Source organism: Cynocephalus volans, chromosome X (assembly GCF_027409185.1).
Source record: "Cynocephalus volans isolate mCynVol1 chromosome X, mCynVol1.pri, whole genome shotgun sequence".
NCBI lineage: Eukaryota > Metazoa > Chordata > Mammalia > Dermoptera > Cynocephalidae > Cynocephalus > Cynocephalus volans.
In genome coordinates, this window is record NC_084478.1 from 120,643,819 (window position 1) to 120,787,997 (window position 144,179).

At 39.6% G+C, this 144,179-nt stretch overlaps 1 protein-coding gene across 3 annotated transcripts; it reads right to left on the reverse strand.

Annotated features, from left to right (window-relative positions):
- Positions 1–5,177: 5,177 nt before the first annotated feature.
- On the reverse strand, positions 5,178–118,669 carry CHRDL1 (chordin like 1). Of its 3 annotated transcripts, none has more exons than XM_063083467.1 (12): positions 118,601–118,669; positions 114,903–115,051; positions 87,771–87,883; positions 85,111–85,204; positions 48,109–48,251; positions 46,154–46,247; positions 29,671–29,738; positions 22,014–22,182; positions 18,334–18,543; positions 12,734–12,901; positions 10,571–10,660; positions 5,178–7,518 (listed from the first exon to the last, which is right to left on the reverse strand). In XM_063083467.1, exons 2-12 carry the CDS (start codon positions 114,997–114,999, stop codon positions 7,388–7,390), a joined length of 1,377 nt encoding a protein of 458 aa, XP_062939537.1. In that variant the 5' UTR covers positions 115,000–115,051; positions 118,601–118,669; the 3' UTR covers positions 5,178–7,387. The 3 variants fall into 3 exon arrangements, with proteins under 3 accessions (XP_062939537.1, XP_062939536.1, XP_062939538.1); XM_063083466.1 differs by having other exon boundaries at positions 48,109–48,254; XM_063083468.1 differs by lacking the exons at positions 46,154–46,247; positions 48,109–48,251.
- Between the last annotated feature and the right edge of the window lie 25,510 nt (positions 118,670–144,179).

Sequence of the window (144,179 nt, forward strand, 5' to 3'; positions counted from 1 at the left end):
TGTCGTATCAACTTCAAGTAATTGTGGTTGTTATATCTTCTTCCACCTCCCCCGGTTTTTTTTTTTTTGTGTGTGTGTGTGTGTGTGTGTGTGTGTGAGAATTTATATATTAATTTTTAGCTCCCACCAATAAGTGAGAACATGTGGTATTTCTCTTTCTGTGCCTGACTTGTTTCACTTAATATAATTCTCTCAAGGTCCATCCATGTTGTTGCAAATGGCAGTATTTCATTCGTTTTTATAGCTGAGTAGTATTCCATTGTGTAGATGTACCACATTTTCCGTATCCACTCATCTGATGATGGACATTTGTAGCCCCTGGATATTTAAATATTCCCTGAACTGCTTTCTTTCCCAACTGGAGAAAGAATCTCATCAGATGGACTCTTCACTTGGCAAGTATTCACTTAAGGTCTGGAAGTGCTGGGCAATGGGTCCCTGCATTCTCAGAGCTCTCCGGTCTAATCAGAGAGACTGTGGCTGAGCAAATACTTCACATTTTTACATAAAACAGCATATAAAAGGTGAATGCCCTCAATGTCCCCATCTCTAAAGTAGGGTCAATAATGGCACCTACCACATAGGGCTGTGGTGAAGATTAACTGAGAAAACATGCATGTCCATTGACTACTACAGTGGCTGGAGAGGCCCCTAAGATTACTAAGTGCCTTGATTGTTACTTCCTGGGAACACAGGGGAGGGAACAACTAACTGTGCCTGAAGGAGGTGGACAAGGTCTCAGAGATGAGCAATGTAAGTTTTAAAAGATGAGTAGGTGTTCGTTAATTAGAGACATCATCCAGGGGATTAACGTTCTAGGTAAAGGGAGCTTTGTGCGAAGGCTAAGTACTAAGAACATGATAAATTCCAGGAACGTGGAGTTGCATGCCATGGTTTGGAGGATATGGTACATAGGAAGAAAGGGAAAATGCAAACTAGGAGGACGGCAGGCAAGGCTTCATAGAGGTGGTAATGTTTGGACTGGATCTTGAAAGATGAGTAGGAGTTTGCCAGTCAAAGAAGAGGGAAGAACACTATGGTGGTGGGAAGAGCATATCCAAAGGCACAAAGTTGTAAATGTGTATGAAATATTTGGTGGACTGTATGTTATGGCTGGAGCTCTACATTCAAGGAGCCACTCTCCCACTTGGAGGTGACAAATGTGTCTGGGCATGTTTGGTAGACTGGTGGGTTGGGCCACTTGAAGTCAATTTGTGTTAGGGTTTCAGTGGGGAACGGAAGCAGAACATATGCCCCAAAGGGGAGAGGGATTTAAAGTACAATCTTGTGTCTGCCTTGGTGGCTTGTACTTACTACAGACTCTGCACACTGGCAACTGAGCCCTGAGAAAAGGGCTGAAAGTATGATCCCACTACTGGGTATATACCCAAAGGAATGGAAATTGACTGTTGAAGGGACACCTGCACTCCCATGTTTATCTTGGCTCTATCCGCAATAGCCAAGAGTTGGGACCAATCTAAATGTCCTTCAGCGGATGATTGGATAAAGAAAATGTGGTATATATACATAATGGAATACTAATCAGCCATAAAAAAGAATGAAATACTGCCATTCATAGCAATATGGATGAATTTAGAGAAAATTATGTTAAGTGAAATAAGCCAGGCACAGAAAGAGAAATACCACATGTCCTCACTCGTGTGTAAATTTAAAAAGTTGACCTCATAGAAGTAGAGAGTAGAATAGTGGTTACTAGAGATTAGTGGAGAGAAGGAGGGGAGGATAGGACAAGGGTGGTCAGAGGATACAAAATAGTACAGAAATAGGAAGAATGGGATCTAGGGTTCTCTAGTAATATAGGGAGACTACAGTTAACAACAAAATACTTTGAATATCTAGTCAAGAGAATGTTGAACGTTCCTAACAAAGTGACAAATGTTTGAGGTGATGTATATACTGAGCTCCCTGGATATGATCATTGCACACAGTATAAATGTACCCAAATATCGTATTTTACTACATTTATATAATTATCATGGGTCAATTAAGAAAAATAAATTTAAAAGAGAAAAATAGAGAGTAGAATAATGGTTACCAGAGACAGGGAAAGGGAAGGGGGTAGAGGAGCTGGGGAAAAGTTGGTAGACTGGTACAGAGTTACAAAGGTACAGTTAGATGGGAGGAATAAGTTCTGGTGCTCTAGGGTGACAATAGCTAATAATATTGTATTGTGTATTTCAAGATAGCCAGAAAAGAGCATCTTGCATGTTCTAACCACAAAGAAAGGATAAATGTTTAGATGGTAGATATGCTAATTATTCTGTTAGACCATTACACAATATATGCATGTATTGAAACAATAAACTGTACAGCATAAACGTGTACAATGAAAACAATTGATTTTAAAAAAAAGAAAGAAAAGGGCTGAAAGTGGAACCTGAAGGACTTGTTTCCATGAGAAACTCTATGAAACTCTAGGGCACAAGAAGAACTTGCTCTGGTGCACATAATACACACTCAAGAAGTATTTGTTTAATGTAAGGTGACAAAGTGTAACATCACAGGTGGGAAGGGAGGAGGGCATTCTCTCCACTTGTGCACAGGATACGATGCGACTGAGGAACACTGAAGATTTCAGAGGACCATCACTGTAGTCGTTACCTCTAGACCAGCAGAAAAAGCCCCCACCAGCCACAGCAGAGTTGGCACTGGTGGTGACTGTCAGGGGATGTGTGGTAATGGATGCAGTCAGATGGGCACTTTTTGTAGCAGTGCCTATTATAGTGGTGAGTGTTGGGGAGGAAAAATCTTTCCTCTATCCTCTTAGTTTCAGTGTCTAGGGATGTGCAAATTTAACTAACAAGAGATAGATTAACAGGATAAAAAGCACACAATTTTGATTGATTAATAGTTCTGTTCACAGAAAGGAACTGAGACTCAAAGAAGCAATTAGTCTTGGAGGTTTATATACCCTTTAACAAAGCAAAGATGGTTTGGGCTTCAAGGGATGATAAATCATGGGGAAGTGACTAGGAAATATATGGGGAACTTATGGAAGATAAGGGCTATTTTAGCAAGGTCTGTTTATGCAAACTCAATGCTGTGGGTTAAATGTGTCCCCTGAAAGTTCTTGTATTAGAAACTTGACCCCCATTGTAACAGTGTTAGGAGGGTGGGAAATCCGATTATGGTATTTGAAAGGTGGGACCTTTAAGAGATGATTGAATCATGAGGACTGTGCCCTTATGAATGGATTAACCCATTTATGGAGTAATGGGTTGATAGTTTAATGGTTGTCATGGACATGAACTGGTAGCTTTATAAGGAGAGCACATAAAAGAGCTCTTGCTCTTGCCATTCTCACCATGTGATACCCTGATCACCATGGGACCCTGCAGGAAGCTCTCACCAAGAAGAAGGCCTTCACCATATGTATCCCTTGGACCCCAGACTTACCAGCTTCCAAAACTATAAGAAATAAACTTTATTTCTTCATGAATTACCCAGTTTCAGGTGTTCTGTTATGAGTGACAGAAAACAAACTAATGCACTCATCTCGGTGTTGACTCCCTGTCTTCAATGATAAGAGTCACTCTTTTCTCCCTGGTATGGCAGGGAGGGGGGTACCTTCCTCTAAAAGAAACTTACGCCCTGCTTTTAGGCAGAAAAAGGGAGAGCAGAGAACTCTTTCTGCATCTGTTGATTCTCAGTTGCCTTTAACTTAAAATAATCTTTATGCCAAAGTGGCATATTTTAGGATGGCATACCCTGATCCCCTTCAAGGGTTAAAGCAAGAAAGGAATAAAAGGGTGGGTAACGTGTGGTAGCAGGTAGGACTTCTCCTTGAGCTCATATGAGATGATCTTTGGTGCTTCCTGGGAATCATGGTGGGGGCAGGTGGGTGGAGACTATAGGGAAGAAAAGATCTTGCAAAAGAAGATGAGAGCAAAAGACTATAAACATCGTCTACATTTAGGAGACCAAACTGACAGGACTGGATGAAATTTGGATGTGGCTGATCAAAGAAAGGGAAGCGTGCAAGATGGAGCCAAGATGTCTGGTATGAGTTTTGCAGTTCCCTCAGTGGAGGTGAAGCAATATTGGGATTTATAGCCCACCATTGCTGGGTGTAAAGGGGGGCCAAGCTAACAGAGATGAGGGGAATTAAGTGCACTCAATGTAAGGAGTTGGCAACCAAAGGCCAAAATTCCACCTGGGTTGTGGGTCAAGAATTGTTCTGAGTTCCAGGGGCACAGAATGGGGGCATGGCTTCTTACGCATCTCACACAACAGGTTAACCCCCCCTTTCCTATTATCTTCAGTCTTTTCCTTTCTATAGGATTCCTCCACCAAGTGTTCTGATATGGCCACACAGCTTCCACATTTAAGACAAAATGATTTTCCCTCAAAACTTCATCTCTTTCTGCAGCTACCTCCTTCACCACATCTCTCCGTACTCTGCAGTAGAGCTTCTCCAAAGAGTTGTTTTTAGCTGCGGTCTCCAATTCCACATCTCTCTACCTCTGCTCCATCACTCCATACTGCTTTTCTTCTGTATTGCTAACACCAATGCATACTTTTCTGTCATTATATTATTTGACATCTCAACAGTACTTGACACATTTGACTACTCTCTTGAAGTAGTCTCACATTTTGGCTTCTATAATAGCAAAAATTTGGCTTATATTGGGGATCTGAGGAAATTTAGTTTGGATCAATATGAGTGACAAAACTTTACCCTGCTCCCTTTTTGAATTTCTGTATAAAAAAATTGTGAGCAGCAGACCAAAATTGAGGCCCCTTTGAAACCTAAGTCAATGGCCTTCTGTACCCAATCTCTTAAGTGTCCTGGCCTAAAGGGAGGTCAGCATTCAATGGCCAATTCCAGTGCTGTGCCATCTTTGAACATTCATGGTCGTAACTGAATGCAATAGTACCACTATTATCCTATTTTATAGTTGGGGAGACTGACAAACACAGCTGGTAAGTACAGAGCTGGGCTTAAAAATCCAAGTAGTCTGACTGCACAGTTCACACTTTTAACCACTATGCTATAGTGTGGGAGGGATGTGAAGCTGGGTGTGAAACCAACAGGCCCCCTCATCACCTGTTACCCAGTCCAAGGTCAGTATTGACCAGAGAGTCAATCACTCACGCGATATAACTAGAGATGGTTTTTCAAAATTAACTTTTTTATTAATTTAAAAATCCAGAAATACAGTGACTACATAAATAAGTACCATATTTTGGTACATGTCTTGTGAGAAGAGTGAAAGGGTAATACTGTTATATTACTCTTACTTGTTTACATGAGTTAACTAGAAAATGGATACGACTGCTAAGTGCTGCTTATGGTCTTTGTTGTTCCAAGTGTTTATGATACAAATAAATACATAAGAAGAGCCACATCCATTCTTCTCTACTAACTATAGGCAGCCTGGCCTCTTTTCCTTATGTCCTACTGCCTACACAATGTCAAACACTGGAAGGTTTCTATGGTGACTTAACACAGCTTCCCAGCTCCTGCTTCTCAAAGCACTTTGGAAAGGTGTGTTCCAGCACCTGGAGGCAGGAGTCAATCTAGGGAAGCTCTCTGGGTGTTCTCCTAAGGCTGAGCTTTCAGAGCACACCTGGGTGGGAAGGCTTTGGGGTGAATCGCCGAGAAGGGCAATCACTGCTTTGCTTCAGGATCCAGTTACTGGTCTCCACACTAAGGAAACACTGCCACCTCTGGGAGGGAGGTGGCAGCTGCTCAACAACCCTCCACCCCAACCCCCACTGCCACAAACACACAATAGTGTTCTGTGGCCTTTCAGCCCAGGATGTCCTACCTCCTTCTCCTGAGGAGAATGTGTGTGATAGGCTGTCCCATGAAGTGCTGGCCACAGGGCCGTTGTGTCTCTTGTATGAGAACTGACTCCTCTATGCCAGGCTGCCATAAAGACTAGGTCTTCGACATTGTTCCCTATGGACATCAAATACTCTAAGGAAAAAAAAATATTCTCTAACCTATGGTGACAGCAAGGGAATATGGATTTCTGGGTCCTTAATACTTCTAAGTACTCATTAGAGTTCATTCATGTACTTCAGAGGGAACAAATCTAGAAGGAAAGCTTGAGATCCCTGCTGTGAAGAATTTATAGTTTTCCCACAAAGATGATTTCTAAAGCCAGACCACAAAATGGATAATTTATGCTCTGGTATTGGGCTGCAAATAGACATTTTAGGAGCAGCCTTGACTAGGATCCCCTATTCAAATCCATGCTTGGTGGATAAGGGAAGGATGCTGGAAGGTGTGGGTAAAGATCTTTATCAGAATTCCCAGCTCCCTAAATGAGCAATAACTCAACATTCAGAAGCTCATGAGGACTGAGTCACTTTGCAAAAGAAAAATCAACTCCTGTAATTGAATAAGGAAAACTGCCCTTTTAAGGAGTTTCTAGGATTTAATAATTTAGCCTAAATTTTCTGGCTAGATGACTATGGCCTCAATAAAATTAATGAGTCTTGATCTATTGATTGGTGAGTTTTACTGACCTGAAAACAAAAAGATGGCCCTTTTGACCTCTATCAACCACTTTCTTCAACAATTATTTTATCTTCTATGGATTCAGTTTCTGAGAATTTTACCCAATTCTAACTTCTTTATATAGGCCCCCATAGGTTCAGGGAGGAAAGAGAAGTGGTATCATTAGGGAAATGTTATTTAACCACTTCAAAGTGAATGAGGCCATGAAATAGTGTTGTTCTTCACCCTGCCACTATAGTTGGTGACACTCTTAGAGACCTACGGGCAGAGCCTTCCACTCACAATCGTTTATTATCCTGGGTGCCAACAACCTCCAAGATCTTTGGGAGCCAGGCAAGGGAAAATAGGGTAGAGTCTAGGCTGGCTTTGCCTTAGGATGAAGGCTGTAGTTTAATGTGCATGTGGGGGTGTGTGTGCACATATCTGTGCGTGCATAGTGTGAGAATGAGGAGTTAATACTTTAAAGAACACAAGACATTCTAAAATTCAGGGTATAATTTCATTCAAATAATTGCTCCGTACTCCAGAACTCCTACTAAGCAATTTCCTTCTCTTTCTTTCATTTGAATAACTTTGTAGATAGAAACCCAGGGGTTTTGTTTGCTCTTTAACCTGTAAAGAAATGTGATTCTCCAAGAAACTAGAGCAGTGTCATGGTGTCCTTTCCCTCCTCCTCCCACAAATAATTCAAGACTCTCCTAGTCTCTTTGGAGCAGATGTTGAGGGGCTGAGACACCACTCCACATAAAGGAGCAAGTTATGCTGTGCATGGCATGAATAATTGACTGCATTCGATTTTGAGGTTTTAGGGCACTGTTGACTTAAGCGAAATAAGACTGCAGTCCAGCTGCAGCTTGAGTTTTCTTGCCTTACCCTATCCAGTACTCTTTGTCTTGCCTAACAGTGGCCCTTTTCAGACCTCTCCAGGTACAAAACTTTGACCAAATCTTCAAGCTCTGTTCTGCACACACGACTTGAACACATCTGGCTGATCTGAGCTTCTCCTTCGGTGAATATCTTCCACTGGCCTAAGGGGCAAACACAAAGTGGCCAGGAGAGTGTGAGAGGAGAGCAGAGCAAATTAGGGATAGAACCAATATACCCCATCCTACTGACTTACTCAATGGACCCACCAAGAGATGTGGAATACAAATGTCAGGTACTTGCAGCAAAATATCCCCCAAAACACAGATATAGAAAATGGGCCATGGAGCTTTCAACACAGAGCATTAGTAAGAATCCCAAGAATAATATGTAACTGTCTCCTCAAAAACAAAATCTAAGTATTCTTGGAATTTTTACAGTATATTTAGCATTTGTAAAATGCTCCACTATCTGTTTGTTAACTATTTAGGTGGCTCACTTGGCACCAGGTCGAAAAAGGCACATTGGAAAAAAATACCCATGGCATTACTGGAGCTTTGCTTACTCCTAGGGGTCCCAAATATTGGTTTGGGTTACTTGATTATTACTTATTTGCTGCTCTTTTCTCTATTCCTGTCACCCTTTGTCAAAAACCACTCACCTTTGCTTTTTCCTATGTCTACATGCCCCCTTACCACCTCTAAATCCCCTCCCATGGCTCCTTATAGTGTTCCATTCTCATATACCCCATGGGATTCCTTCCCACTCTTAGTAAACTCGGTTGTACCCCTTCCATTCCCTGTTGTCTCTGCTCACCCTGGATACTCTCTTCAGTCTTCTTTTCATTCCTGCGCTCATAATGCTGCAATCTGGACAACTCCTGGTCCAAAGTAAGCAAATGCCTCTTAACCCCATATCTGTTTTGAACCTTTTTTCTTTCCCTAGCCACATGAGAAAATGTCCCCCTTCCCTATGAAATTGATTTCTGCTCCTTTCTCCCTTGGATTCCTGACTTTTCCCTATTCTCTCTGACTCAATGGGAAGGTAGAAATAAAAAGAGGGGTTGGGCAAAAACACAGCTTTTACTGAAGCCCTGTCATGTGCCAGGCTCTCTTAGGCACATTATATAAAGGAGTCAGGCTAGTTCTTCTTTGTCCCCAGGTGACCCTATAGGATTGTCTCATTACCCACTGTCCTCAGCTGCGCATACTCTAAGGCAGACACCATCGACTTCCATTATATACCCCAAATCCTAACTACTATGGGAACAGAGTACATCTAAATCATCTTTTAATTTTCTAGAGCCTAGCACAGTGCCTTGCTTACAGCGTGAACTAAAACATGTTCTTTGAAATTAACTGGTAATTTCAAAAGTCCCATCACTGATCCTGAGATCCTAGACTCTTCCTCCTTTATTCCTTACTCACATGTATGGACTCCCAACTCCTCCATTTGAATTCTCATACTGTCTTGTTTATTTTCTGTCAGTTCTGCAGAAGACAATTAACCTCATCAAATCTGTTTCCAGCTGCCTATTGGATAACTCTCATCAGATGGCCTTGTAAGCATCTAAATCCAAACATGTTTCAAGTGAAACTCTTTTTTTTCCCCACAATACCTACTTATTCTTCAGAGTTTCCTGTTGGTGAATAGCAATACTATTCACCCAATCTATAAAGTTGATAATAGGTCTGGCCGTTTGCTCACTTGGTTAGAGCATGATGCTGATAACACCAAGGTCAAGGATTCAGATCCCCCTACTGGCCAGACACCAAAATAAATAAATAAATAAAGTTGTTAATATTGGAATCATTCCAAACTCATTTCTCTCTTTAATACCGATCTTGTTGATTTAACCTCAGAAATGTCTCATACAATGACCTCTCCCCTTCTGTCTCACTGACTTAATATAGTATAATAGCTTCCTAATTCAGACTATCACCAGCTTTCTCCACTAATAGTCCACCTTTCACTCCACACAGCAAGGACCTCTTTCTAAAAAACAGATCTGAATGCATCATTCACTTGCTTAAAAACTTCCACTGGGGTTTTCCCGCCTGGAGATCAAGTTCAACTTCTTCGCATGGCAAATTGGGGTCTTCATAATCTGGCTTCACCAAAGTAGGTGCTCAATAAATCCATCCAATAGCCCAGAGACATCTTTCCAATGCACCACTGTGAAAGCACTACGCTGTTTGTAAGTTTGCAGTAACTACCAGTGCTAGTTGCCTTACATCTGAACTTTTCACTGGCTTCTTCCAGGCCCTCTGACTGCTTCCTACCTCCAACTCTTCTCATGTTTCAGTGCACCCTATTTGGCCTTTGCACTCGTTCCTCACCCCCACCCACAGTTCTTGTTTGCTCCTGTCTGAGTCTTCTCTTAGGCTGCACCCTCTTCCTGGACTGATTTCCTGATCTGTTGCCCAGTCACACCCTTCTCTTTCCAAACACACCTCCTCCCCGAAGTCTTCCCCGACTAAACCCACCTGGTTCTCATCTCATTGTTCTTTGCAGATTCCCCTGAACACTTACGTATTTAACTCCTCAGAACTATACTAATTCATACTGAAGGTATTATCATGTTCTGTCTTGCCCATTAGAATTCCCTGTGGATAGAAATTTTGTGCCTTTTATTCCATTACAAGTGCTCCTCCCCCCACCCAGTGCCTAGCAGTATCTAGTCCCTAGGCTCCATCTAGTGTAGAAAGTGGGAGAGTTGCAAGTATGCTTGACTGCCTGAATGCTTTTAAAGAAACATGACCACCCAGGAGCAGTTCCAAAGAGTCAAAGAACTTTGCTACAACACAGGAATTGGTATGCATTCATTTTCTCTGTCTCTCATCTCCAGCACCCGAGGACAAAGCCTTCCAGATGAAGTCCCCACAAATGCAGCAGACCTGATATCCTGTGAGCTTTCAACCCTCTTGAGCTTCTGGGCCTAGCAATTTTATTAAAGACATTCAGGAAACCTTGACCTGAGGTAGCTCACGCTCAGACTACATCTGGATTTGTATTCACCATGTCCAAGCTTTTCACTTCACATTCAGACACCCTATTTGCTGCTAAGTCACCTAGAGGCAACATAGAACACCCTCTAATGGTGACACTGAGCATTACTAATGTTCACTGAGAATACAGAAAGACTTGAGTTGTGGCTGTGCTACATTGAAAACTGGATATGTTTTCCAGGGAAGAGTAAAGAGAAATACCACTTACTCAGGGTTGTCCTGGTCACCAGCTTGAAGTGATGGAGCTCTTCAAACATCCTCTTGGAGATCTTCTCAATATGGAAGTGTTGCAGGATGCCTAGAGCCAAGCGAAAAGTGGGGCAGGTGGTCAGGCACTCTCTATCTGGAACCATCAACCCCCTTTTTCTGCTTAGGCTAAGCACATCATCTCATTATTGGGGCTTAGGAATATCAAGCTGGCCTGTGTAACATGCTTAAACCAGGAACTTGGATGGCACAAAGGTTATAATTGACTCCATTTGTTTCCTTGGCTCACTGGCCTCCCTTGGCTTCTTCAGGGGATGGAGATAAGGGAGATAGTACCGCTAACCATGGGACCCCCTCCTAGGGAAAACCATGTGGAATCAAGCATGGGTGACGGTTGGAGCTTCTGTAGCCAAAGTCAGTATTAGAAATTCTGCCCTTGCCCCAAATCTGGGTCGAATATTTCCCTGCCAAACCACAGGGCTGTCCTCCTGGCTAAGCAATGAGAGCCAGCAGTAGGATTGCAGGCAGGTTGTTTGTGTAAATGGAGAAGGCACCTTTGTTCCTGAACTCACTGAAAAGCATATTTTCCTTTGGGAAATATTCACAGTTCTTGAGCCTTCCCTTATTAAAAAAAATGGGGAGAGTTAGAATAGAGTGGCCCTCACAGTCTCAACCTTGCCTAAATAGCTTTTATCAGGATAACAGGTAAACAATTGAAAACTGTCTTGTATTTAAGGAGCAACATGTCACTTGCCCACTTAAATAATCTTCAAGAGGTCTACAGGGGCCAAAGTAAACAACGGCTTGGTTTTTCTCTGCCCACCAAGTGTTGATAACCCAACACTGTGAATAAGAGGCTGTTTAGATGCTACAATAGGAAGTTGAAAATCATCCACACACCTCTGTGGGTTGAGAGATTTGGGGTGATAAATAGTGGGATCACTGCTGGAGAAGCCAACAGACCAGTGTGCAGTCCTAGGTGACTAGTTACAGACAAGCTAGGAAGTTAGATGGAAAATTGACATTCCTAGGTATAGAGCAGAAATAAGCACGGACCAGAAATATTTGTATGTTTTAGCATATTTTTAAGGGGTGGAGAGGAATGCATTCTTTAGAGAAAGAAAGATTGTTGGGAAAGGGGAGAGGAAAAAAGCCCCATAAATATTGGAGCAGTATTTCTCAAAGTACGGACTGAGTGCAACATGCACTCGAATCATCTGACTATGTGTTAACATGCAAATGTTTAGACCCTATCCAAAGCCTACTGAATTCACATCTCTGGGATGGGGCCAGGTAGCCACGTTTTAAACCAGCTCCTTGCGTAATGCTGAGGCACACTAAAGTTTGAGCACTCTCTAGTCTCATGTGGAGCCAGTAGAAACAGCATGTATATTATTTTCCAAGTGAAATCTCACCTCTACACTTGGATTCCTAGAAAACTTGACTAGACTAGATCAGCACTAGTCTTATACTTACAGAATGGTTTGAATAGCTGTAGGATCACAATTAACAGAATGTGGCTTGCTATGGTAGTCACTATGGGTAATCAGAAAAGGCATTGGACATAGTGACTGGGATTATTTCTCTAGTGAGAATATAATCTTCTTGAGAGCAGGGTGATGTTTTAAATTTGTCTTACCTCAGAGTACACAGTGTGATTCTAGGGACATAGCTTCACACTGAATGAATACATTTTCATGTTTGTTGAGCTTCATGTTAGAATAGTAGATAACAGTTTGGCAGTTTGCAATCCTGGCTGCACATTAGAATCAACTGTGGAGCTTTAAGAAAAATCACTGATGCCCAGCCTCTACCCCAGACCAACTAATCAGAACCTCTGGGGGTAGGGCCAGGGCATTTGGTATTAGAAAGCAAAACAAAAACTCTCCCAGATGATTCTGATGTGCAGCCAGGGTTGAGAACCATTCCTCCAGCTTTTAGTGGTGTGAGAAACACAACCTTGAGAACTCCAAGGGTCAATCCTTAATGTTTAGTAAATTTCAAAGGTGATAATAACAACTGTGTTAGACGTGTCAGTTTCTAAGCCATCGAGAAACCTGTCGCAAACAGAAGAACAAGTTGAAGCAAAATTAAGGTGAGTCTTCCCTTCCTTCTCTGTGCCCTTCTCTCCACAAAGACAAGAAATTAATATTGTCTTGCTCACCCTTTCGAATGGTCCAAACGTGGACCTCTACCTGAGGTGGTCTCTCGGTCTCCAGTGCTATTTTTCTGGTAGTCTCCCCATCTTCCATGAACACAGACTCATACACAGGCATTGTTTCTTCTCCACAAAAATAGCCTTTGCTGTCAAAACTTTGGCCTGGAAGTTCTTCTGGAATCAGGAAGCCAATAGAGTTTTGTCATGGTTTTCTAAAACTAGAAGTGAGCCTCTGTATTTATCTATCACATTGTTTATAACATCTCACACTTACCAAAGGTAGATAACAATAAGAACATTCTTAGAGACAGAAATTCCACTCTTATTTTATTACCTCAGGTTAGGCTGCCCCTGTAACAGCCAAAAATCACAAAGGAGCATATAACCTTTCACTGAAGTTCACATGATAACAGAATTCATAACTCTGCAGAACTTTGGCCCACAAACTAAACTTGGATCTCCCTACCACCATCACTGAGAAGTGGACTTTCATAAGGAGGAAAAACATAGCCAGGTACAAATCTCTTAGGCACTTAAGAGAACACAGGATTTTCCACATCGACTCCGAATCATGCTCTGTCCAGCCCAGTGTTGCCAAGAGAGGCCCAGGGGATGGGCTGACAGAGGGCCTGGGTTAACTTCCCTGACATCATTTAGGTATACTTAGTAAACACTCATGACACTCATTTATGTGCACATACTTGCCCAAAGGATCTATCCAAATTGGCTTGACATTTCTGAATGCTCTTTGATTTGTTTGTTAAGGAAACGATAATACCGGATCAACACCAGTGCCAAGACCTAGATGTCAGATTAGTCATATGTATGCTACGCCAAATGAATGGTTGGGAGATACAAAAAATTGGTCAAATCCTCAACTATGGATCATTTAACACGTAAACTAAACTGTTGAATTTCAGCTCCCAGGCATAAAGTTACCAGCCCCGTAATATTGTCTATATTGCTCCCCCCTCCCCTTTTCTCAGCCCCCTACCAAAAAAATTTCTCTGGGTTGGTAAGTTTCTTTGCTGGCCTGGTAATCAGCACCCTTTTCAGCCACGTATTTAAAGTGTGCACTCAAATCAGGAACAGCAAAGGGAAGGCACGGACATCCTGAAAACTTTGAATATGTGCAGAAGCCATCTGTAAGAATATCTGAATTGTTCAGGATGAAACCGTAGAGTGTTGAGTGCTTTGGATCTGTGACGCCAATTAGGGAGATTCACTGTTAGCCATTTAGACACAATTGGACTAGAAGTTGTAATCAAATTGCTATTGTATGTCTCCTGCTGACCTGATTAGCTTTCCCACCCCCAACACCATTTGGCACTGCAAGGACAAAACTATAATCTTCTCTTGACGATTCCAAGTTGGATTACTCAATTTGTGGATTATCCTAGAATCATACTTCCTTTCTCCTTTTGTTCTTCTTTTTAGCTATTTAATTACTCAGTGGGCCAGTCTTTTTAGTGATACGTTAGGTAATTCAGGGATGTGTGCTAGCACTTTTCCAATGGATGGAGGGAGGGAGGAGGTCACTGAGTGTACATGAACCTCTGTGTATTGAATTATCACCTTTAGAATGAGAGCCAAGTTCATTAGTTAAACTTTTCTCATCAACTTAGTATTGGCTCTAGCTATAAGTGACATGAAATCCACGATGGCAGTGGAAATACCTGTAATAGGCTAAAATTTCTCCCAGTGTCCTGAAGAGTCATCCTGCACCTCCTCCCTCTCCCCTCCAAGAGCTTAACTTACTAGACGGAAGGGATCTTCAAGCAACAAAACTCATTAGTGACTCAACCCTGGCTGGCACTTGAAAACACTAAGGAAAGCAAAGTTTGTCTTTAGAACTACCTATTTGGCAACATCCTCCTCTTTCTACATTCTCCACTTCAAGGTGCTTCCTAATCACTCCGTGTTCATCTTCTTTCATTTCCTTCCGGGGAAGCATGCTGTGCTTTAAGTCATTTCTGGCCATTCTCACATCCCATGAGAATGCTCCTTTCCTAAGCCCTCCAGAACGAAGAAATGAGAAACCACTTATTATGGAAGTGCTGATGACTGATGAAATTATCCCAGCCTAGAAAACTTTTAAGTCTTAACAGGGGCTTTTTATGCTATAACCCCAAAGAAATGTGTATTTATGGGAATTCCAGGTATTGGGGTGGTCTAGTGGGTATGAGTGGTGGGTTGGGGAACCGTCAGGAAGTAGAATTCCCACCCAATTCTGTAGGTGGCCACTGATATGCAAGGCAAGGCCAGCCTCTACCCCAGCATAGGGGAGAGAGGTGAAACTCATATCCTTTATTTTGGTCCTAGTTTGTTACTGGAGGAGCCTGCAATTATTTGTTACAAGGAAATTTTTGGCTGGATCATCAGTGAATTTTATTTATCTCTTTCCCCTTATCAACATAACTGAATTTACTGTTCTTTTTGCCTTTGATCTTCTTGCCTCCTCATTCCCTTGTTCCTTTTCCTCTGTCACATGTCATTTTTTAAGAGGCCAGTGACATCATGATCGTCCCATTTCTCCTCCCTTCACACCATACAGAATTCAACTCAAACACCACCTCTTTAGAGAAGCTTTTCATGACCACTCTTCTAAAAGTGCTTCTGCTCTATTCACTATCTCCTGATCCTGTTTGGTTTTTCTTCACAGTATTCATCACAATTTAAAATTATTGATTACATATTTTCAGAATGAATGCATAAATAAGTGCATGCCCCTTGATACTCTGCTGTTGCTGAGTACCTTGAGCAGGTGCCCTGGGCTATGTGGATAGTGACTCTTAGGCAATGTGACTAGCAGGAGTGATTCAACATGCAGACAACCATCTCTGGCCCACTGGGAGAAAGATACACAGAATCGGACAGAAACTATCCTTCCGTATTGCTCAGTAAAGCTATCTCCACATACCTGAGCAAGGTAAGAAAACAGGAAAAGCACCTCTTCCAAAAAAACTGGTTTAGTCAATCAGACTCTTCAATGTATTGCCAATTGGGATTCTGGAGGGCAGTTTTTAAAATATTTTTAAAATAATAACTCTTATTTTTTCTAATTACAAAAGTAATACATGTCTACTATTGAAAACTCACAAGATGCATACAAGCAAAAAGAAGAAAATAAGAATTACCTATAATTCAGTCATTCAAAGATGGTCACTGTTCACATTCTGCCATATGCCCTTCCAGTCTTTTTGTTTGTTTGTTTGTTTGTTTGGTCTATACTATATGAGTATGAACACTTTCTTTTTTTTTTTTTTTAACACAAAAAGTGGTATCATCATACACATATTGGTTTGTAGCTTGCTCTTGGTACTTAACATTGTAAACATCTTTCCATGTCATTAAACCTTGGTCTACAGTGATTTTTAATGACTGTATAATAGTCCACAGTACAGCTATACCATAATTTATTTAACCATTTCCATATTGGTAGACTATCGGATTGTTCCCAATTTTTCACTACTGTAAACAGCACTGCATCAAAAATCTTTTTTTTTTTTATCTTTGTGTATGTCTCTTATTACTTTCTTAGGATTCCAAGGAGTGAAAATGCTCAGCCAAAGGTTTTAATAAACATTACCAACCTGAGAAGGCAATTACTTAAAAGGCAATGCCTGTTCTCACAACTTTTTGATTCTTTCATTTTTTATTTGAATCACCTGCATTAATAAAATCCAAAGCACACAATGAAATGGGATTTGGTCTGAAGGTCTGAGATTCAAATTGGAATATTATACAGTGAGAGGGTTTATCTTGGGTAGTTTAGGTAACTATTAGTTTGGCTTGAAATTATCTGGTACTACATTTTTAACTATAGGTGTTAGACACTTGATAGAAGAGAAAATTACGTTGGTGGAACTATGACTAAGTCACATTAAAAGGTTTGGGGATCCAGTGAGACCACAGACTTGGAAGTTATAATACGTCATCGTGGCTGGATGGCCCTCATGTCCGCATCATCCTGACAACGTGCTCTCTCCTAATAAATACAAGTCCTCATGAATTTCAATGCCCCGGTTCTCTACTTCATGTCAGATAACTCCTGTCGTTCCTATCCACACCTTGCACCCTGTTTATCTAGAAGATGGGGTTATTACACTAAGATTTTGTGTGTGCCATAAACCAGTGCTTCTCAAACTTTAATGTGCATTAGAACCACCTGAGGATCTTGTCAAAATGCAAATTCTGATACAGTAGGTCTGGGGCTGAGACTCAGCATTTTTAATCAACCAGGTGCTGCTGGACCATGAACCACACTTTGAGTAGCAAGACTATAAACCACCCTGGGCCTACAGCAGTGGTTCTCAAACTTTTCTGCACATTAATATTGCTACACATCGAATCAATTAAGTCATACCCTCTTGGGATGGGACATAGGTGTTTTTAGAAGCTCTCCGAGGGTTTCCAATGTGCAGACAAGTTTGAGACTGGTCTACATGAAAATGCTCAATAAATATACATTGACTAAGTACATGTTTGCCTGCTAGTCATGAAGAATTGCCTAAGTTGAAGGGATAAATGACTTAGCTCTCTGATTCCACTTAAAAATGTTTAGTTTATCATCTTTATTGATAAAAATACTTTTCAGAAGGCATAAGAAATATTAAATTCATGTGCCTGAGTGACTAATTCATTGACTCCTAGAATGTTGGAAGTAGAAGGGCCCTGAGAAATCATCTACTCTAATTCTTCTCATTTTGCAGAGAAGGAAACTGAGGCTCAGAGAAATGAAGTGACTTGTTTTAGATCACACACAAAACCAGTGGCAGAGCCAGGGCTAGAATGCTTGATTACCCATCCCATACTCTGTCAACCCCAGTACTACAGACTGTAATTTTATCTAGCTCATGCTTTAAAATGACTATTTAAATAATTAATTTGCCTTTTATTAGTCAACATTTTCTACTGGCCTGGAAAGGAAAATGGGCTGGAAGTGACCTGGATTCTAGGCCTTGGTTTTACTATCAAATAGTTGTGTAACTCTGAGCAAGTCACTTCACTTTATACATCTCAGTTTTCTTACCTTTAAAAGATGATTAATAATATAATTATAGGATTTTAGTACTGAAAGGGAGCTTTGACTTCAATTGTTTCAAACTTTTCATTGTACAGATGAGGCTGATGAGACCCAGAATGGATATGACACATTCCCAAGGTCACACAATGATTTAGATTTGGACCAGACCTGGTCTCCTTCTATAACTGACCTGTCTCTCGATGCTGTCTCAAAAGGGTAATGGATGTGATTTTGCGTTAATGAGTTAAGTAGTGATATAAGTGAAAGGTGCTACTGTTCTTCCTAATAATCACAATAACCTAAATTCTCTAAAAAAATTAAAATAAAAATAAGTTCAGCACTTAGGGCTGCATGGGCAGTGTGGTAGACACAAGCAAATTCCCAGTATATTTCTCAGTAATAAACTTCTTTCAAGCAACCATCTTATCAGTCCCTCAAGAGAGGAGAGAATGAAGTTCATTATTATTGGAACTATTATCATTACAATTATATGACAGGTTGATTATGTTTCTAATGATCAAAGTTGAGGACTATATGGGGAATCTCGGTCAACCAAAGGCAGGGCCTCCAACCAACGCACCTTTTGCCTTTTTACCTGGACACACCTTGCAGCACTTTCCATCTATTTTTTGAGGATACTTGCAGGGGTATCGATTGGGGCAGTGGATTTTCTTGCACTCTTGCTTGGTGACATTACACGTGCATAGCACACACTCCACAATGCCAAATGCTCGGAGGTTGGGGTGCCAGGACTCTCCATGTGAATAGGTCTTTCCATTGGAAACACACACTGGAAGAGAACACAGGACTGGGAATTAAAGGCTAGGGAGCTAAAATGGGTCCTTATGCTCAGAACCCAAGTCTTGAATTCCTTAACACATCAAGCATCCTTTGGCCTTGTCATGGCCATGGAGATAAGTTTACAGAGCAGTCTCTGTAACCAAAATCAGCTTGGGACACATTCTACTATCAGCAGCTATCCAGGTACTTCAGCAGCAGCCTCTGGATGCTCACAAATTGCCTGACACATAGTTGGCAGTCCTTAAATACTTTTGTAAATGGAAGAATAAATGAACACAAGAAAGCAAAGTTTATCTGTTCCAGGCATTTGTTAAGGAACGTCTAGTAGAATGTAGTGTTAATATCTGCAGTTCCATAGAAGATTTATATGGCCTAAGTGAATGTGCTTCCAGGAATGAATATTTCCCAGAGAGATTTGCTGTCCAGGGAGACTAGATGTAAAAACGATTGCTCTTCCCAAAGAGGCAGGTTCTTCCAGATCCTAAAGCAAATCCACTCAGAATGTCAAATAGTATAAGAGTCTAATCCACTATCATAGGTGGGTTTGGAGCTTAAGGTGCCAGCCTGCTCTGTAGTGTGGGAAGGAAGGTGCAAAGACAGGACTGAGAGGGAAAGGACCATGGCTCCTGGGTAACTCATGAAAGGGTAGCCTTTTATGCTTCTAATTTTCAGGCAGTTTCCTCAGTCTCCCCCCTCATTGTGGCTGTAGAGATTTTGGCTACAGTGAGTCACTGACTGTTCCACAGATATCCTTTGGCAGTCTGACATTTGTTGAGTGGAAAGTGAAGTCACTGGCTCCATGTTTTTTGAGGGCCCTTAAAAGAGCAAGCATCTGGGCTACAGGCCGAGGGGTCTATGAAGGGACCATCCTTCCATGCAAGTCAACCCAAAACATATCCGGCTTCTACCGTAAGGCACAGAGCTAGGCTCCAGGATAAGAACTGCACAAGGCTGCAAATAGGGAGGTCTGAGGATGAATTCTCTCCCTTTCTGAGAGTGCTGAGACACTGTGGAGATTTCAAGCCATGACTGGGACTGGGTGTGTTTCTCATTATTCCCATCACCTCATCACACCCGGGGAGACCTGTCGGCATCCCAATCAACAACATCTCCAGGGTGGGTTGTATCACTTCAGGCGGGGCTGGTGGTGGTGGCGGGATAGAGAAATAGCTCCACTTGGGGCGTTTCTAGGAATTGACTGATTTGGCTGCAAGACAACGGCCTCAGAAGGATGAATCATTGGGCTATTTCTTTCTCATCAAGTCCACTGGGTCACATTAAGAAATATTGATGATGTTGGCTGCCTTTTCCTGTCCTTTGCAAGCGCTGCTAGAGTACTGGGCACTCTAATGGGTCAATCCATGTAATGATTTCCAAGAACCTAAATAGGAGAGGCTCCCAACCTTCAGTGAAACAGAATAGAGACTTGACACCTAAACCGTGAGGTTCAGAGCTGTGGACAGGACCACACAAGACCGGTCAGATGTGTTGTTCTCTCTCCTGTCCTCACCTCTTCTGTCTCCTCACCAGAAAGTGACACTCCCTCCTAAAAAATTTGGTCAAGTGGGTATATAGCCTGCTTCAAGAAAATTTAGGCTGGATTCAAGTTCAAAATGGTGGAGTCCTATCCCTTCTTCTCTTTGACTCTACCAAGGAACCAAGTACATGTATCTCAGAGGACCATATCTTTAGCAAGAGAGCTAAGGAGAAGGGGGAACCATGCTTAGGAGCAGGGAAGGCAGGACTCCCAGTGTTATATGGCCAGGTTCCCTCTCCCCTAGACATTTGGACTAAGGGAACAGTTCAAACTGGGTGAGAGCCCACATTCTGCATTAGAATAGTGTGAGGTCAATTCTCTAGAGGGAAACACAGTCTTCTACCCACCAATGAATTCTCAAGATGGTTTTGAATCATCCAGCTGGGAGTTGGGAGTTGGAAGTGGGGACAAGTGATTCTCCAGTGAACTATAATAGAAAGGTCAGAAGAGAACTACTGCATCCAAATCAATGGGAGTAAATGAATAAATGTAAACCAGCTGGGGCTTTTGTAGGACATAGAGAAAATCAAGGGATGAGCCTCTGCCCTGAAAATGAAGAAGACTTGTGGAAATTATGGAATTTAGGATTTTCAAAGTCCATTTCCCCACATTTCTTTTAAGGCTTTGAAATACTTTTAGAGTAAATGGAATCTATTGGAGGCAATTTGGGATTGAAAATCAAACTGTGTCTTTACCTAACTCCTCCTCCTCATTTTGTAAACTTGTATCACAATGCCCTGGAACTTAAAAATAATAAATTTCAAATCAACATAGATCAATAGTAAATATTTCCAATTCTTCTAATATACTACCATTTTTATTAAAAGTTTTATTCTGAATGTTCTTTTAAGCCTGTAAGTTTCAAAAGCAATTAAATTTTTTTATCTGTAATCTGAAATTTACATCTAACTAGTAACAGATGTGATCAACTAGCTTTGGCTTGACTAGCTTTGTTGAGATTTATAGTAGGAGTTCTTTGTAACGGATTGTTTTTCACCCATGTTATTCAATCATTTGGTTTAATAATTTATTACTTTTAACCCATTCAGAGAACTGCCTTTGATTTGTTTTTCCTGTAAAGGAAACAAAACATGTTTGTGGTTTCATAAAAAGGAACCAGCTGAGTTCTTGCTCCGAAGAGCTGGTTGACAGGATGCCTAAAAAAGTAAGAAGCAGTCAATTGTTTGATTGAATTTCTCCTCCCCCCACCCCTGCTACTGAGGGTGGGAGTTGGAGGCCAGAGAATGCTGTGCAGGAAAAAATGGGACCCATGGATGTGTGTGGGTGCTTGCTGTAGCCAGTTGGTCGGCTTAGTGGGCTGCATGTTAGTGTGAACCTGATCAGTCCTCCTGATGCTTAGCCAGTTGGTTTCTGGACTTCTCACTGGAGAACTCATTTCCTAAGGACAGTCTCCTCATATGCTATACATTGAACCAGAATCTGTGAGCATGGGGTCGGGAATAAACATCTTTAACGAGAGGCCCAGGAGAATGCGAGGTATGCTGAGGTGTGAGAATTGCTGTTTCTAAGGTGTTGGATGACAGCTTCAGAAGTGTTTGGCACTGAGCACCTTTGAATGTTGGGTGCCCTACTGGGAAACGAACAACCTGTCATTCTGTTAAAGACCCAAGGAATTTTACCAAATGACCTCCAACCCCCAGGGGCAACTGAGAAAATGCTGGGGGCTGCTACATAAGCACACAGGGGGCTTGACTATGCCCTTTTGGCTACATTTAGGGAAGTCTTAAGGGTCTCCTGGAGTCACTTGTCCATATCCACTTTGTAGACTAGATGGTAAGTGACCCATATGTGAATATGTGATATTTGTGGGAGAAAGAGTCCTTTCCCATCTCCAGCCTTCCAAAGGCCAGGGCTGCTGAAGCCCTGATGTGGAAGTAGTGCAAAAGGAAGATGTCCCTTACCTTGTCCATGTTTGTGTTTATTATTGATGACAATCTGCACAATTGTCCCTGATGCTTGCTGGGAATCCATAAGAGCTCCCCGGTGACTTCTGGCCCCAGGAAAACGGGGCAGACCTCCAGCCTGTCGGCTTGGTGGAGGATCATAGTGAGAGCGGTGGTAAGAATGTCTCTGTAAAATAACAAGAACAAATTTAGTTCAAGAAAGCCACCAAAGAGATGGCAGACACTGAGTTATACATTCAATGCCATTTGGTTGTTTTGATTGTTAGTGATGAGCTTTGATCTTGACTGCCTGGCCACCTACAACAATAGAAATAGGAATATAATGTAAAAGCAGCACTGGCAACATGCTGAGGTTTTTCTCTTTTGTTGTAGATCAGACTAGATTCATAGACAAGCTCCTGAGGAAGAAAACAACCAAAAAGGCTAAAGCATTCTTCTTGCTCCTAAGACTCACACTTGGGTTTGAGAGTTGACAGTAGTCTGCAACACAAGGCAGAGTGTGACAGAGGCCACAGCAGGAGTATAAAGTGCTGTGCAAATTAGGAGGAGAAAGGGAGCTTCTAGTTGGGGAGGGTTTGTGACCTGAGCCATGAAGGGTGGGTAGACTTTTTACAGGCAGAGTTTGTGGGGAATATTCTAGGCAGAGGCTTCCAAGTTGAGAAGGTGTAGCAGAGAACATACAGTCCATAAAAGGGAACAGCTGAAGGATAACATTCCAAAAGTGGGTTGGAGCCAGATCATGAAGGACTTTAAATGACAGGCTAAGGGGTGAGGACTTTATTTGGTAAGCAACAGAGGTAGCGGTGTGGAAGCCTTTGAGGGCTTTTTTTTTTAAAGAAGGGAAATAACTTAATCAGAACTGTGTTTCAAAGCGTTGAAATTTGATAATGTGTAGGGTGATAATGTGGATAGAAGGAAAAGACGAGAGTCAAGTACAGTCTCAGTAAGATGTACTGAGACTCTAAATGCAGGCAATGGTACAAGATCATACAGCAGGGCACAGACACCCTAGACATTTTATAGATAGAAGAAATGACAGTACACAATGGTATTAGAATGTAAATTCCACAAGGGCAAGGGCATTGTTTTGTTCACTGCTGCATTCTGGTGTCTAGAACAATGTCTAGCATCTAGAAGGTGCTCATCAAATACTTGTTGAAAGAATTAAACTATGGTCCCTAAGGAAAGCTTAGAGTCTTTCAGTACAAACAATCCAACCATTGCTCTTTTAGCAAGGGTTCAAGGCACATGATGAGCTCACTATTCTGCTACCCACCTCTCTCCTAGCAACTGAGGTAGGCTGGGGGTAGAGGAGAATGGAATGAATGAAGAATGGAACCTTAAGGGTTAAAGCCAAATAACATTAATTGTGTTTTAGGGGCAATTGTTAGGGGTGAAGGAGGGAGAACCCATTAAAAAATCATTTGCAGGCAATTAAAAAGGAAGATCCTTATATTCAGTGGTAGAAATAGCAGGGAACCTTGGGAAGATAGTTATGGGGTCCCCTGACCCCATCATCCCATAAAACATTTATTAAAGTTATGAGCCAAAGACACATGTTGCAAAATTAGCTTTGTGAACTGTTATTGCTCTCTTGGTGAGGGCTGAGTGGGGGGCATTGGTGGAGGAAGAGAAGAGCAAATAAGAGCTGGAGTAAGAGGACCTTTTGAAAGAGAACATTATTCTCTATATCTAAGAAGAGCCCATGCTGGTACCTTGCTATAAAAATTCACACAAATAAGAATTTGCATCAATTTGTTATCATGCACATGGATGGGATTCTTGGTGCAAATATTTCTCATTTCCTACAATGGCTCATATGTCTTTTTATGCCATAATCACTCACATTCCACGAAGGCCATTACAGATTGTTCTGTCCTTTCTGGAGTTTGGCAAAGGTTTGCCAAAGGAAATACAGAGAGGACAGTGGCTGGTAGGTGTCCCACTGATGCTAAAAGGAAGGAGTTTGGCAGCGATAGAATTAGAGAAGGAAAGGTTGCTGACCTAGGATAAGCCGTAAGTACAAGAAGTTCTCTGGTTTATGGTAGTGAACACACAATAAAAGGTGTTCTTCAGCACCAGGGACTCAGATCCTGGACATATGATAAGGGTAGGAAAATGATTCAAGACAAAAACCGAAAACAAACCCTCAGGGATTTTTATCAGAGGCCCTATCATAGACCAGTCAGCCCCCCAGAACCTCATCTTGTTGAAGTTTTTGTTTTACAGACAGAGAAACTGAGGCCAGGGAGGAGAAGTGATTTATTCAGGATGACAATGAAGGCTGAGTTTTTGGAGATGGTAGAAGAGTGGGAGTGGGGGGAAGGAGAGAGAAAGATGAACAGAAGGAGGATGAGGAAGAGAAGGAGGAGAAAGCAGGAGAGAGAATGTCTGGTCAAACTCAGTGGTCCACAAACATTTGGCTAAAAGCCACCCTAAAAAGAAGTTTTTTCAAATATAGAAGTTCTTTCAGCTACAGTGTTCACAACTGCATACACCACTTGTTCTCCATCTTAGTTGCAGACTAGAGTCACCTGGAGAGCAGGGATTCTGATGTTACTGGTCTGGGTGAGGCCTGGCTATCAAAATTTTTATATACTGGTTTGAGAAGCCTCCATACTGTTTTCCATAGCGGTTGTGCTAATTTACAGTCCCACTGACAGTGCAGTAGTGTTCCCTTCCCTCCACACCCTCGCCAGCATTTGTTATTCCCCATCTTTTTGATCATAGCCAGTCAAACTGGGGTGACGTGGTATCTCAATGTAGTTTTAATTTGCATTTCTCTGATGACTAATGATGTTGAGCATTTTTTCATGTAACTGTTGGCCATTTGTATGTCTTCCTTTGAAAAGTGTCTATTCAGTTCCTTTGCCCATTTTTTAATTGGGTTATTTGTTTTTTTTTTTTACTGTGTAATTGCTTGAGTTCCTTGTATATTATGGATATTAATCCCTTGTCGGGATGCATAGTTAGCAAAAAATTTTTTTCCCAATCTGTAGGCTATCATTTCACTCTGTTGATTCTTTCCTTTGCAGAAGCTTTTTAGTTTGATATAGTCCCATTTGTTTACTTTTTCTTTTGTTGCACTCTGTTTACAATAACCAAGATATGGAACCAATGTAAATGTCCACTGATGGACGATTGAATAAGGAAACTGTGGGATATATACACCATGGAATACTACTCTGCCATAAAAAAGAATGAAATTCTCCCATTTGCAACAACATTGATGAGCCTGGAGAAACTTATGTTGAGTGAAATAAGCAAAGCACAGAGGCATAAATACTGCATATACTCACTCATAAGTGGGAGTTAAGAGAGAAAGAAGGAAGGAAAGAAAGACCACAAGGGTGTGTTGGACTTGCAGAGGGAGAGAACATACCTAGGGATACAAAGTGGAGTGGGAGAAAGGGGGGGGAGTAGGGAGGATGGGGATAATTGGGTGGGGGACATGGGGTACAATCACAATTTGTGGTAATGGGCATGCTGCCGGTATGGATCTGGCCTTCACATCTAGGGCACGAGGGGGGACAATCAGCTCTGTATCTCATGAATATTCATAAATATTTATTAAATATCTCATAAATATTTATTTATAAATAAATATTTATTTATTTATAACCAATATAAATAAATAAATAAATAAGAATGTTTTTATATACTCCCCCTGGTCTCTAATTTGAAGCCAAGGTTGAGAATCACTGACACAAAGGATCTTCTGTTTCAGAGCCAGGGGTGATGGGGGCAGTGTGAGATTTTGATTTAAGGGTAACGGCTCTTTTAGATTCGCTCCCCTAAACAAATGAAAGAGGCCTATTAGCAGGGGCCATTCTGACCTTGTAACTTAGAGCAAAGGAGAAATAGGCATTAATGCCTTGGAGTTGTAAATGAAATTGGAATTCATCTTATAAACCGATTACAAATAGGCTGCTTAAGCAGGCAAGTCAAAACTAGAAGTTAGAAATGACCATACAGCTGTGCTTTGTTTTGCTCAGTTTTTTGGTATTTTTTGATTTACTTACTGGAAGAACTGAAAAATATTTCAGGCTTCTGAGGTGGCTCTAAAACAGTTCTTTTCTAGTGTTGGAAAATCCCCACCCTTGTAGAGGCTCCCCAGGAATTTCTTCCTTACTTGTTCTAAGGTATAAGGGTTTTACTGGACGAGACAGAAAAACTTCAGAGTCCCAGAAAGGGCCTTATAAAAGGACCTTCATGGGCCGAGCCTGTGGCGCACTCGGGAGGGTGCTGCGCTGGGAGCGCGGCGACGCTCCCAGCGGCCGCGGGTTCGGATCCTATATAGGAATGGCCGGTACACTCACTGGCTGAGTGCCGGTCACGAAAAAAAAAAAAAAAAAAAAAAAAATAAAAGGACCTTCATGATTGTGATATTGTACTATAGATCTGCTAGATGTTACAATTAGGGGAAATCGGGCAAAGGGCACACAGTATCTCTCTGTATTATCTCTTACAATTGCAAGTGAATTGACAGTTATCTCAAAATAAAAAGTTTAATTTAAAAAGTGTCTTCAGAATGCATTCTTAACCACACAGCCATGAAAATATTGTATCTTAGTCACTACTAACCTAGGACTATCCGTGACTGAAAGACACTTAGGCCAGTTTCCTTCCCAAACTGAAAATTGTTCTGACAATGTGAATGAGATATGGATTTTTATCTGTTTCATGTTGTTTCTATCCTAAACCCTTTCACTTTTTTTTTTTTTTTTTAATGGTAAATTTCAATGTAATCTACTGGGAGCAAAAATCAGAGTTCGGTTGTTGTCCAGAACAATATTATGCTTGCTTTCATGTTTTGGCTTTCTACCCTGTGACTACTTCCTACTTCTCCCTTCCCACTTACCACCCCACCCCCACCCACACACACCACACTCCCCCCAGTGGCATGAGGATCAATTGATGTGAAATTACAACCCAGAAATAAACCTGTTCCACATTTTTACAAAGGAGTCATATTTAAACCTCTGGTTTCCCTTCCTGTGTACTTCGTAAAACGTGGTAAGCTAATGGTTTTCAACCCACTTGGTAAAATAAGCCAATCAGTTGTGTTTCTGTTGAACTGAAGTTTTGATGGTTCCCTGTAAATAGGAACAATCTATGAAAAGAACAGCCTACTAGATAGGAAATATGTTGTTGGGGCTGCCATTTTTTCTCCCACGTAGGAAGCCTGCAAAGGATATTCAGAAAGGATTCTCCTGTCTTCTCGTTTTATGTTGATCATGTGCAAACAACATATTTGATGAATTTCTCTCTAATTTGAGACAAATGCCTGTTTATTAAAATTAATGAAAAGCCCTCTCATCACTCCCTCCACCACATACATTTCATTACACCTTCCGCACGCATTCATTCAACACATACTTACTGCAAGCCTGCCATGTGTCAAGCACATATTTTTCTATCACTATAGATAATATTTATCATTCAAATCATATCCCATAATATCTATCCCTATTAGGACAAAGGAAAATGTTTATTTATAATAAATTGGAACCATCTGGCCATTTTGATCTACCAAGCCAAAATGTTTGTTTCTAAAGGTAGGTCTTGAACTCCTTTGAAAATCAATAAATATTTGAGGCCCTGCATTCTGTACTTGACCTCTTTTGCTACAGGAAGTACTGGGTTAAGTCCAGCCCTATCACTAGCAGTTTAGGAAGAACAATGAAGCTGAAAGACAAGGGATGGAGTGGGGGGCAGTGTAACACAGTCAAGAAGAAAGGCCGATTAATAGCATTACCAGCAAGACCGCTGAGGTGGCCACAGTGCTTGGTGTGGGGCCTCTTAAGGAGTAAGGCACATAGCTTAAGGTGGTTGAGCCCTAAGTTTGGTTTAGAATGACATGTGGTTGACAGCCACTATCTTAGCCACTCTCAACTTCTCACCAAACAAAAAATAGGGGCTGAGGAAAAGAGGAAATTCACAACACAGAAAACTGAGACTGATAACTGACATCATCTCCTGTCAGGATCTGGGAGGAATCTCACTTACTGTAAAGCAGGTAGAGTTGGAGAAAATCTTTCTTCAGGATCTATATTAACTGGCAAAGTGGGAAGCCCACCCTCTCTTATGGGATGCTGCTTTTTTGAGATGGCCAGAGTACTGTTCCCTACTCCGCCCACAATCCTTCTACATTCATTCAGAAAGAGCAGTGTCCAGAAAACAATACTGCTAGAGAATAAAACAAATAGAACTTGTTCCATCTTATTCCTGAGGCTTTGTGTTGGGTGTTGGCAAGTTGGGGACATGCAAGTCAGAAGTGGCCCATGTGATGACTGGGAAGTCCGGCCTAACCAACACTGTGATGTTTGTTTCGGTCGTTCTGCTGTGTCTTCTATCAACACCTTCCTCACTCCCTCGCTATCCTCAGCCTGCCCTATCATTTCCTACGCTCCTTCCTGCCTTATATCCAATGTTTGCTAACAACTAATTCCTAATGTTTTGGAAAATTATTTACATTTTATTTATCGCAAAACTAATTCATGCTTATGGAAAAACATCAAATAATGCAGAAGATACAAAGTAAAAAGTCAAAGTCCACCTTTCCTCCTACCCACTTCTACCACTCTAACATTACTACTCTTAATATGTTGGTATATGACCTTCCAGATCTTTTTATATGTATTTACATGCATGCACACACAGCTTTTACATAAGGACGTGATAGTGTACATTTTATCCTGCACCTTTTTTTGTTATGTAATATATCTTGGAGCTCTCTCCACTTTACTATTTTTAGCTGTACCATATTCTTTTTAACAACTGTGGTGTCCCATAGATTGGGTATGTTTAACCAAGCACCTATTGATAGACATTTAGGTTGTCTCCATTTATTTTGTTCTAATGAAGACAATGCTGCAGTAAATGTCCCTGTATACTTTCTATGTGTGCTAAACATCTATTTATGGGCAATGAACACCTTTGTATGTTTTTCTACGGTTTTTTAAGTCCTTTAATATGATAGATTCTTTGAACTGAAACATCTCTTTTCAGATTTTAAGAACTGTGAAGTGTCACTCTTCTTAGACATATTTTTTAGAGAGAGATTCTATTTTGTTAATTAATTCAAAATACAAAAGAACAAAAAATGCCGTTAGTATATGTAGAGAGATGCCTACCTGTGAGGCTTATTCTAAGATTAGTGTCAGGAACAGAAATGAGACGTCTCAGGGTGAAATGGGGAGAATCTGACCTGCTACCTTTCCTTTCTTCCAACTTAGGGGAGGGTTTATGTGGACATGTCCAAAGTACCCACTAAATCCCACTGAAAGGACGGGGTAGACTATCTTACAATCCCACAGAAGGTCTTCACTGTTGAGGACAGGGGTAGAGACCTTCCTTATAGAGGACATAAAGATTTGGCAAGTCACCCTGAAAGGGTACCAACTTCTGATCTGGATGAAGAGCTGGGATTGTGGGTTCTTTGTGTTCATGTACTGGCCCCAGTTACCAATTGTACAGTGCACTTAAATGGCTGCAGGTTGGTGATGAGGTCTTTCAAATTTGTGGGAAAGGGGAAGTAAAATGGTGTTAGAAATGGGCCCTTTTTTGGATTTGCTGGGATAGTAGCCATGGAGAGAGGAAAGCTTGGCCTGATGCTGTGGAGTGTTGAATTATTTGAGCTATTCACACTTACTGCTTCTCTGTTGGCAGGCTGCCGGAAGATATCACCATCAGAATGTTCCCACGACAACTCTCCATCCCCTATTTATTAAAAAGAAATAAAGAAATAATCATACATACATAGAAGGGAAAACTGTCACCCTTGTAACCCAGCAACATTTTTGGCACTATAATCCCAAAGCTCTCAAGATGTTTTAGCTCTTGTGGCTGTCCTTCAAAAAATAGCACTGAAAAATTTCACCGAGTGTGCCTCATTTTTCAAAACAATTCTGAAGAAAAGTTGCCACTTTCTAAATAGAATATCTAGCAACATTATCCAGAACTTGGAAAATGAAAGGGAAAATAATCACTTTCCACCTTAATATAGCCATCATTGTCACTTTCGCTTCTTTTATTCCATTGACAGTTAAGAATTTTGCTGGTCATATTTAACTTGTGTTTAAACTACCCTTAAACAATGAGTTTTGAGGATTTGATCTGTCATGATTTGTTCACAATTCACCATTATATCTCTGAGAAGTTATGACTTGATCTGAAAGTTAAGATAGAACTTGCTGTGATTAGAGTGTTTACATAACAAATATCCAAGAACCCCTCTTTTATTTTTGCCTGACACAACCCTCTCTAGATCTATATGACCCACTCTTTGGGCAGCGGACCCCTACCATTGCTGTCTTCCAGAGTAACTGTTTTTAGGAGGAAGATTCTGCTTTCAGCCTTGAGAGCAACAAACACACAACAGATACAAACATTCCTGAGCTGATTAAAAATCAAAAACAAGAGCGTAATTTCTAAGAATATTACCTTGTGTTACCTATGACCAAGTGAGCAAATGGGAAAAGCCTGGTCTCAGAGAAGTTTGCATCCCTCTAAATAAGTACTATGTAAGTTATAAACTCATATGTGACTGAAGATAAACCCAATATTCAACCAGATATTTCATGAGATGACAAGGAATATGAAAAAGGAAAAGTGTTAAGAATTTTCTATTCTAATTCATCTCCCAAGCTTTCAAAAACCTAAATCTAAATAGTAACATGTTACCAGTTCAAGCATGTGGTAGTACTGTTAGGGAAAATTACATAATATCATTAGCTTTTAGGGTTTGACAAGGACCTGAAAATTAGCTTGATAGCAATATTAAAATTAAGTAGTAACTTCAGACAAATTATGGCTTTAACCTTTCGTGATTCAAAGATCATCTTATGGAAAAAAAATGATGAATTTTGAAGATTTAACTCTTCTTCGTTAATCTTCCTAAAACACCACTTTGATTGTATAATTGTATCCTTCACTGATCATAACCCTCTGTGGGTTTCTGTCTAAGACTTTCTAGAATCAGCCCCTGCCTCATCTTTATTGAACACTTACCTCCTACCCAACTATCTCAGCTACTCTACAATGGCAACTCTTTGATCTCCTTGCTCTTCATTGAACAAGACTCCCATTCTTGCTTTCATGCTTCAGCTCATGTTATTCTTCTGAAATCACTTTCCCATCTCCCCTCCCCCATAACTCCCTTATACCTATGAAAACCATTTAGGTCTTTTCTCCTCTACAAAGTCTTCCTTAAACTCTCTTACATATTTCTGATTGAATAAAAGGCTTAGCATCCTGTAGCCTTAAAAATGTAGAGGACTTCAAGCATAACTTTATCTAACTGCTCCATTTAACAGATGGTGAGACCAAGATTCAGAGAGGGAAGTAGCCATTCACAGTTAATGAGTTTGTGAGAGTTAACACCAAAACCCTGGGTTTCCTGATTCCCAGATAAGTATGTCCATTCTATAAGGGCAGGGTTTATTATCTGTGTTATTTATGGCTGTATTACCATCATCACACAGTAGTCACTCAATAAATACCTGTCAAATGATGGAATTAGGAGGGCTTCACTGACCACCCCCATCTAAAATTTCAACCCCCCTCTGATATTTTTTATCCTCCCCTTTGCTTTTTCTACTTAGCATTTACCACTGTCTTACATTTTATATATTCCATTTATTTTTTGTCTGCTTTCCCCCATAAAATTTCCCCATGAGAGCTCAGATATTTATCTATTATGTTCACAGATTTAACCCTAGCACCTGAAACAGTGCTGGGTACCTAGTACTGATTCAATATTTGTTGAATGGATGAATATTGAGACATTGTACAATATTTTCTGCTCTTAAATATTTCCTAGGCCTACCTTGTCTCCCTGGAGATACTATAAATCTCTTGAAGTCAGAGACCATGTCTTAGACAACCTTCATATCTCCTAGATCACTGTTTCTCAAAGTGTGTTCCCTGGAACAGCAGTATCAGCACCACCTGGACAGTTGTTAGAAATGCGAAATTTCAGACCCCACCCCAAACCTACTAAGTCAGAAAGTCTGGGGCAGGGACCAGTGATCTGGGTTTTGACCAGCCCTCCAGGGATGCTGATGCATGCAGGAGTTTGAGAATAACTGAGCTGGAGCACTTAGCATATTGCTGAATACATATTAGGTGCTCTCTCTATATATTGAATTGAACGGCAGTCAAAAATACAGAATTAAGTGCTTGGCCAATAGTATACTCTTCTCTTGCTGGTTATTCTATGTCTGAGTAAAGATGGTAGACAAAGACTGCATGCAGACCTATGTGGAAACCCTGACTGACCGCTGTAAGAGTGAAGATGATTTTACCTTTTCCTATGACTAAAAAATAATGCCCTAGAGTCGGCATGCACTGAACACTTCTTGGGTGGAGAGGCAAGAGGAAGAGAGAAAGCAGGCTGGGCCCTTGCCCTTAGGACGTTTATACCCTGGTTGGAGGTGACAGATAATTAATACAGAAAACAGCCTCAAAACGCACACATAGAGCAACAACTGGAAATTTAAATAAAATATACCTGCTTAGAAGATATTATGTGGGAGAAGTGAGAAGTCACATATAATTGTGGAAAGCTCCCTAAAAGAACTGTTAAGTCACATTTTTAAAAGTAGATGCTGTAAGGGACACAAAGACTAATTATGATTTGTAATGATGAACATGCGAATAATATTGATTTGATCATCACATACTGCATACGAATCCTGATAGTCAACTCTGTACCCTATAAATACGTATAATCAAATATAAATAAATAAATTTTTTAGGATAAAAATAAAGGTAGATACTATAGAACACAGACAGTGATGTGGGCAGAGAGAATCTCAACCCGAGGGAAAAAGGCTTGTGCAAAGGACCACAGCTTTGGAAACAGCAAATCACATACTGGAGATAGCAAGCAAGGTATGGCTTGCCTGAGTAGAAACTTCAGATGTGGAAACAGGAGAAATGGGGCTGGAAATGGCATGTGGTGAGAGAGAGGGAGAAAGAGACTGAGGTGGGTTGTTGAGGTAAATAAGGGTAGTAAATAATTACTGCATGGACTTCAAAGAAAAAAAGACTGAATAATTCACATTTAATCCTGTTACCAATTTTACGTAGAGTTTCTTATGGTTAAAAAAAAAAAAGATATTCATCAAAGTTTATTCTGGCAACAGAGTATAGACTAATTACGGAGCAAGTAGAATCTGGGAAGCCATCCAGGAGGCTGCAATGGTAATATGTGCTAGACCATGAGCTTCCACACAATAATAGAGAAGAAGGGTTAAATCAGACTACTGCATTTAAAAAGAAAATAATACCCCAATGGAAGATTTGATAATGGAGAAGGAAGGCAAAGGAGAAAGCAGTACACAATGACTCTTGGGTGGCAAATCTGGAGAGCTGGGGAAGGGCACTGTCAATGCCAGTGACTGAGTAGGGATGAACTTACATTTGCTTGTCCCATTTTAGCTAGCAGTGATGGGTCTGAGTCAAAGGAAGATGTGGGACCAGAGAAAAGATTAGAAACCAGAAAAGATTCACCAGCAAATGTCAAAACAAAATGTGAAAGCTATATGATGTGGTTTCAAACTAAGTAGCCAAAAGAGAGAAAACAAATTAGGAAAGAAAAATGATAGAATAGCTCTCTTCATGAAATGTCCTCTTTAAATGTAGATTTAATGATTGGTGTTGACACAAAACATTTACTTAGCATGGCCTTCGGAGAAGTTCGATTCATTGCATTTAGACCCTACAGTTTTAAAAAGGCTTATAATTAAAGAGAGTCTTTAAATACTTATAGTCCAGTCAGAATCTAGAAGCATTACAGAAGCGTATAGTCCCTTGTACAAATGAGCATAGAGGAAAGACGGCAAAGCAATAAGGCAAGTCAGTAGCAAGTATGAGAGAAGAATATGAAACACCCTGTAACACAAGTTCAGATGAAGGTGTCACGACCTGCATTGGAAAACCCGAGCATTTGCAGACAGGCTTATGTACCTAAATTTGAACTATTTCACTTCATTAAAAACTACTGGAGCCATTACTCCTGCACATGTGCGCACACACACACACACACACACACACACACACACACACACATATAAGTGTACTTCAAAAAGTTCGTGGAAAAATGGAATTGAGAAATAATACAAACCCTTCCATGAACTTTTTGAAGACCTCTCATATATGTATATACTATATTTATATATGTAATATATACTATATACATTATATATAAATATATATCACATAAATACTATGAACTGCTAGTATTTCTGGTGCTTTTGAGCTTTCAAAGTCATCAAAATGGAATTCTCTAAGCTTGAATGTTGTATTATGTAGCTGCTAAAGGCTTCAACATTTTAGGTGTTCTACTTAATTTAAACTGTCATTAGACTGGAAGTATCTTCTTAAATGTGGACATTTTGTATGGCTATAAGTGGTTCTCTAGGCCTGGGTAGGGTCTTTTTGAATAGCTAAAAATAGATACGTCTGTTTACCATCTTAGATATTATATCTTGAAAAAAAAAAAAAGGAGGCACCAATATCCTAAAAAACCTGCTGCTTTGCTTTTATTTTTCTTTGATTCACTGGACAAATTATCTAGAGTGAGATGGAGCCTCTTTCTTTCAGCCAAGGCTTTTGGTAAAAAACAGTGATTCTAATGGAGACAGATGGATTCTAGTTAATTCCGAGAAGCAATAAGATGTAATTTTAACCAATTTTTAAAACCAAAATGAAAAACAACTCTAGTGTACTGTATGTCAAACAATATTCATTTAACCTTAAAAGCCACATGTGTTGTTTATTCAAACCTCAATTATACTCTGAGTGGTACCCTATGGAGCTGGAATGGCTTGGCTTTCTGGTAATAGCAGAAATGGAGAACAAGTATTCGAAAAATTGTCGAAAGCTAGGCTGAAATTCAGACTGTTTACAACTCCCATGGCTTCCACTAATTTCCAGTTGGCTTGAGCAGGTCAGGGAACTAAAGCCTGTCCTCTTAAAAGGACTAAGTGTACAATGAGATTCTGAGATACCCTGAAGATAAGCCTCAGACAGCAAAACTACGCCAGTATGTGGCCACTTCTGAATCACATGAGACATCATAAACAGCGTGGCCACAGGGCCCAATTTATCTGGGACAACCCAGTTTTATTGCCTATTTTTCTGGCAGGCATGATTATTAAAATTGCACCTCTCACTAATGGTAAATTACACACACACACACACACACACACACACACACACACACACACACACACACACACACACACACACACACCCCTTCACAAAATTCATGAAAAAATTCGTATTATCTTTCAATTCTACTTTTCCACAAGCTTTTGGAATTATCCTTGTGTGTGTGTGTGTATGTGTGTGTGTGTGTGTGTGTGTGTGTATGTGCATGTGTGTATGTGCATATATATATATATATGTTCATATATATATTCATTCTAATCATAAGGCAAATAGAAACAAAATGAATCCCCAAAACTAGGGGAAGTGATCTCTGTATTTTCACAGGTACAAGTTGAAAACAGCAGATTCAGGGCAAATAGTTAAAGGGCTTTATAGCCTAAGTGGAAGAGGGTAGGGAGGAAGAAACCCATCGTGAAATATTCATCTACCATGTACCAGGTTCCATGGTGGGGCACTTTATCTCCAACACTCAGTACCCAAGCTGGACATGAAGGACTGAGTCAAAGGAGATGATCTTAGGGGGCCTCTGCCAAACATCTAATTCTACAGATTCTTCTGGGAGGGAATGAACATGCTGAAATTTGATGGAAGCTTTAATGAACACTGGTATAGGAATTACCACTGATAGACATTTGAGCTTCCAATAATAGTATATAGTACTATAAGAAGTCTTCCTGTGTCTTGGAAAGCGGACAGTCACATTTTTTTTTTTTTTTTTTTTAGAAAACACTTTATCATCAAATAAAGCACTTTATTGTTTGGGCTGTCAATATAAGTTCTTAGCATTTTTAACAAAATATCTGCTTGGGAAATACTAAAACACAGACAAGAGGGAATTTCCTGCCAATAGTAGCAAGCCAAATCTGAAGAGGAGCATGAAAGCATTTATCCAGAAAAATGAGAAATACTTATTTTTTAAAAAGTGCATTGTGAGGGCATATGTGTTTGTAGAAAGGAATCAGAAGAGAGGGGATAAAGAAACTATTGGCTGGATGGTGCCCACAATCCTCACTCTGCTCTTTCAATGGAGATGTGATGTGGCTAAAACAGATCTAAGTTTATGGTTAGAAAATGGGGTCTTTGCTTCCCAGAGTACTCTCAATGCATCTGCTGGATTGTTACCATATCTGGCCCCTGGGAACAGAGTCATCACAATGTCTGTTCCTCCCAGTAGCCTCAGAGAAGAGTTTCCAAAGTTGCTTCACTTCCCCAAGTTAAGAGGTGGTATAGTGTAATGGCTAAGAAAACAGACTGGAGCAAGACAACTTGGGTCCAAATCCTGGCTCTGCCCTTTCCTACCTGTGTGACCTTGGGCAAACAAATTAACCTCTTTGTGTCTCAGTTTCCTTATTGCCAAAATGGAGACAATAATGCCCACCTTGTAGGGTTGTGAAGATTAAATGAATTAGTATACACAAAATGCTTAGGACAGTGCCTGGCATAGGGGAAGTATCATGTAAATGTCAGCTGTTTTTCCCCCTCCCTTTTCTCCCCATCATTTCCCTCCACTTCTTTTTCCTCCTTCTCCTCAAGAATAGCTTACACATGGGTAAATGCTAGCTTAAGGGACTCCCACAAGTGTGTTAGGTATTTAACATAGGAAAGAGTTTGGATTAAATAAAGACTAACAAAGAGAAAATTTATGTCCGCATATAGAAAGGGAATCATTTTGTTTCTAAATCATTAGAAGCCAGGGCCCTGGAGATAAAAAAAAAAAAAAAAATCACTGCAGAGATTTTTTCAGCTTATACTTCTAGACTCACTTAGATTCTCTCATAATTATGCTAGTCCTCTCTTTATTTTCATCTTCTTAGAAAAGGAATTTGCACCTTAATTAAAATCCTTTTCTATCTTGGCTACAAATGAAGCTTAAAAGGACAGATATCTGCTTCTTTGGGAGGCAGTGCAACTTATATAGTTGTGAAATGGAGTGTTAAAAATCCAAGTCGCCAAATGAAGTTGGGTCCTGTGCTACCACATCCATACTGAAAATAAAAAGCAAGACAGAAAGGGGAAACTCAGTGATCTACTTGTGTTTACTGCCTGGTCAACCTGGAAATAAAAAGCAGTCAGTTGTAAGGTCCTTCTTCTTTCCATGAGCATCACTTTGGCTTCCTGTCCTACCCCAAGAGAACTGGACTACTTGGTGGGAATGGGGAACATGGATATGGTTTTAACAGTTAAAGCCAAGTGGAAAGTGGATGTAGTCATCCCAGCTCTTCCTTGAATCAACTGGATAATTACATCAACTGTCCACTTTGCCTGGGCTGTGGAGACCTGGACTTTGTAAGTACTTACAATTATAATGTGGGTAATACTCAATTGATTCCTCTGCCTGACATTGCTTCTTTTTCTCATGTTTCTTTCTCCTCTGTTTACACTATCAGTTAACAAGTCAGATTGATTTCTATAAATGCTGGAGTCTAAGCTCATGAAGATTATTTTAGCGTGAGTAATGGGCACATCCAATAGTGTTTCTGGGCAGCTATGGAATCCCTTGAAGTAGTTAGAAAGAAGAAGGCTGAAGGAAAAGTGGCTTTAACCACCCATGAAGAAATAATTGCTCTGAAATGCTTCACTGGGAATTCTTTATTTTTATTGTAGAACCAGACTCATATGCACACAAAAAAAGACCTCCAACCCCACAAACAGGATGGGGCATTATTGACCCTGACAGGATATCCCAGATGGCTAATTAGGAATCACTGCTATTAATTTGTTAAGCTCAATATGAAAGTCAGTGCTGTCCCATCCACTGTCTGAAAGACTTTCTGTCCAGGAAAAAATATTCTAGACATAAGTAACATGCCAAGAAGGAACATGATGATCTCAGAGGGGTGGGGGTCCTGAATCAGTCAGCCAGCACGCAGAGATGAATTCTGAGCACAAGGGATGAAGAGAGAACAAAAACAACCTGGAATGTTTCCATAGAAGGAGAAAGATTCCTGTTGGAATTTAGAAAAGGAGAGGTAGGCAAGGATGAAAAATCTCTAAGACGGTCCCATATTCATGAACACAAATGATTCACTTTTGAAAAGGGATTACTAATGCTGGTTCAGACTATTCTATAGCTATAAAAATATCAGTGTATTTCAATATATTTTGAAGTTTAGGTGAGAACATACTAACACAAAAAACTTTAAATTTTTATTTTATTGTGGTAAGAACATTTTAGAAGAGATCTACTCTCTTAACAAATTTGTTAAGTGTACAGTCTAGTATTCTTAACTATAGGCACAATGCTATACAGCAGTTCTCTAGAACTTACTCATCTTGGTGGTGGAAATGGAGAGTTGTTAATCAATGGGCATAAAATTTGTTATGCAAAATAAACTTTCATTTTTTCAAGTAGTGTTTCTCATTAATGTTTCCTTCCTATCATTAGGACTAGGAGATGATCATGTTTTGCAGAAAATGTGGGCCAAAGCAAAAATAACTTTTTGAGAGAATCTATATTTGGAGTTGCTGTTATTTTCTCCAGTTTCCTTTGATTTTGAAAACTTTGAAAAATTTGGTAGATTTTTATGATGTTTAAAAAAATGAACTATCCCACATACCACTTTCCCCAAGATTCCTGGATTTTAGCCAAGATGACATCTGAGGTGAAATTTTGCTGCTTTTCAAAAAGAGAAATCAAGAATCTTAGGTAAAATGGCAGTTGTCTTGAACACTGACAGATTACTTTAAAACAGTTGCTTCTAATTTCATTTACCTTGAAGGATTAAGCACAAATATCTCAATTTCATAAAAAGAGACTTCAGTTCTCTCCTTGAGTTCATTGACTATGTGTTGGGTGAATGGGCTTGGGTTGAACAAGTTGTGAGTTCAGTCATTTCTCCTGCCTCCCTAGCCAGGCCTGCACTTGGAGTGTTGTAATAGCTTTTTGTGACTGTGGCTTTCTCTGTTTTTAATAAATCTATCAGCAAGATATATGCTTAACACTATGCTAGCAGAAACAGGGGAAGAAGAAAAGACGCTCCTTTTCTATAGAGCTTCCCAGTTGAGAAGCCAAGACACACAAAACAATGAACAATATCAAAAATATTTGCAAATGATAAACTCTATGGACCAGACTAAGCCCTCAAGCTGGTCAAAGAAGAAGGAAATCAATGAGGATGACAGTGATCAGGAAAGACTATTAGAAAAGGTGTCATTTCAGCCAGGCTTTTGAAAGATGAATGGAATCCTAATAGGTAGAAGAGAGGAGAGGAGCTGTTCCAAGCTTGTAAAGAGGAAGTGTTTAAGAGAAGCACATAACAGGAGGGAAGGTGGGAAGTAACGTGGCATGCTGTAGTCCAAAGAGATCAGCCAGCCTAGAGGAGAACGTGTATGTGTTCAAGTCAGAGAAATGAGGATGGGAAGTAGGTTAAGGAAGTATCAGACTGTTTTAAAGAGGGCCTTTAAAAACAAGCTGAAGAATTTAGATTGGATAATACAGTAAGAAATAGTAGCCACTGACGAACATGATCAAGCAGTTCCTTAAGAAGAAAATTCCCAGACTAGAGTATTATGCAGTACGTACAATGTACAAAGAACAATATGGAGACTCCTATAGCATTGGGGAGGGGTTTGTTTCACGGTGGGATCAGAAGCTGGGGATCCTGGGAATATAGGATTGCCACAAGTTACTTCCCTACCTTGTGAGCCAATCCTCCTTCACCCTGCAGTGCAGAGACTGAGGAGGAATGTGGTGTGAGTTGAGGCTGGAGAGAGAGTCCTAGGAGCCTTACTGTACCTCCCTGAGTAGGTCCACCTCCCTCAATTACTGGCTTTTGTAACACCTCTCCTTTGTGGCATGTGGCACAGTTGCAATTTTATGTTTACTTGTATCATCATATGGTAAATGTCTGTCTTCTCCACTAAAACTCCGTGAGGGCAGGTTCCATGTCTGTTTCTGTTCACCATTGTATCTCCAGCACTGGCACAGTGCCGGGTACTTAGTGGTAGCTTAGCAAATGTCTGCTGAATGAAAAAAGGTAGATATTTACACTCAAGACTCTTTAAGCCTAGAGAGAGAGAAGGGTGGGACAAAGGTGGTCCACTGTGTTTGGGAATGGGCAGGTTGAGGCCTTGATGGGGAAAGATGGGAAGTGTGGTTACTCTCTCCAAAGTATCTGCCTATACCAATTTGCCACGTATGTCCCCTCTCCCCCTTTACTCCCCTGCATTAGGAGAGGCCCTTGTCACATTCTTAAGAATGGATCCAAACAGATAGTGTGGGGGTTAATAGCTTGGGACTCGGGAGCCAGACCGACTAGGTTCACATTCTAGCTCTGCCCCTTAGTACATGTATCCTTGGCCAAATCACTTAACTTCTCTGCCTCAGTTTCCTCATCTGTAGAATGGTATAAAAAATAGTTCCTACTATTGTTGTGAAGATCAAATGAGCTGTTCCACATGTAAGTGCTTAAAACACTGCTTGGCATATAGTAGTTGCTACATATACAGATCATCTACCAAATGCTTACTTGGCTTTCGGTACAGTCAACAGCCTACCCCAAATACATCTTTCTTGTCTAGAGTCCAAGTACATAGCCTTCCCCTTTGCTTTGGCAAGACAGACAGGAGACAAGCAGAAATAATGAACAGTGGAGGGAAGCCGGGTGTGAGTCTGGGTGTGAGGCCTGTCTACTCAGAATGTAGCAGTAGCACAATCTCTGAAGAGATTTTTTTCTTCTGATAAAGTTTTCCTTAAGGTTCCAGTGGCTGTTTGCACTACACTTCCAGTCCAGATGAAGTTTGCTGAAGTGCCAGCGATGACACATACTCTGCCAACACTCTCCTGACTATTCTAGCCTCAAAGACATGTCTAAACAACTGAGGCTGGGTCTAAGAGTCGATCTCTGTCTAGGATTGCTGTCTGACCCAGGAAGAAAGGCACAAATTAGTGTTTGGTGACAGTGCAGAGAGGCTGTTTCAATGGGGCCCTTTATATGAACATTTGCACGTTATTATTTCTTCCTCAGTATTTGGCCTGCAGTTAGGTGGCCAGCATAGGGGAGAAGTGTCTGGGTTCCCTGCTGTATGAGTAATATGCTTACACAAGATACACCTTTGTAAAAACATCATTTGAACAGAAAAAAATACCTAGGTGTTTCAAAAATTAGAACTTCAAAGGCGTTTCACCACATTACATATAAGTGAAAGATGTAAAGAAAACTGGAGGCACGGGAAAAAACCAACAACTTTTATCAAAGTGTAGGATTTAATCTTCATAAGGAAAGATGGAAAAAATGGTGTATTTAGGCTAGAGAAGAGATAGCCAAAAAAGAACTTAATGAATTGTCAAGTATATGAAGGGACAATACATGATCAGTAATAACTAGCTTTCATCTGTTGCTTCTGAGGACATAATAAAAGAAACGAAATTTAAATTGTGACAAGAGAACTGTAAAGAAGATAGTCCCAGGATCTGTTACCACAAGAACTAGAAATAAAGTTCTGCTTACGGAGATTAAATAAATAAAAAAGCAAAACTATCAGAGATATAGGAGGTTCAATTCTATTTAACTCCAGGGTAATAAATGTAGTAATTATTACATAAAAGACAATAATTGTCACTTATTAAGCAATAACTCTCTGTTAGGCTCTCTCCTAGCATTCTATGCCATCTCAGTTAATCTTTACAACTATTCCATGGGTGGTAGATATTATAACCTCCATTTTTACAGCTGAGAAAACAAAGGTTCTGAGTGGTTAAGTAGCATGTCCAACATAACAGCACTAGTAAGTGGTAGCCCTGCAATGTCAAGTTTACCTCCTGGCTGCAGACTCTACGTCCTCTGCACTATATTGCCTCTCAGATGTAATAATATGTCTTTTTGCAGTTTCCTTTCCTTTCTTATATCAATTGTTTTGTTTAGATTTCACATATCCTTTTCCTAAAACAAAATAATCTCAGCCTTACAACTGGATTATAGTGACCAGCTGGTTATATTAGCAATCACATATACATCTCTGCTTAGTATGAACTTTCTTCTCTTTGAGGAAGACTCAAAATAAGGTGGGGCAAAGATGAGAAAGGAGGCAAGGAACAAAACATCTATCTTTTCTGAGTGAAACGTTATGGCTGCACTGCAGTACAAATATACAAGTATATGCACACATTGTAAGAAACAGGTATGGAAAGATCCAGGGACTTATTGAAGCATAAATCAAATTAGTCTGTAACTGAATCCATATTGACTTATGAAGGCTGGTACAAATAGCATATTAAAACAGAGGAGCATATGCTGGTAGTCAGAACAAGGTCAGTCCTTCCAAAATGAAATATTAACTACAGTGTCCTAAAGTGGGATAGGGGAGAAAAACAACTTGGGGATCAGGAATGACACCAAGTAATTTCCTATCGACCATGAACCGATATATAGTCAGTACCACTTACCGCAGTCAGTCAGTAATTCAAGGGAAAAAAAGCACAACAATCATACTATTTTATTAGCATTAATTAAAACCATGACTAACTTTCTAGTAATCTTTCCAACCTGGTATGCATTCATTCAAAGACCACATACTCTGTGCTTTGCACAGTGGGGGAAATAAAGGTGAACCAGAAAGAGTTTCTGCCTTAAGTTTATACAATGGTAGGGATGATAAGACACGGGCACAAATAATAAAAAAACCCAAAGGTGACAAGGTGAGAAATGCTTCTGGAGAAGCACAGGTTAAGTGCTGAGGGGTCCTAGAGAGAAGGGAAGTTTACTCCTAACATGCAGGATTAAAAAACACTTCATGGAGGAGGTGGCATTTAGGCTGACCTTTGAAGGATAAGCAGGGTTTAGGGGTGGAGAAATTAGGGATGGAGGTAGGAAGGCAGAGAAGAGAGCAAAATCTTCTAGCTAGTATTTATCAAAATGTGACCTGAGGATGACCTGTGTTAGAATCTGAGAAGGCTGCATTTGAGCTAGGTCTTGAAGGACTGGCAGGATTTCTATAGGCAGGGATGGCGGGAAAGGATTTTCCAGAAGAGGCAACATTCCCTCCTTCCAACCTATATATGTGCAGTTGTTACTTAGGCAGCCATTTTGCCTCCGTTTTCCCCAGTTCCTTATTACAAAACAGCCACCACTCATTCACTCCAAACTCGGTTGCCATATGGTTGGAACCACATGCTCTGACCAAACAGAGACTGAAATCGGTTACTTTTCTTTTGGCTTACTCAGGTTTCAGACTTTTAATAAGTTCAATTTAAGTGCATTAAACTGAGATGAAAAACCATCCAGGCTGTCCCAGTCATCTACACGGTTTTAGGAATTACTTCTCAAAGTGGTGTCCATAGACCTGGTCCATAGACCCCACTCTGGATTAGGATAAATGATGGGTTCTGTTTGAATGCAGATTCCTGGGCCTCACCCCAAGGCCACTAAATCAGAATTTTTGCAGGTGTGGCCCAGGGATCTGAATTTCAACAAGTTCTCTAGATAATTCTGAAGCACACTAAAGTCTGAGAAACACTGAGAGAGCAAAGATACAAAGGTAAGAACAACGTAAATGGAACCTGAGGTACATGAATGGAAGAATATCAGCCTTTAAAGGTAAACTGAGGCTAGACCATGGAAGGTCTTTACTATCAGAGTCAGGGGGATGAGATATTCTAGTGGCAACAAGGAGCCATCCCATTTGCTAAAAGAGGGTCATGGTTAATAGCCTTGAGTCTGGAGCAAGGATTCAAATCTTAGCTCCTCAACTCCCTAGGTACCTGACCTTGGACAAGCTTCTTAACCTCTCTCTGCCTCAGTCTCCTCATCCATACAACGGGAATAATAATAGTAGTCACCATAGTTGTCATGAGATTAAATGAGTTCATATCCATAAAGTGCTTAGAAACAGGACTGGCACATAGCAAATATGGTATGTGCCAGCATAAAGACTTTTGAACAGGGGTGTAGCAAAGTTAAGGCTATCTTTTTGTAAGATTAAAATAGCCGTAATATATAAGAGTCACTTACCTTTCCTCTACCAGCAAATTCTATAATTTTTTCTTTCACTCAGTGGTTGTCAACCTTGGCTGCACGTTGTAATCACCTCCTCCTCCCTGACTGGGTATAAATCTACCAAGGTAATTTCAATATGCACCCATCGTTGAGAACCAGTGCTCTGGGTTTATTTGCTATTTGTCCACTTCTCATTATTGAGTCTTTACTAATCGCAAGACACTGTGCTACGTCTTTTTCCTGCATTATCCCATTTAAATCTCACAACCATCTTGGAGGTAGGTGCTAACATTATTCTTACTTTAAAGATTGTTTGAAAGGGTGAGTAAGGTCATCCAGCTAGAAAGTAGGGCTAGGATTAGACCCAAGGCAGTCTGGCTCCAGAGGCTCTACTCTGAACCAGTACTCTACACTATGTCCCCAGTCTAAGCACCCGTGCTCTCACACTAGAGAGGTTGCTGCACTAACCTTCTTCCTGCTCTCTCCACTTGCATTATGCCTCCCTCCAATCTAATCTGGACCCAACAGCCAGTGAGATCCTTTAATACATCAATTGGATCATGTCATGCTCTTGCTCACAACTTTCCAATGGCTTCCAAATGCACTAAAAACAGAAATCCAAACTCTTTCCCATGGCCTTCAAAGCCCTGCATGGTCTAACTCCTGTCCACCTCTCCAGCCTCATCTTGTGCCAGTTTCAACCACAATCACTATATTCCAGCCACACTGGTCTTTAGCCTCCTTAAGTACTCTAAGCCCTTCCCTGCCTGGGGCCTTTGAACTTTCTTTTCTCTGTGCCTGTAATGCTCTTCCCCAGGCTGTATGCATGGATGGCTCCTTTTCATCTTTCAGATCTGAGCTTAAATGTTATTTCCTCAGAGAGGCCTTCCCAACCACTCACCCTAAATAAACCTCTTATTTTCTACCTCAGTCATTTATTTTCTTTGTAGCACTTACATTGTTTATATTTAAACACTTGTTTACTTATTTGTTTATTTGTCTTCTCTGGAAGAATGTGAGTTCCATAACATAAGAGCAAAGAACATATTTTTGCTGCTACGTATGCCATATATAGTTGTGTAGGTTGTATACTGCACAAGGGTGCCACAGCTAAGGAGGTGCATTCACAAGGACTTTCTGAAAATGGCAGTAAAGTATCTTAAATAAGGGGATCCTTTTTGTAATTCACATAAAGATGCCACATGGTTTAGCAGTGCCCTATATGTCTACCATATTTACCAATATATACTCAGCTTCTAGCACAGTGCCAAGCATACAGTAGATGCTCAATAAATATGTTGATTAGATGGGAAAAAAAGAAGACAATATCAGGATACTGCCAGTGGGAAAGTGGGAAAAGGGAGAGATATAAAAGATTGCTGATAGATTTGGTAATTTGAGAAGAGGCAACAAAGGAGGAATTAAAGGTAATTAGGTTTGATCCCAGGAACCTAGAAGAAAAAATGATGCCATTATTAAAAAAATGGAACCCCAAAAAGAAAAGACTGGTTTGGGAAGATGACAATTCCATCATGGATATAATTTGAGAAGACGATGCCTTCCGTTTTGCTTTTATTGAGCTTGTCACAATATCACTGTGGAATTTTAAAAATATACTTAAATTTGCCCTGCAAAGTCTTCAAAATGTTCATATGCATGCTTTGCAAGGCCAATTCTTCCTTTTAAGGCTGTGCATGGAAATGGCCTGTGTTTTATGATATCATAACTTCAAGGCCAAGCTACACAGGATTAAGGAAGGAGAGATAAAGACATTCACTTTCACATTAGATGACTTCCATCCAGCTTCCCCTGCCACACTCCAGAGCACAGATTTTTTTTAGGCTATAGCCCTTACTTAAAATCAGTACCTTTAATTTTTTCCTTTTGTGAACAAAATACCTGCAAAAACTAAGGATAACATGCAAGTCCCCTTTCTCTAGGACACTGAACAGGTATTTTCCTTATTTCTAAGTTCTCCTCCTCATAATGGCAGCACCATTAGTTCTTGGGTTATGGGACACCTACCTCTGCACACCTGGCAGCAGGAATCCGGAACAGAGACTGGGAATGCACAGGTTAATTTGGGGCAAGTCTTGAGACCACAGTACACATTCCCCTCCTGCCAAGGAGAAACATAATTAAGATCAGAAGGATCTGGGATAAGTGTAAGGGCTTAGCTCAGTATCTGGGATAGAGCAGGGGCTCAAAACATGGCATGACCTTCCCCAGTGCTCTCCCATAGTCTGTTCTAGGTACTTCCTACATTTTATTGTGCTTTTTCTTTTCTATTTACTATTTCTCTGTGCCAGAGAATAAGTCCCAGAAGAGTTAGCAATCCTAGTTGCGCATCTTGGTCTAAGGTGGTACAACATAGTCTGTGAGGGCTGTCATGAGTCTCCAGACCATCAAATATAGTCTTGCTCTTTTCTTCACTGTTCTCTGCACCCCTTGGTCCCCGTCAAGCCCCAGCTGGATGTTGGGGGTTTAAGAGAATGAGTAATTGTGTCATAGCCTCCATTTGTAACATTCACTAGGGTCTTCCTTCCAAACAAAAGAGACAAGCTCTCTGGGGTAATACAAACCTGTACGAGATGATCTGAATTCCCCTGCTTAGTCCAGCACAAGGCGAGAGAGGATCAAATTTACTTGCTACCTACATCTGTCACTGCAATAATCTCCATTTCCTAAAATTTTATCTTCCAAATGTTATTCCTTAAATCTTGCTCTTAGTTCTTAGAAGCATATGATTCTTCTGGGCCTAGAAGGATTCCCAAAAGATCATTAGGAAAGCAAGGCCACAACCAAATTCTCCCAAAATACTGAGATAATGCATGTTTATTAAAAATCCTGAAGAGAAGAGATTCTATAACTTCCCCTGGCAATCCAGTGTTTCATGCTCCTTACAGGCAGAAAAGTTGTTTGTACATCTAATTTCATTCCTTCATGCTTCAGTTTAAACATCCATTTTCCTCCATTTTCTAGTTTTATCTACTATGTTCGCTACACTTCACAATTAGGTAGAGATAATTGGTATACTTGGTGAAGTGTACATTCTTTTTTTTTCAAATTTAAAATGTACTTCTAATAAGCTTGACACAATTTGATAATGTAGAAACCTGTGAAACCAACCATTACTACAATCAAAGTACTGAACATATCTATCACTTTCAAAAGTTTTTAAATAACCCTTCAGAATCCACACCTCACAGCCCTCCCCTCTCTGTCCTGCCCAGGCAATCACTGACCTGCTTTCTGTCTTCATAAATTAGTTTGCCCTTTCAAAGAAGTTTATGAAATGTAATTATATAATATGTACTCTCTTTGGTCTTGCTTTTTTTACTCATCAATAGTATTTTGAGATTAATCTATGTTTTCTCCATGTATTACTAGTTCATATTTTTAATTGCTGAGTTGTATTACAACTGTAAAACTAGACACAACCCAAATGCCTATTAACAGGTAAAAGCAGTTCTTTTGACAAGTAATGTCATGGGAATCATCATGATCAAGTATTTATAGAGAGTTTTCTCATTGCAGGGTACCAGGAGTTAACTGGTTAGTAGAATACTTCAGAGATGGGAAACAACACACACCTCATTTTCTCGTGAGTTGGACTGAATGGCCCTACATGGTAACAGTGACTTTTTCACCCATAGCATTCCCAAGGCATTAAATGATTGTGAGTCCTTTGGCTGAAGTCTTTGGTGGTATAACTACTATGACAAGGAATGTAGATCAAGACAGACAGCTCATCTTTGCCCATTTAAGCAGTCCTACAACTTTAAGACTGGAATACCACAGAGTTTTTCAGGGTTGACGAGATCTGGGGGTTTGGATTGGCAGGGAGGCTTATGATTTAAATACAACTCACTTCTTATTCAAACATCTTACAGTGTAGGCTCAAATGGAAAGTACAAGTATAGAGGAAGCTTTCTTATTCAGGTAGGGACTAGCAGGGACATTAAGATGCAGGGTCTTACCGAACAGCTGCACTGGGTGCATTGATTGGGTTGCCGGTTCTGAAAGAGTCCTTCAGCCATGAATAGCTCTCCATGTTGGTAAGTGGTTCCATTGTACTCACACGACTTGCTGGTCACCTTATTGTTTGTTGGGGGTAAGGAGTCTTCTGGAACAGGGTGGAGAAAAACCACACCAAGTACTGGCATCATTGCAAAGAATTTCATAAATACCAACAGCAGATGGGGCTGTACGACATAGAGGGAGTTAAAAGACAGTCCCTGCCACAATGGCTAATGATTTTAGATAATATTAAAGCAGCCAGACAAGAACAGCAGCTGACATCACCATCTATCCATTCATTCATTTGTTGAGCACTTATTGAGCACCTACTATGTGCCAGGCACTGTAATAAGCATTAGAGAGAGATCAGAGAATAAGGGCAAGGCCACTGCCTTGATGGTGCTAATAGTCCTAAATGAAAGGAAGGAGTCCATGCTACCTCTAATCTTTTCCCTTTGTTCCTTCAGAAGAGGAACCATCTATTAGAACTACCATAGTAACTATATCCTCTCCCCATGTTTTATATCAGTAGTTATATGCTTGTACAAGGGGTCTTGAAAAAGTTCATGGAAAAATTTTTATTACCTTTGATTCTATTATTCCATGAACTTTTTCAAGAACCGTCATATGCTTGTTCCAGCCTCTGTAGTTTTTGCTTATTTTGAATCCTTCCCTCTACTCTTCCCCGCCTATTGAAGTCCTATCTGATTTTGAAGGCTCAGCTCATGTCCCCTTTCCTCCAAGAAGCCCTCCCTAATAGCATTCCCAGCCCACAATCTGGACCTCTTAAGGCATCTGATATTTGAAGCACACAATTTGGCACTTGAATATTATTGGAACTCATATTTATGAATTATAGTAACCTAGCAAACCATTTTGAAGAGCTTTCATGTATATTATTACAATGGACCCAGCCTCATTAACAGCCCTGTGAATCAAATAGGGTAGATTCTTTCCTTCATTTTTCATTTGAGGGAAACAAGACGCTGAGGTTGGATGACATATCTGAAGTCACAAAACTAGTCACTGATGAAAAAGGGAATCAAAATCTGGCCTCCTAATCCTAAATTTCAACTTCTTTCTATCAATCTATGTATGCATGTGTATCTATTACTTTTTGAGGACTGGGAACTTTACATGCTTCTTTTCTCTGTAGAGTCTAGCACAGGGTTGCCATGTAGCAAAAAGTCAATGCACTCAGTGAGCCGACTCTAAGTTAACAGTCTCTAGAAGTCTTTACTCTGGACTTCCTTAAAGTAAATGCTGTATGTGTACACATGCACACACACACACACCCACATCAAACAACAGTGAACAAGTCTCAAGACTAAACTAATCATTGATGCATGAATTAACAATAAATACAAACAGAGCTTGGAAAGTACCAGCCGCAGGATAGAGGAAGAAGAGAAATCAGGGGAGTTGCGTGTTTCACTAGGGAAAGGCTTAGAGAGTTGAACTATCCTTTCTTTCCATCAGTCAAAACTATAATGAATATGAGTCCAATTTATAGTGGGTTAACTATACCTCAATGCAGCTGTTTAAAAAAAACAGAATGAAATTATTCTCAGGATGTAGTGAAAATAATAAAGCCTAATAATAATAATAACAACAATAATAATAATAATGTAACAACAGTTAACATTTACAGACCACTAACTTTATGCTGGGCACAATGGTGAGTGCTTTTACATACATTATCTCATTGGCTCTTACGTTCTGATGTAGACATTATAATTTTGCCCATTTTGCTGATGAGGAAACTAAGACTTAAGAAATTAATTGACTTGCCCAAGGCCACACAACTTCAACATGGCAGCACCAGGATATGAATTGACCTGATTGATTCTAGAATCTTCTCTCCTAGCCACTATCAAGAAGGGTGCCAATCACTTCAAACCTGTAACAAGGAAGGGACCATTTAGTTTAAAAGCCTAGCCCAAACCAATGGAACATGGAGGCTGTGTTGTCTTTCTAGAATGTTGTGGCATAAAATACCCAGAAAACAGATATCGCACTTTCTTTGGCTTCAAATATTTAGGTAACCAACTCAATTCTATACTTTGCTATATAAGTTGATCTAGCCTCAATTTCTGAACTATCTCACTCCTTGGGTGTTAACTACTTATTAATGACCTCTTGCAGGACACAAAGAAAGTTCCTAAATTTTGCCTTGAAAAGAAGCCTTAGCTCCTAGAGTTTAACTCATACTAACTGACCCTCTGCCTGGGCTAAGAGTCCTGCCTCTGCCCATGAGTGCATTCAGCCAGACAGCTGCAGCTGGCAGACATGAGTGAAACCCATTGGAGAAAGGACAGGAGCAGGGCCATTTGCCCCCTGGGCTCCAATTATTCCAAATCTCAGCATTTTGTGGTGAAAGAAAACTACAATGACCTACAAAACAATTTTTGCCATGAGTCTTACAGAAGCTGCCAGATCTTTGGAATACCAAACCAGAAAAAAAAAAAGTTTGGAGTTATTTTGCTACAAAAGAATATGGATTGATTTTTACACCGGGCCTTCCACTAAGGGATCAATGGCAAGGCAATTGCAGGGTGAGGTTTTCCAGTGGAAGCATGACCTTGAGAGTATTCTTGCAATAGTCTTCTGAGTAGCCTGGCATTGGAGTCTATTAAACTACTCAACAGGAGATGGGGAGAAAGCAAAAGGGAGGAAGACAAAACAAAATCAAAGAAAAAGAAACCAATTATGGTCATGCTTAAGACTAGTTACATGCAATAAAATTATTTTAGCATCTTCTCATTTATTTTCATTTCATTCTTCTAACATCCTTAATGGTGTATGTGCATGTGTGTGGGGGGGAGAATTATGGAAATGAGACTACTGATACCAGATTTGACCCATGTCACACAGCTATTTAAACAGGAGAGTCAACTTGGAAGTACAGTTTTCCTGCCTTCAAGTTTGTGCTGTCTTCACACAGTGGGTGTTAAAACTTTGGGTCAGGATCACTGAGTCAGAATCCAAGCTCAGGTACCAGCTCCCCATACATAACCTTTCACAAGCCACTTTACCTCTTTGGGCCTCAATTTTTCTATCCAAGAATGGGATATGGGCCTCAAATCTTCCCATGAATCTTTAGAGGGCCAATCACAGCATGCTTCCCAACCACAGAAGCAAGGAAAGCCATCTCATACTCTACCCTATCCATTCCAGGTTTACCAAGGTAGCTGGGCTTCTAACCAACCATCCTTGGAACACATTCAGTGTTCCTGGCCCCAAACTGGCAGAAAATCAGTCTGAAGCAATGTTGGCCCCAGGGCCCCTCAGGAGAATGCCACAACAGAAATAATCAGGGTGCATGGCTTCTAGGCTCTCCCAACTCCCCTGTTTCCAGCTAAATTCCCACAGAGCACTATGAGGAGGGGTGGAGGAAGGACATTGTGGGATAAGCAGACAAGCGCTAAGCCATATGACTACAGATGTGTTGGAAAAGAAGTGGTTTAGTGACTTATTCTCCCCTTCTGAAGGATGGTCTTATATTTAAGTAGAATTATGATTTCTGGGGTGCTCAGAAAACATCCCCTTATCCTAAATATCTCGTACCACATTTCCTCTCATTGATGCCTAAAATGCCACCATTAGAGATCCACTCCTTCGGTTTAAATGGTTGTCCTTTTGCAATTAGATTTTACAATCTCAGGACTTCTATGAGAGGCTACATATTTTACCAAGAAGTCTGTGGTCCTACTCTACGTCCTTTGGTACACTATTCTCTCCCGCTTGGCACTACCCTTCTTTTCTCTCTCTGAAACCCAACGTCCTCATGCTGGTTGCTCTCTTTCCCACACTCCCCACCACTGAATTTCCATTTTCTTAGTGGGGCAGTTCTTGGATACTCAGAAAGGCAGCTTGTATGTCAGGAGACAAATCAACTCCCAGTGTTAAGAGATAAATGAAGACCACCCCAGAGCTTCCAAAGATTGGTTGCTTATCTCCTCAATGCTAAGCTATCCCTTCTTTTGTCATTGCTATCGTTACTCTGGTTCCTACTTCAGACGGTTGAGCCTGATTCTAATGTTTCTCTGGTTCTCTGTCATTCCACCGGCATAGCCCAAGCACATCTGCAGGCCATCTTGGAGGTGGATGTGGAGGGGGGATATGGAGAAGAAGGTAAAGGCTTGAAAGAAGAGGATGTGTTTCCTTTAATTACCTGTGAGACAGAGACACACACATGCAACAAAACAGAACTGTATAGTTCAATGGGCTCTACTTCAGGTATCAGAAATACAAGGGAGAAGAGACTAGCAAAAGGGCTAGGAAAGGAATGTCTGGAACAGGGTGCTGTTTGTACATGGTGTTTTTTTTAGCTCTGTGTCTTGCAATGATGAAAAAAAAAAAAAAAAAAAGAATTGAGCCTGGTCTCTGGGGTCTCCAAACATTGGTCTCTGGGGTTGCAGCTGCTATGATATGAATATTTGTGTCCCTCCAAAATTCATAAGTTGAAATCCTTAACCCCCAAGGTGATGGTATTAGGAGGCGGGGCCTTTGGGAGGTGGAGCCATGATGGTGGAGCCCTCATAAATGGGATTAGTACCTTTATAAAATAGGCCCAAGGGATCTTGTTTGCTTCTTCCACCATCTGAAGATGCAGCAAGAAGGCATCATCTACGAACCAGAAAGTGGGCCCTCACCAGACACCAAATCTGTCGGCACCTTGATCTTGGACTTCTCAGCATCCAGAACCATGAGGAATACATTTTTGTTGTTTATAAGCCACTCAGTTTATGCTATTTTGTTATAGCAGGCCAAATGGACTAAGACACTAGCTTTGGGATGTTTTTGCTCTGTGATTTTGGGAAGGCAACTTAATCTCTTTGTACCTTGGTTTCTTCATTTTCAAAATGAATATGCCATCTACCTAACATGGCTGTAATGTTTAGAAATAATTTATTTTAAAAAGCCTAAAGGTATCCAGTACATAACAATAATCACAATAAATAATAGATGTTGTTGGTCTAGAAAGAAAGCACAGGAAAAAAAGCTATGAACTTGAAGAACATGAAGGGATATTCTAGTTTCCATGGATGACTGGACAATTAATTAAAAGGCATTTGCTTTGTACTTATGTGTATGGTAGGTACTGTGGGAATATGAGTTGACACTGTTTCCTTCTTGTTCTTCATTCAACAAGCACTTATGGAGGTCTTTGACTATACTCAACCAATAGGTCCTTGGCTATACCTTGATAACACCTGGCACTATGCTGGGTTAAAGCTACAAAGGTAAATAAGACATTTCCCTGACTTCAAGGAGGATCCTCAGGCTGGATGGTTACCTCAGTTGGTTATAGTGTAGTGTTATGTCACCAAGATCAAGGGTTCAGATCCCATACTGGCCAGCCACCAACAAAACAACAACAACAAAAAACCCAGGGAGGATCCTGCTGTCATTGGTGGGACAGGCACAAAACAATGTTAATGATAATGCATTTAAATAACAAGTAAAGGTTCATAATGGAAGAGAGGTCATATTATCACAAGTTGCCAAACAATGTCAAGTGGGATGGAGTATCAACTGCATCAATAAGGATGCAGGTTAGACACTATAAAGTATTCCTAGATTAAAGGGTTATTAGAAACAAATCACAGGCTGGCCAGCCAGCCATGTAGTGCAGTCATTTTCAAACCATGTTTTCTAATGCTTTAGGATTCTTCAGAGACGTCTGAGGGATGTGAGGAAGGAAAATCCCTTCCCCATTTCCACTTCAACAGAATAGCTCCAATTTTATTGGTGTATGTGTTTTTATTATTTCTTTACGATTTTATTTGAAGAAAGGGTTTGCTGCTAAAAGACACTGTAGTACACTGGCATAGAACCTCTTCAGAGACTTGCTATTTTTGGATTAAAATCTTACTTGTCCCTAATATATAAAGAAATCCTAGAAATTGATAAGAAAAAGACTAATACCCCATCAGTAAAAAATAGAGAACTGACAAAAATGGAATAATAACTGGCCCTTAGACATTAGAAAATATGCTCAACTTCATTCATAAGAAAAATGCAAATTAAAACTGTACCAAGACACCATTTTTTCTTATCAGCTTTGCAAAAATCCAAAAGTTTGAGTAATACAGTCTCTTGACAAGGCTGTGAAGAATTGATAAAAGCACCATAGAGAGTAATTTAGCAATAGCTATTAATTTAAACATACATATACACTTGACCTAGGAATCCTAATTTTAAGAATTCATTCTACAGATATAGTTGCACATGTGTGAAACATATAAAAGTTATTCATTGCATTATTGTTTGCAATGGCAAAAGATTGGGAACAACTTTCACGTCCATTAATAGACAGCTGCTTAAACATGAGATGGTTCATTAATACAATGAAATACCATGCAGTTATATAAAAGAATGAGTAAGCTCTCTATGCACTACTACAGAAAGACATACAGTCATCCCTCTGCATCTATGGATTCTGCATTCTTGGATTCAAACAACTGCAGATCAAAAATAATGAGGAAAAAAACTGCATCTGTACTGAACATGTACAGACTTCTTTCTCTAGTCATTATTCTCTAAACAATACACTATATACAGTATGACAACTATTTGTGTAGCATTTACACTGTATTAGGTATTATAAGTAATCTAGAAATGATTTAAAGTATATAAGAGGATGTGCATAGGTTATATGCAAATATGACACCATTTTATATCAGGGATTTGAGTATCCATAGATTTTGGTATCTGGGCGGGGGGGGGGGGCCAACTCCTGGAACCAATTCCCAGTGGATACTGAGGGACAACTGTATTATAAATGAAGAAAATAACAAGATGTAAAATGCTGTGCATAGCACACTACCTATTATGTACAAGAGAATGCATTTTTATAAGAGTATATATTAATATTTGCTTATATTTTCAAAAAGAAAATCTGGAAAGATACCCAGAATGTAATAAAAATCACAGGGGGAACTACATGTTGTGGGGGGAAGATAAGAATTGGGTGGATGTGGGACGGGTGAATAAGACATTACACTGCAAACCTTTATATATATATACACAGATATGTAATCATATAAACATGTACATACACATATGCATTCATGTTCTTAAATGATATGAATGTTTTCACATTCAAAATTAAATTTAGACTATGTTTGAAAAAAATTCTACTTGAAGGCGACAGACTAGACTAGGCGAACATTCGGCGTCCCTTCCAACCGTAGAAAATCAGGCCTACAAAGCTGGTCATCAGAATCCCAGCTCTATTCCTACTAGGGGGACTGACCCTAGTTACGACTCTGTTTCTGTCTTATTCCGGTGAGGGGGTTCTATCCTACTGACATTAATCAGTACTTCCATCTGGGGGAAAGCAGGGACTGTTACTTCCTTTCTTAAACAGTTTTAAAGAAATTGTATAAATTTGGGCTGGCTCTTAGGCCTTGACTCAAATGGAAAGAAAGCACACAAATGAGGGTGTTAGTGGGAAACCGCCTGTGGCCCTCCGACAGAGCTGCTGTTGTGGAGGGAGGGACAGCTGGTCCTACATCTTGGTCGGGCTAAGCCAGAGCATACAGCAAGGACGTAACACATCTTGCAGAATGAATGCATCCCAAACAGCATGTGTCTGTAGTCCCCTTCCAAAAGGTAACAGTGCTCAGGCTCTGAGGCCATGTGGGTTCAGATGAGTTCTTCTTTGGGATACTCACTGAGATAAGAGGTACTGCTTCCAATGGGTCCATCAGGTGAAATGGTGATGCCTACTATTTGGATTTCTTCCTTTCAGTGCTCCAACCACTATCACTCTTTTTGCCCTTTCTTGATGTGATGACTTAACTAGGTCTGCTTTTCTTGCAGAGTCCTATGATTTCCAGATCTACCCCCAACTCTCTTCCTCCATAAAAACGTAACTCTCCTGTAGCCCATCACATTGAGGTCCAGCTAGGGGACCTCAGCACTAATCCCATTAACTAATCCATACCAAGGTGCCAATGGGAAACCATGATTGATTGATTGATTGATTTGCACTTGGCTGATAGGCTGCATAGTTCCCTTTAAAACAGGGTCCTTTTCTAAATAGTTACACTGTAACATGGGCCTTTGATGCTTTATCCATAATGAGGCTGTAAAGCCCAGGGCAAGAACTATAGAACTTTCCAGAACTTAGGACTCATGTGAGGAAGCTTGCTGAAAATGCAGCTGCCAAGACCTGTTGTAGTGGGAGGAAAGGCCTTACTTCAGAATGTTCCATTTGGGTTCAAATGAAAGCTCTACTACTAATCAGTTTTTGCTTATTAGCTGAGTAAATCACTTAACATCTCTGAGCCTCAATTTCCTCATCTATAAAATGGGGATGATAATAGTACACACCTCATACGTCATTGTGAGGATCTAATGAGATAAGATATACATTGTTCTCAGCATAGTACTGGGTACCTATCAGTGCTCAACAAATGCTATTATGGCTAGATTACAAGTAGCTATAAGTGACAGGGTTTCTGGAAGGCAGAAAACAGGCTGGCAAGGAAAGAGATGTGGGGCTGCCTAGTCCTTATAGTCACCATCCTCTTACCACACTGGCAGACCCTGACTCTGTATAAGGCTCATGCTGAACTCCATAGCAGTGACACTTAGTTTTCAATCAGTATCATGCGCTATAACTGTTAGAAATTCTCAACACCTGCAACACACTGACAAGGTTTGTTTTACCCCTATGCAGTGAACAGTCTTTCACTGCCCCATAGAACTTCTCAAAACTTGCCAGATTCTGAGTGGTAACTAGAGAGTCACTTCTGAGCAATCACATTCACTGAGAATCCTTTAATGCCCCAGCTCTCAGCTGACACCATGTGCCCCATTCCCCTCATCTCAGTGGGGAGCCCACCAGGTGTGGTTTCTTCAACCAAGCAGGCGAGTTCTGGTCAGACCATTTACCAAACCTACAGACTCTGCTTTAGATTTCCTGAGGGCTCCACACAGGTGGATTTACTGGTGAGAAGGGTAACAAATGAATATATTTGTGATTATGAGGGGTTCTAAAAGTCAAGGAAGAGAGAAAAAATACTGAACTCCTCAGCTAACTCTCCCACTGTATTTTAGCCATCACTTCCAGTCTCCTCTCCTGCTGCATGTTTTCTAGAATTTCTAAACAAATGTGATTGTTGACTGTTCTGAGTTTCATCTTTGGTGAGGTCAGTATCTGAGCCGCTTTTCAGAAAGGATTTCATAATTTCAGCTAAGGATGCCTCTCCATTTCTCCCTTCACCCACCTTCTTACCTTCTTCACCATCCTTCATGGCCCAGCTCTAGTCTCACCTCTTCAAGGAAGCCTTGCCTAACAACTTCTGCACTTTGTGGGAAGGGAAACCAATCAATGGAGCAGACTGCTCCTGCTACGGTGGAGCTTCCAAAGGTGGCAAGTTTGCCATGTCCCTAAACTCTCTTTCTCTCTGCTCTGCCAGAATGCCTGACATAGCCCCAGGTTCAAGCATTAGTTAGAGAACGGCCTCATCTTTCCCAGAGGTTTAACACATTCAGAGCAACAGGTACAGAAGACTGGAACAGTCCCCCAATAAAGAGAAAGGCCCTGGGAGGGGAAACAAAGAAAACACATTGAAATACCACTTCACACCCCCTAGGATATCTATAATAAAAAAGAAAATAATAGCAACTGTTGGCAAGGATCTGGAGAAATTAGAACCATTATACACTGCTGCTGAGAACGTAAAAATGTAAACTGGTACAGTTGCTTTGGAAAACAGTCTAGGAGTTCCTCAAAAAGTTAAACAGAGTTACCATATGAACCAACAATTTCACTCCTAGGTACATATGCAAGGGTACTGAAAGCAAGGGCTCAAACAGATACTTACACATGAAAGTTTATAGTAGCATTATTCACAATAGTCAAAAGGTGAAAACAACCCAAATGTTCATCCACAGATGAATGAACAAAATATGGTATATTCATACAATGCAATATTATTCATTTATAATGGATGAAGCTTGAAAACTTTATGTGAAGTGAAAGACGCCAGTCACAAAACATCACATGTTGTATGATTCCATTTATATGTAATATCCAAAATAGGCAAATCCACAGAGACAGAAGTAGAGTAGTGGATGCCAGGAGCTCGGAGAAGGGCAGAATGGGGAGTGACTGCTAGTAGGTATGGGGCTTCTTTGGGGGGATGATGAAAATAGTCTGGAATTAGATAGTGGTGATGGTTGCAATATCTCATGAATACACTAAAACCAACTAAACTGTATACTTTAAAGAGGTGAATTGTATAGCATGTGAATTATATCTCAATAAAGCTGTTACCAAAAAAAAAACTAAACTGCTAAGCATCTTACAATGCAGACACAAAGGCTGACTATCAGAATGGGGCAGGCCTGGACAAAATGAAGATGCTTTGTACCCTGGTAACAGGGAGGCAGGTGAAGAAGGGAAATGTACATTTTTTAAAAAGGGAGAACCACAAAGGGGTAGAGGAGTCAATATCAGGTCATAATTTTGCCCAGTGCCCCCGGCCATGGGTTGTACGCCTTGGGAGATGGGTTGGGCCTGCCAGACAGCTGAGCTACAGGAAGGACTAATGCAGGAGAAATTCTCCTGCTTGCAATCTTCAAGGAGACCCTGTGTGGGCCCCACCTTCAGCAAGACTAGTGACCTCCCTACTCCCACCCCCAGCCCAACCCCCAGTGGGGTCTCAGACCAGGAAATTCTTGTAGCAGATTCAGCAGATCACTCTCCAACTAAACAGACAGACACAACACTCTGTCCCAACCAAGAAGGTGCTGAGTGAGAGGAAACAGTCATCTGCCGCTCCAGCTGGAGAAAAGAGAGTGGAAGAGGGCGCTGAAAGCTCACACCCTGGTCTAATCCCACTTCTCCCCCTCCTCATCCAGACCCCATCTGAGTGCTGTTTTTCATCCCACTTCCGTTAACATTTCAGCTGCTGTCAGTCAGTAGCTGACCCTGCCTGAATATGCTGTCTTGTCAGGCATACCGCTGGGAAGGATGGCTTGAGGAAAGAGTTTATGCCAGAAGAGATCAGATCTCTGTGAAGCAGGGGGTGCTTGAAGACTGGGCATAGATTTGGGTCTTTATTTTGGTGGAGGGAGCACATGTGTTCTTGGCTAGATTGTAATATTGGCTTGCTGTATGATGGGATTGCTGTCACTTTGCATCTCTGGGCCTCAGTTTCTAAAGAACTTTCTGTGTTTCTGAGTATGTGTGTGTTTGTTGGGTGTAAGCATTTCACCTGTTTCTGCTTCACAGGGATATGGTAAGAACAAACATGATTATATATTTTTAAAAGGCTCAGGGAGTAAAGAAGCTATGTGCAACACAGCCAATAGGTTATGAGTATCTCCAGCTTACCAAGTGCCTTCCATCCAAGCGCAAAAAAGAGACTTGTAACTGTGGCTGCTCTGGCGGTCCAATGTCCAGAGCTTACTACATCCCATAGAGGTTCTGTCAAGTCAGAAAAGGTCCCTCAGCTTGTGATTTGCTGCCTTTCAGATAGCAATTCTACCCTTGCAATGTCAGTCACCTGCCTGTGGGCAAGCACCCAAGGGCTAAAGTGCCATTTATGGAGCCGCATCACAGCGTGGCCCAGCCAGGGCCATGAAGCACATCTTACAGATGCATCCCCTGAAGACGTGCTACTTGGCTAAAGAATGCTCTGCTTCAGATTGGCCAGCCCCTGCCCTCTCTGTGCTTCTTGCCTACTCTGCCTTGACTCATGCTAGACCCAACCACCCCAACAGACTACTCTTTGCTTACTCATATCCTACCCATCTCCCAGGGTCCATCTAACACTGATTTCCTGCAGCAACTCAAATGGTCTGCCTGTACCCTACAGTTTAGCACCTGATAACATGTATACTGCTTTCTAAGTGATCAATAAGTACAAAGGAGACAGGGCCTATGTCCTGTACTTCTCTATCTCCCTCTCGCTCTAGAAAAGCAAACATTCAAATAGTGACATATGCTTGAATGTTGACAGTCTATTATTAATTCCACTAAGATATAAACATGCACATCCAGGGGCAAAGCGGTTCCTCATTTGACGCCCAGATAGCTGGAAAGAAATAAGTGTGACTGACTCTCAAAAGTGATTCTGAAGTGAGTTATTGTATTTTGAGTGTATGAGGGTACATGCATTCTTCCAGGAAAAGGGTCCATGAGTTCTATCAGATTATAAGTGTTCCATGATCCCAAAGAGGTACCCTCACTACGGCAATACAAAGCAAGATGACTGTGGGTTTCACTTCAGTAGTACCAGGTCTTTGCAGGCAACTCTATCCAGATTCTAGGGCTCTAGGGCTATGCATACTCATTTTCAGCTTTCTATGTGCTGAGAGCACCTACTGGTGGAAGTTTCTCATAATCCAATCTTCGGAGGGGACCTCTATGTTCTTTCCTGTCAAAATTTCTTCCACTTTACTGAACAGCTTTATCATCAGCTCTATTATTCAGCCCATGGACCATTCCAATCTCATTATATAAGCCTCCTAGGGTTTCCCATGTATATCTCCAAAAGAAGACTGGAATGGCCTTCTCTTTTGACAGATGGATAAGGGTCCAAAGATGCAAAGAGGACACTGTTATTTAGTGCCAAAGCAAGGATTCAAATTTAGGTGTCTTAATTTTACCCAGAGCCACAAAACATGAGGGCTAGAAAAGACCACTAAAATCTAGTTCAATAATTGAAAAAGAAAAATCACAAATCCCTCTGTTTTCAGAGGCTAATTCCTCAATCTCAAATCTTGGATAATATAGCCAAACAAAAAGAACCCCTTCCTCGGTGGATCTGATAGGGTTGTATTATTCCTTTGCTACTTTAGTATGGATTTTAAAATTTCTAATTGCGAAAAGGTGTAATAAATGGATTTATAGTTGCAATGAAAATGTTAAAGCTGCTATTCTACATGACACCTCATTGTTAATGACAGGTTTTATGGTAGCATATGTCACTCACTGCCTTCCTGTTCTCCCTAAATAAATTAAGAATGAGTTCTACTATTACTTGGTTAGTTCTAATCCTTTGGGAGCCAGGCTTTTTTTGAAGGTCAATGACCCTTTGAAATGGACAAATTAGTCACTACCCTCAAGCAGCATTTAGAGAAACAATGTGAGGCATCTGGATGAGACAGTGGGGAGTTCAGTCAAGCATTCCTTTGTATTGCCTACACCAGCATTTCCCAAGTCTGCTCTGCAGAGCACTACTGGTCCACAAGATGCTCTGTGAAAACAAAATTCTGTGCTTCAAATAAAGTTGGGAAAAGATCCATATTCTACACTCACAATGTCCCTTTCAGTGTGTTAAAGTATCTCAGAGTTCCATAGTAAAGAAACCTGTTTAATTACAACTCAGCATTTTATCTGACTTTACCGAACCACTGGATTTTCCTTTTTCATCTAGGTAACAATTATGAACATCCCAGGAACACCCCTTGAAGAAACAATGCCCTGCGCCACATCTGATACCTAGACATTATGAGGATCTGGATATCTGCCATCTCATGGATGTGATTAACCACTGAATTCACAACCCTATTCCCACCCTCAGTCACTCAACCTTCAGCTAAGACCTAAGATGTTTCTCGTAGGTGGCTGCACAGCATCTTCTGTATCTTTTCCTTTTCTTCTTTCTTTCATTAGCAAGCCCTATAAATCAAGAGAAAACACCCCCTGTGAAATACTGTACAGCGCTAATGACTGGAACCACAGTTTGGCACTTGTAACAACAGCCCTATGACATCAGGCACCTGGGGATACAAAGGAGTCAAGCCCAGGATTTTGCTTTCTTCCTGTATATGATGAGACGCCAGTGAAGTGATTTAAGCAGCGAAATAATTGGACGAGATTTACATTTTTGAAAGACTGCTCTGTGGTGATTGGAGGAGAGACAATGAGGTTGGAGGCAGAACCTGTCAGAAGGCCTGACAGGGAGAGCCCATTGCTATCCCATTACATACTAAAGGAAGAAAAAAGGCATTCAGTACTTGAGGATTAATTGAGAAAACTTATCTCCAAGCACATATTTTGCTATGTTTGGAAAACCGTTAGCAGCAGCCTTCAGAAAGTGGGCCCTAGAGGCCGTTGGCAGAGGCTGCAGGGAAGGTGGTGGCAGATGAAGGCTCCAGGCTGCTGGAGCAGTGGGAACAAAACGCTGTTAGGAAAATGCAGTCCGCTTCTTCCTGGAGACCAAAGGAGGCAGCTCGTCTGCCATGTCATGGAACTACTAGAGGAAAAGAGAAAGTATCATGTTTCTCCTCCTAGGAAATCCTTTAAGACCAAAGCCAAAGTCCTTGCTGGAGGGAGAGTAATTTAGGTAAGCTTAAACAATACAAAGGAAGGGAAAGATGTAAGGAATCTTGATTTAAAAAAAAAAAACTCCACCAGAGATTGCCATGGCATGGTGATTACTCCTCAGGAAATAGAGGTGTGAAGAGTAAAGAAATGTCAAAGATTAATGAAAATTTTCTGTTTGAAACTGGGATTCTTTGTTTGGCAGCCTGATGCTCATGTGATGTCCCCCGTCCTCATATTTGAGCAGTTATTAGGGGGGAAAGTGATGGCACGGGTCAGAGATTAAGTAAAAAAGGTATGTTACCATCTTTGGATTTACAAAGGCTAGAAGAACATGAGGTTCAATCATTGCTTTAGACCAGTAATTTGCAAAAGGGGAGCAAGCAGACCACAGTCTCTGGTGGGAGTGGTTTCAAACTCCGCATACCACCTCATCCCTGATTGAGGATCAATGAGATGTCACTGATGGGAGCGAGACATATGCAAACAATTTAGAGGCAGAAAAGAGTTTGCGGGTCACAGTTCTAATAATTACAGTAACTGCACTAATAATCTTAGCAACTAATACTGACTCATGCTTACACTGAGCAGTCTCTGTCTTCAGGACTTCAAGTTCATGTTCATTAGCTCTTTTCTCCCTACAGCCACCCTCTGAGATAGGTATTGCTGTTATCTACTGTGACAGATGAGGAAACTAAAGTTAGGAAGTGATCAAACCAGAATTGAAACCAAGGTCTGTGGCCCCAGAAGTGGAGTTACACTATATTGCTCTAGAGATCAAGGTTGTATTATCTGAAACTGCAGCTAGGATAAAACAGCCACCTACACAGAATCTTTTCTGTCACTTTAACGGCTTTTGCTAAGTTCTTCTCATTGTTTCCTCTGAAAAAAAAATCTATCTCACACACGGACACACAAAAGGTCTAAAATATATAAGGTAGCTAATTAAAAAGAAGTACTTTACCTCATCTCATATTAGCTTTAAAAGACTGGAGAGAACGATGGAGAGGGGAAGGAGGCTATCACCTTGGGTTGTGCCTTCTTGAGAGTGGCAGAAGGAAGGAATGTTTAAAAACTGCAGATTACCTCACTAGTTACTAGGCCAGTGGAATAATCCTGGAACAAAACAGTTCCCTCTATGGAACCTGAACATGGTGTCTGGATGGCCAGCTCCTGTTCTCAGAGGCCACCATCCCCCTACTCAAAGTGTGATATGGGGAACAGTGGCATTAGTGTCATCCACGCAGAATCTCAGACCCACACCCCAGATCTACTCAATCATCATCTGCACTTCAGTAAGATCCCTAGTCATTTGCGTGCACGGTCAAGTTTGAGGAGTGCTGCTTTAGGGCTTGATTCTAGAGTTCATCTTATTCAGAACCCTCAATAATGCCCTAGAAACAAGTCAGCTTCTCAAAGGTTAATTGGTATTGAAAAGACTTTTCACTCTCAGTACTGGACATACACATGTGGTATGTGTTCCACACTGCCTCAGTCTATACCCCACTAAAGTATAAATGCAAGCAATCTTAGAACTGAGCTCCCTGCCACCTATACTCTTTCTCTCCAACTCCCACCTCTATGAGAAATGGCAAAATACATTTAATTACGGACCAGGATCCTGGGGAAGTAAGGGTATGTATACAAAATTTAAAAATAATACACTAGGACTACAGCAGTGGTTCTCAACTGAGGGCAGCCCCCTCTCCCCCAGGTGGCATTTGGCAATGTCTGGAGACATTTTTGATTGTCACTAGTAGGGGAGAGTATCACTGGTATCTAGTGGGTAGAGGTCAGGGAAGCTACTAAACATCCTACAGTGCACAGAATGGCCCCCCACGACAAAGGATTATCTGGCCCCAAAGTGGTTGAGAAATCCTGGACTGGAGAAAATAATAGACAGAAATGATCTGATCCCTAAATATTCAAAACACAGCTTGGGAGAAAGGAAACCTGAAAGGGCTTCCTCCATTCTCACTAATAGCTTTAGGTTAGACACCAAAGCTCTAGCTGCCCTTGAAGGGATGAAGTACTCCTTTGGTTTAGAGAGTTGAGCCTTTCTTTGACCTAAAGTTCTTTTTCAAAACTGCACCATGTAAAACCAACCACTCAGAAATACACAGAAAGATCTTTTTCACAAATACCAGTCTTCAAACCAGCATTAAATATAACAAAAAGAAACCATACCTGCATTTTTTCTCCTGTCTGCAATAAATGGCATATGCCATGAAGTAATTAAAAATAAAAATAGAAAAGCCGTGAGCCAAGAAGAAGTGGCTACAAGAAATACCACCAATAGGGCTAACATAATTGTTGTATGTGAGTGTGAAGGACTCTGAATGCTCTGGTAGACAGGGCAAAAAGGGAAAGATTAGTTATATGGTTTCTATTTTTATGGCTTCCTTTTACTTTCCAAGAGTGGTTTATGAACAGTTTAGGATTCAAAATGAGTTGCTCAGGGTCACTGATCATCATTTTGCTGAAGGCCATCTTCACATTCCTGCCCCCAACGCATATCCCAAGCCTCTACATCAGTGAGAACATAAGTGCCCTTACATACGGGCCCAGAGGCCGTGCAAAGTACAAAGCAAAATGTGAGGTTTGGGGGAGCTGCATTGATCTCATCTCTATTTATAACATAAGACTTCTGAGGGCAGGACTAGTTTCTTATTCCACCAAGGCCTACAATGCTCTATGAGTTGCAAACATTTCAATATTGACAGTATGTCGGTGAAGACTGCAGTCTAAGATTCAGCCAGTTTGAACCCTTCATATAAAGAATCATTCCTGCTTAAAACAAGTGTACAGTAGTGTACACAATGCTGTGTGCTCATCAAGCCCATTTTCATCCCCCACCCCTGGCACCCAGCTACACTACATTTCACAGCCTCACCTGCAATCAGGTGGAGCCACGTGAATGAATTCTAGTCAATGAATGTGGTGAGAAATAATGTACACACCTTAGAAGTCTGACTTCTCATACTTCCTGCACAACTCTCCTTTTCTCTTTTCCCTAGACCGAGGGCCACATGCAGAGGATCCAGTAGAGGATTCTGAGGCCCAAGTGGAAGACGAGGCCACTAAAGTAAAAAGGGTCTGGGTTCCTCAATGACTGTATGGAGTAGAGCCCTCCCTGTTCATAGTCCCCCCCCCCCCCCAACACCGGCTGTGTTTAGCCACTGAGATTTGGGGATTAACAGAGCAATTGGCTTATCCTGACTAATTCTTTCATCTTTGCGAATATATTCCCTCCTCCAAATTCATGGGCCAAACATTTCACTTTATCCCATAATATTGCATTAATATCACCTCTACTTTCTACCTTTTACTTTCCATATCCCTCCTCCATCTTGACAACTGCTCTCTATAGCACTAAGGGCAGGAACTTCCTCGAGTCAATATGCTTAGTACTCCCTCTCTGACTTAAATTCCTATTAAAAATAAACCAGAGTGAAATCGAAACCAGAGGCATGGGAGGTCCAATTGTTCTCAGGCTTGCTGCCCAATGGCAATCAATCCTTGGATCCAGTGGCATGTAGGACCTGGCTCAGAGGCCTGGCTTCCTGGCTGGTCTACACAGCATTTTAAGAAATGATTACTGTCTCAGTGCTTTAGTTCCTAAGCTATCCCTCTCCCATGTGTCAATGTCAATGTCACATGGCAGAGGAAAGCCAGGCAGAGTTGGGAAAAAGAGACAATTAGGCCAGATAACCTAAAGGCTAGGCAAGGAAGGACATGAAGAAACCTGGAAAGGTTTTCGTGGAGTGTGTGGTTGTCATTAGGGCTGCTCATGAATATTCCAATTCTCCTCCTTCCAGGCATATGATATCATTGCATTTCCCTGTCCCCTAGAAGTCAAGTCATGCCGTGTGACTTGCTCTGGCCAATGACATATGAGCAGAAGTAATCTGTGTCACTTCTGGGCAAAAGTCTTTAAGAGCCAGGGCACAGTCTGCTATGTTCTCTTCCCATACCAGTGGAACTAAATTCTAGACAGCGAGGCTTTGTCAGCCAGGTTCCCTGACTGAGAATGACAGGTGCCAACCTGAGATGGATGTGTAGTGTGAATAAGAAATAAACCTTTGTTGTTTTAAACCCTGAGCTTTGTAGGTCATTACTGCGTCATAATTTAGATAATTCTTATTATTACAAGGTATCCAATATTTGATGAGAAATAGACTTTGATATTCAAAATGGGAAAGATGAAAATATTCCTACAATTTCTACGTCTCTTCCCCCTCAAAAATGAGGTTAAGAGCGGTCCCTTCCCCAAAGTGATACTCAGAGGCACTCTAGCAGCTAAAACCAAGTCTCACCTACTAATCTGACTTAGCCCATTATGTCTAGAACAGGGGTTGTGGGCCAAATCTGAACTGTGACTTGTTTTTGTAAAGTTTTATTGGAATATGGCCATGCTCATTCATTTATATATTGTTTATGGCTGCTTTCACACTAAAATGGAAGAGTTGTCACAACAGAGACTGTATGGCCTACAAATGCTAAAATATTTACTATCTAGCCCTTTACAGAAAAAATGTTGCCAGCCCCTGGTCTAGAAGAGCCAAATGAAAACAGATCCATAGAAGGCCTAAAAAATACAACATGCACCGCCACTCAGAGTAAAGAGAACATACTACTAGCTATGTAGCTGTGTAGTAAATTATGTAGTAAAGAAAACATACTCTGTAGCTATGTAGCCAAAATCATACGCAGATCAGGAGTTGGTACTGGCAGGGTTTTTCTTAGTGCTTCAGGTCTTTTCAGAGACAGGGAGGCAAAGGGAAGCCCTGATACAAATAATTTCCAATAAGCAGATCGTTAAAGTTCTGTTGTTTACACACCCTCTTCTCCCAGTATCAGAATGGGGACAGGATCTGAAAAAGGATATACACAGTATATGTCAGGATTAGTGAACCTGACAGTCCTCAGATGACTCAGTGGAAAGTTGCTTAAGTGCTTGCTCAAAATGATTCACTGCCTGGAAAGCCCACGGCAAATCAGATTCTTAGGATAAAGTGGGTGGTACAAATTGTCCACCTCCCTGAACTCAGCACAGGGCAAGCAGGCAGGCCCTAAGTGAGGAAGCAGGCTCTTAGCCCGCTGGACGTGGCCTCTGCTGTGGCCACTGGCTGTCCTCCGGAGGTGGGGGTGTACATGGCATGGCCGGAATGCTAGGAATCCTGAGCTGGCCTAGCAGGCACACCAATTGGCTTGGTGTTCTACATGCTCCAAAGACTTTCTCCAGTATCCTTGGCATACGATGACTATGCTTGGGCTTAAGATTTTTAGGGCTGGGTGGGTCCCTGGAAGCCTTCTATCTTAGTACCAGATCGCTCCTTCGTTAGGTGGTACCAGCAAACAAGCTGGCCATTCCACTGCACATAGGAAACAGACTATTTGCTCCCTTGCTTCTGCCTGGCTCTTGGCAGGGTTGCCTGGAAGAACCCACTGCTAAGCTGAAACTCAGCCTTTGGAGGCTGTTAACAGGTTTTGCTTCAATTCAACTATTGCTGAGTTACTGTTGGTTGGCTCTGGGTTGGGGGCAAAGGCCTGAGGTGGGAAACAGAGAGAAGAGAAGGGAGATGTAAGGATACTTTACTTGGACCTACAAGCTATATTGTTTTCCCATTTAGCAGTTGATTCTGAGGTTAGTTTGGACTGGGTGTTTTCCCTCACTTTCTAAGGTGACCAGAAGATACAGACCCCAAGACCCACCTGTGGTACCTTTAGTTCTAGGTTATTGTGAAAAGGTGGAGAAGAGAGGGAATTATGCCTGATATCTCTGGCTACTATCAAGTCTAGAGAATTCAGGATACGGAGGGGCCCAGAGCCCAGAGTGCTACAGCCTGTCAAGTAGCTTCACAGGGTTCTCTAGTCTACACTCAAACACCTGCATAGGCCATAGCAACATCCACAGAGGTCCTGTCTCCTTGGACTGAGACAACACGAGCACTGGCTGACTCAAACACACTGAGACAGAAAAAGATATTTTTTTGAAAAATATATAAGATAAGATAATACGCAACGGGAAGACCTTAGAGAATTGATTCACTTCACAACATTTATCCAGAGCCCACTATGTGCCTTGGCACATGAGGAGATAAATACAGATGTGGACTCCAAATTATTTCCAAATATCAGGGGATGAATCTCAGTTATAAGCAGTGAAGAGAGTGGAGAGGAAGGGAGTATTTACTCTTGAAACTTGTCTGCAAGGGAGATGTGGCAGAAGCACAGTCCAGCAGGCAGGGAGACCTGGTTTCCAGGCACAGCAAATGTTACTAATGAGCACCGTGGCTTCGGGTAAGTTAGAGTCTTTCTCCCTGTTTGTCAAATGAGGGGAGGGGGCTAGACAAAATATCTCTTTGAGGTATAATTTTCTGGTTGTAAAATATATGATTCCTGCCATTGAGAAGTTTAGGAACTAGTTGCAAGACACTCAACAGATGGATAGGAGGTACAAAATTAAATTCAGTGCAACACGAAAGTATTCAACGAATGGGAATGAGTTGTGCCATACACTACAGTAGCCACTAGTCACATTGGCCTATTTACATTTAAACTATTAACATTAAATACAATTAAAATGCAGGTCCTCAGTTTCACACCAGTCACATTTCAAGTGTCCAACAGCCACATGTACCAGTGGCTGCCATTTTGGAGAGTGCAGATATAAAATGTTTCCATCATTGCAAAAAGTTCTATTGGACATTGCTGGTATAGACACCATGTGCCAAAGATGTCCAGAGAACACAGAACTTCCCCTCCATGCCTCCTAGTCCTAAACTCCTGGTGGCAGTTCAGTTGGGACCAAAGCTGACCTTGAGACAGTGGGGGGCTGTATGTCCAGTCCAGATTATTACCTTGCTCAGGGAGCTGAGTAGCTACACACTTTCCCCACTCTCTCTGCTCCTTTGGTCTTCCCCAGGGCCTTTGGGGAAGCCACAGCCCTTCAGTCCTCTCATGAAAAATTCCCTTTTAAGCGGACCTATGAATAATGTAGATAATCCAGGAATTCATGCATCTTTTAGAGTTCCCTGGGCTATATTTTCAAGAGGTATTGTATGCAAAGTCTGACAAAAACCAGTCTGATTGATCAAGGAAAGTCAGCGTTGTATTTATTAGTTTGGAGGAGAAAGCATGACCAGGACTGAGGAGAAAGTCCTTACATGATCCCTCCGCAGCACTGTTAATAATATGAAAAAATTATCCAATGTAATCCCAAAGACTGATTTCAAATCAAAACAAAGCAAATAAAGAAAAGCAAAACAAAAGAACAGCAAGGCAAGCACAAAGCTCCCTAGGGTTCCTCTAGCTTGTGAGATGGGTGTGGGCGTGAGCATGTGCGTGTATGTGAGTGTGCATGAGTTTGAGAGTGTACGGGACAGACACGTGTGTGCAAGTGGGGATGGTAGGGAGGAGGTAGGCAGATGTGGAGGCTTTCGGGGTTAGGGCTAGGCAAACATGCCTGACTCAGAGGAGGAGTTTCAGTTACTAGTGTTGGGAAGAGGAGAATTTAACTTTTGTCAAACAACCTCATCCCAATTCCTCTAAAGGGGGGCAGGGAGGACAGTGTCATAACACAGAGAGTGTTAATGGCTGCTATTTTAACAATCTAAACTCACTGCCCCAGGGCGCCAGTAGAAGCTAAACAGTCTTACTGCAAAGGGTGCAATTTTTAAAAATCAAGTAAATAGCTGAAAGCACACTCACACTGAACTTGTGCCCAACTCAGTGTCAATCAACAAGTTTCCATTGAACGCTGGACAAGCCAACCCCTCTTCCAAAGAGAACACAAAAAACATTGTAAGTTCAGTTTGGGGGCAGCTGGATGATCTTATGTATCCTGTCCTTCCCAGTATTTTTTTTTTCCTCCCCTTTTGCTCCTTCCTTCCTTCCTTCTCTTGCTAAGACTTTTGTTACCTAATCCGGCCCCCCTTCAAGTTAATTTCTTTCTAATGCATTTCCCTGGCTCTGGCCCTAGTGCTGTGGCTCTTCTATTCTTTGCTCCCCTGCAGGAGGACAGACCTACTGATCTGGGCCTCAAAGCAGGCCTGCACCATCTGTAAAACAACAGCTTTCCACCTGCCATGTGTTCTGTGGGGATGGAGAAAGTATCTAAATGTACACAAAATAATGCTATGGCTCCACTTGGGAACATCTACAGTCTGATAAACCAACATGCTGAAAAATTATATTGTCCCAGTGTTAGGATTTGGCCTAGGCACATATTTGAAAATTGCCAGACACAGCCAAGAAGTCTTAGCATAAAATGTTCATCTGCATCCTGGCCAGCATGTTCCCACTTCTCCAGACTGAACTCTGGCCCAGCTTTCTAAAATAATAACTATAGCTTGCATTTATTGAGGGTATACTATGGCCCAAGCACTGTGCTAAGCCCCTTAAGTACCTTAATTCAGTTAATCCTTTGAGATAGGAACTATTATTGTCCCATTACACACACACACACACAATCTCACTCACTCCAGCATGCACCCTCACACCCATGCTCATGTACACTCACACTCACATCGAGTGTCTGTAAACTGAACGAAGTCCCTCTGTCCCTGTCTCCTTCATGCTCAGTTCTTCAAGGTCCCCTCCACAAAGTCTCTCCCACTGACTCTGGAATTCCATTGACCTTCCTGCTGATAAAGAGCAAAACCCCCTGGATGGAGTAACCCAACCTCATTCCCATCAGGTGTCAGTGACTATGTGACAGCTGAGTGACTGTGAGAGAGGGGAGGATGTGAGGGATTGCAAGAGAGGAAAGGGGGAGCAAAAAGATGTTTAGGAACACTAAGACAAACTTTACCTACTCCCTACTTTTGCAGTTGATGGGCCTCCACCAACTTACCTTTCTACCCTCCTCCTTCCCACACAGACCACACTCAACTACAGTCGTGGGTCCCACACATGCCGCTGCATGTGCCCTCCCCACCTCCTCCTTCTCCAGCTGGCAAAGTCCCATTCATTTGTCAGAATCCCGCTTGAATGTTGACTCCTCTCTGAGGCTTTGCTTGGCTCCTGGCTCTTGTAGAGTCTCTCTCCCCTCTCTGCCTGCACTGCCCTTGTCCATACCTCTACCTGTGTACTCATCACATAATGTTTTAATAATCTCGTACCACCTGTCTCTCTCACTAGACTGTGAGCTCCTTGAGGCAGTGACTCTGAAACCTCAGTACCATACATGGGGTCTGGCCAAAAGCTTGTATTCTGTAAACGATTGTGAAATGAATGAATGAGTGAGTGAGTGAATGAATGAGTGGACTCGTACCACCAACTTCTGGTTAGGAGGAGACTCCCTTCCCTGGGCTTCTCTGGGTAAGGTTGTTGTCCAGTGTTTCTCAATAAGGTCACCACTGGAATTCTGTGTGGGACACTTCTCTACTGCATTGTGTTCCTACTCATTGTGGAACATTTAGCACTCTTAGGTCTTGCCCACTAAATGCCAATGACATTCCCTGGTCACTGAGACAACCAAAACAGTTCCCGGACATTTCCAAAACCCTGGGAGAAGCTGGGGAGACAGGGAAGCTGATCCTTCCTGATTTGGAAGCAGCACTACAGTAATGGCTCTTTTCCCTGATCCTGGTGGTCTGAGATACCCCCTGCAGTAGGGTCATGCTGTGGTCCTGCAAGAGGTGCTGGATGACAGGCTCCAGCTAGAACATGAATTAATAAGAAAGTAGGGACCAAAGCAGTCCTGGCCAGCTAAAAAGAATTATGGCAGTCAAATCAGCACACAGCAGTACAGAGCAGAGAGTCCTGCTGGCTGTTTTTATGATTTGGGGGGGGGAGGGGTTAGACCTAGCTGCCCTTCACAACTCGCAAAAAAATCCCTCTCAAGTTCTCAAGACAGTCCAGAGATTTTGGCCTTATCTCTGAGTGCAAGCTTAGCATTACCCCATGTTTCTGTTAAGGGCCCGCTTGGCTTTGAGAATGTCAGCATTACTGTGCAGCGCACTACTCAAGGTTCCTCTGAAAATCTAATCAGAAGGAAATAGAAAGGACAGGCAGAAGCGATGCCATTTATTTTATGCCTTCTGCCTGACAGTCATTAAACCTGTCACCTGTTTCCTTTAGACCCTGCATGTCTTTTCCCTGAGACTGGAGACACATGATCAGTGCCTGGTTATGAGGCTGATGTCACTGGGATCTATGGAAACAAGTACCAAAAGCTAAGACTTCAGGCTTTGCCCATACTGCAGATATGCCCAGATGCAGTCTGGGAACCCAGAAATTAAATTCCTTCTTTCCCTTGTTGAATGCTGCCTTACTTATATACACCTCCTTCTACTTTTCAAAGCAATTTTCCACATCAACTTTTTTGTTCACTAACAATGCAAATATTAGGAGGAGGTAAGAATTATCACTCTCATTTCACAAGTTGAGAAAACAGGAACAAACAGCTCTGTGAAAGTCCCACAATTAAAGTGCTCACAGTTGCGGGGAGAGCAGTGCTGGATTCCTTCTCTTTTCTGGCCCCATGCCTTCCTTTCCCCATGATAGCACAATACAGCTCACCTGGGAGTGGGGCGTGCATACTCCTTAGGACCAAAGTTCTCCCTCCTACCCAAAGGGGGTCCTGATTAGCCTGACTTTCTAGAAGCCAAACAAGCCTTCTGGTCAGTGATATAAGCCTGGAGCACGATGGCTTTGGGATGCCAATGTACTATGCACTATGCAGCTTGGTGATCAAAGCCCCAAATGCCCCAAATGCCTTCTTACTAATTCCAAAGGCCCATCTAGAGGACACAGGGCACCCCTTTTTCTAGGCTTTGGTACTATTCTGCTTTGTGCCAAAAGTAAAAAAAGACCAAACCAAACACCAAAACAATGCAAACAAACAGACAAAAACAGCAGCTTCCCAAACAGCCATATGCACATACAGAATCCTAAGCTTGGCTGCAACCTTTCAAGGTTTTCTGTTCACCGTTGCCTCCAATCATAACCATTCCAAACAAATGAAAATGAAATGTCATTTAAAAATATATTTAACTACAAGAAATAACTTACGTACCTGAAACATAAATATACAGTTGAACTGATGATTACCATGCAGATCAAGAAAGAGTGCATTGCCAGCAACCCAGAAGCCCCCTTCCTCCCCAGTGGAGGTCACCACCATGCTGACTATTGCGATCATTTCCTTGCTTTTCATTATAGTTTTATCATATTTATGCATATCCCTAACAATAAAGTTTAATTTTGCCCATTTTGAATTTTATATTAATTGAATCATATTGCATGTATTTGTGCATTTATGTGTGTCTTGCTTTTACTCAACATTAAATTCGAGCTGTAATATACTGACTTAGAAGTGCCTTCTGCTCCCCTTATCCATGCCTGGAAGTACTTCCTTGTGCCAAACTTTCTTATGCTGAAGCTCATTTCTGCCCATTTCCCCACTCTGAAGATCGAAGGAGAAAGCTGATCAATATCATCTAAGACCCATTTATCTTTCTGAAGTTTGTTGAAGTCCCCTCAGTCTTTCTTTCACCAGGTTCAATAATTACAGTTTTCATTCAACATTGCCTCATGGGTTTGATACTCTAATCCTTTAATAATCTTTCTAATAAAATCATATTGAATGGCTCCAGACATGATTTCTTTCAGAAAATGATCAGAGGAGGCCCTTTTGGAAATGTACTTCTCTAGATAAAGGGAGACAGGGATACAGTTCTACCCCTATGGATTTTTCCAAAAGCAGATACCAAAACTTGCCGGTGATAAGCTCTTAATCGATGATGACACTGTCTGAAGTTCCCTGGAAAACAATAATAAGGAATATGTCTATCTTTCAAAACCTAGCATTTCACACAGTCATTAATGCTAGTTACTGCTTTCATACCTGTCACTGTCAAAAACTGTGGTCTCTGGAGTCTTTCTCATCCTATGAAAAATGTGTTCTGAAAACCAACATTTGCTAGATTCCTCTAAGACTCCTTGGTTGTCTCTGACTTCACTTCCTCATCTCTACCTCTTAAATTTCTTCTCCAATTTCTTCCCCATTTGAAAAAGAAAGACACACTCCATCATGAATTAACCTTGAAGACATTATGCTAAGTGAAGTAAGCCAGTCACAGAGAGACAAACACTGTATGATTCCATCCATATGAGGTACCTAGAGTAGTCAAATTCATAGAAGCAGGAAGGAGAATGGTGGTTACCAGAGGCTGGAGGGAGGGGGAATGGGGAGTTAGTGTTTAATGGGTAAAGAGCATCAGTTTGGGAAGATGAAACAGTTCTGGGGATGGATGGTGGTGATGGTTGCATAACAATGTGACTTACGTAATGCTACGGAACTGTACATGTAAATATGGTTAAAATGGTTAATTTTATGTTATGTATATTTTACCATGATAAAATAACTGCAAATTTAAAAATAAAAACAGAGAATAAAAAGGAAAGAAGAAAAGGGCAATAAAGAAACAAAGAAAAAAAGCAAGCAAGAAAGCAAGCCACATTTCCCTGCCCATTATTTCCTAACCTCCATTTCTCTCCTATTAAACTAATAAATGAATACACCATGTAAAAGGAATCATGTTGAGTATGCACTCTGATTTGGCTTTAGGTCCCTGAGGGCATGATCTTGTGAATGTGGAGATATCAAAGCTGCATGAATTTGTTAAACAAAGAAAGTAGAACTTGCAGGGACGCTTACCTTATCTTCATGTTTAAAAAAATAACCTCTACTCCCAAGTTCAATGTCTTTCTCTTTCTCCTCAATTAAAATAAAATCCAAAACCAATCCTCTTTATCCCTATCCTGCAGACACCTTTGGTTTAGTCCTTTTTTGAAAGATGCAGTGCAAATACTTCATAGCCTCTCTCCAATTCTGGGAGCACGACCCTAGAAAACACTTTTTAAGCAGCCACACATATATTGCTGAACCACTTTCCACTCTGGGTCTTAGCGTGTATGTGGCAAAGACAAGAGACAACACATCAAGACATTTATAAAATAGACTACTTTGATGGCCAAAAATGGAGTACTGTGAGGGGGTGGATTTTGGAATAGATTTCAATAACTGACACCCTAAGTCTGCCAGTTTCTAAAATCACTTTTAAGGAATAGCTGACAGTGTAAAAATCTAAATACAAAAATCAGACAAAAATCATTCTAATAAAGACTGTTATTTATCTTAGTGGCTGCAAATAATCTGGCAAACCTTTTGGGTTATAGTTATTTTGCATCCAAAACCCTGAAGTGAAACACTTTGGCTCTAAGCAACAGATAGCAAGGATATTTGGTTACTTCAAGAACATATTGGTTTTAAATTAACAACCCCAAAGTGAAAAACTTGAGAACTGGCAACTCATCCTAGAAACCACTGTGCCCACTGCCACGAATAAAGAACGTATCCTTATACTACGGACAGGCTTGGTGCTATGTGGGGACTGTAAAGAAGTAAAGCCTGAGTCTCTAAGCTCCTCCTTCAATCCCCAGTGCCCCCGTAACTCTTCCAGGTATCCAGCCGAGTTAGTAGCCCCAGGATCCCCTTCCCCAATATCCATCCCCTCTCTCTACGATCAAATTCTGCTTTCTAGATCATGTGTTCAGATTAAATTATAAATGATTAATAGGAGTAAAGTTACCATTTTCAGAGATAGATGAATTGATCAGGAATCAAAATCTACATTAAAAAGATGAAGCTGTAATGACAATTTCAGGGGCCACGCAACTTGGCAGGGAAGTTGGGGTGGGGTGGGTAAGGCTGATCCACTGGCTGGACAGGTCTTGGAATCACAGGTCACAGGCAATCAAGGTAATAATTGCCGCCTCTGCTTACTCAAGTAGAAAGCAGGCCCTGGTTCAAGGGTCAGTTCTGCAACTAGGATCAAAGCCCACTAAAAGACATTTTACTAATTGTTTCCTTAAAATACCCTAAATGTGACTCTTATTTCAAACTAAGTTGAAAACAGACTAAACTGAAAACACTGATTTTATTTCAAACTATGTTGATTGCTTTTCCCTTTGAGAGTTTCATTTGTTTATCAGCAGAAATTCCTGGGCTAATTCCGAGAAATGCCATTCATTTCTCGCCAACAACAAGTCATGAACAATGGGCGGGGAAGTGGGGGGAGTTCCCCACAGAGGGTCCTGCTTTCTAGACGTGACAGCCAAGAGCTCAGATGGCAGAAGAGAAAGGCTTTGGGTGGGAGCTCTGGAAAAGCAGGGGAGGCAGGCCAGACGGCACACCGCACACAGTTACTGCAGGTTTGGTCCTGGGGATATGTCACACAGGAAAAATGCATTTCTGGGGTGCTTATGCTCCCTATTGTCAGAGAGACAATGCTGTCAGGTTGCCCACAGCCTTCCGCAGATGTCCAGGGCTTTCTACTCCAAGATCTTATGCAGGACTACTATTTGTGGGCAGTTCTCTTGACCTCCTCTCTCAAAATCTCCTCTGGGCCCTATTACTGTAGTGCAGTCTTCAGTTCAACTGCGTCAGAATTAACTGGGGTGCTTGTTTAAAATGCATGATACCTACTGCAGTTCAACTAAGCCTGAATTTTTAGTGTAGGGCCTGAGAGAGTGCATTTTATTAAATCCCCCGGGGCAATCCTCAAGCATGCTAAAGTGTGAGTAGCCCTAGTTTATGGTCTTCTGCTAAAATGGCCTGCTAGCCTAACAAACTTCTCCAAACCAAGAAGATACTGTATGTACCAATAGCTTATTGTGATAATTTAACTGCTGGAAATTAAATGGCATAATCCAATACTTCCTAAAACATATACTAAAGAACACTAATACTGCAAAACACTCTACAAAAAACAAGTCCTATGGATGTATAAGCTTAGAAAACACTGCATCCCATATACCTCTCTGGTAGATTTATAATGCATATCAATATACTAAATGCTCTGAGAAGTTCTGCATTGAAAGTAATCTGTTTAATCTTCTCCAACTTAGAAACTCTCATTTATTTGATCATATAAATGTTTTCCCTAGTAAACCCTATTATCATTCCATAAAATTGTGTTCCTTAGAGAAAACTTTGGAAACACTATCTAAATCCAGAAAAGTGATTAGAATGGTGGAGGTTTCTTGAATATAGAAAGCAAATGGAAGATTTAGTTGGGACAAAGGGGATCTCTCAATATCCCTTAATGAGGTGACACTTTCATTTTTGTGTGAGGCCAGCTTTGGTTTGTATCATTGAAATAAAAAGAACTAAAGAGTTCTGCTCTACTGTAACTGAAGGCCACAACTCTCCTAAAAGCCCTATTCTTATATGATGTAATTGTTTCTAGCACGCTAATAGGAAATCACATTCTCTTAAAAAAGCAATTCCCAATTACCAAAGACAAAGATCACCTCACCCAGCAGGAGGCAAGTTGGATGCCACTTTCTTGAAGAAGGTTTTAACCCTTCATACTCTACATAGTATCCAAGGTAAAATAATGGAGAAAAATAATGGAAATAAAGCATGGAAGACTGTTAAAGGGGTCTATGAGAGCAGTCAGTATACACATGGACAGTCAAGTGATCAAGAGACATGTCCTCTGGCAATTTAGTATAAAAGCAATCAGTATAAAGCAACAACAACAACAACAATAATAATAAAGTACAACCTCTGCTACCCAGAGACCAACATTCCAGAATCCTTAGGCTTTTGGGTAGTTCTGGACCCAGAAAGAGTTTTTTTAAAAAAATACATCAATCTTCTGTAGGCAAAGAAATAGCCCCTGATTGGTCATCTTGCATGCTATAGCTAAGCTTACTAAAGGAAAAGAATATGCTAATTGGCTGTTACTGCTTAAAAGAAATGGCCCTATTTAAATAAAATTCAAGAGGCAAATGAATAAAGAATTCAGAAAACAAAAAAAGAGGAGAGGAGAGGAGAGAAGAATGGAGATCAGACGCGGAGGGTGGCAACCGTGAGGATGGCAAGCAGCAGATACTCAAAGAGATGAACCAAAAGAAGATGGAGCAGCCCTAACATTAGTGGGAGATTCCTCAATAAGTTAAACATAAAATCACCATATGACCCAGAAATTCCACTACTAGGTATATACCCAAAAGAATTAAAAACATATACCACGCAAAAGCTTGTACATGAACGTTCATAGCAGCATTATTTACAGTAGCCAAAGGGTGGAAACAACCCAAACATCCATCAACGGATGAATGGATAAACAAAAGTGATACATTCATACAATGGAATATTATTCAGCCTTAAAAAGGACTAAAGTACTGATACATGCTACAGTGTGGATGAACCTTGAAAACGGTATGCCAAGTGAACGAAGCCAGATGCAGAAGGCCACAGGATGTATGATTCCATTTATGTGAGATGCTCAGGATAGGCAAAAACAGAAAGACAGAAAGTAGTGAATTAGTGGTTGCCAGGAGATGGAGGGAAAGAGGAATGGGGAGTGACTGTGTAATGGGTACAGGGTTTCCTTTTGGAGTGGTGAAAAATTTCAGGAACTAGATTAGTGGTGATAGCTGCACAACATTGTGAATGTTCTTAATGCCACTAAATTGTACACTTTAGAATGATAAGTTTTATATTATGTGTACTTTACCACAATACAAAAATAAATAAATATCCCCCTTGAACTTTTGCCCTAAAAAAAAAAACTGGAGGAAACAAAGGCTTGTCTACTTGATTACTGTAACACTGAAAGTCACAGGCATAGGCACAGACATAGCTGTAGACCTAGACCCCCATTTTATATAAATGTATGGATGGGAGGAAAGGGTAACACAGAGTGCAGGTAGCTCAGTGATTAAAGACCAAGCCATAGATTCAGAGTGATTGAGTGACTTCCAACCTTCACTCTAAACTGTCAAAGGCCAAATGCCATATATCTACCTCATCTGATACAGTCTGTTTCTGCTATAGTATGGATGTGTGTAATGCAAATGTGCTCATATGTGTGTGTTAAATAAAGGAACGAGATTAGTAAAAATAAAAATTATTTTCCCCAGCGAATTAATATTTTGCATTACCAACTGACAGCAGCTGAATGCCAAGTACACTAACTCAACTAAAATCAGCAAGCCATTAAGGTATACAGTACTCTACCCTATTCCCACTCACCCTACATTCTTCCTCTTGGCTTACTTTGGCCACATGCTCTATCTTATAAATACTTATTGACATGATTCTCCCTGATCTTTAAGCATTTTCCTTTTGTCTCTCTAACTCAGCAGCCTCAATTCTTCTTTATACCCCATTCCTTCAAGCTGTCACCATTTTAAAAGGTTAAGTATATATTTACTGTAATATTCTTTTATTTATTAGAAATATAAGTGCCTTTTCAAACTGTGCTAGCATTTTATTAGTATAGTTGTTTTGTTAGTATTCCGGTTACAAAGTTGTATAAGTTTTTTTTTTTTTTTTTTCGTGACCGGCACTCAGCCAGTGAGTGCACCGGCCATTCCTATATAGGATCCGAACCTGCGGCGGGAGCGTCGCTGCGCTCCCAGCGCTGCACTCTCTCGAGTGCGCCACGGGCTCAGCCCCAAAGTTGTATAAGTTTTGAGTGGTTTTGTCCAATGCTGTTTTTCCCCTTAAGTCCTACTATTTTTTAGTGTACAATTTTGCAGATTTTGAGGATTTTTAGAAATGCACACATTGCATTATCACAGAAATGCCTCTGTTGGCTAGCTCAGTCACAACCCAACTACTGTTGAAAGAGAAATGACATAGGCCTTCCAGCATTATCCTTATGGGAACACAGACTACAGTGCATCACTGGAAAGGACTTTTCCTTAACCCACCTTGAATTTAAAAGACTGGGGTGAGGGGTGCCTCTTTCGGCAAAACCACAGTGTCACTGCCCCTATTAAAACCATAACATGGAGCCAAACTTTTTCACACCCAGACAAAAAGAAACACTGTAGATTAGGTCTCTGGTAACCAGATCAAATCAGTTATTTTGGCAATTTTATAACAGCTCTTTAATAACCCAGGAATGCTGGAATATCTCCAAGGGAACCCAAATTTATTAATTCTGAATAGCAAATTCTCAGTGGTATGACCATAACAAAAAATAAGTCTCTTAGATAATATCATGATTTAGGCTCCTGGTCACTATAAAAGTATTCTTTTGGTGATAAAATTATATGTAAAAGACAGAAGGAAAGAAGTCATAGTGATTCTGTCCCTTTTCTCCCTTTACCATTTCATTCCCCCAAAAGAGAAGATAGGGAATTTCATTCCTACAAATATCTAATTATCAAGGAGTATACAGAGTCCTACCTAGAGACCTGGGTAGATTTAATGACCTTCACAACTCCTGTGCAGTCTTGACTTGTCCCTTAAGAATGTTCCAGCCTCCATGTAGCACCAGCCTCTTTGGGCCCAGTAGAGCCCTGTGGTATGTGACCAGGACTTGACCTCTACCGTGGAGACTTGGACAAGTGCTGATGAAAAAGTTTTTACTTGCTCTTCATGGGAAACAGTATAGATTTCTCTCTGGTAATTCTCGAAAAGCAGTCTGCATACTCTGATTTCCACAGTTTAGCAGAAGCTGCAAGAGATAACCTCAAATACAGGTGGGACCCTTGGAAATTTCAGGGGTGAGGAGTTTAGCAAGCAAGAGCCATGGAAAACACAGAAACAAATGGAAAGAGATAGCTTCTCTGTCTGCTTCAATGGAAGATGAGCTCTAAGCATGGCAGGTAGGACCCTCCCACCGAATCTGTCACTACCTAGGTAAATGCTCCCCTAAGTCAATACAGCTATAGGACAGTATGTAAAACCTTTAATTTGGGTATACAGTTTGTTTATCTTTTTGATATAGAGCTTGTTCATTATCTTAGTTTTAAATATTCTATTTTTAAGTGAGGACATTTCCAACACAGTACCTTCCATTGGGTTAAGACAGAAAACCAGAGCCCCTTTCTTTGACCAAACATTTGTGTAGCCCTGAAGGCATGAGTTTCTTCATGCCTAATAATCACTGGAGTGGAAGGAATACAGAGGAGTCATCACATCCATTGCCCTGTCTCAAAGCAGACTGTGCCAACTCTATCTCAGATGGGTGGGTACCTTTTTATTTCCAGAAATATTCAGTAAAGAGACTAAAATTCTCCTTAGTCATTTATTCTATGATTTAACAATCACTGTGTCCCAAAGTGCTTCCTTTTATCACACTCCATTCTTCTCTGTTATGGTTTAAACCCACATACTCTTGTTTTATCAATAGGAAGAAAGAATAACTGGTTGCAATCTCATTCAATATGGCAAAGAGAGCACATGAGAAATCTTCCTGTTCTTTTCCAAATGAAGAAGAGAAATAAAATGTGAGACAAGAAAAATAAATAAATAAGACTTTGAAACTGCAAAATCATACTCAGAAACAAAAGCTAATTCTGGAATAAAACAGAGGAGGAAAGTACAGTAACAAGTGGAGGCCAAAGCCATACGGTCCATTAGCAGCTGGGACTGGATACAGATAGTTGGCCCAGACAGCTGAGGAGGAGCTACGGTTGGCAAGTGGCTTCCTGTGTGAAGCTGGGGATGATGGTCACATTCCTCATATGTAAACAGGGTCTGACATACCTGTGCCCACCCAAGGTTGTTCCCTAAAATGCACTGATTGCCCAAGGTAGGCAGCTATAGCAGAGGTCCCAATTCTAGATTGTTATCAGAGACTAGTACTGCACAAGAAAACAGAGGTAGTAATAGATCATCCAGGCATGAGGGAGCTTAAGCTGAGACTCTAACATATCACCCAGCTTAGAGCTAAGTGAACTGCAAGGCCTAAAACACCCATCCACAAAAAAGGAAGAGCTCATGAAAGAGCCCCATGGATGATGAGCTTTTAAACAAAAACTAAAAAACCAAGGAAAATTCAGAACTAAGAAAAGCTGTCAAGAAATCCAACAAAGAGAATTCACACCTGAAAAAATATAGATGTTTGAACAATCTGAAATGGACTTTAAGTACTCTTAAGTATTTAAATTAAATACTTTAAATAAAATACTTTATTATAATACTTTAAATATTTTAAATAAAAAAGAGAATAAGATCCCAAGAAACAATAACAGAGGATTATAAAATAGCAACATGTAGAAATTTTTAAAAAATAATATGAAAATATGAGGGAAAATATAGTTGTTGAAAATAAAACAAAGAAACAAACCAAGCTCAACAGATGGCCTAAATAGTATACATGAAAAGATTTCATGAATTGGAGGATAGAGTTGAAATAATGTGTCACTATGGGGAGTGTACCGAGATGGAAAAATAAAGTGATATGGAGGATAAACTGAATGAGATGCAGTAACATACACCAAAGAACTCTGAGAATGAGAAAAATGATAAAAGGAGAAGAGGTAATTTTCACAAAAATAATCATTAAAAAATGAGGAGAAATTTGAGTTCTTTGGCTGAAAAAAAAAAACGTGCTAAGCAGGCGAAAGAAAAATAAATCATACATCTACACTTCTCATTGTGTGCCTCGAAGAAAAAGAGAAAAATCTTAAAAGCTGAAAGAATGAGAAAACAGATTACCCACAAAAGAACTACAATCAAACAGCAGACTTCTTATTGAAAACAAAAGAAGCCAACAAAATATTTAGTAATATCTTCAAAGTGCTCAGGGAAAATAAACACGCACCCCGTCAAATTATCATTCAAGAATGAGGGCAAAATAATGACATTTTTGCATATAAGGATTTGGGAACCTTAGTTCTACTATGCAAAGAAAGAACTATAAAGGTTATAGTTAGCAAGAAGAGAAATGAACTCACAAAGAAGTGAGCTATAAGAGCAAGAAGGAAAAGAAAAAGAATAGCTTTTCTGTATTCCATAAAATGAGCTTTTTAAATCTTAAAGAGAATGGTTTTCCTTTCTTTCAATTTTCTTTCCTTTGGGATTTATGACTTCAATTCTTTTAACATTCTCTTTTTCTTTTGAAGTAACTGCTAGCTTATACTTTCCCTTTTTCTCAATACTTGCTTCCTGTTAAGCAGCTGGGGTAGGTGACACCCATACCCCATTCTATGCCATTCTGCCCTGTGCTTTCTGTCTAGGTCATGCCTAAAACTCCTTTCCAGGGAAGAACAATCTCTCCATAGTAGTTTAGTTATGTTCCTATGACATTAGACCACTTTTGGAGACTTCTGGGAAAAAAGCTTTTATAAGGCTACTGTACAGGCTACCTGGCAGGTTGCAAAAAAAGCAATAAATTCTTCAGAGTAGCCACTTTATCAGAAACATTGTTCCCATTTACCAGAACCCCCTCTCCCCCATACCACAACTTTGTAATCCAGTTTAAGTAGAGGAGTAAATACATACATACAAAAATAGTAAGCCTCACTTAGGAATTTATTCCAAAAAACAACCTTTACGTTGGTCACAACCTTTAGGTTGTGAGGTCAATCTCTCACATCTTGAAGCACATATAATTATCACCAAAACTCAGAATGATAAATCTGTGATATTGCGTGATCTTTTGCCATCTGAGAAAGAACACTCTGTGTTCATTAGCATATATTTACTGATGCAGGAAAGCATACTTTATAAAGGTGTTAACAAAAAGGGATTGGGGGTTTCTTCTCCACTAAACAAAAACTCTACTCTTGTAACATTTCAGTAAACTGAGTTTTCACTTAACCTCATTCCCAGCCCCATTGCTACCATTATTGCCCTGACACTTTTGATTTCTCTCTTAGAAGTTCTGGAGGTTTCCTTACTACTTAAAAAGCACCACCTATGCCCTAGGGTAGTGGTTCTTCATGTTTTAGGGGCCACGTGCACACCTTTAGGAATACCAATAAAGCTAAGCATCCTCTCTAAAGGAATTCAGTTACACCAAAACTGCGAACAATATTAAAGGGTTCTCTGAATCCCTAAAACCCACGCAGGACCTCCAGCTCAAGAATCTCCATTCTAGAGGGAAAGTGAATCAACTTACAGGATGACAAGGCAGATCACCTTCACAGATCCCAAGACTGTCAAATAGCTTTTCCTAGGGCTGCTGTTGGGCCCACAGGCACTCTCTGAATCATTCCACGTTTACACACCTTTGGCGTGGGAACCAGACCCCAGCCAGATGTGAATAAAGTGTCATTGAGGGATCTCTTGCCTCAGACAAACACCCTCCCCACAAATCGTGAAAGTAGATGTCCTAACAGCCTCGTGAAAAAGTCTCTACCCGGCTCCCCCTCAGAGTTGCTCTTAACAATGTGTACATAATAACTGAGCAGTTGGGAGGAGGTGACTATTCAGCAGGCAGGCAGCTTTATATTGTCATAAATCTTACTGGCTCAGCTCCTTTGATTTATGAACAGACCCTCATCATTTAGAAGCTATGCTTGGATGCAATTGCAGCACTAATTGCATAGGACACGTGCCGCCATGCTACAACTCCCCTGGTGCCCGCTGCCCATGGCAGGAAGAGGCTGTTCATGGCAGAAAATTTCTGGGCCACAATTCTCTTCTCCCAATTGACATCCACCTTCAACTGATTAAAAGCCCAGTGAAAACCTGTTACTGGGTACCCAATAACTTATTAGAGTCTAGAATGTGCCTCACTTGCACTATAAACAGTACTTCGGGGCCAATTTGAGCTGCCTAAAAGTGTTCTGTTGTTATCTCTGTCTGGAAGTTTCCCTTCTGGGAAATGGGAGATGGGTTGGGTAGGGTGAAGAGAGAGGAAAGAGAACCACATCTGGGAAAGAAAGAGGCAAATTGATTTACCTGGGCAGCGAGGGCAGCACAAATGAGGAATGTGCACAGGAGAGAGACAATGAAGGTTTGGACATCTGACTCGGCTGCAAAGCACATTCCCATTCTGAAAGAGAGAAGGCAACAAGAAAAAATAAATGTCTTTCAAAGGTCGTTGGGATCGTGCCAGTTTGAGAAACAGTCATACAGGGACTCACCCAGACAGTGAATAGCACATTCCCAAGAAGCTGAATGCAATCAACATTTTCTTCCTTTTTCTCATCACTAGCACTTCTGCTGGGTTGGTTGATAGCTTCCTGGCATGTTTTTCTAAGGCTGGGATCACTACTGCTCCAGTTTTCAAAGCCTCCCATTAATTGTGGGAGGCTTCTTTTGGCCTGGCCCTGTGGCATTTCTACCATTCCTCAGCTATAGCTGCATGTCTTTTCCAAGAGACTACTCTGATTTCATAATCACCTGCCCAATGCCATGGAAGGGAAGAAATAATGAGCAATGGGTCCCTTGAGCTGCTACCCTCCCGTGGGCAAGGAAGAATTCCTAGCACATGGATTCTGGATTTCATATAACTCTGCTTTGGTCCAGCAGGCTGAGTGACTACTCTTCTCATTTCCTTTTTCAGCCAAAATTCTTCTGAGAACAAGCTAGAGTCTGGAATTGAGTTGATTAGCTAGTATGCCTGGGTGGGGTGATTGAGTCCTTGCCTAATTTACAAGTGACAAGATCCTTAGCTCTGACAGCTCTCAGCCATTGCTAGAATGAAGGAAGACTCTGGAATCAATTTTACATTTTCCATCCACAATTAATTTGAAGCAAGGGCTACTTGTATCAGTCAAGCTGTTGTGTGGGAAGAAGGTGGTGAAGAGGATGGAGAAAGAGAAGATGCTTAGTGCTTGAGCTGTTGGCATTGGGATCGTATTAACAGTTTCACTGCCCTGCAGACATCAAAGCCTAAGCCCCCAATGGTTAGCTGTTTGTCTCCAATGTTTTGGGTCAAGAATCCAACAAAATCATGCCATATCAAGCATTTAATCAGTCCCCAGATGCTCTATTTAATACATGCCCTAGCCATTTAAAGAGACAGGCTTCTTTTATCCAAATAGGAATCATCTTACCACAACCCTTTTTCTTTTCTCATGGGCTTTCTAAAATAAACTTTCAGAGTGTTGCATTTGAAAACACCACAGAGGCTCCTTATGTGTTACACTCCTCAGAGCTGGGTGGTATCACCTTGAAGTGAGATCACTTAAGCACATCAGAAACCACACTTCCCAGCTGAATCCTCCTTAATGCTGTATACTGAATTCTGTTTTAAAGTTAGTAGGTTAATAATAATAATGATAACCCAATGATAATAATGATGATGACAATAACAGCAGTTAAAATTTCTTGAATGTTTACTGTGGTCAAGCACTGTTTGAAGTGATTTAAATGGATTAATGAATTTAATCCTTAACACAATCCTATGAAATAGGTAATATCATTACCCCTTTTTAAAGAAGAGGAAGCTGAAAGAATCTCAGAGACATTAGGTAACTTGTTCAATGTAACATAGCTCACAGGTGGCAGAACCAGGGTTGGAAACTTAACTCGTCTTAATTCTAGAACCCCAAAGCCTCTTAATACTGCCTGATGTTGCCTAAGGCTAGGTTTCTACATGCTCAAAATTCTGAAAGCCCAAAATTCTGTTCAAATGACTTGGAAGTGACTGTTCCCACTGTAGTCGGGAATGAAGGAGGAGTTGCAGTCCTTATACAAGGTCTTAAGAAAGAGGTTGATCTTAAAGATTCTTATATGTTCAGAATTCTCAAGGCCTCTCTTCCCAACCGGCCTACTGCAGTGGTTCTCCACCATAGGTGGTTTTGCTCCCCAGGCAACTTGGCCATGTCTGGAGACATTTTTGTTTGGCATAACTGGGGCCAGTGCTACTGTTGTCTATGGGTAGAGGCCAGGAATGCTGCTGAACATCCTACAATGCACAGGACAGCACCCTACTTGGAATTATCTCTCCCCAAATGTCAATAGTGCAGAGGTCAAGAAACTCTGGCCTAATATATGATGGTAGAGGTTTGTTCAGAAAGATGGTCCACAGCTGTAGTCCTGGGTCAAGGCCATGGAATAAAAATGGACCTACCTGCTTTGTCTATTGCAGAGATGGCATTTAAGCTGTCCAAACACCTCTTTGAGTAACAGGACAGAAGCCAAGGCTGAGCAAAGAGAACTCTAATCTTCACCAGATATAGGCCAAGGTTTCACAACCTCAGTCTTAATTACGGTAAAAAATATACTCCCAGTGAAACAGTTTATAATCTCTTCTAATCTCCTCTTTAAAGGCCAGCCTTGAAAATAGTTCTCAAAAATTATGTCTTTCAATCCAAACATTATATTGAGCTTTTTCTCCTGCTACCACTATCAAGCTCTTTTGCCTTCTCCCACCACGTCCTAAGAGACCACATTATGTTTCTGTCCATAGCAAATACTCAGGGATCGCATAAAAATCAGGCCAAAAAATAATAAAGGAAAAAAGACAAGAGATATTTATTTTCCTTTAAATCTTCTTCTTCTTAATTTCTTTTAGGCTTTTGTAATCACTGCTCCCTGGCCATTTGGGCACGAAAAGCCCTTCTACAGGCTGAGGAGCATACTGGGAAATCACATGCCATAAGGGATTGTACCTCTGAGCAGATGCAGTTCACACAGTAAACCAATCCATAAGGTTCCAGGTAAGGATGCCATCTCTCTCCCACTCTGTACTTCTTGTCTTGAAACACACAATATGTCTCTGAATCTGTGAGGAAGGAGAGGAAGAATATGCCTGTTAGAAAACATGGACCAAGTCACAAAATCCAAGGGCAATCACAGGTTCTTCCCATTTTAGTATACAAATACATCAAGGGAAGAGGCATAGCGAATATTTATAGAAGCCTTACTATGGGCCTCAGTGTTTTACATACTTTGCTCACTGGATCCTCACAATGACCCATAATGTAGGTACTACTAGTCACATTATATAGATGCAGAGAATCAAGGGTAACATAACCAGTAAGTAGGTGAGATGGGACTCAAACCCAAGTATGTCTGATAGTGAAGTTCAAAATCTTAACTACTGCTTTACTATAATGGTAAGGTAAAGGAGCATGTCATGTGTCCTTTTTTTTTGAAAATGTTGTGTTTCCTTTCTTTGGAAATGCAAGCTAATATATGAAATATGGGTGTAGCAGAACATTATCAGAGGTGCTTGGTGGTGGTGTAAGAGCAATGGACTACAAACATTGTGTATCTCTATAAATGGCTTTGCCCATACATGTTAACATCATCTAATCGCTAAACAAATGTTTGAGTACTTACTGTTTGTCAGGCAATATGCTAAGAGCTGAGGATAAAATCATGAGCAAAATTTTTTATACATAGTCCCTGTTCCCATTCAACTTACAGACTTCTTCTTGTATGAACAACTCCCAATTAACTCACACACTCACTCCCCTTTGTTGGAACAGAAATATTGGTATCCACAGTTTATCTTGTACCACAGTTCTATTGAGCACATACCATGTTACTTGTCTTATTTTACATGTCTTATTTCTTAATCAGGGTCCTCAAAAGTAGACAAGATTTATTCGTTAGTCTCTATCCATCACATGGCTTAGCACTATGTGTCCAGTAAAGGTAAGCAACTGACAAATGATTGTTAAACTGAATTTCCATATCAAGCAGTTTATCTTCTAACCCTATCCTCTTCTATCTCCTGCTTCCCATCGTACAAAGTCAAAATAAACCGATACTCTTTTTAGAGCAAATACATTAATTTTCCTCACTCCAGTACACATTTCCCTGATGATCAAAATCAAAAGAATAAAGAAAAGACAGATAGGCAAGAAACTGGGAGAAGATATTTCCAACAAATAATAAACAATGTATTAGTACTGGAACATTTCCAAATCACTCAAATCAATAAGTGAAAGACCAACCCAAAAGAAAAGTGATCTAAGGACATGAACAGGCAATTCAGAGAAGAAGAAATGAAACACGGAATAAACATGAAAAGAGGTTCAATCTCACTAGTAATTAGAGATCCAAACTAAAACTACATTCAGATAAATGTTTTGTGACACTTTTTGCATCAAAGACCCTCTATGAATCTTTCCAAATACCCACAAGATGAATTCATATTTACTTTTCAAATCTTTATTTCCAACTTCTTCAGAACAATAAACTGGGAGGCAGAAGAACTGAGTTGAGTCCTAACTAGCTCTAGCTGTGTGACACAGATCAAGTCACTTAAACTCTGTCAACTTCAGTTTTGAACATCTGTGAAATATGGATTATGTTTCTCCAGCAGATGTTGAAGGATTAAATAAAGCTCTTTTAAAATTAAAAAGTGCTATAAAATGTAGAGCATTATTTTATATAGTTGATTTTTTTCTAATTAGAACAGTAATGCATGCTCAGAAAATTGGAAAACATACACAAACATACAAAAAGAACAACAATGAAAACATGAAAGTATATAGAGGAAAAAAACATTACACACAATCCTAGCCCAAGAAGACAATCACTTTTAACATACTGGTAACATATAAACAGCCCATGGATTGAAGTAGAAATCAAAAGGAAAATCATAAAGCATTTTGAACTAAATGAAAATGAAAACAGCACATCTAATTGGTGGATTCAGCTAAAGAAGGACTTAGAGGGAAATTCATATCACTAAATAGCCAAATTAGAAAAGGAGAAAAGTCTCAAATCAACACCTTAAGAAACTAGAAAAATTAGAACAAAATAAACCAAAACAATACAGAGGAAAAGAATAATAAAGAGCAGAAATCAATGGAATTAAAGATGGAAAATTAATAGAAAAAAAACCTACTGAGACCAAAACCTGGTTCTTTAGGAAAATCAATAAAATTGATAAATCCCTACAAGACTAACACAGATAAAAAGAGAGAAGCAAATTACCAATATTAGGAACAAAAGAGGGGACTTCATTACAGAACCTACAGACATTAAAATGGTAAAAAGGGAATATTATAAATAAGTTTATGCCAGTTAGTTTGACAACTTAGGTGAAATGTAATAATTCTTAGAAAGAGACAAATTATTAAAGCTTATTCAAGAAGAGATAGGTAACATAAATAGTACTATATATTTTAAAATTTTAAATTGATAGTTGAAAACTTTCTCACAAAGAAAATTACAGAGCCAGACGGCATCACTGGTAAAATCAAACATTCTACCAAACCCTTCCAGAAAGCTGAAGAAGAGGGAATGCTTCCCAACTGAATCTTTGATGCAAGTATTATACTGATAGCAAAACAAAATAATGATAATATAAGAAAAGAAATTTCAGAATAATATCCCTCATGAGCATAGTTCTCGACAAAATTTTAGCAGGTAACATCCAACAATATATAAAAAGGGTGATACTTCATGAGCAAATGGGTCATACTCTGGAAATTTAAGGCTAGTTCAACATTCACTATTCAATCAATGTTATTCACCATATCAACAAAGTGGGAAAAAAACCACATAATCTTTGCAATAGATGTAGAAAAAGCATTTGACAAGATTCGACATCTGTTGAACAGAAACTCCCAGGAAACTGGGAAGAGAACTTCTTCAACCTGATAAAGGACATCAACAAAAAACTGGTAGCTAGCATCACACTTATTGGCAAAAGACTGAATGCTTTCCCCCTAAGATTTGGAATTATGTAAGGATGTCTGCCCCACCACTCCTGGAGATCTTAGCCAGTGAAATTAGATAAGAAAAAGGAATAAAAGGCCTACACATTGGAAAGTAAAAAATTAAATGTTCTATTTACAGATAACATGATTTTCTACATAGAAAATCCCAAAGAATCTATTAAAAAGTTACTATAAATAGTAGGAGAATTTAGCAAGATCACAGGATATAAGCCCAATATACAAAAACCAAAAACATTTATATATTCTATAATGAATAATAAGAAATTTAAATTTGAAAGTATACTATTTGCAATAGCTCCCCCCAAAACACATAAAATACTGAGGTATAAATCTTACAAAATATGTACAAGATCTGCACTAAGAAAACTACAAAACACTAATGAAGGTCAATAATGGCCTAAAAAAATTGAGAGATATATCTTATTTGTGAATTGTAAGACATAATTTTGTTAAGATGTCAATTCCCCTGAAAGTTATTTATAGATTCTATGCAAACTAAACCTAAATATCAGCAGTATATTTTGTAAAAATTAGTGATCTAATAATAGTTCATTTGGAAAGGCAAAGGAAGTAGAATAGTCTAATTAAATTTGAAAAAGTAAGATGTTGGAGACAATATAGAGCTACAGTTTTAAAAACAATGTGGTGTGGGGAAAACATTAGATAAATAGATCAATAGAATAGAGCAGAGTCAAAAATAGACCAACACACATATGCTCAAATGATTTTCAACAGAAGTGCAAAGGCAATTCAATGGAGAAAGGACAATATTTTCAACAAATATTGTTCAAACATCTAGATAATCATGTGCCAAGCATAAAATAAAATGAAACTTAATCTATATCTCACACTGTATACAAAAATAAACTCAAGATGGATCACAGACTAATGTAAAATGTAATACTTTAAAACTTCTAGAAGAATAGACCAAAGAATATCTTTGTGATCTTGGGTTAGGCAAAAAGTTATTAGATATGACACCAACAACACTCCATAAAAGAATTATAAAATAGAACTTTATCAAAATAAAGCACTTCTGTTTGCTGGAAGACCGTGTTAGTAAATAAAAAGAAAAGCCACAGACTGAGAGAAAATATTGCAAATTGCAAATTAAATTTCTGATAAAGGACTTTTATCCGAAATATATAAAGAAATTATAGTATTAGAAGTACTTGCCAGAGCAATTAGACAAGAGAAATAAATAAAGGGCATCCAAATAGGAAAAGACAAAGTCAAATTGTCCCTATTTGCAGATGACATGATTCTATATATAGAAAACCCGAGAGACTCTACCAAAAAATCTTAGAGCTGATAAATGAATTCAGTAAGGTTGCAGAATACAAAATCAATATTCAAAAATCAGTAGCATTTTTATACTCCAATAACAAACTAGAAGAAAAAGAAATCAAGAAAGCAAGCTCATTTACAATAGTCACCAAAAAAATAAAATACGTATGAATAAATCTAACCAAGGAGGTGAAAGATCTCTACAATGAAAACTACAAATAACTGCTGAAAGATATTAAAGAGGACACCAAAAGATGGAAAGACATTCCTTGTTCATGGATCGGAAGAATCAATGTAGTGAAAATGTCCATACTACCTAAAGTTATCTACAGATTCAATGTGATCCCCATCAGAATACCAATGACATTCTTCACAGAAATAGAAAAAAACAATCCTAACATTCACATGGAACAATAGAAGACCCTGAATAGCCAAAGAAATCCTGAGCAAAAAAGTAAAGCTGGAGGCATTACACTTCCTGACTTCAAACTGTATTACAAATCTACAGTAACCAAAACAGCCTGGCACTGGCATAAAAGCAGACACACAGACCAATGAAACAGAATAAAGAATCCAGAAATCAACCTATATATTTACAGCCAACTGATCTTCGACAAGGGCATCAAGAACATACAATGGGCAAAGGAGAGCCTCCTCAATAAATAGTGCTAGGAAAACTGGACATCTGTATGGACAAGAATGAAACGAGACCCATACCTCTCACTGTTTACAAAATGAATTCAAAATGGATTAAGGACTTAAATATAAGACGTTAAACTTTAAAACTCCTAGAAGAAAGCATAGGTGAAACACTTCAAGATGTAGGACTGGGCAAAGACTTTCTGAATAAGACCCCAAAAGCACAGGCAACAAAATGAAAAATAAATGAATGGTATTACAACAAACTAAAAATCTTCTGCACAGCAAAGGACACAATCAACAGAGTGAAAAAACAACCTACAGAATGGGAGAAAATATTTGCAAACTATGCATCCAACAAGGGATTAATATCCAGAATATGCGAAGAGCTCAAACAACTTTACAGTAAAAAACCAAATAATCCAATTTAAAAATAGGCAAGGAGCTGAATAGACATTTCTCAAAGGAGGACATACAAATAGCCAACAGGTATGTGAAAAAATGTTCAACATCACTAATCATCAGGAAAATGCAAATCAAAACCACTTTGAGATATCACTTCACCCCAGTTAGACTGGTTATTATCAACAAAATAACAAATGCTGGTGAGGATGTGGAGAAAAGGGAACTCTTCTGCACTGTTGGTGGTAAGTTAGTACAGCCATTATGGAGAACAGTACGGAGGCTCAGGAAACAACTACAGATAGAACTACCATATGATCCAGCAATCCTGCTACTGGATATATATACAGAGTACTAGAAATCCTATGTCAAAAGGATACCTGCACTGGCATGTTTATCACAGCTCTATTTACAATAGCTAGGCTATGAAACCAACCTAAGTATCCATCAATGCATTACTGGATAAGGAAAATGTAAGGAAAATACATACACAATGGAATACTAGTCAGCCATTAAAAAGAATGAAATTCTGCCATTCACAGCAACATGGATGAGCCTCGAGAAAATTATGCTAAGTGAAACAACCAAGGTGCAGAAAGAGTACTACCACATGTCCTCACTCATTAGTGGAAGCTGAAACCATAAATAAACAAACAATAAAGAGAGAGTGAGAGAGAGAGAGAGAGAGAGAGAGAGAGAAAGAAACAACAATCACAATGATACATTGAACTTTTAGAAGGAGAGAAAAGAACTGTGATTATTAGAGGTAGAAAATGGGAAAGGAAGAAGATGGAGGGGGGTTAATGAGAAATTGGTTAATGGACACAAAGAATGATTATGTATTGTAAGATGAATAAGCTAACTATCCTGATCTGACCAACACACATTGTACACAACTATTGAAAGTCAACTTTGTATCCCACATATATGTATAATAAATTACCTTTTAAAACAGAAAAGAAAAGAAAAGAAATCAAAACTTAAAACAACTCAGTTTAGTTGATAAATGATTTCAGCACAGTAGCAGGATACAAAATCAACACAGAAATATCAGTAGCATTTCTTTTCTCCAATAGTGAACATGCAGAACAAGAAATCAAGAAAGCCTGCCCATTTATGATAGCCACCAAAAAAATAAAATACTTAGGAATTGAGTTAACCAAGGATGTGAAAAATCTCTATAACGAGAACTTCAAACCACTGCTGAGAGAAATTAGAGAGGATACAAGAAGATGGAAAGATATCCCATGTTCTTGGATTGGAAGAATCAACATAGTGAAAATGTCCATACTACCCAAAGTGATATACAAATTTAATGCAATCCCCATCAAAATTCCAAAGACATTTTTCTCAGAAATGGAAAGAACTATCCAGACATTTATATGGAATAACAAAAGACCATGCATAGCCAAAGCAACGCTAAGCAAAAAAAATAAAGCTGGAGGCATAACACTACCTGACTTTAAACTATACTACAAAGCTATAATAACCAAAACAGTATGGTACTGGCCTAAAAACAGACACACTGATCAATGGAATAGAATAGAGAATCAAGAAATCAACCCACACACCTACAGCCATCTGATCTTTGACAAAGGTGCCAAGCCTATACACTCTGGAAGAGACTGCCTCTTTAGCAAAAGGTGCTGGGAGAACTGGATATCAATATGCAGGAGAATGAAACTAGACCCATACCTTTCACCATACACTAAAGTCAACTCAAAATGGATTAAAGAATTAAATGTACACCCTGAAACAATAAAACTTCTTAAAGAAAACATAGGAGAAACACTTCAGGAAATAGGACTGGACACAGACTTCATGAATACGACCCCAAAAGCACGGGCAACCAAAGGAAAAATAAACAAATGGGAGAAAAAGGAACTCTCATACATTGTTGGTGGGACTGCAAAATGGTGCAGCCTCTATGGAAAATGGTATGGAGGTTCCTCAAACAATTGCAGATAGATCTACCATATGACCCAGCTATCCCACTGCTGGGAATATACCCAGAGGAATGGAAATCATCAAGTCAAAGGTATACCGTTCTCCAATGTTCATTGCAGCACTATTTACAATAGCCAAGAGTTGGAACCAGCCCAAATGTCCATCATTGGATGAGTGGATATGGAAAATGTGGTATATCTACACAATGGAATACTACTCAGCTATAAAAAAGAATGAAATACTGCCGTTTGCAACAACATGGATGGACCTTGAGAGAATTATATTAAGTGAAACAAGTCAGGCACAGAAAGAGAAATACCACATGTTCTCACTTATTGGTGGGAGCTGAAAATACATAAATAAATTCATACACACATACACAAAAACCAGGGGGGGGGAAGAAGACATAACAACTACAATTCCTTGAAGTTGATATGACAAGCAAACAGTTGATATGACAAGCAAACAACAATGTTGATAGGACATTGTTGGATGGGAGTGGAGAGAGGGAGGAGGGAGGGAGCTTTCGGTAATGGGCCAGAATAATCAACCACATTGTATATCAACAAAATAAAATAAAATAAAAAATAATAATTAAAAAAAATAAAATAAAATAAAACAACTTGGTTTAAAAAACGGGAATATAAGGGCTGGCCCATGGCTCCCTTGGGAGAGTGTGCTACTGATAACACGAAGGCCACGGGTTCGGATCCCTATATAGGCATGGCCGGTTAGCTCAAATGGCTAAACTCAAAAATCCTGACAATACCAAGTGCTAGTGAGGATATAAAACAATGGGAAGTCTCCTCATACTTGGTTGGTGGAAATACAAGATAGTATGGCTACTCTGGAAGATAACTTGGCAGATCCTTATAAATTTAAACATATTATACACTCAGCAATCCCGCTCCTAGGTATATACCAGAGTGAAATAAAAACGTATATTCAAACAAAAACCTGTACATAAATGTTTAAAGTGGCTTTATTCATAGTCAGCAAAAAAGAGAAGCAATTCAAATGTCCTTCAACTGATGAATTTACAAGCATAAACCCCCAAACAATGGAATATTAGTCAGCAATAAAAAAGAATGAATGGGCTGACCAGTTAGCTCAATTGGTTAGAGTGCAGAGTTGATTACACCAAGGTCAAGGGTTCAGATTCACGTACCAGCCAGCTACCAAAAAAAAAAAAAAAAAAAAGAATGACCAACACAGACAAACACTGATGAATCTCAAAGGCACTATACTAAGTGAAAAAGGCCAGGCTCAAAGTCTACATACTGTATGATTCCAATTATTTACATTCTGGAAAAGGCAAATTTATAAGGGCAGAAAACGGATTAGTAGTTGCCAAGGACTGGGGTAGGGGAAGGATTTTACTTCAAAGAGGCACAAGTTTTCTGTGTGACGGAGCCATTTTATATCTTGATATGGTGATGCCTACACATCAGAATTTATTTGTCAAAACTCATAAAACTGTACTCTAAAAGAAGGGGTGAATTTTGCTGCTTGTAAATTACACCTTAATAAAACAATAGTAAAAGAAATATATAGAGGAAAGAAAAATCACCTACAATCCCACCACTAGAAAACAATCACTTTTTACATTCTGGTAATGTCCCTCCAGTTGTTTCTTTTTTTTTTTTTTTAAACAGACTTTACTTTTTGAGCAGTTCTAGGTTTGCCAAAAAAAAAAAAAATGAGCAAAAAGTACAGTGACTTCCCATATACCCCTTTTCCACCCCCACTCCCACTTCCCCTTATTACTAACATCTTTCATTAGTGTAGTAATTTGCTGCTATTGATTAACTAATACTGATACATTAGTATTAACTAAAGTACATGATTTACATTAGTGTTCACTCTTTGTATTGTACAGTTCTATGCGTTTTGACAAATGTATAATGAAATATATCCACCATTACAGTATCATACAGAATAGTTTCACTACCCTAAATAGCTACTGTCCTCTCCCTATTCATCCCTTCCCTCCTCCTTCCCCCACCCCAACTCCTGGCAACCACTATGTCCATAGTTTTGTCTTTTCCAGGAAGACACGTACTTGGTATCATATGGTAGACAGCCTTTTAAAACTAGCTTCCTCTATTTAGTGATATGCATTTAGGATTCCTCCATGTCTTATCATGACTTGACAGTTCACTTCTTCTTATCTTTGAATATACTCAATTATACCAACGAACCAAAGCTTGTGCATTTGTTCCCCTATGGAAAAACATTATGTTTCCTTCCTTTTTGGGGAAATTGTAAATAAAGCTGCTATAAACATTTGTAGACAAGTTTTGTTATTTTTTTTTAAATTTTATTTTGTCGATATACATTGTGGCTGATTATTGCTCCCCATCACCAAAACCTCCCTCCCTTCTCCCTCCCCCCCTCCCCCCCAACAATGTCCTTTCTGTTTGCTTGTCGTATCAACTTCAAGGAATTGTGGTTGTTATATCTTCTCCCCCCCCCCCCGGTTTTGTGTGTGTGTGTGTGTGTGTGTGAATTTATATATTAATTTTTAGCTCCCACCAATAAGTGAGAACATGTGCTATTTCTCTTTCTGTGCCTGACTTGTTTCACTTAATATAATTCTCTTGAGGTCCATCCATGTTGCTGCAAATGGCAGTATTTCATTCATTTTTATACCTGAGTAGTATTCCATTGTGTAGATGTACCACATTTTCCGTATCCACTCATCTGATGATGGACATTTGGGCTGGTTCCAACTCTTGGCTATTGTAAAGAGTGCTGCAATGAACATTGGGGAACAGGTATACCTTCAACTTGATGATTTCCATTCCTCTGGGTATATTCCCAACAGTGGGATAGCTGGGTCGTATGGTAGATCTATCTGCAATTGTTTGAGGAACCTCCATACCATTTTCCATAGAGGCTGCACCATTTTGCAGTCCCACCAACAATGTATGAGAGTTCCTTTTTCTCCGCAACCTCGCCAGCATTTATCGTTCAGAGTCTTTTGGATTTTAGCCATCCTAACTGGGGTTAGATGGTATCTCAGTGTGGTTTTGATTTGCATTTCCCAGATGCTGAGTGATGTTGAGCATTTTTTCATATGTCTGTTGGCCATTTGGATATCTTCCTTAGAGAAATGCCTACTTAGCTCTTTTGCCCATTTTTTAATTGGGTTGCTTGTTTTCTTCTTGTAAAGTTGTTTGAGTTCCTTATATATTCTGGATATTAATCCTTTGTCAGATGTATATTTTGCAAATATTTTCTCCCACCCTGTTCGTTGTCTTTTAACTCTGTTAATTGTTTCCTTTGCTGTGCAGAAGCTTTTTAGTTTGATATAATCCCATTTGTTTATTTTTCCTTTGGTGCCCGTGCTTTTGGGGTCGTATTCATGAAGTCTATGTCCAGTCCTATTTCCTGAAGTGTTTCTCCTATGTTTTCTTTAAGAAGTTTTATTGTTTCAGGGTGTATATTTAAATCCTTAATCCATTTTGAGTTGATTTTAGTATACGGTGAGAGGTATGGATCTAGTTTCATTCTCCTGCATATGGATATCCAGTTCTCCCAGCACCATTTGCTGAAGAGGCAGTCCCTTCCCCAGTGAATAGGCTTGGTGCCTTTGTGAAAGATCAGATGGCAGTAAGTGTGTGGGGTGATTTCTGGATTCTCTATTCTATTCCATTGGTCAGTGTGTCTGTTTTTATGCCAGTACCATACTATTTTGGTTATTAAAAGCTAGAAAGGAATGGGATGATATTTTCAAAATACTAAAAGACAAAGATTGCCAGCCAAGAATACTCTACCCTGCAAGGCTATCCTTTCGAAATGAAGGGCAAATAGTATATTTCTCAGACAAACAAAAACTGCGGGAGTTCACTACCACACGACCACCCTTACAAGAAATCCTCAAGGGAGTACTGGGTTTGGTTCCTGAAAAATAACTACCACTGCCATAAAAACCCAAGAAAAATCAATACCCACTAGTATAATAAAAAAGGCATTCATGAAGAGAAAACAAGCAAACAAAAATGCTATCTACAACCTAAGGAACCAACAAACACAGAAACCAAACAGTAAATCAGAAAGCAAGGAACAAAAGACACCTAAGACAATCAAACAACCAATAAAATGCTAGGAATAAATCAACACCTTTCAATAACAACTCTTAATGTAAAAGGCTTAAATTCACCAATCAAAAGACACAGACTGGCTGACTGGATCAAAAAGCAGGACCCAACTATATGCTGCCTACAAGAGACCCACCTCACCCATAAAGATTCACACAGACTAAGAGTGAAAGGATGGAAAAAGATTTACCATGCAAACAGAAAAGAAAAACGAGCTGGAGTAGCTATTCTTATATCTGACAAAATAGACTTTAAATTAAAAACCATAAAAAGAGACAATGAGGGACACTACTTAATGATAAAAGGAGTGATCCATCAAGAAGACATAACAATCATAAATATGTACGCACCCAGTGTTGGAGCAGCCAGATTTATAAAACAAACTCTATTAGACCTAAAGAAGGAAATAGACACTAATACCATAATAGCAGGGGACCTGAACACCCCACTGTCAATATTAGACAGATCATCTAGGCAAAGAATCAGTAGAGAAACACAAGATCTAAACAAGACTCTAGACCAATTGGAATTGGCAGATATCTACAGAACATTCTGCCCAACAACCACAGAATATTCATTCTTCTCATCAGCATATGGATCATTCTCCAGGATAGATCACATATTAGGTCACAAATCAAGTCTCAATAAATTCAAAAAAATTGGAATTATCCCATGTATCTTCTCAGACCACAATGGATTAAAACTAGAAATTAATAACAAACGAAACTCTGGAAACTATACAAACACATGGAAATGAAACAGCATTCTACTTAATGACATATGGGTCCAAGAAGAAATCAAGCAGGAAATCAAAAAATTTATTGAAACTAATGAAAACAATGATACATCATACCAAAACCTGTGGGACACTGCAAAAGCAGTATTGAGGGGAAAATTTATTGCATTAAACGCTCACTTCAGAAGAATGGAAAGATGGCAAGTGAACAACCTAACACTTCACCTTAAAGAACTAGAAAAACAAGAACAATCCAAACCTAAAGTTAGCAGACGGAAAGAAATCATTAAGATCAGAGCAGAACTGAATGAAATTGAAAACCAAAAAACAATTCAAAAGGTCAACGAATCAAAAAGTTGGTTTTTTGAAAAGATAAATAAAATTGACAAACCATTAGCATGGCTAACAAAAGCAAAGAAGAGAGAAGACTCAAATAACAAAAATCAGAAATGAAAAAGGCGATATTACAACTGATTCATCTGAAATACAAGGAATCATTCGAGACTACTATAAACAACTATACGCCAACAAATTTGAAAATCTGGAGGAAATGGATAAATTTCTGGACACACACAAGCTCCCAAAACTGAACCATGAAGACGTAGAAAATTTGAACAGACCAATAACAATAAAGGAGATTGAAGCTGTTATCAGAAGGCTCCCAACAAAGAAAAGCCCAGGACCAGATGGATTCACAGCAGAATTTTACCAAACATTCAAAGAGGAATTGACACCGATTCTTTACAAACTATTCCAAAAGATTGAAACGGACGCAAATCTCCCAAACTCATTCTATGAAGTAAACATCATCCTGATAGCAAAACCAGGTAAAGATATAACCAAAAAAGAAAACTACAGGCCGATATCCTTGATGAATATAGATACAAAAATCCTCACTAAAATACTAGCAAACAGAATACAGCAACACATACGAAAAATCATTCATCATGATCAAGTGGGATTCATCCCAGGGATGCAAGGTTGGTTCAACATACGCAAATCAATAAATGTGATACACCATATTAATAAACTCAAACACAAGGACCATATGATCATCTCTATAGATGCTGGAAAAGCATTTGATAAAGTTCAGCACTCATTCATGACAAAGACCCTCTATAAGTTAGGTATACAGGGAAAGTATCTCAACATAATTAAAGCCATATATGCCAAACCCACTGCCAATATCATCCTGAATGGGGAAAAGCTGAAAGCTTTTCCTTTAAGAACAGGAACTAGACAAGGATGCCCACTCTCACCACTCCTATTCAACATAGTGTTGGAAGTATTAGCCAGAGCAATCAGCGAAGAGAAGGAAATAAAGGGCATCCAGATTGGAAAAGATGAAGTCAATCTGTCCCTGTTTGCAGATGACATGATCCCATATATCGAACAGCCTAAAACCTCTACAAAAAAACTGCTGGAATTGATAAATGATTTCAGCACCGTAGCAGGATACAAAATCAACACACAAAAATCAGTAGCATTTCTTTTCTCCAATAGTGAACATGCAGAACGAGAAATCAAGAAAGCCTGCCCATTTACAATAGCGACCAAAAAAATAAAATACTTAGGAACTGAGTTAACCAAGGATGTGAAAAATCTCTATAATGAGAACTTCAAACCACTGCTGAGAGAAATTAGAGAGGATACAAGAAGATGGAAAGATATCCCATGCTCTTGGATTGGAAGAATCAACATAGTGAAAATGTCCATACTACCCAAAGTGATATACAAATTCAATGCAATCCCCATCAAAATTCCAAAGACATTTTTCTCAGAAATGGAAAAAACTATCCAGTCATTTATATGGAATAATAAAAGACCACGCATAGCCAAAGCAATGCTGAGCAAAAAAAATAAAGCTGGAGGCATAACACTACCTGACTTTAAGCTATACTGTATACAAGTTTTGGTAGAGACATACGTTTTCAACTCATTTGCGTAAGAGTATGGTTCCTGGATCTTATGGTAAGGCTACATTTAGCTTTGTAAGACACAGCCAAACTGCCTTCCAAAGTAACGGTCATTTTGCTTTCCCCCAGCAATGAAAGAGAGTTCCTGCTGCTCAACATCCTCACCAGCATTTGGTGTTGTCAGTGTTTTGAATGTCAGCCATTCTAACAGATGTGTAGTGGTATTCCATTGTTGTTTTGTTATCCCCTAATAGTATATAATGCTGAGTGTCTCTTCATATACTTATTTGCCTTCTGTATATCTTTGGTGAGGTGTCTCTTTAGATATTTTGCCCATTTATTAATTAGGTTGTTAATTTGCTTATTGTTGACTCATAAGAGTTCTTTGTATATTTTGAATATAAGGCCTTTACCAGATATGTGCATTATAAAGGCACAGTACTTGGTTTGTCTTTTCATTTTCTTAACAGTGTCTTTCACAGAGCTAAATATTTTACTTTTAATAAAGTCCAATTTATCATTTTTTTCCTTCATGGAATACGCTTTTGGTGTTGTATCTAAAACTCATTAACAAACATAAGACCACCTTGACTTTTTCCTATGCTATCTTCTAGAAGTTTTATAGTTTTGCATTTTACATGTAGGTCTTTGATCCATTTTGAGTTTTTTGTGAAAGGTTTAAGGCCAATCTCTAGATTCTTCTTCTTTTTCTTTTTGCATGTGGATGTCCAGTTGTTTCAGCACCATTTGTGAAAAGACTATTGTCTTTCCAATGAGTTGTCTTTGCTCCTTCTGTCAAAGATCAGTTGATGAAGTTTACATGTTTATGTGGGTCAATTTCTGGGTTCTCTATTCTGTTCCATTGATCTATCTTGTCTGTTCTTTTGCCAATATCACACAGTCTTGATTACTGTAGCTTCATAGTATATCTTGATGTCAGGTAGTGTCAGTCCTCTGACTTTGTTCTCCTTCAGTATTGTGTTAACTATTCTGGGTCTTTTGCCTTTCTATATAGACTTTAGAGTCAGTTTATTGATTTTCAAAAAGTGACTTGCTGGGATTTTGACTGGTATTGTATTGATCAAGTTGGCAAGAACTGACATCTTTACAATATTGAGTCTTCCTATTCATAAACATGGAATATCTCTCCATTTATTTAGTCCTTCTTTGATTGCTTTCATCAGAATTTTATAGTTTTCCTCATAAAGATCTTGTCCACATTTTGTTAGATTTATACCTAAATATTTCATTTTCATTGGTGCTAATGTAAATGGTATTGTGCTTTTTAAATTTTAAATTTCAATTGTTCATTGTTGGTATATAGGAAAGCAACTGGCTTTTGTATATTAACCTCATATCCTTTAACCTTGCTATAATCAACTTATTAATTAAAGGAGATTTTTGGTTTTTTTTGTTTGTTTGTTTGTTTGTTTTTTGCTGTTACCTCTTTGAAATTTTCTACATGGACAATCATGTCATGTCCGAACAAAGGCAGTTTTATTTCTTCCTTCTCAACCGGTATACCTCTTATTTCCATTTCCCATCTTACTACATCAGCTAGGACTTCCAGTACAATGTTGAATAGGAGTAGTTAGAGTGGATATTATTGGCTTGTTCCTGATCTTAGTGGGAAAGCATCTAGTTTTTCACCATTAAGTATGATGTTATTAGCCATAGGGTTTTTGTAGGTGTCCTTTATCAAGTTGAGGGAGTTCCTCTCTATTCTTAGTTTGCTGGATAATGTGGGATTTTATCAAAAGCTTTTTCTGCATCTATTGATATAATCATGTGATTTTTTTTTTCTTTAGCCTACTGATGTGATGAATTACATTGATTGCTTTTTGAATGTTGAAACAGCCTTGCATACCTGGAATAAATCCCTCTTAGTTGTGGTGTATAATTCTTTTCATACATTGTTGGATTCAATTTGGTAATATTTTCTTGAGCATTTTTTTATCTATGTTCATGAGAGATGATGGTCTGTGGTTTTCTTTTCTTGTAATGTCTTTGTCTGGTTTTGGTATTAGAATAATGTTGGCCTCATAGAATGAGCTAGGTAGTGCTCCTTCTGCTTCTCTTTTCTTGAGCAGATTGTATAGATTTGGTATAATTTATTTCTTAAGTGTTCGGTAGTATTCACCAGTGAAACCGTCTGGGACTGGTGCTTTCTGTTTTGGAAGTTATTACTCATTGATTCAATTTCTTTAATAGATAGAAGTCTATTCAGATTATCTATTTCATCTTGTGTGAGTTTTGATAGTTTGTGCCTTTTGAAAAATTGGTCCATTTTATCTAAGTTATCAAATTTGTGGACACAGGATTGTTCATAAATATTCCTTTACTATGCTTTTAAAGTTGATGAGAAAAAAAATCTTTCTTTTATAAAATACATTATTTCCATGCTATATATTTCGCTTTAAGCACTGGATTAATATTGATCATATTTGCACTATTTTCTATTTGCTGTCCTTGTTGCATTTTTTTGCTTTCCACTTTTTTCTGCCTTCTTTGATTTTAATTGAACATTTTATATTATCCCATTTTTTCTTTTCTCTTTGCATATAAGTTATACTTCTTTTAAAAATGTTTTTAGTGGCTGCCCTAGAGTTTGCAACATACATTTAAAACAAATATAAGTCCACTTTTAAATAACACTATTCCACTTCATGTATAGTGCAGGTACCTTCTAACAGAATATTCCCAATTCTTTCCTCCCATCCCTTACTACATTGCTGTCATCCTTTTCACTTTCCCATGAGCTCTAATCATCTAAGTTATTGTTGTTGTTATTATTTTGAACAAATTGTTCTCTATTATATCAAGATTTTATTTTACCTTCATTTATTACTTCTCTAACACTCTTCTTTTCTTCATATAGAGCCAAGTTTCTGACCTCTGTCATTTACCTTTTTTTCTGAAGAATTTCTATTAACATTTCTTGCAAGGTAGGTCTACTGGTGACACATTCCCTCACTTTTTGTCTGTCTGAGAAAGTCTTTATTTCTCATTCACTTTTTTTTTAAATTTTTTATTTTGTCGATATACATTGTGGCTGATTATTGCTCCCCATCACCAAAACCTCCCTCCCTTCTCCCTCCCCCCCTCCCCCCCAACAATGTCCTTTGAAAGATACACTCCCTGGATACAGAATACAAAATTGTTAGTGTTTATTTTTTTCTTTCAAAAATTTAAGTATTTCAATCCATTCTCTCCCTGTTTGCATAGTTTTTGAAAGGAAATCTGTTGTAATTCTTATTGTTCCTCAACAGGTAATGTGGGTTTTTTTTTTTTTTTTTTTTCTGGCTTCTTTCAAGTCCGAAATGCAGGTAATGTGGATTTTTTTTTTTCTGGCTTCTTTCAAGATGTTCTCTTTGTCTTTGACTGTATGGAGTTTGAATATGATATGCCTAGGTGTAGATTTTTTCATATATATTCTACTTGGTGTTCTCTGAGCTTCCTGGATTGTTGTCTGTCACTAATTTTGGAAAATTCCCAGCCATTATTATTTCAAATATTTCATTTGTTCCTTCCTCTATTTTTTCTCATTTTAAATACCAGGTATTCTTTTTACATGTATGTAATTATTTTCCCACAGTTCTTTAATATTCTGTTTCTTTTTTTTTCATTTTATTTCAGTTTGGGAAGTTTCTACTGAAATATCTTTATTATTTCACTGACACAATTAAGTGGACCACTTCAATATATCTGAGCTCACCATTATTCATGAAAACCACAGATAACCCAAATAACTGATTTCAGCCACTATATTCCATTTCCTCCAATTTCAGCCTCTAAAGAGTGTTGTTAGACAAAGTATGAAAACAGAGTGATGTGAATTTTCCTGCTCCAAATTTGGTTAAAGGATAAGAGGTAGATGATAAATGTAAAAAGCAGCCAGGGAACCAGTTCTAGAAAAACTTAGATCTAGATGAGAATGATGATAACAATAATAACAAAAACAACAACTAATATTTGTTAAGCACTTCCTATAAGCCAGGAACTGTTCTAAGGGTTTACATATACAAATTCACTAAATTTTCACAACAACCCTACGAGGCAGGTCCTGCTATGTAGTTGATAAGGTGCAGGTCACCCGCTTTCAAACCTTGGAAAGTGAAGGGCTTCCACACATTCTTGCCTAACCTTTTCTCAAATTACCCTTCTACTCTACCTTTGAAATACAGCTTTGATCACCTTTTAAAGAACCAGTGTTGTTTATAGTGAAATCAAGTCATACTCAAGATGGATGATATAAAATGGTACAACTAGCAGAGAATTTTTGCACTGTCTTTCTATATACATATCAGTGACAAAGCATAAAGTATAAAATAGAACTCATACTCTCAGGGGTTTTGAAATCTTGTTAGGAAGACAAGATTACCCCAGCTAAAAGTTCCTTTTCATTCTCTTTAAATTTAACAGCACTTTCCTCATATGCTCACATAGCATTTATCCCACATTACTATACCATTGTCTTCCAAACTATGCTTCTTGAGGATGCAAATATCTTACTCAAACCTTAACTGCTGATAGAAATGTAATCCTAAATGCAAACATAATGGTCTTTCATCAAGTACATTGGTCTTATTATCTCAGCAGTATGTGATTTGGCCAATTATACCTGAGAGAGAAATCCACAATTCCTGGAAAGAGCAAATTCAGGAACTGGAGGCAGACAACAAGCTGAATGGTAACACCATTGGTGCTATTAAACAATGCTTCTGCAATTGCTGACACTGATATTTTTTCAAGCACATAAAAAAGCAAACACCATAATCTTTAAGACATGTTTTAGAATGGTTGTCCCAAAATTGAGTGGTTAGCACAATTATACTGATTTCTCCATGAACACGTTGGATAATTATCAATTTTCAGAAACTATGATAAAGTCAATTTCAGCACATGCTTATAAGTTTAAACTTTTAAAAAGTTTTTGGCATCACCCAGGAGAAAATTTAATGAGTTACACAGTATAATCAACCACACCTAAAGTCTCAGTATATCGTCTTGGACAAGAAGAACAAATGAGCTGTTTCACTGAAACAAAGATGCCTCACTAACTTCCAGGAGATATGAGCAAGAAAAGTAAGGTGATCCCTTGCCAATAACTGAGAGGTACCATCTGGAGAATGCGTGACTTACTACTAACTAATGGTATCTAGAGTAGAATTTGGTCTCAAAGGAATTCCAAGTAACATGTGAAATGGACCTTCCACCTGCATCATTACGGCTATTTTTCAAATGATTCAGCTGGCACTAATTAGAGGTAGTAAGCCCTACTACTTTAGGAGTCTCTGTTAACAGGAACGATAGTGACAAAAAGTAAACAATAACAAAGATGTCCCCCTGTGTCATCAATATTTTGCCCAGTCATTACTGCCCAGTTCCCAGGATTAGGTCAAAAGGTCAGTAACTTCATCATCAGTTCAAAAGCAAGAAAACACTCCCATGAACTGTTTTTGATAAGAGCTATTACTGTAGACACATCATCATGTCAGTATTACAATAATATTTATTCTACTATAACACATATGGTCAGTGGAAAGGGAGAGATGAATCTTTGCTGTTCATTATATGAGTGGAAACATCAAGTAAACAAATTCCTTTTAAATTATTTCTTTCTTAAAAAGGCTACTAGAACAGTGAAGAAAAAACAAAGGCATAAGTACTTCTCTTCTGTCATTTATCAAACTTGAAGCAGAATGTAGAAAGGGCAAGATATAGTAGTTACGGAAAAGAAGTCTCTTATTTCTCTGGCAATTATGTTTATAGAGTTGAATACTCTGTCAGATTTCCTCAGGACCTTAAGACTTCATTTCCAGGCTGTGGAAGCCAGTAAAAAAGGAAAGCTAGGAAGAAGCCAAATTCTCCATCCTGGGTGTACAGCTCATTCCTTCATCCAGGAGCTATCTTATTCTTACTTGCTGGATCATTTGCCCAAAATTAATCCAACTTAATATACATACATATTGAGTGTTCCATTCACAGCATAGCCCTCCCACTACTTGCCTGTGACTATTTCACTTTTCTAACAGGTGGGCAAACTCAATTAGAAGAGCGTCCACAGTTCAAAGAGGTTTGACAGTCGAGCAAGGTGACATCATTGGCTAAATCAAGAAGTGAAGATTTTCCATAAAATTTCAATTCACTGTGCCCTTCTATTTCCCGATAACTGGGAGTTGATGGTATACTCATTAGTCTTTACTGAGGCCATGGGGAGATCCTTTTACAGAAAGGCTGCTTGGCTGGTGAAACCTGACCTGAATATTTTTTTTTCTGGCTAAAATAATCTCTTCCATGTCATATGGCATAGGACTTTGGGCAAAAATCAAAGCTCATGTTCAAAAAAACAAATTGTTCTTCCTATCAGCACCTCAGCTGCATAAGTCTCTGTTAAAGGAGACTTTCTATTTGATCAGGAATACTTTCTTTCTGTTTAGTCAAGAATATAAGCTGGGCTCTTGAACTTTTCACAACAGAATCAGATTTGCATTCCCTGCAACTGGCATCTAAATCACCCAGCTTTCACTTCAGAAAACATAGGATATATCTTCACTACAGGTTCATTTTAGAGACTCTGATTATGAGTTAACATAATAAACCTTGATCCAAATTGGTTGCAAGACAGTGCTTCATTTTTGTAAAATAATATGTATGCATAGCTGAGCTTAGAAAAAAAGATGAGAAGTATATACACCAATTAACTATGGTTATTCATACATATTGTGATTACCGCTGATCTTTGTTTTTCTTATATTTCTATGAATCTTCTGAATGTTTAACAATAGTCACCTATTTTAAAATCAGAAAAACAAATCATGCTAATATGAAGTTTGCTTAGGGCATCTAACAGCTGATGACAATCCAGTCTAGTAGACATATTAAACATCCATTTGTTTAACATTTCCATCTTCTATCCTCCGATTAATTTAGATCAGGCAAAGGCAAAATACCTAGACCACATCTCCTTACTACTTATAGAAAGATCTTTATTGAATCATAGTTTAATATTTTCCCAGTTCTTTTACAGAGAGTCAATAAAGAAATGCCAGACAATTCTTTCTTCTATAAAACCAAAGTTACAAATGGTCTCCTTGTACCACCGAGAATGTGCTTTATTCAAACATCTCATGATCAATACTGCTTGAGTGGGTGGGTGATAGGAATAATCTCTGTAGATGAAACTGTACATTTTCTCTTGCCAAGAAGCCCAAAGTTTCTCTTTTTATCCTTTCAAGAAGCATAAGCCAAATTTAGAGTGCAAATGCTATAATCTACCAAAAGCAGATGTTAAAAACATCTACTCTTTCTACTTTCTTCAGATGGCTTCTATTTGATTTCATCTTTAAAAACGTTATCTTGACCTATTCTGTCTTCTCTAACCTATATCTAATCTTTTTAGAACCAGGAACACTATAAATCTTAAATGAATAAAATACTCTTTGCAATGACCTTGTGACAATATTAAAAGTCCAGGTGGTTTGTTCCATGTACCCAAAGCCAGACCTTGGTTTCCCTTTTACCACCTCTCCAACTCCTATTCTGTTGTCCTTTAGTTTGCTGTCCAGAAAGCAAGAATTCTTCTCAGTTTCTAAGTGGAGAATCTTTACTTCAAAGAACATGAATGACTCAACCAATGCCACACAGCAAGCAACAGAAGACTGACCAGAAACCAGGTCTCTTGACTTTAAGCATAGTCCTCTTTCCATTAAACTGGGAGGACATTCCAGTCTTACTGAGAAGTCAGGAGAATCTAAGAAGCACGAACATAAAGGCACATATTTTAAACCTTCCTCACAACTTTCCTTTGGCTTAGCTTACTTAGGTTCCTGAATCATTTTAGACCTAGTCTCAGTATTTTAACTCCCAAATAGTATACTGCCTCTCTTAGGAATTCTGGTTACAAAGCTCTTTATTGATTCACTTGGATCATCTCTTATGTATTAAGTGGCTGCCATGTGTAAAGGACCGGGCTTCTGTTCAAGAGAATGAACTGGCTTCCTCAGAGATTGCCAGAGGCAAATGGGTGTAGTGAACAGAACACTGAATTTGGAGACCTAGGTTTTAGTTCTGGTTCTGGCTGGGGCATGCTGTCTGTCCATGCACAAAGCCATTTGACCTCATTGGGTTTCAAGTTTCACATATTAAAATTAAGGGGACACTCTCATTTGGCTTGTAAAAGAGTTGCTCTAATAGCAACCAGTTACTAAAAGCTAACTATGTGCCAGCCACTGTGCAAAGCACTTGGTGTACACAATCTCATTTATTCTTCAAATGGCCATGTTGATGCTCATTATGCTATTATTTCCCTCACTGTACCGATAAGAAAACTAAAGCTGGAGAGGTTAAACAATGTTCCCAGGGTACATAAGTCAGTCATGGAGCTGGGAGTTGGATCTAGGTTAACTCCAGAGCCTCCATGCCAAACCCCACAGCCCCTTCCCCAAAATAAAAAATAATTAAGAAGGTACTTTGAAAAACATTAAATTATCTAATTTTAAGGTATTCTTTTTTTCTTTTACTTCCACCTACTTAAATGTCTAAGATATGAATAGGCCTACTCTTTTGCTTGCTTCTTTCTATTGTCCAATAATCACCTCAAAGGTCCAAGTGAGAATCTGGAGGTGGAAAACTCATGCCTTTCTGGCTGGCTTCCACAACAGACAGAGAGGTTCTGGGTGGGCCATGCTTCACAGGTCTCAAACTTCCTAAGTATCTTCTTCCTTCATTTCAATCATTAGGTGGCTTGCCTTTCCTGAGAAGTCAAGAGGCCCACTTTCAGCCAAATATAAATGTTGGAAACTTTTCTTCTTAGGAGAAAAATGAGTGAGCATCCAGTCCCTTGAAGATCCAGTTAGCTCACCTCATAAAGCAGGAACGGACTTCATAAAATACATGAACAATTTCCCTCCCCAGAACCTTTGCCAGATTTGGCACAGGCTGGTCTATTAGAAACATGTAATTGAATATTCTTAATAACTCAATTCTTCAACCACACTTTGATCAATAGTTCATTACCTAAGTTAGATCTGCCAAAAAGGGCAAACTCTTCAGCCCATTTGTCACATATTTGCATGAATATTATGCTATGAATGTTACGCTCCTGTGAACTTCAAAAGAGCTTCCTGGCCCCACTGACTACAACTTTAACAACAGAGCATAACAGAGTTACAGAAAGACCTTTTCCCGGCTAAAGACCTCAAATCTTGCTGATGCTGGACAGTAATAAACTTTTATATAAGCAGCACATGACTCATTCATCCATTGCAGTACCCTATCAGTATTTCCTGGTTTTCTGAGCCTGTCTTCTCTCTTGTTAGAGCAACTGTAACTATGGTTAATTAGCTACCAGCAAGTGGCAGCACCCACCTTCACCATTCCTTGTGAAAACAGCTTTGCACAAGTAAAGGATTTTTTCCAGACCTCTTCAGATTGCCACACCAATTGAGTGAGCATCTTTGACCATAATGGCATCCCCCCCCTCATTCCACCCTGATACCCCAAATAGGAGAGCAAACAGTCTACAGAGCACCCTCCCTGACCTAGAAACTTATATTCTGAATAACTCCTGAAAGATCAAAAACTTTGGCTTCATTGGGTAAAGTGGTGTCAGGCAGCAAGCAGAGAGGCTGAAGGTCTATTACCCCTACACTTCCATGTTTCCTGAAGTTTTCCCAGTTTTTTTTTTTTTTTTTTTTTTTAAGAAAACCTTCTTCATCCTTTGTCGACTCCCATACCTACCCTTCTCTGGAACTGGACAGTAAAAACATGGGAAATGAGATGTCCTTTTACTTTAAAAAACTTTTTCTCCTGTTGTAAAAGTAATACTTGCCAATTGTGGAAACTTTGGAATAGACCGAAGAAGCACAAAGACAAACAAAAATAACATCCATAAACCTACCATCCAGAAATTTTTAAAAAATAGATTGCTATTGCATACCACACATGAATATAAATTTCAGACAGAATAATAAACTATGGATAATATATATGAGAATAAAGGGCATAAAAGACCTTCCTAGGAATAAGAAGAAATCCAGAAGCCATACAGGAAATGAATGGCAGATCTGACTACCTTAAAAACTTAAAATTTCTATTTGGGAAAATACAGCTTAAAGTTTAAAGCAAATGGCAGATTGAGAAAATTGTATTTGAGACGCAAAAGATTAATAAGAAAATTTGAAATAAAATGTTAATAAATAACATTTTACAAATCAAAAAGACAAGCAACCTGACTGAAAAATCGGCAATTCACTGAATATAATTGAACTAAAAAATAATTGAAAAGATGCTCCAGTAATAGGAAAATATCAAAGCAAAACTGAAATATGATTTCCCTTACTAAATTGGCTCCCAAATACCAACGATTAATAATACTATTGGTGAAAGAATTAGAAATGGACACTAATACATAGATGGTGGGAGTATAAATTAATACAACTAATTTGAAGGGCAATTTGGTAGCTCTATACTTACCAAGATTAAAATTGAACATACCTTTTAACTTAACAATTCCTCGCAAATACTTGCATAAGTGCCTAAAGAGGTTCATTAATACCTTACTTATAATAGCATAAACTGGAAGCAACCTAAATATCTACACATAGAGACTGTTTAAATAAACCATGGCACAAAATGCAATTGGAAACTATGCAGGCATTAGAATATGGCACTGTTATATTGCAATATTGCGACATGGAAGGATGCCCTAGACACACTGTTGAGTAAAAGCAAGTTAGAGAAAAATATATATAATATCTCATTTTTGTAAAAGAAAAAACCCTGCACACATGTATGTATGATTTTATAACACAGAAAAAAATGTTTGGAAGAACACATAGCAAACCACTAATAATGGTTACCCCTGGAGAGTGGAATGGGAGTTAAGGGGTACACGTTCTTTATGCAGCTCAGACATTTCCGTATCATTTTGTATAATGAGCATATATTAATTTTATAGTTTAAGAAATTTAAAAATAAGCTAATATAAGCATTTTCCAGGGCCAACAAATTTTCAGTAAAAAGTATTATTAGTGGTAGCATGATATTACATTACTTGGATCATTTATGTAACCATTCCTCTATAGGTTATTTCCACCGCTTCTAACTTCTCACTGTTAGAGCTGCAATATAAATCTCTGTGCATGCATATCGTGAGTGTCTATGTGTGTGTTATGTGTAGGTATGTGTATCAAGGCAACATACATGTGATATATGCTTTGAGGTTTCCCCTTTAGTGGAGATAACTTTGTACATCATCAAGACAACTCGGATATAGCCACACAGAATGACGCTCAGTGGCTCACTTAGATAATGACCATCACCTTAGCCTATCATCTGACTATTAAACCTGAAACATCAGACCAGAACTGATTCCCTAGGCCATCTGTTACGTAATCAATTTGGCACCAACTGACTATCAAAGGGCTTGGGACAAATTCACAAGCACCAGGAAACATTAGAAAATAGTAGTTTTTGGTCCATAAAATTTTTTTAAGTCGCTTCCATCTTTGGTCTGTCAACTAAGTCCTAAACTTTACGGACAATATTCCACAATTCTTCATAAATATGGAAGGCTTTCCAAAAGAGATGGTCTTCTGAGAATTACAAGCTTCCCCCATGAGGCCATCAGTAAGAAGCCATAAGGCAAGTTTCTTTCTAAGAGAGGAGGGATTTTTAAGCTCCGCTGATTGTGAGCTGAACTGAGAATGGATAGACGTTTCTTTCACATCCACTTAAATCAAGAAGAACTTCTGGAATAGGAGGGCTCTGAGATGGGCGATATTCAAGTGGAAGGAGAAGGAGATAGTTTGAGGAATACAAGGGAAGAAGCTGATCCAAGCTTCCTTGCTGAGATCATGCTCTGCTAAACTTCCTTTTGAGTCCCAGTCACACTAGATATCACCACAGATCACTCATGCTTAAAAGCCTAGTCAAAAGCACTGTTTCTCCCAGGAAGAAGACTAAGTTTACTAAGAAAGTCATAGTGGGACAGAAACATTCTTAACTATGGAATAGGCTTGACATTGTTCTCCCTGTCAGCAAGCATTCTGCTTGAGATATTTAACTTATGCTGATAGAGAAAATAAATGTTTAAGTGATAGACTTTAGATGCTTGCTTCAGCTCCTACCAAGAATATTTTCACAGCTCCTTCTCATGAATAAGTTCAGTGGAGCAGAGAATGCCCCTCTTGGACCAATTCCACTTTGTGCTTCTTTTGATGAAGCCAAAAAGGAGAACTAGAGCTATGGCTTTTCCTTTGAATTTAGAGCAAGTGTCTACCTCAGAGGTGGCTGCAAGTGGCCCAAAGAAGGTGAAGCCTACACTGTGCAAAGGCAGCAGAAAGCTCCTAACAAAAACAGAGATGTCAACGGTTACTCATAAATCTCCCAAATGTGGCAGCAAGGAGGCTTAATTGTCTCCCCCTTTCTGCCACTCTCTGCTTTCTCCAATGTGTTAGCCCATCACACGGATCGCTGACTTTCTAGAAATATTCCCTGGCTTTGCGGGAACTTTCCTTTCAATAAATGGCATCCAATTTGCTAACAGTCCCTGGAATCTCAATTTCCTCAAAGGATTTTTCATCTGAATCCAGTTCATGCAAAGGTTTCTTCCTTCTTCATTTTTCGGCATACAGGAATAGGCAGAGTCTGCTTTACTTTTTATTTTTTTTCTTTTCTGTGTTATTCTTTTTCATAAACTGAAAACCTTTACTGAAGAGTCTGAAATGTGGGAAAAAATCCAGCTCATCTGTCAGATATTTCTAGAGTTACGTAAAATGAAATGAGATTTGTAAAGTTTAGAACAGGAAAGGGAAAATAGGCTAATGTGTCATGTGTTCTATGAGATGAAAACTATATGATAATCAGAAAAACAGCCCCAAATTTAGTTGGCCCAATTCAACGCTCTCATTCTTTTATCAACTCATGCATAAACCAGTAACATTCACCTTCTTCTTTTAGAATAATGGTGTGGCCACATTTGAGCTAAATCACAATCCCTACAGATTATAACCACGTTTTCAAAGAAATTATAAGAAAGCATATTATTTTTTGAACTCAAAACACTTACGTTTTACTTGCTCTGTTTTGCTTCCTTCTAGGAAAAGAAAGAACAACAACAAGGAAAAGATGTTTTTCATATTTCCCATTTTCCACTTTTTTCTCATTTGGGCTACTGCAAAAAGCAACTCAGAACCTTTAGGGCCTGGTGTGCTCAAGCTGTTGGGAAGAAAGCAGAAAAAACACTTAGAACAAATCCTTTGGAACTGATGGAGATCATTGATGCTTAGGCTTTTAACTTGCTAGGAAAAAAAATGCAGAAGAATTTACATAAGTGCAAGCATTGTGTGCCTGCATAAGAAAAAGGACTTTCCCCTCTTGTCTTGCAAAGATTGTGGGAGAAATTTCAAGCAAATGAACATGTGTTCCTATCCAAGCTGGCTGAGGCTAAATCCTTACAGCAAGTCATAGGAAAATAAATATAAATTTTGAAATCCTCCTTTCTAAGGGAATTAAAGTTGATTTCTCAAGAGGTTTTCTTTGGGAGAAAAGAGAAGCTGGAGTTTGCAAAACGGCTATTTTGGCAAACAAGGTAAAAGTAACAGTCATGAGACCCAAGCAATTTCTGAAATAAAAGTTAACTAATCTTAGCTTCAAGACTACTGCTATCATTAATCTTTTAGGGATGAAGTACAAATTGATAAATGGTTCTCCTGTGTCCTCAGTGAGATCTGTAAGGATCTTCGGATTGGTTACTTATACTGGAAAAGACAGATGTAATTAGCAAATGGATGCGATTAAACACCTGAAAAGTTTTATTGCTTAGAATGGTTCAGACATATTCCTCCCCCACAAAGTCCACTGTGAAACCGAAATTTAAAATGGGCCAATTTTAAGGGAAAATAGGCAAATTTAAATAGGTAACTTGTTCACCTTGCACCACCATGCAAAAGACCATTAAGGCAACTAAAACTTTTTAAAATATAAGATTGGCATTTCCAGTCTAAGGGGGAAAAAAATCTTAAACATTTTGAGCCTTCGAACACAGAAACTTTGCTGTAGCTCATATCCAGTCACAGGATATTTCCATAGGCTTTAGAGTTTGCAAAACTCTTCCAATGCATGATCTGAAAATATTTAAATATTCTAGAAACAACACATTTTATCTGGGGCTAACTCTGGATGGGAACTGAACTCATTGATCTTTTCAGAGAGTCCAACTTACTATAAATACTGAGCATAAAGAACTTGAAGTAATGCAAGATCATTTTGGAGAATTGTACGTCTTTGGGCTCTGAAGTGGATGCCACAGCTCCTACTTTAAATGCTATGAAGTTGCCTAGGTCATTCAAAATCCATTGTTTCAAATTATGAATATGTAACCTAGGAAAAACTGATCATACAGAATAATTTGTACTAGTAAGCAATATTTGCAGCATCCATCTGCATTCTTTTTCTATCTCCACCCTGCTCCTTAAAGAAGGAACAAATTCTCCTAGGACATGTTTCTAGCCTTCCAAAGGCCTGGATTTTGACGTCTCTGTGAATTAGTGATCCACTTTCAATCATTCAGAACATTTCTGTCCCCTGAGAGCTACTAGGTTTCCTTGAAGCAAATCATTTTCATTAATGATTTAACACAGCTGCCCACCTCAGTGAGGTTCTTCCTGAACCTATTTTAATAAGCTTATCCCCCAAGGCTCCAAAGAGGAAGATTTTAACCACTGAAATCCAATTTATCACAATCAAATATGGATCTCAGGGGGTGTTTTTGAAACCACGGTTTTTGGGTCTCCCCATGCAAGAACCAACAGGGTTGTTTTTCTTGTATAATGGTTGGGCGATTTGGTGAACAGTAGCATTGCTTCATAACTCAAGCTGGCAAGAGAGAGGCTCTTAGAAAATTTTGCTTTTCTTGGGACCCAACTAACACTGTGAGCAAATAGAAAAGTTAGTGACTAGAAAGCAATTAATCTCTTTTGGCTTTCTTGTCATCTATGTGGCCTCCCAGGCAGTAATGGAGATCAGAAAATGAATCGCTTTATAAATATTCACTTTTGATTTACAAGATCCTAAAGTCTTGCCTTTGTAGTCTGTGCAGAAATGTGAACCAAGAAGAGTTCCCTCCCCACATCTCCCCACCCTTCAATTTCTCTTTATCCCTTTATTTTTTCTTTTGGGGGAGGGAGGTGGTTCAAGACATTTGTTGGGACTGCTGCAGTAAACACAAGCAAGCATTGCTCAGCAAACATGCCGACTCTTATTCTTGCAAAGAGCCAAACTGTCCTTAATTTTTCAAATTATACTTTGACCCAGTTAACTGGAGTTATTTCTGCATTAACTCTCTGTCTGCTTCACACAGGCTGTTGTGCCATTGAACTTGCACTGGCTCTCTTACAGGTTACTTAGAAATGTAGCCATTGACATATTTTGGGAGAGTCCAAGACCCAACAAGAAAGCAACGGAAGAAAACAAAACTCTGCAACTAATACTGGGGGTGTGGGTAGGGTGGAAGGGTGAGTGGGCTTTACAAGAGAACAAGAAATATGTCAGATACCAAAAGAAAGGTATCGATTAAGGTGCTTCCATGAAACAAGCAGGCACATTGTTCATCTGCATCAAGCAGAGACCAACTGCTCCTTGCCTATCTGTAACTGCAAGGCAGTCTGGGCCATCAAATGTCAGGAGCCCACTCTCAGAACAGGTCTCTTGAGTAGAACAGAACCAAAGAAACATCCCCAAAGAAAGGCTAAGGGATGAGCACATGTCAGCCAGTTCTTCACGCCCCACAGTGTCTCTTTAATCCTCCCTAGAGGCTTGACTGATCTTGTAATCTCACATTCACTATCATCTGTGGGACAGCCCCTAGGGTAGCAATTTTCTTTCTGACAAACAATAAGAAAGACACTGGAGTCTCCGGCCCTTGTGCATCAGCTGAAATCCTTTCCCCACTCTGCCACCCAACAAGAAAAGCTCAGTTTAACTGGTGGCGGTTTGCCACTGAAAAATGGCAGTTTTAGCCCAGGGTATCTCTTGTCAGAGGCAATGCCTTCGCCTTCGTTGCTACTTATGATTGACAAACAATGCCTTGTGTTTGGCTTGCAAAACACCTTCCTATCTATCCTCTCATTTTATTCCACACAATTCCACCTTCAAAATGGGCACCCGGGGGGGGGGGGGGGGGCAGAGAACTCAAACGACTTGAGTTAGGGAGGAACTGGAAGGCAGGCTTTCCAGGCCCTATACTATGGCAATACCAGGTTGCTTTCTGAACCTAGTGTCTCAAACTCTGACCCCAGAGGTCTGGGCCAGAAAATAAGGCAGATGTCTAGAGGATAGAGGAGCCTGTCGCCCGTCCACCCCGTTACATCAACTTTAGCACGCATTAATCAGCCACTGGTCCAGAGCACGTCATCAAATGAGAAAACAGGCTCGGGACACATGCGATCATTAATGGAACTGCATAGTCCGTTAAGTGGCTCAGCGGGGAGGAGGCACCAGAGCGTGGAGAAATGCAGGCCGAGCTGGGAGTGGCGAGTTGTGAGTTCGAATCCAGAGTCCCCGACCTGCCTTGCTCAAGCCCCTCGGGCCCCTCCTCCATCCCCGCCGCTGGCAGCCGGACCCGCACGGGCTGGGGTGGCAGGTCGGGGAGTTTGGGGTGCCCTGGGGGAACTTCCAGGGGCCGCTCCAGCCAACAGAAGGCACCCCACCTGTGCAAAGGCTGGAGAAGGCGGTGGGGAAAGCGGACGCCGGGCACTGCTCACTGACCTGGGCACTGGCCTCCTCCGTCTGCCACGCGTGCACGCGCTCCGGGCTCCCCGGGGCGCTCCTCCGAGGTCTGGGGCTCGCAGGTTGTGGCGAGAGCTAGAGTGCGCGCGAGGGGGGAGGGGGGACTCAAAAGTGGGTGGGAGGAAAAACATCACCGCCCTCACACCACGAGGGAGCAGCGGTTCGCTCGGCTCCCGGGGGCAGAGCCAAGGCGCGGGCGCGGGGCCCGGGGCCACCTGCCCGCCCGCCAGCCCGCCCGCTCCCCACTTGGCCCGAGAGGCCGGCGGCTCGGCGCTGGCGGGAAGTCCGCAAGCACGCAGCCGCTACAAGCACGCACCCCTCTCCGCCCGCCACTACGGCTTTATTCCTGCTTCCCCGACCCGAAAGTTAAAAAATCGGGAGAAAGTGTGAGGCTCAGCCGGCGACTTTCCCATCACGCAGCGCCCCCACTGCACCCCCCTCCTTTGGCTAGGCGAGCGTTGGGGTCTTAAAGGGACCGCACATCTCCTCCGGCCCCTCCTCCCCCTCGACACTGGATGCACCTAGGAGCTCCCCACCCCTTGCGCGCGCCATGAAGACCCCGGCTACCCTCCCACTTCCCTGCTAGAAGCCCGTACCGCCCTCTGCTCTGGCACAACGGCCTTTCTGGGTGCACCTGGTCTGGTCCTGAGCTGGTGCGCGGGACACAGGAGGAGCTGGCCTCGCAAATTACGCGCTAGCCCGCTGCTTATCATTTCGGGGCATTGCCCAGATCCACATTGTGGCTAGTTAAGTGACAAAGCTTTGGTGTCCTTAAAGGGGACGGGGGTGGAGATGGGTGTGTTGCGGGGGGGGGGGGTGTGAATTTTAGAAATCTGCTCTCTCCCGCAAAGAGGGCTCCCAAGCCCCATGGAAAGGGCCTCTGCTGTTGTGTCTTGAAGAAAACTTGGAGTGGCCCACCATAGCCACCGCCGTTTTAGCAGTTCCGAGCACTGCTGATGCCTTGGTGGGCCTGACAGACTACTCCAAACTCGTGTTTATTCCATGAGGTATAGTTGCATGGAATTATCAGAATCCTCTAAGGACCACGGAAGCGCTGCCTTGACAGACAGTACCCATTTATATTTTAAGCCCCTAAATTTGGAGGAAAGCTGCAGGGCTTTTTTTCTACATAGACTAGATAATATGGATATTCCTAACATCCGTATAGCACTTTATGCTTTACAGGGTACTTTCCTATATATCATTATTACTTTTCAAAACCCTCTAACAAACTGAGCTATCTGTGACCTCAAGTGTAAGAGTTGGTGAGGACCTTCTGAACCATTCAACTCAATCTCTTCATTTCACAGAAGAGGAAACAGGTGGGTGTAGGTGATGTATTCAAAGTCACACAGCTAGTAAATGGCAGATTTGAGATTCCAATTCAGATTTGCTGACTTTCAACCCACTTACTACACTCTGGTTATCTCCAATCTATACATGAGGAAAATTGATGGGAAATTGTGGCTTGCCAGAAAAACCACATATCAGGAACAGAGAACAAAGAAAATGAAAACAATAATAATTGTCCCTGGAAGTGACCTCCTTTTTCTTTCTTCAGAAGTGTTAATATCATCCAACTAGCCCCTGCATTGCTGGAGATGTTTACTTCACTGTTAACAAAGGAAAGGCAGCCCTTTCTGAAGTGTTGCCTTCAGGGCCCAAAATGTCTAGCTCCATCCTGCTGCTTGGGTAGCCATACATTGCCAGATGCATTCAATTTGTGCTGTAGTATATTAGTTTGAACTTGCTGATTTGTTGCCTTATAACTGTTTGCATGCTATTTAATGCGCTGATGTTTTGTCTCACTAGACTGTGAGTTCTTCAAGGGCAAGGATTGGTTGTTCAATTTCCTTTGTGTAAGCATTCCCCAACCCCCATCATCACTTCCAACTTGCTTACAGAGTATTCAGGAAAATGGGTTTCAAGGAATAGTGTGGGACAAACGTGGATCCTAGCATTAGAAAAAGAACAAAAACAAACAAACAAAAAACAGTTCGCTTGGATTTGAAAGCTCATCTATTTGGCCACAACCATTCACTCTACTTTCTTGATGTAGTATTCTAATCACTGCATAACAAACCATCCCAAAACTGTGGCTTAAAGCAAATTATTATTGTCAGTTGGTTCTATTGAATTGGTTATATTGAACTTGCTCAGGATCTCTTATATAGTTGCAGGTAACTGCATATGGGGCTGCTGGAATTCTCTGAAAGTTTCTTTGTTAGTATCGATGTTAGTGGTGCTCATGTTAGTTCCAGTCTTGATTTCTGAATTATGAACTCCAATTTGGGTGGGTCCTAACCTAGACTTCCTACCAGGTCTTAAACAAACTAAACTGATGATTATCTCCATGCCTTATTTTTTCTCTATTTATTAAATGAAGATGAGAGCATAGACCATCTCATACTCAATTTTTAAAAACTTTTTATTGTGAGATAATTGTAGATTCACATGCAATTATAAGAAATAATTCATCAGGTTCCTAAATGCCCTTCACCCAGTTTTCCCCAATGGTGACATAATGCATAACTATAGTACAATGCCACAGTCAGGAAATTAACATTGATACAATCCATTCACCTTATTCTAATTTTACCAGCTTTATATGCACTCATTTGCCTGTGTGTATAGTTTTATGCAATTGTATCACATGTAGTTTCATGTGACAAGATATAAACAGATATCACGACAAGATACAGAACAGTGCCAACACCGCAAGGACCTCCTGTGTTACTCTTTAATAGTCACACCCATCTTCTTCCCTACCACTTTCTCTACTCCCTAGCAACCACTAAGCTGTTCACCATCTCTATAATTTTGTCATTTAAGAATGTTACATGGAATTATACAGCATGTAACCTTTTGAGATTGGTCTCCCTCTCCAACATAATTCTCTGGAGACCCATTCAAATTTTTCCAGGTATTAATAGTTCGTTTCATTTTATTGCTGAGTAGTACTTATTTGTAATCTATGGTATGGATGTATCACAGCTTGTTTAACCATTCATGCATTGAAGGGTTGATTCTAGATTTTGGCTATTACAAATAAAGCTGGTATGACCATTTGTCTACAGGTTTTGGCATAAACTCGGGTTTTCATTTCTCTGGGATAAATGCCCAACAGCACAGTTCCCGGGTTGTATGGTAATCACATGTTTAGTTTTGTAAGGACTACCATACTCTGTTTTAGAGTGGCTGTATGATTTTACATTCCCACCAGCAATGTATGAGAGATCCAATTTCTCTGCATCCTTGCCAATGTTTGTCGTTGTCATTAGTTTTTATTTCAGCCATTCTGATAGGTATATAGTGATACCTCATTGTGCTTTTAATTTGCATTTCCCTAATACTTAATGATATCTACCATCTTTTTATATGTTTATTTGTCATCTATATATCTTCTTCAGAAATATTTTCTCCCAGTCTGTAGCTTGCCTTTTCATCCTCTTTGCATGGGCTTTTACAGAACAAAAGTTTGTCATTTTGATGAGGTTCAATTTATCAAATTTTCCTCTTATGTATCATGTTTTAGCCTTAAGTCTAAGAACTCTTTGTTCTAAAAGTGTTATAATTTTAAATTTTGCATTTAAATCTATAATATATTTTGAGTTAATTTTTATATAAGCTATGAGGTTTAAGTTGAGTTTTACATTTTTACCTATAGATGTACAATTGCTCCAGTATCACTTGCTGAAAAAGTTATCTTTCCACCATCGAATTGCTTATACACCTTGGTCAATTGTTGGTTGGAATATTTCTGTGGGTCTACTTCTGGTTTCTCTGTTCTGTCCCATTGATCTATGTGTCGATCCCTCCACCAATAAATATCATACAGTCTTGATTTTTGTAGACATGTATTAGGCCTGAATATTGAATAGAGTAATTCCTCCAGTTTTATTCTTTTTTTAAAGATTGTTTTAGCTAGTCTAGGTCCTATACCTTTCTGTATAACTTTGGGATGAACTTGTCTATGTCTACAAAAAATCTTGCTGGAATTTGCGTCGGGATTACGTTAAATCTATAGATCAGTTTGGGGAGAATTGACAACTTTAATGTGTTGAGTCTTCCAATCCACAAACACAGTGTGTCTCTCCATTTACTTAGGTCTTCTTTGATTTCATTCATCAGTGTTTTGTAGTTTTCAGCATACAACTCCTGTACATATATTGTTAGATTCATACCTACATATTTTATTTTCTTTAGAGCAATTGTAAGTTTCTTATGTTTTTAATTTCGATTTTCCCGTATTTATTGCTAGTATATGTGAATACAATTGCTTGTTGTGTGCTGATCTTCTATACTATGTTGCAGAACTGATGCTCATTTAAAAAAATAAATGTGAGAGTGGAGGTGTTACAGAATGATACTGAACAATGTTTTGATGACACAAATTTTAGTCTTTTAAATGCTTCTTGTCCCACTAGAACATAGAAAACTCAGGTTATTTAATTAATTTCCCCCCCCAAAAAAATAGCAGGATATGTAAAGATTGATGAGAATATTGTGGTTGTAGGTTTACCTGTTCGTACAGAAAATCAGACCAATCTAGAGTTTATATTAATCAGATACTTGATTTAATATATAGAAATTGACAAGACACTCTACAGAACTTTTAGGACCATTCATCTACATTTTAATGAGCCCCTATGTTACTTGTATGTATTCTTGTTTGTTTGTTACTGAATTTTTGTCTCTGTTGTAGTTTTTTTTCTGCTAGCCATTTCTAAAACTTGCTAGAAAACAGAATTGGTGTCATAGCGTGGTTCATCTAATATTTCCAGCTTTCCTCCTTTTAGGCTCATAGTAGAATTTTACTTTTCTTCCCTCATTGGGGTTAAGCAAGACCATCTGATTTTCTTTGGTCAATGAAATCTTAGCAATAGTGATGTGTGACCTCTAGGTGGAAACTTTAAGAGAGCCCGCATGATTTACCCCATTCCCTTCCCCCTGCCACAGGAATAATGGATGCATGTATTGAAGTGAAGCCTGAGTTCCTGAGTGACTAAGATGAGCAAAGCCCTCAGCAGACTCATTCTGGATATCTAGAGTGAGTTATAAATAACATTTTTTTGTGTTAAACTTTGTGTGTTAAACTTCTGAGATTTGGAAGTTGCTTACTTTTGCAGCATAACCTAGCAAATTCTGACTGATACCACTAGTGAAAACAATTCTGTTTCCTAGAACTTTATGAAAACCAGGGAAGTAAATAGAATAGCTTACGTAACCTTGGAAACAGAGTTAAGAGAAGCAGGTACTTGTTGGCTCACTGTATTCTTTTTACTTAAGCTTTCACTTTCCATGTACACCTTTCAGGTATTATAGCAAACAAAAGTAATCCAAGGTATTTTTTATTATGCTTTGTGGTGTATCTGAATAGTATTTTTATGGAAATGGTTTTCCTTTTAAGTAATTTTAAGATATCTGTGGAAGCATGTGAAGTGATTCTTTTCCCAAAGAGCACATCTCCAGATTTATAATAAATACCATTGAAAAAGCAAGATTTGGTTTACAGAAAATTTCAGGAACATGTTTATTTTTAAAATCAAGGTAAACTCATCATGGTATACAGGATTGTAGTAAATATCCAAAAGTTGAAAGGGGGTGACTTTCTTCATCCAAAATTATAGTGTGTCCCAATTATCATGAATGGGACACATGAGCAACAGCCATGTGATACGTAAGACACACCACTTCTGATTGCAGATTTATTTCACATAGTTTACCTGCATTTTCAAGCAGTTTTATAAAGGGGTGTAAAACTCGTTAACCAGGAATTTCATAAAAACAAACGGGAAATATAATATGTCCAAGTGTCATGCTATGGCATAGAAACATGCAATATGGTAGAATAGAAACTGCCCCCCTAGAAGTTTTATTGCTATAGAATGTTTAATCACCTTACCAAACTACATTTGCTTAGGTAGTTTACTATTGGACTTCGAGGTACCCACGGTTCCTTAGAACCACCATGAACTTCCAAGGCTATTCACCTTTATCTCCAGAACTAAGTAGCAGATCCATCCATTATTATTATTATTATTATTATTATTATTAAATAAGCATATTATTGTTATAAATTGTGATTTTTCTTTACTACCTTTACCCAACCTATCCCTCCCCCAACACCCCCCTCCACCCCATCTCTAGTATCCTTATGTTTCTTTTCCCCTTCTGAAAGTTCAACATATTGTTTTGGTCTTTTCTTTCTTTCCTTCCTTCCTCCCTCCCTCCCTCCCTCCCTCCCTCCCTTCCTTCCTTCCTTCCTTCCTTCCTTCCTTTTTCTTTCTTTCTTTCTTTGCACCCAGTTATAAGTGAGAACATGTGGTATACATGTGGTATTTCTCTTTCCTTGTCTGGCTTATTTCTCTTATAATTTTCTCCAGGCTCATCCATGTTGCTGCAAATGGCAGATTTTCATTCTTTTTTATGGCTGAGTAGTATTCCATTGTGTGTGTGTGTGTGTGTATATATATATGTATGTATGTGTATATATATATATATATATATATATATATATATATATATGTATGTATGTATGTATGTATGCTGCATTTTCCTTATCCAGTCATCTGTAGATGGACACTTAGGTTGGTTCCATATTTGGGCTGTTGTAAGTAGAGCTGCGGTGAATATGGGAGTGCAGGTATCCCTTTGACATGATGATTTCCATTCCTTTGGATATATACCCAGTAGTGGGATTGCTGGATCATATGGTAGTTCTCTCTGTTGTTGTTTGAGGGATGTCCACATTTTTCAAAGGAAGACATACAAATGGCCTGCTGGTATATGAATAAATGCTCGACATCACTATAGTCATCAGAGAAATGCAAATCAAAAGCCACACTGAGATATCATCTCACCCCAGTTAGACTGGCCATTATTAAAAAGACCAAGAACAATAAACGCTGGTGAGGATGCAGGAAAAGGAGAATTCTTCTACACAGTGACTGTAAATTAGTACAGCCATTATTATTTTTTAGCAGAACCAGCAAAAGTGACTGTCTTGTCTTAACTACAGCATCTATCTCTCCTCAAGAAAGTAACATGATGCACTCAAAAGAACCAAAGCTTTGAATCAAGCATACTTGAATAGGAATCACAAAAAGTCATATAACCTTTCTGAGCCTGTTTCCTTATATGTAAAAAGGGGATGATGATAATACTGCTGTGGATTCAGCCAGTGGTGTTGTGGAGCCAGCTCTCACCAGCTTATGAGAGGCGACTGTGTACAGCTTTTACCAACTCCACATTAAGTGACAACACATTGTTAGTTTGAAGTCGGCCATGTTGTGGATATTTACACAACAGAAATTAGAAATTGCTACAAATCAGGACTTCTTTTTTCTCCCTAGAGAGACAGTACAGTAGTTGTTTCCATCCTCACTTTCTCCTCCCTGCTTCCATCTAGTTAGTCCAAAAAAGCTATTTCACATTCAGTAAAGTTCTTTATTAGCTGTTCAAGCTTCAGTTTGCCTGTCTTTGGAAGACAGTGGGGATAAAAGCAGGAAGAGAAAACCAATAATTAGCCCAATTTCCGACCCTTTTCTTCAAGGCAGGGAGAGAGTTGGAGAGTAGGGTGCCAACATGCCTTCAAATGGAACAGTAAAGAGACTGATGCCAAGGTGGAAATCACTCTCTCTTTGCACGCAGGTGCATATGCATCAGGTATTGTCCTGGTGTCTGGAGAATATCATGAAGTGTTAGATGCAGATTTGGGGGCTAGGATCCTCTTCTCCAGCTTCATGGCACATGCTAGAGTAGAATTCTAAGAAAGCACCTGGATATTCTCAGATCCAACTTACCTGTTCTTTTAGTTCTCAAGAAAGAGAAACTTGTTTCTGATCAGGAAAGATGCCAGCAACTCAGCATCAGAGCTATAACCCAGGGCATAAGAGCAGGAACTGGAGATTCCAGAAAGTAAAGATGGCAAACTGCTGACCCAAGGGCTGAGGAGAGCCTGCCCGCATGTTTCGTCTGGACTGAACAGATATTTTCTTTTTCAAATTTTGAATTGGTCCAAAAAGCTTTAATTTTCATCATTGGGAGATTTTGCATAAAATTCTTGATTCCAGTTCCTCTTGAAAAATTAGAATTGCTGGCCGCACTGGGCTGACATCTCTTCATGGTAATGTAGGCTGGAACAGAGTAGTGGCTGCTGCTTTTAGGCAATGTCTGTGCGTGCCAACCCCTGCAGTCCCCACCACTCCCTATTGTATCCCTTTTGTTACCCGCAGGCCTGTTTTACTCATTCACATTATCTTCCTAGCCCGTAAAGGCATTTGAACTGTCTCTCTAAGGAGAAAAAAGAAGCCCTGATTTGTAGCAATTTCTAATTTCTGTTGTGTAAATATCTCCAACATGGCCAACTTCAACCTTATGTTGTTTAATGTGTTGTCACTTAATGTGGAGTTGGTAAAAGCTGTACACAGTCGCTTCTCATAAGCTGGTGAGAGCTGGCTCCAGAACACCATTGGCTGAATCCACTCAAAAAGCTTCAGCAAGTTAATGGAATGGCTGGAGCAAGAGCCAGGAGATCTAATTCACAGGAGAAAAGTCGGAAATCAACCAGAAAGAGTCTGAATCAGCACCTGACATGGAATCCATCACTAGATCAACACTATTTCCTTGTTCCCCATTTCTTTTAAAAAATCCCACAGGCCAATTATCCAGCCTTTGGACATGGCTAATATGGAAGGGGGGCATGGGCTGGTGAAGAGTTGGCACTAGCTTGATGAGGTCCAGAAGAAAAAGTACAGGACCCCTGACAGTACTGCTGAATTTTTCCTGTCAACTGAGTACTGGACTCCTTTTCCCTTTATAAGATGGAGATTAAAGGAGGGGACTAGGGACAGCAAGGAGCTGCCTATTTAGAAGCCTAGTGTAGAATGAAATGGAAATAGGCTGTGAATCACATCCAGAAATCTCTTCTCACACTAGAACTGTGGGGCTTCTGACCTCATATGCGGATGGCAAAGACCACAAGCAGGGACATCATCCTCTCCCATCCCATATTGGAAAATGACTGAGTAGGCATAGAATAGTACCTTAGAAGGAGAAAACTCTAAAGCACCTTAGAGACAATTTAGTACAAATCTGATTAATTTACAGAGGAAGAAACTGAGGCCCAGAGTGGGACGGGGGGATGTGGCACAAACAGGTCTGGAAGCCAGGTTTGCTGACAGCCGGTCTAGGGCTTTTTCTTTCACTCCACACTGCCTCTCAAGCAGTTAAAAAGTGAAAGATTCTGTTCACCAACGGGTTGTGTTGCCAAACCAGCAACATGAATAATATTTTTTGACTGAATCAACTGTCTGTTTAGGCATCATGTAGACACAGTCAAACACTCATCTCCAGTTTTCTCTGTGTTTGGATGATTTAAAAACCTAGCAAAGAATCCGCACGTCCAGGGAGTTTTGCCAAGAAAATCTGAAAATCTAAACAGTCACTCTCACATTGGCCCCATAACCAAGTGTCCAAGTCCTTTTTCCCCCTTTTCATATTAGAGAAAATATAATGTTCTTGCCGTAAGAGAAGCATCATCAGAACCTGGAAGAATTCTTGAATTGTGAGTTAGGACTCTTAGCTCTACCCTTGTCTCTGCCTTGGACAGGTCATATCCTAACCTCTTGCTCCCTGTGAGCCTCAGTTTCCCTATCTGTAAAATGCAAGAATTGAACTCCATGATCTCTCAGATTCCTTCAAGCTCCAGCAGTCTTTGATTGTAAAATCATATTCCAGGTGTCCATTCACTCTGCCTATTGGCCCCTTCCAACTTGTGTTTCTCTAGCCACAGAACATTCCAGAACCCAAGTGCCAGAGACATAGCTGTGCCTCTGAAAGCCTGCAAGACTTGGTAGTTGGGATTATTTTCCACAGCAGCTAATTTATACAGGCAGCCCCAAATTTCTATTCTCATTAGGGACCCCTCCTCTCACTGTCTTTGAATTTTCCTGGTAACTTCTCAAATCATAAAAGTAGCCTGAAATTGGGCGGGGGGGGGGACAACTCAAAGAATCATATCTTTAAAAATAAGAAGGCTAAACCCAAATGAACCTTTTACTAGATTATGGGCTCCAGTGCTTATTCCTCAAGGGACTCTTGTGAAATCAGAGACAAAAACTTGAGAACAATCAGACAAAGAGAAATGTCAAACTAAAGGTTTGGGTTTATTTAATCTTATTGTTTTCAAACCCACGATGAGTTGAAGGGAGGCGGAGGGAGAGTTACAAGAATACAGAGAAACCCACTCCCAACTACAAAGTCCATGTGCTAAATCATGTTTTTCTGTAACTTAGAGTTCAGCTTTCTCCAATATTAGTGGAACTTAAGCCAAACAAGAGTTCCTTTTATGCTTTCTCCCCCAGCTCCCTGCTTGCTAAGTCCTGTGCAAACTTGCAGCAGTTTCCAAGCACACGGCTGTGAAATTATCAGGGCTGGACTAATGCCAGTACAAACCAATTTATTGGGGTCCTGAAATTAACTAAAACCTAGAAAGTTTGATTAATTGTGGCACAGCACAGCAAGGAGCATTCAAAAGGGAGGCCATCAGGCCAGAGCGCACAACCTCAGAGACTCTGTCCTGCCTCCCAATTCTCAGTACGTGTAAAGAAGAGCTCCTTCTGTGGACAAGGCTGTGTTGCTTTTACTACTTACTCATACATCTCAAAAATGTCGTTTCTGAGTCCAGCAGGGAAAATGGTAGTTAGTGGGTCTTAGCTACCTATGTAATCAGCCAATCCCATAATAGTAGTTCTTGGGATTAATTTTGTTTAATTTAATTATCATCTTTATGCAGCCCATTAGACGAGCTCTACTTTTTTCAAAACAACATTGGCTAAATATGCCTTTGGAGAGTCATTGCTGAGATCCAGTACTTCTGTGGTTTCCTGGAACACCTTACCACATAAGACAAGGAGAGGGGAGTGGCTGTACGGCAAATTGTCCGGGCTAAAAAAGATGGTGTGTGTGTGTTTTTAAAAGATGGTATGGTGTCCTCCACGGACCAGAGCCTTCCCCTTCGGTTCCTATTCAGAACAATACTAGATCAATCCGCTGCAGCAAAGACACCTTGTCTACATGTATTGAGCAGAGTATCTAAAGGCTCCTGAATTGTTTGCCAGGTGAAGTCCTTGAAGGCATAGACCAGTGGCAGCAAGAGGAGTTCTCAATTTTAGGAGCAATTTGTTGCTTGCTGTAAATTGGCCATTTGTCAGCAGAGAGAGGCTTCACTCTTCTGCCCAGCTGTCCTAGAACCCTGGCATGCACACAGTTGTCTACTTGTGAGTTTCTAGAGTGCAGGGCGTATCTCTGGCTGGCTCCCTTTGTCAACCCCAGGCCTAAAGCCTAAAGTACTACCTGAGTACATCCAAAGCAGGTACTTTGCATATGTTCCGGTGCAGTTATACTGTTGTTAAAGCATTGAAATACTTGCTTGCCTTTGGGTAAATTGCTTTTGCACCAAGTGTCCCCTGCAGTCTCCACTGCTCCTGCCCCTCCTCTGAAACCCTTGGGTTTTCCTCATGATCCACAACTACAGGGCTCCTGGCTGGGGTAGCAGAAGGCCTTCAGTCTCCTGCTCTAGTGAGCCTTCCGGCATCTTTTCTAGTTGGTCATTGCTCATGATGAACTAGAAGTTAACAGTTTTGGATATCACCTTACGTACATCACAAAATGCTATTCTTATTGCTAGTGGTGGTGAGGAGGAGACACTGTGAAAAAGCACCATGTGATCTCTATGAAAGAAACAACAACAGTCTTCTTCAACAAACTTCTAAGGATAGCACCGAAGCCATGAGCCCAGGCACTTGCTGCAGAGAGCAAAGCATTTGGTACAAGGCTGGGCACAAAGTGGAAAAGTCGGTGTTCACCGAAGCAGGCAGCTCCAGCTGCTGAGGAAGCTGCTCTTGCCATTCTTTTCTGCTGAGATCTTCCCTAGAGGTAGGCTGGCTTCTAGAGATGGAAATCTACCCGAAATAGGAATCACCTGGAGCTTTGTAGTAGTTACCAAAATGGGGAAAGGAGGGGTAGAAGGACATAGAGGACCAAAGTGACCTTCATCTCAAAAAGACGTTAGGAACAGATCCAGATCGTAGTACCAGAGCTGTCATTTGCTAGCTGTGTGCCCTCAGACAAATCCCTTCACCCCTCTGAGTTTCGAAGAGTTCATCTATTCAAGCAATGGACTGAATTAAATGATCTCAGGGGTTTCTTCTAGCTTTGGGATTTTGTAGAATTGCCACTATTATTAATCATCAGAACACTACTGTTTATTAGGCACTCACTGTGTGTTGGGCATGATGCTAAGTACTTTTACATGTACTATTTTATTTAGACCTCACAATAATCTTCTAAGGTAGGTACTATTATTTCCATCCCATCTTTTACAAATGAGGAAGGTTGCACAGCTAGTAAGGGGTACAGCCAGGGCTCAAGTCCATGTCTGTCTGTATCTACGACCTCTTAAGCCCTCTTATCCCACCCATTCTGTATCTGCATGTGTTTGAGACTGCAGGCAATGCACCTTTCCACCAGTACCTCTACTTTGTCTCCACACTCCCTCCACACTACCCTTTGGGTATATACGCTGATAGTGAGTCTCCTGTTCCCCTATTCCCACATTCCAAGCTCACCAGACCTGTGGCCACCATGTTTCAGTCCCCCTATTTCCCCATGTCTTTGGTGTTTCACAGGCAAATAAATAGAGTAGACAGGGGGCCAAAACATATACACAGACTCCTAAAAACATAAATAGACCCGCATTCTCTCTTTTGAGGTTTGATTAGAAGAAGAGTGTCTGATATATTCATGACCCTAGAAACCATTCTCAAGCAGAGACAGCCAAACCAATAATATTTAGAAAAATAACAAAAATTGTATTTAGCTCTGCAGAGGAATCATGCTGGTTATTCGTGGTCAAATATTAAAGTCTGAGCTGTGTCTGGCCATCTGAGTGACAGGCTGCAGATTTGGTTAAATGACCCTCTACAAACCCAATTTGGCTATAAACTTTTTGGAAGAAAATAAAAGTTACCTTTACATTAATAGTAGTGACCCAGAGGATATTACCTGCATCTAGTGCATTTGAAGTCCAAAGAAGCCCATATGAAAGTTAGAGTTATAGATTATTGGAGCTACAGGGAATGTTTAGATTTCATGTATTTCTGTTGTACTACAGGTGAGGAAATGGAGACCAAGAGAAGGAAAGAAATGCACCCAAGGTCACGCAGTGAGCTACTAGCAGGGTCAAAATTTGACCTGGGCTCTAGTCACCACCCTTATTTTTATAAATGAGACTGAGACCCAGAGATTCGCCAAAGGTCATAGAGCCAATTATGGGGCAAAGGCAAGGCTAATCTGTCTGCTTTGCCTCCATGTCTCATATTCCCAGATAACCATAGGGCTTGATTGGACAGTTTATTCAGGTAGGGATTTGCAGAGATTTCATATCTCAGGTCACAAGCTCGGTTGCATAAGAAACGTAACTTTCTTGAATCTTCCATAACTAAACCAAATTTTTATATCACGTCTTATTTCAGGCCAGTAGTACACTCTCCATCTTAGTCACTTCTGGTCATTTTTGGCCCCTCCCCTTTCTTCAGAGTTGTATCCAAGTTCTGGAGATTTCCCAGAGTTTCCCCAGAATGGGGTTGGAGTGATGTGGGGAAGGGGAGGATACTGGCATCTGCCTGGATGTGCCACATTTCATCGGTCCTTGGCTATGGATTCAAGCATGTCACTGTTGCATTGTCCTTTGTTCACCACTGGGCTTCTTCAGATACAGCTTTCTTCTCCAGCCACTTCCATGCCCCTCAAGCCCATGGCACATAGGCTTTCCCCTTTGTCTCTCTGTAGCTGCAGGAAATGAAGTAGGGCTGAATGAGACCCATCTGTCTCATTTGCCTCAAGTCCATCTGTAGACATTTCTTCTGATCTCACATAACTCTGGGCTGTAGATAGCTATTTCTGTGTCCTTCCGAGTCCTACCAGATCAGTCTTCTCTTGGATTCCCTAAACTAGCCGAGACGTCCATGGTTCCTCCTGCCCCCAGGACTCTTCCTCCCAGTGTCGCACACAAGACCCCTGCTCATAGGTCACTATGATGTCTCACTATCAGCTTGTAAGATCGCCCGTTTGTAAGATCTATATGTTATTGTGGGGGTGAGGAAGACTCTTCTCCCCACAACCACTGTTTATGGCCTGAGCCTCAGTATAAGGGATAAGGAAACTTGAAACCTATTGGTCTCAAATAATTATCTCTGCTTTGACTTTATTTGTTGTTATTCAATATTTTAAAAATGGTCCTTAGGTGCACAGAAGTAAATTAATCATAATACTTGTTTTCAAGATACACCCTCGTGGCCCTCTTTGATTTAACCAGTTATTTATTTTTAATAATTGCAATAGATGCCTAAAACACCCCATTCAAAACAAAAGTTAGAAAGTTAACACCTTAACAATAACGTACACCTATCCACGTGGTCCACCCATCATATCCCTGCCTTCCCCCACCACCCCCTACCTGACATAACCATTATCCTGAATCCCATGTTCATCATTCTCTTGCTTTTCTTTTATATCATTTTATTGCCTCTATATGTGTTCTAAAAAGTATTTAATTTTAATTTTTATTTTTGTGGGATTTTTTTGTTGGAATATAGTTGATTGTACATGTCTGTGGGGTACAGCACTGAATATCATTACCTGTGTGCAATATGTGATGTTCAAATCAGGATAATTAGTATATTCAACATTCTACCATGTAATCAATTTTCGTGGTCCTTTACCTATTCCTCTCTTACCCCCTTCCCCTTCCCCCTTTCCCACCTCTAGTAACTATAGGTCTGTTCTCCTCTTTTGAAAGTTCACCGTATTTTAGTGATTGTTGTATCTTTCTTTGTTTTATTTGTTTATTTGTTTGGTTCTTTATTTTTTATTTCTTTATTTTTTTAGTCCCCACTTATAAGTGAGCACATGTGGTATTTCTCTTTCTGTGCCTGGCTTATTTCACTTAATACAATTTTCTCTAAGTTCATCCATGTTGCTGTGAATGGCAAATTTTCATTCCTTTTTATGGCAGAGTAGTATTCCATTGTGTAAATATACCAAATTTTCCTTATCCCGTCATCTGATGATGGATATTTAGATTGATTCCAACTGTTGACTATTGTAAACAGAACTGTGATAAACATGGGAGTACAGGTATGCCTTTGACATGATGATTTCCATTCCTTTGGGTATATACACAGCAGTGGAATTGCTGGATCATATGGCAGTTCTATCTGTAGTTGTTTGAGGAACCTCCATATCGTTTTCCATAATGGCTGCACCAATTTGCTGTCCCACCAACAGTGTAGGAGGGCTCCTCTTTCTCTGCATCCTGACCAGTGTTTCTTATTCTCTGACTTTTTGATAATAGTCTAACTGGAGTGAGATGATATCTCAGTATGGTTTTGATTTGCATTTCCCTGATGCTTAGTGATGTTGAACATTTTTTCATGTGTCTGTTGGTCATTTGTATATCTTCCTTTAAGAAATATCTATTCAGCTCCTTTTCCATTTTTTTAACTGGGTTATTTGCTTTTTTACTGTTAAGTTGTTTTGAGTTCCTTGTATATTCTGGATATTAATCCCTTGTCAGATGCACAGTTTGCAAATATTTTCTCCCACTCTGTAGGTTGTCTTTTCACTCTGTTAATTGTTTCTTTTGCTGTGCAGAAGCTTTTTAGTGTGATAGAATCCCATTTGTTTATTTTTCCTTTGTTGCTTGTGCTTTTGGGGTCGTATTCATTAAGTCTTTGAACAGTCCTACTTCCTGACATGTTTCCCCTACGTTTTCTTTTAGGAGTTTAATAGTTTCAGGACATATATTTAAGTATTTAATCCATTTTGAGTTGATTTTGGTGAATGGTGAGAGGTACAAATTGAGTTCCATTCTTCTACAAATGGATGTCCAGTTTTCCCAGCACCACTTATTGAAGAGGCTGTCTTTTCCCCAATGTATGTTCTTGATGCCTTTGTTGAAAATCAGTTGGCCGTAAGTATGTGGGTTGATTTCTGGGTTATCTATTCTATTCCATTGGTTCATGTGACTGTTTTTATGCCAGTACCATGATATTTTCGTTACTATAGCTTTGTAGGATAATTTGAAGTCAGGTAATGTTATGCCTCCAGCTTTATTTTATTTTATTTTATTTTATTTTATTTTATTTTATTTTATTTTATTTTTTGCTCAGGATTTCTTTGGCTATTTGGGGTTTTTCTTTGTTCTGTATGAATGTTAGGATTGTTTTTTCTATGTCTGTGAAGAATGTCCTTAGTATTTTGATAGGGATTGCATTGAATCTGCAGAGTGCTTTGGGTAATATGGACATTTTTCCAATATTAATTTTTCCAATCCAAGAGGGTGGGATGTCTATCCATCTTTTTGTGTACTCTTTAATTTCTTTTAACAGTGATTTGTAGTTCTGATTATAGAGATCTTTTATCTCCTTGGTTAAGTTTATTCCTAGGTTTTTGTTTTGTTTTATTTTGTTTTGTTGTTGTTGTTTGTTTTTTGGTGACTCTTGTAATTGGGCTAGCTTTCTTGATTTCTTTTTCTGCTAGTTTTTTGTTGGAGTATAAAAATGGCACTGATTTTTTCATGTTGATTTTGTGTCCTGCAACTTTACTGAAATCATTTATCAACTCAAGCGGGTTTTTTTTTTGTTTGTTTTTTTTTTTTTATAGAGTCTTTAGGCTTTTCTATATATAGGATCATGTCATCTGCAAACTGCAAGCAGTTTGACTTCATCCTTTCCAATTTGGATGCCCTTTATTTCTTTCTCTTGCCTGATTGATCTGGCTACTACTTCCAATACTATGTTAAATAGGAGTGGTTAGAGTGGACGTCCTTGTCTTATTCCCATTTTTAAGGGAAAGGCTTTCAACTTTCTTCATCAGGATGATATTGGCAGTGGGTTTGTCATATATGACTTTTATTTTGTTGAGATACTTTCTTTCTATACCTAATTTGCTGAGTGTCTTCACCATGAAGTGATGTCAAATTTTGTCAAATGCTTTTCCTGCATCTATTGCAACAATAATATGCTTTTTTGTCCTTGATTTTTTTGATGTGGTGTATCGCATTTATTGACTTCTATATGTTGAACCTTCCTTGCTTCCCTGGGATGAATCCCACTTGGTCATGGTGTATAATTTTTTTTGATGTGTTGTATTCTATTTGCTAATATTTTATTGAGGATTTTTGCATCTATTTTCATCAAGGATATTGGCCTATAGTTTTCGTTTTTTGTTGTATCTTTGTCTGGTTTTGGTGTCAGAGTGATGCTGGCCTCACAGAATGAGTTTAGGAGAATAGCCTCTGTTTCATTTGTTGGAAATAGTTTGAAGAGAATTGGTATTAATTGCTCTTCAGAGGTTTGGTAGAATTCAGCAATAAAGCCATCTGGTCCTGGGCTTTTCTTTGTTGGGAGACTGCTGATTACTGCTTCAATCTCGTTGCTTGTTATTGGTCAGTTCAGGTTTTCTATTTATTCTTGGTTCGGTCTTGGTAGTTTGTGTCCAAAAATGTGTCTAGAAATTTGTCCATTTCTTCCAAGTTTTCAAATTTGTTGGTGTACAGTTATTTGTAATAGTTTCTAATGACTCTTTGTATTTCTGAGGTAGCAGTTGTAATGTCTCCTTTTTCATTTCTAATTTTTACTTGATCTTTTCTGTTCTTTTTTTAGTTAGCCTAGCTAATGTTTAATCTATTTTGTTTATCTTCTCAAAAAAACCAACTTTTTGTTTAATTCATCTTTGTATTATTTTTTGGGTCTCCATTTCATTTAGTTCTGCTCTGATCTTAATTATTTCATTCCATCTACCAATTTGGGGATTGGATTGTTCTTGTTTTTCTAGTTCTTTGAGGTGTAGCATTAGGTTGTTTATTAGAAATGTTTTTGTTCTTTTGATGTGTTTATTGTGATAAACTTCCCTCTTAGTTCTGCCTTTGCAGTATCCTGCAGGTTTTGGTGTGATGTGTCTTTATTTTCATTAGTTTTGAGAAATTTTTTGATTTCCTGTTTAATTTCTTCTTGGACCCATATGTCATTTGGGAGCATCTTGTTTAATTTCCATGTATTTGTCTAGTTTCCAGAGTTTTGCTTGTTATTGATTTCTAGTTTTAATCCGTTGTGGTCTGAAAGGATACTTGAAGTAATTTCATTTTTTAAAACGTTGTTGAGACTTGCTTTGTGACCCAACATGTGGTCTATCCTGGAGAATGTTCCATGTGCTGATGAGATAAATGTATATTCTGTGGTTGTTGGATGACATGTTTAAAATCACAGTTGTTTTTAATTCTATTAAAGGTGTATCATGTCTTACCTTTTGGGGATTTATTTTTTTCACCTAATATCATATTGTTAACTTCATCGACATTGTTGTGCATAACTCTAGATTATTCATTTTGACATCTGTATGATATCCATCATTTGATGATATCACAGCTTATTTATCCAGGCTCGCATTGATGGGCCATTTGGTTTGTTTCTATTTAAACTTCAAAATCCAACAATTGACTCTTTTCTTTCTTTCTCTCATTATTTATGCTGTGATGGCCCTACTCTGAGTCAAGGGATGCTTTACAGTGAATTTGTCTGAATGGGAGAAGGGTAATGGAGTAACAGGAAACACCTGGAATGAAAATACATATTGGTTAATATATCAAAAATTATCTAGATACAAACCCAAAAGCTTTTACCTAATCAAACCTTGAGTATGATATTCATTGGTCAAAAGGAGTGGTCTGAGGAGGAAAGGAGAGTAGGAGTAGCTGCCTGCCGCTAAACCCAGGTACTGAAAGACCATCTCAAAGGACTTGTTTTGTAGGATTATCATCTTTGTGGTAAAAATACAGTACATCAATTAGTCTATTTCCTCCTCTCCTGTCTCTTGATAATTTTGCTCAGAAAACAGGATAGGTGGGGTAGAGAAAATTTAAGAAAGAATGTGTTTCCTGGCTTACGATTAGCATCCTTTAGTCATGTTTTAGATTATATCCCCATTTACTACAGAACATTGACTCTGCTAAAGTTACACTATCATTAGTGCCAATGCAATTTGAATCTAGATTTCTTAGCATATTTTCCTTTCTCTGTCACAACTGAGTATTTTATGATACTGACAAGTGTCACTTAGAGGCAAAATGCTGGAAATGAATAATTTTACTGGAAATTCTGGGTGCGAAGTATGTTTATAAGAGGAAGGGAGGTGGTTTCTATGGTTTGCAAGATTATTTAAAGATGGAGTTTGCTTTGAGGATCTTCTTTCCTTTCAATTCCCCAGTCTATGGCTTATGAACCTTGATTTAGGGAAAAGACCAGGCAACTTGTTGGGAGATGGGAAGCATGTGATACTCACTGTTTTAACTTCTTCAGCCAGTGGGCAGCCAGCTGCTGCTTCCAAACTCTTAGTGTTCCAATGTCAATACAAAGTTTATTCGTCAGAACTGTGCCATGTGCTTACAGCTCTGAGAAGCATTTACTGGCAACTTTGATAGGTGTTTCAAAGGAAAATGAGGTTTAAAATTATTTGGGGAAAGTATTTTTTTATTCACCATCCCTGCCACTGCTAACGTGGACTTACACTAAAAGGATAGGGGGAAAGTAGAGGAGAAAGTAAAAGTGTGGTACGAATAATGATAAAAATACATATGTTCCAGGTGAGATATCTTATAAGTTAATTTCAAAATTGCTATACTTTGCAATTATATTTTAATAAACTTTATTTCACAGTAATTTTATATTTACAGAAAAGTTGCAAACACAATTTAATATTTACAGGAAAGTTGCAAAAGTTTCAAAGAACAGAGATTTCCCATATACCCTTCAACCAGTTTCCCCTAATGTTGACATCTTATGTAACTATAGTACATTTATCAAAATTAGGAAATTAACACTGGCACATTACCATTAACTAAACTTTGGCCTTTATTCAGGTTTCACCAGTTTTCCACTAATATATATTTTTTTCCAGGATTCCATCCAGGATATGACATTGCATTTAGGAAATTATATTTTAAATGGGGAGAACCAGCAAATTAGGGAGATATTTGACAGAAGACCCTTAATGCTTAAAGCACATTACTTATACAATTTTGCAGCTTCTTTATAAGTGTCAAGGGAATGAGAGTAGGGGAGGGAAGGTGTTGGGAGGCTAGAAAGAAGAGTAAGTTTTAATTTAAGGAGGCTTTTAAAAGAGTCGAATAATTTTGAACACTTTTGTCACAATAACTTTTTCTTTTCATGAGGATCACCATAATGAACGAGATCAGGAAAATGTGTAAAGCACTCAGCATAAGGCGGTGCTGTGGTTTAGTGGAAGAAGTTTTGGATCAGCAGTTAGGAAATCTGGGTTCTAGTCTAAAATCTATCACTAGGTATCTATGTAACCTTATAGATTCACTAACCAATTCTCTGCCTCAATTTTCTTATCTCTAAAATGGGAGTAGTTTTGCTTACTTTATTCATTTCAAGAAGTTCTTTTAGGACCAAATAAGATAATGTACATGAAGTTTACTTTGGGGAAAAAAATACAAAGAACTAATCATATGCAAGGCACACTTATTAATAAAAGTAAGAATGCGATTATGTGCAAAACAAAGTAAGCTGATTCTCCATCAATAACTACCCTCTAGGTTCATCTACATTTTTGCAAATGACAGGTGGAGGGTGGATTTTAGTCCAAGGGTACAAACTTCCAGTTATAGGATAAGTTCTGGAGATCTAATGTACAACTTGGTGACTATAGTTAATAATAATGTATTGAATACTTGAAATTTGCCAAGATAGTAGATCTTAAGTGTTCTCGTCACACAAAAAAGTTAACTATATGAAGTAATGGGTATGTTGATTAGCTTGATGGTGGTCATTTCACAATGTATACATATATCTAAACATTACATTGTATACCTTAAATATATACAATTTTTGTCAATTGTACCTTAGTAAACCTGCAGTGGGGGAAGAGAAGCATTCTCAAAGCCTGAAGTTGACATTCTTGGTTTTACTCTAAATGTCTCTAGCTTTTCTATGTTCTTTGTGCTTCAATGACAAGTTGATTGTAACCTATTGAGGCTCAGATGTTTCCATTCCCAAAAGCAAGTGATCAGATAGAATAAAAAAGAAAAAGAAAAGCGAATTTGGACTATCTCTGCCTGTCACCCAAGGAACTGGCTGAGAAGTGAAAAATTAAATCAACTGGATGTTTTCACTATGTGTAACCAAGCAAAGAGATCCAAACGACTTTTCCATTGTATTGACTGGATCTTCTGGTTGTTTGGGCATTATAAGGGAAGGCTCAGAAGCAATTTTATATCAGTTCTCATATTTGCATGCCAGTTGAGTATTAACAAATCAGGAAGACTGGGCCACTAAGAATTCCTACTGAAAATGAACTCCACCTCCCCACTGTCCTTTCCCAATGTATGTTTGATGTCAGAAAGATTTCAGTTTAATTGAAAATATTCTAATTATAGAAAAACACTTGGTCGTTCCTCTATACTTTCTTGGTCTTATCTCTTGTCCTGAAATGTTAAAGACTGAATCCATTTTTCAGCTGTTTCAGAAGCATTAATGAAAATACTAACCATCAATTACCTGCCCTCTGGTGTTCCTGAAAGGTAAGTTTGGTGTCTATGTTATGGTCTGTAAGTGCAAAAGGAGAAAAACCTGCTGCTGGCCCCAGGTATGTGTAAATGAGCAGATCAACCTGACCCAAATTTGAATTTCTTCATATATTAAATAAGTATTTTTGCAGCATCTAATATTTACTAGTTATTAGCATTTTTCAAACACAAAATAAATGCTGATGTGCTTCAATAAGGGTTATTTAAATAACAATAATTATAAGAATAATATGTGCCAAGCACTGAGCTAGGTATGCTTTATCTCATTTACTTCTCACAACAACCTTATGAGGCAAGGTGCTATTTTTATGGTGACTATAGTTAATAACAATGTATTGTTACTAATAACGTATTATGTTATAGAGGAAGAAATTTCCAAGAGATAAGTAATAACTCACTCAAGGTCATATAATGATGAAGCTAAGATTTGAATCCAGGTCACAATTATAGCTCCTGCATTGTTAACTATTTCACATACAAACTCAAAGAACTTGGCTTTTGATGAATCAGTTGGCATACCTAGTTCCAGTTAGAGTAGAATTTCATTCAACCTAGAGATCTAAGTTAGTGTCCATGGTCCTAATGGTTTTGAGTCACCTTGGTTATTTTGTTTCTTCATGCTTGCGATGCATGCTTTGACCCATTTTGCAGATAAGCTAACCACTTTACTGAATTGTCTCACTTGAGGCTCATGTGTGCCATTAGGTAACTGATGTCAGGAAATTTAAGTGCCTTGCCCAAAGTCATACAGCTTATAAATGGAGACTGTTATACTCTAGCACCCATGCCTTTAAACCCTGTAATAACTGTCTTGACCCCCCAAAAAGAACGAGATACTAGGTTTGAGCTAGTTCATTCGGTAAAGAGTAATATAAAGTATTAATATCAATAAATAACATACCTTCTACTTTCTTTCGCCCATGGCACCAGCTATGTGCCAAGCATGGTTATAAGTTCAGGAGAACATCCATGAACAAAATGGAAAGGAATGGACAAAAATCTATGCCTTCAGGGAGTATACATTTGGTGGGTTAGTGGAAACAAATAATAAAGATAAATAAGAAAAATATATAGTATATGTATTAGTCTGTTTCTGTTGCTTATAACAGAATACCTGAAATTGGGTAATTTATAAAGAAAGGAAATTTATTTCTTAGAGTTTGGAAGCTGGGAAGTCCAAGGTCCAAGGAACACATCTGGTGAGGGTCTTCTTGGTGGTGACTATCTACAGCAGCACAGGGTATCACATGGCAAGAGAATGGCATGAGCAAGAGAGATTTAACCTCACTTGCCCACCTTACAAAGCCATCAGAACCACGCCCATTACTTCATGAACAGATCAATCCATTCATGAGGGCACAGTCCTCACAATCTAATCATCTTTTATAGACCCCACCTTTCAAATATCATAATCAGATTTCCCACCCTCTTAGCACTGTTACAATGCAGGTCAAGCTTCAATGAGTTTTGGGAGGATATTCAGTCCACAGCACTGTGTTAGATTATAATATGTGCTATGTTAGGACAAGCAGAGAAGGAAACAGGGAATGTATACAATGAGGATGGTGCAGAGTAATTCTGGGATAGGGTGACTTCACTAAGAAGGTGACATTTGAAGGGGCCAAGGAAGTAGGCCATGTAGCTATGGGGAGTAAAGTGTTACAAGCAAAAGGAACAGCAAGTGCAAAGGCCCTAAGGTGGGACAGTGCCTTGTGTGGTCAAGGAAAAATGAGCAGACCAGCATGGCTAGAGAAGATAGAGTGAGAAGGAGAGTGGTAGGAAGATGAGGTCAGAGAGAAAACAGGGCCAGATCATGTGGGGCTTTGAAAGTCATGGTCAGGATGTTGGTTTTAACTCTCAGGGACATGGCAAACTGTTGATATTTTGAGTAAAGGAATGTCATCTGACTTGCATTTTAATAGGATCACTCTTGCTTCTATGTTGAGAACAGACTTAAGATGGGCCAGGGCAGAAGCAAGAAAGTTAAAAGGCCATTGTAATAATCCATGCAAGATAAGATGGTGACTTGGGCCAGGGTGGCAGAGTGGACATGGTAAGAGTGGCCAGATTCTCAATAATTTTTGAAGGTAGAGTTGACACAACTTTCTGATCGATAAGATGTAAGGTATAATTCCAAGGTTTTGGATCCTAGCAAAAGGAATAAAGAGTTGCTGTTTACTGAGATGAGAAAGACTACAATAGGAGCAGGTTTAGGGAAGGAAGATCAGAAACTGAGTTTTGAACATATTAAATTTAAAATACTTAACTGACATCTAAGTGTGGATGTCAAATAGATAGTTGGAGTCATGACTGTATTGATGATATATAAAATTAAAACCCAGGATAAGATCCTCTAAGGAATGAGGATAGATAGAGAGGAGAAGAGGTACTAGGACTAAGCCCTGAGTACTCCAACATTTAGAGGTCAGAAGATGAGGGGAAACCAGCAAAGGAGACAGAAGAAATGGCCACAGAGGTAAGAGGACAAAGGAGTGCAGCATCCTAGAAGCCAACTGAAGAAAGTATTTCAAGGAGGAGAAAGTGACCAGCTGTTAAAAAGTGTGCTGATGGATCAATTAAGAAGAGAACTGAGAAGTAATCCTTGGATTTCACAATGTGGATGTTGCTAGTGACATTGATAAGAGCAGTTTTGGAGGAATGGTGGAAGCCAATACCTTATTAGGTGGGTTCAAGAGAGAGTAGGAGGAAAGAAATGGGAGGCAGAGAGTGTAGACAATCCTTTCCAGGAGTTTTTCTACAAAGAAGAAAAGAAAAAAATAGAGCCATAGTGGAGGGGAAAGTAGAGTCAAGAAGAGTTTTTTGGTTTAAAGATGGGTGATAGGGCTGGCTGGTTAGCTCACCTGATTAGAGTGTGGTGCTGATAACACCAAGGTCAAGGGTTCTGATCCTTGTACTGACCAGCCACCAAATAATAATAATAATAATAATAATAATAATAATAAATAATAATAATAATAATAATAATAATAAAAAGTAAAGATGGATAAGATAATAATATGGTTTTACACTATTAGGGAAGATCCAGTAGAGAGAAATTTCTTATCACTCCTATCCATCAGGGTCTTTACTGGTTTGTGGCAGTTGTATCCAGCCACGTGTAGCAATTTTTAAGCTTTGCTGCATGTTAGAATTACTTGGGGAGCTTTTCTTTTTAAAAATCCTAATGCCTGGACCAATTAAATCAGAATCTCTGTGGTTGGGGCCCAGGCATTAAGGTGTGTGTGTGTGCATGCAAAATTATTATTATTATTGGCCATGCTCTTTGCTGGATGATTCAGGGACCACTAAAAAAGCCATGTGCCCCTATCTAGCTTCTCTCCCACCTACTAGATCCTTAGGGTGAAGGCACTGTCTTGTTGCAAAGGAGGTCAAACGATATGCCATTATCAATCATTAACATCTTTAAGGGAATTGTTCCAGACCTTTGCCAGTGTGACAGCTAGCTTAATACAGGATTTGGCAGGGATGAGAGACGGTACTGATAATTTTTGCTTGGGGGTAAAAAGAACAATTCCTCATTTCTTGTTGCTTTGATTCCACGTCATGATTATAGTTGTTCTTTTTCAGTCAGAAGTGCCCAGCAGGCTTCCTGTCACGGCCTTTGCTTTTCATTTGTGATTGCAAGCAGAACACTGCATACGTGGTAGAGCAGCAGGGCATGCCTACCCACACTACAGTGACTTCTCGGGGTTCACAGTAGGAGACTCAGGCTTGAGGTTTCTGCCCTTTCCCCCTTGCTGCTGAGAGTGTGGATGCAATAGCAGATACACAGTCCTATAGTGTCTCTTGAGGAAACCACAGCCAAGGCCCGACACACTGAGTGTCACCTGTCAGGTAAAAACCAGGTGCTGTGGAAGCAAGAAGGAA

Coding starts and splice junctions, on each gene's coding strand:
- CHRDL1 (XM_063083466.1), bottom strand. CDS start 114,999: ATGAGAAAAAAGTGGAAAATGGGAAATATGAAAAACATCTTTTCCTTG. Junction 46,248..48,108: donor GCACCCAGTGCAGCTGTTCG/GTAAGACCCTGC, acceptor TCTCCTTGGCAG/GAGGGGAATGTGTACTGTGG. Junction 18,544..22,013: donor TAAACACAAACATGGACAAG/GTAAGGGACATC, acceptor GTTCTCTTCCAG/TGTGTGTTTCCAATGGAAAG.